Below are 144,179 nucleotides of genomic sequence, written 5' to 3'. Positions count from 1 at the left end.
CTTTTTAAAAACACGGAAACTCTGACTCTGCGCGTGGTTGACGAGAAACGAATATCCGGTAAACGTTCGAATTCCAAACTCCCACGCCGAGTGATGCAGCGGCTGCACGGCGGTTGAGAACCGAGAACGGCGTGACTTCGAAAACACCGCGTTTTCGCGTACGCAGAGGCAAAGATTTAAAATTTACAGAGACGCTGTACGATGTGGTACCCATCTAGAATTTCAGAACGTACGCAAACGCAGAACAACACGAAGCGGAAATATTAATGACGCACGGAATAGAATTAATATAAGCTTTAAATAAAATAGGATGAATAAATTTGAAAATATTTTATAAAAGATGAGGAATAAAACAATGAGTCACCGATTGGGTATTGCAGGACAAAAACAAAGATGGGATATCACGACGCGGAAATAATGATAACGCACCGAATAGTATTAATATTGAGCTCGAAGAGAAATAGTTTGAATAAGTTATAAAAAAATTAAGAAATGAAAAAAAGAAAACGATAGGTCGAAATATCATTACCATCTTCACGAAAACACGAGAAACTTTGACTCCGCGCGTGGTTGACGAGAAACGAACGACCGGTGATCGTTTGAATTTCGAACTCCCACGCCGAGGGATGCAGCGGCTGCACAGCGGTTGGGAATTCCGAACGGCGTGGCCTCAAGAACACCGCGTTCTCGCGTACACAAAGGCAGAGAATAAAAATCGACAAAAACGCTGTATAACGTGTTACCGATTGAGGATTTCACAACAAACACAAACACAAAGCAAAACGACGCGGAAATATTAATAACGCACGAAATAGAATTAATAATAAGCTTTCAGAAAGATGGGATAAACAAATTTGAAAAAGTTTAATAAATGATGGAAAATAAAACAATAGGTTGAATATTCTTACCTTCTTCTCCACAACACGGAAAACTCCGACTCGGCGAGTGATTGATGCGAAACGAATAACCGGTAAGCGTTCGAATTTCGAACTTTCACGTCAAGGGATGCGGCGGCTGCACGGCAGTTGAGAACCGAGAACGGCGAGACTCTGAAACCACCGCGTTCTCGCGTACGCACAAGCAAAGATTTAAAATTAACAATGATACCCATCAAGAATTATAGGACACACACAAACGCAAAACAATACGAGGCGGCAATATTGATCATGCACGGAATAGAATTGATATGAAGCTCAAAGAAATGAAGGACGAATGAATTGAGAAAAAAAAATTCCAAATGATAAAGAGAAAAACAATGAGTTGAAATATTATTACCATCATTTATAAAGAAACGAATATCCGGTAAACGTTCGAATTTCGAACTCCCACGCCAAGGGATGCAGCGGCTGCACGGCGGTTGAGAACCGAGAACGGCGTGACTTCGGAAACACCGCGTTTTCGCGTTCGCAGGGGCAAAGATTCAAAATTTACAGATACGCTGTACAATGTGGTACCGATCGAGAATTTTAGAACGTACGCAAACGCAGAACAACACGAAGCGGAAATAATAATGACGCACGGAATAGAATTAATATGAGCTTCAAAGAAAAATAGGATGACTTAATTTGAAAATATTTCATAAAAGATGAAAAGTGAAACAATAAGTTACCGATTGAGTATTGCAGGACGAAAACAAGGATAGATTATCACGTCGCGGAAATAATGATAACGCACAGAAAAGAATTAATATTGAGCGCAAAGAGGAATAGTTCAAAGAAGTTATGAAAAAATTTATGAATGCTGAAAAGAGAACAATAAGTTGGAATATTATTACTATCTTTTTAGAAACACGAAAACTCTGACTCTGCGCGTGGTTGACGAGTAACGAATATTCGGTAAACGTTCGAATTTCGAACTCCCACGCCGAGGGATGCAGCGACTGCACGGCGGTTGAGAACCGAGAACGGCGTGACTTCGAAAACACCGCGTTTTAGCGTTCGCAGAGGCAAAGATTTAAAATTCACAGAGACGCTGTACAATGTGTTACCGATCGAGAATTTTAGAACGTACACAAACGCAGAACAACACGAAGCGGGAATATCAATGACGCACGGAATAGAATTCATAAAAGCTTCAAAGAAAAATGGGATGAATTATTTTGAAAATATTTTATAAATGATAAAGAGTGAAACAATGAGTTACCGATTGAGTATTGCAGGACAAAAACAAAGATAGGATATCACGACGCGGAAATAATGATAACGCACCGAATAGGAATAATATTGAGCGCAAAGAGAAACGGTTTGAAGAATTCATGAAAAAATTTATAAATGCTGAAAAGAGAACAATAAGTTGGAATATTATTACTATCTTTTTAGAAACACGGAACTCTGACTTTGCGCGTGGTTGACGAGAAACGAATATCCGGTAAACGTTCAAAATTCGAACTCCCACGCCGAGGGATGCAGCGGCTGCACGGCGGTTGAGAACCGAGAACGGCGTGACTTCGAAAACACCGCGTTTTCGCGTTCGCAGAGGCAAAGATTTCAAATTTACAGAGACGCTGTACAATGTGGTACCGATCCAGAATTTTAGAACGTACACAAACGCAGAACAACACGAAGCGGGAATATTGATGACGCACGGGATAGAATTGATATGAGCTTTAAAAAAAATAGGATGAATAAATATGAAAATATTTCACAAATGATGAAAAGTGAAACAATAAGTTACCGATTGAGTATTGCAGGACAAAAACAAAGATAGGATATCACGACGCGGAAATAATGATAACGCACCGAATAGAATTAATATTGAGCGCAAAGAGGAACGGTTTGAAGAAGTTATGAAAAAATTTATGAATGCGGAAAAGAGAACAATAATTCGGAATATTATTACTATCTTTTCAAAAACGCGGAAACTCTGACTTTGCGCTATAAAAAAATTTATGAATGCGGAAAAGAGAACAATAATTTGGAATATTATTACTATCTTTTCAAAAACGCGGAAACTCTGACTTTGCGCGTGGTTGACGAGAAACGAATATCCGGTAAACGTTCGAATTTCGAACTCCCACGCCGAGGGATGCAGCGGCTGCACGGCGGTTGAAAACCGAGAACGGCGTGACTTCGAAAACACCGCGTTTTCGCGTTCGCAGAGGCAAAGATTTAAAATTTACAGAGACGCTGTACAATGTGGTACCGATCTAGAATTTAAGAACGTGAACAAATGCAGAACAACACGAAGCGGGAATATTAATGACGCGCGGAATAGAATTCATATGAGCTTCAAAGAAAAATAGGATGACTTAAATTGAAAATATTTTATAAATGATGAAAAGTGAAACAATAAGTTACCGATTGATTATTGCAGGACAAGAACGAAGATAGGATATCATGACGCGAGAATAATGATAACGTACCGAATAGAATTAATATTGAGCGCAAAGAGGAACGGAATAAAGAAGTTATGAAAAAATTTATAAATGCTGAAAAGAGAACAATAAGTTGGAATATTATTACTATCTTTTTGAAAACACGGAAACTCTGACTCCGCGCGTGGTTGACGAGAAACGAATATCCGGTAAACGTTCAAATTTCGAACTCCCGCGCCGAGGGATGCAGCGGCTGCACGGCGGTTGGGAACCGAGAACGGCGTGACTTTGAAAACACCGCGTTTTCGCGTTCGCAGAGGCAAAGATTTAAAATTCACGGAGACGCTGTACAATGTGGTACCGATCGAGAATCTTAGAACGTACACAAACGCAGAACAACACGAAGCGGGAATATTAATGACGCACGGAATAGAATTCATGTAAGCATTGAAAAAAATAGGATGAATAAATTTGAAAATATTTTATAAATGATGAAAAGTGAAACAATAAGTTACCGATTGAGTATTGCAGGACAAAAACAAAGATAGGATATCACGACGCGGAAATAATGATAACGCACCAAATAGAATTGATATTGGGCGCAAACAGGGAACGGTTGAAAGAAGTTATGAAAAAATTTAGAAATGCTGAAAAGAGAACAATAAGTTGGAATATTATTACTATCTTTTTAAAAACACGGAAACTCTGACTCTGCGCGTGGTTGACGAAAAACGAATATCCGGTAAACGTTCGAATTACGAACTCCCACGCCGAGGGATGCAGCGGCTGCACGGCGGTTGAGAACCGAGAACGGCGTGACTCCGAAAACACCGCGTTTTCGCGTTCGCAGAGGCAAAGATTTAAAATTTACAGAGACGCTGTACAATGTGGTACCCATCTAGAATTTTAGAACGTACACAAACGCAGAACAACACGAAGCGGGAATATTAATGACGCACGGAATAGAATTGATATAAGCTTCAAAAAAAATTGGACGAATAAATTTGAAAATATTTTATAAAAGATGAAAAATAAAACAATGAGTCACCGATTGGGTATTGTAGGACAAAAACAAAGATAGGATATCACGACGCGGAAATAATGATAACGCACCGAAATCAATTAATATTGAGCGCAAAGAGGAATAGTTGGAAGAAGTTATAAAAAAATTCATAAATGCTGTAAAGCGAACAATAAGTTGGAATATTATTACTATCTTCTTAGTAACACGGAAACTCTGACTCTGCGCGTGGTTGACGAGAAACGAATATCCGGTAAACGTTCGAATTTCGAACTCCCACGCCGAGGGATGCAGCGGCTGCACGGCGGTTGGGAACCGAGAACGGCGTGACTTCGAAAACACCGCGTTTTCGCGCTCGCAGAGGCAAAGATTTGGAATATACAGAGACGCTGTACAATGTGGTAACGATCGAGAATTTTAGAACGTACACAAACGCAGAACAACACGAAACGTGAATATTCATAACGCACGGAATAGAATTGATATGAGCTTTGAAAAAAATAGAATGAATAAATTTGAAAATATTTCATAAATGATGAAAAGTGAAACAATAAGTTACCGATTGAGTATTGCAGGACAAAAACAAAGATAGGATATCACGACGCGGAAATAATGATAACGCACCGAAAAGAATTAATATTGAGCGCAAAGAGGAATAGTTTGAAAAAGTTATGAGAAAATTCGTATATGCTGAAAAGACAACAATAGGTTGGAATATTATTACTATCTTTTTAGAAACACGAAAACTCTGACTCTGCGCGTGGTTGAGGAGTAACGAATATCCGGTAAACGTTCGAATTTCGAATTCCCACGCCGAGGGATGCAGCGGCTGCACGGCGGTTGAGTACTGAGAACGGCGTGACTTCGAAAACACCGCGTTTCCGCGTTCGCAGAGGCAAAGATTTAGAATTTACAGAGACGCTGTACAATGTGGTACCGATCGAGAATTTCAGAACGTACACAAACGCAGAACAACACGAAGCGGGAATATTAATGACGCACGGAATAGAATTGATATGAGCTTTGAAAAAAATAGGATTAATAAATTTGAAAATATTTCATGAATGATGAAAAGTGAAACAATAAGTTACCGAATGAGTATTGCAGGACAAAAACAAAGATGGGATATCACGACGCGGAAATAATGATAACGCACCGAAAAAAATTATTATTGAGCGCAAAGAGGAATTGTTTGAAGAAGTTATGAAAAAATTTATAAATGCTGAAAAGAGAACAATGAGTTGAAATATTATTACTATCTTTTTAAAAACACGGAAACTCTGACTCTGCGCGTGGTTGACAAGAAACGAATATCCGGTAATCGTTCGAATTACGAACTCCCACGCCGAGGGATGCAGCGGCTGCACGGCGGTTGAGAACCGAGAACGGCGTGACTTCGAAAACACCGCGTTTTCGCGGTCGCAGAGGCAAAGATTTAAAATTCACAGAGACGCTGTACAATGTGGTACCGATCTAGAATTTAAGAACGTACACAAACGCAGAACAACACAAAGCGGGAATATTAATGACGCACGGAATAGAATTGATATGAGCTTGGAAAAAAATAGGATGAATAAATATGAAAATATTTCATAAATGATGAAAAGTGAAACAATAAGTTACCGATTGAGTATTGCAGGACAAAAAGAAAGATAGGATATCACGACGCGGAAATAATGATAACGCACCGAACCGAATTAATATTGAGCGCAAAGAGGAACGGTTTGAAGAAGTTATGAAAAAATTTATGAATGCGGAAAAGAGAATAATAATTTGGAATATTATCACTATCTTTTCAAAAACGCGGGAACTCTGACTTTGCGCGTGGTTGACGAGAAACGAATATCCGGTAAACGTTCGAATTTCGAACTCCGACGCCGAGAGATGCAGCGGCTGCACGGCGGTTGAGAACCGAGAACGGCGTGACTCCGAAAACACCGCGTTTTCGCGTTCGCGGAGGCAAAGATTTAAAATTTACAGAGACGCCGTACAATGTGGTACCGATCGAGAATTTTAGAACGTACGCAAACGCAGAACAACACTAAGCGGGAATATTAATGACGCACGGAATAGAATTGATATGAGCTTTGAAAAAAATAGGATGAATAAATTTGAAAATATTTCATAAATGATGAAAAGTGAAACAATAAGTTACCGATTGAGTATTGCAGGACAAAAACAAAGATAGGATATCACGACGCGGAAATAATGATAACGCACCGAAAAGAATTATTATTGAGCGCAAAGAGGAATAGTTTAAAAAAGTTATGAGAAAATTTGTAAATGCTGAAAAGAGAACAATAATTTGGAATATTAATACTATGTTTTTGAAATAACGGTAACTCTGACTCTGCGCGTGGTTGACGAGAAACGAATATCCGGTAAACGTTCGAATTTCGAACTCCCACGCCGAGGGATGCAGCGGCTGCACGGCGGTTGAGAACCGAGAACGGCGTGACTTCAAAAACACCGCGTTTTCGCGTTCGCAGAGGCAAAGATTTAAAATTCACGGAGACGCTGTACAATGTGGTACCGATCAAGAATTTTAGAACGTACACAAACGCAGAACAACACGTGGCGGGAATATTAATGACGCCCGGAATAGAATTGATATGAGCTTTGAAAACAATAGGATGAATACATGTGAAAATTCTTCATAAATGATGAAAAGTGAAACAATAAGTTACCGATTGAGTATTGCAGGACAAAAAAAAGATAGGATATCACGACGCAGAAATAATGATAACGCGCCGAAAAGGATTAATATTGAGCGCAAAGAGGAATAGTTTAAAAAAGTTATGAGAAAATTCGTAAATGCTGAAGAGAGAACAATAAGTTGGAATATTATTACTATCTTTTCAAAAACACGGAAACTCTGACTCTGCGCGTGGTTGACGAGAAACGAATATCCGGTAAACGTTTGAATTTCGAACTCCCACGCCGAGAGATGCAGCGGCTGCACGGCGGTTGAGAACCGAGAACGGCGTGACTTCGAAAACACCGCGTTTTCGCGTTCGCAGAGGCAAAGATTCAAAATTCACAGAGACGCTGTACAATGTGGTACCAATTGAGAATTTTAGAACGTACACAAACGCAGAACAACACGATGCGGGAATATTAATAACGCACGGAATAGAATTGATATGAGCTTTGAAAAAAATAGAATGAATAAATTTGAAAATATTTCATAAATGATGAAAAAAGAAACAATATGTTACCGACTGAGTATTGCAGGACAGAAACAAAGACAGGATATCACGACGCGGAAATAATGATAACGCACCGAAAAGAATTAATATTGAGCGCAAAGAGGAATAGTTTGAAAAAGTGATGAGAAAATTCGTATATGCTGAAAAGAGAAAAATAATTTGGAACATTATTACTATCTTTTCAAAAACACGGAAACTCTGACTCTGCGCGTGGTTGACGAGAAACGAATATCCGGTAAACGTTTGAATTTCGAACTCTCACGCCGAGGGATGCAGCGGCAGCACGGCGGTTGAGAACCGAGAACGGCGTGACTTCGAAAACACCGCGTTTTCGCGTTCGCAGAGGCAAAGATTAAAAATTTACAGAGACGCTGTGAAATGTGGTACCGATCTAGAATTTTAGAACGTACGCAAAAGCAGAACAACACGAAGCGGGAATATTAATGACGCACGGATTAGAGTTCATTCAAGCTTTGAAAAAAATTGGATGAATAAATTTGAAAATATTTTATAGAAGATGAAAAATAAAACAATGAGTCACCGATTGGGTATTGCAGGACAAAAACAAAGATAGCATATCACGACGCGGAAATAATGATAACGCACCGAATAGGAATAATATTGAGCGCAAAGAGAAACGGTTTGAAGAAGTTATGAAAAAATTTATAAATGCTGAAAAGAGAACAATAAGTTGGAATATTATTACTATTTTTTTAAAAACGCGAAAACTCTGACTCTGCGCGTGGTTGACGAGAAACGAATATCCGGTAAACGTTCGAATTTCGAACTCCCACGCCGAGAGATGCAGCGGCTGCACAGCGGTTGGGAATTCCGAACGGCGTGACTTCGAAAACACCGCGTTTTCGCGTTCGCAGAGGCAAAGATTGAAAATTCACAGAGACGCTGTACAATGTGGTACCGATCTAGAATTTTAGAACGTACACAAACGCAGAACAACACAAAGCGGGAATATTAATGACGCACGGAATTGAATTCATAAAAGCTTTAAAGAAAAATAGGATGAATTATTTTGAAAATATTTTATAAATGATAAAGAGTGAAACAATGAGTTACCGATTGAGTATTGCGGGACAAAAACAAAGATAGGATATCACGACGCGGAAATAATGATGACGCACCGAATAGGAATAATATTGAGCGCAAAGAGAAACGGTTTGAAGAAGTTATGAAAAAATTTATAAATGCTGAAAAGAGAACAATGAGTTGAAATATTATTACTATCTTTTTAAAAACACGGAAACTCTGACTCTGCGCGTAGTTGACAAGAAACGAATATCCGGTAAACGTTCGAATTTCGAACTCCCACGCCGAGGGATGCAGCGGCTGCACGGCGGTTGAGAACCGAGAACGGCGTGACTCCGAAAACACCGCGTTTTCGGGTTCGCAGAAGCAAAGATGTGAAATTTACAGAGACGCTGTACAATGTGGTACCGATCGAGAATTTTAGAACGTACGCAAACGCAAAACAACGCGAAGCAGGAATAATAATAACGCACGGAATGGAATTCTTATGAGCTTTGAGAAAAATAGGATGAATATATCTGAAAAAACTTTGTGAATGAAGGAAAACAAAACAATAAGTTACCGATTGAGAATTGGGAGACAGAAATAAGGATAGGATATCACGACGCGGAATAATGATGGCGCACCGAAAAGAATCAATATGGAGCATAAAGAGAAATAGTTTAAATAAGTCATCGAAAATTTCATGAATGAAAATAAAAAACAATGGGTTGAAAGATCATTACCATCATTTAAAAAACACGAAAAACTTTGACTCTGTGCGCAGTTGACAAGAAACTAATATCCGGTAAACGTTGGAATTTCGAACTCCCACGCCGAGGGATGCAGCGGCTGCACGGCGGTTGAGAACCGAGAACGGCGTGACTCCGAAAACACCGCGTTTTCGGGTTCGCAGAAGCAAAGATTTAAAATTCACAGAGACGCTGTACAATGTGGTACCGATCGAGAATTTGAGAACGTACGCAAACGCAGAACAACACGAAGCGGGAATATTAATGACGCACGGAATAGAATTGATACGAGCTTTGAAAAAAATAGGATGACTTAAATTGAAAATATTCAATAAATTATGAGAAGTGGAACAATAAGTTACCGATTGAGTATTGCAGGACAAAAACAAAGATAGGATATCACGACGCGGAAATAATGATAACGCACCGAATAGAATTAGTATTGAGCGCAAAGAGAAACGGTTTAAAGAAGTTATGAAGAAATTTATAAATGCTGAAGAGAGAACGATACGTTGGAATATTATTACTATCTTTTGAAAAACACGAAAACTCTGACTCTGCGCGTGGTTAACGAGAACTGAATATCCGGTGAATGTTCGAATTACGAACTCCCACGCCGAGAGATGCAGCGGCTGCAAGGCGGTTGCGAACCGAAAACGGCGTGACTCCGAAAACACCGCGTTTTCGCGTTCGCAGAAGCAAAGATTTAAAATTTACAGAGACGCTGTACAATGTGGTACCGATCGAGAATTTTAGAACGTACACAAACGCAAAACAACACGATGCGGGAATATTAATGACGCACGGAATAAAATTGATATGAGCTTTGAAAAAAATAGAATGAATAAATTTGAAAATATTTCATAAATGATGAAAAGTGAAACAATGAGTTACCGATTGAGTATTGCAGGACAAAAACAAAGATAGGATATCACGACGCGGAAATAATGATAACGCACCGAAAAGAATTAATATTGAGCGCAAAGAGGAATAGTTTAAAAAAGTTATGAGAAAATTCGTATATGCTGAAAAGAGAACAATAATTTGGAACATTATTACTATCTTTTTAAAAACACGGAAACTCTGACTCTGCGCGTGGTTGACGAGAAACGAATATCCGGTAAACGTTCGAATTCCAAACTCCCACGCCGAGTGATGCAGCGGCTGCACGGCGGTTGAGAACCGAGAACGGCGTGACTTCGAAAACACCGCGTTTTCGCGTACGCAGAGGCAAAGATTTAAAATTTACAGAGACGCTGTACGATGTGGTACCCATCTAGAATTTCAGAACGTACGCAAACGCAGAACAACACGAAGCGGAAATATTAATGACGCACGGAATAGAATTAATATAAGCTTTAAATAAAATAGGATGAATAAATTTGAAAATATTTTATAAAAGATGAGGAATAAAACAATGAGTCACCGATTGGGTATTGCAGGACAAAAACAAAGATGGGATATCACGACGCGGAAATAATGATAACGCACCGAATAGTATTAATATTGAGCTCGAAGAGAAATAGTTTGAATAAGTTATAAAAAAATTAAGAAATGAAAAAAAGAAAACGATAGGTCGAAATATCATTACCATCTTCACGAAAACACGAGAAACTTTGACTCCGCGCGTGGTTGACGAGAAACGAACGACCGGTGATCGTTTGAATTTCGAACTCCCACGCCGAGGGATGCAGCGGCTGCACAGCGGTTGGGAATTCCGAACGGCGTGGCCTCAAGAACACCGCGTTCTCGCGTACACAAAGGCAGAGAATAAAAATCGACAAAAACGCTGTATAACGTGTTACCGATTGAGGATTTCACAACAAACACAAACACAAAGCAAAACGACGCGGAAATATTAATAACGCACGAAATAGAATTAATAATAAGCTTTCAGAAAGATGGGATAAACAAATTTGAAAAAGTTTAATAAATGATGGAAAATAAAACAATAGGTTGAATATTCTTACCTTCTTCTCCACAACACGGAAAACTCCGACTCGGCGAGTGATTGATGCGAAACGAATAACCGGTAAGCGTTCGAATTTCGAACTTTCACGTCAAGGGATGCGGCGGCTGCACGGCAGTTGAGAACCGAGAACGGCGAGACTCTGAAACCACCGCGTTCTCGCGTACGCACAAGCAAAGATTTAAAATTAACAATGATACCCATCAAGAATTATAGGACACACACAAACGCAAAACAATACGAGGCGGCAATATTGATCATGCACGGAATAGAATTGATATGAAGCTCAAAGAAATGAAGGACGAATGAATTGAGAAAAAAAAATTCCAAATGATAAAGAGAAAAACAATGAGTTGAAATATTATTACCATCATTTATAAAGAAACGAATATCCGGTAAACGTTCGAATTTCGAACTCCCACGCCAAGGGATGCAGCGGCTGCACGGCGGTTGAGAACCGAGAACGGCGTGACTTCGGAAACACCGCGTTTTCGCGTTCGCAGGGGCAAAGATTCAAAATTTACAGATACGCTGTACAATGTGGTACCGATCCAGGATTTTAGAACGTACACGAACGCAGAACAACACGAAGCGGGAATATTAATGACGCACGGAATAGAATTAATATGAGCTTCAAAGAAAAATAGGATGACTTAATTTGAAAATATTTCACAAATGATTAAAAGTGAAACAATAAGTTACCGATTGAGTATTGCAGGACGAAAACAAGGATAGGATATCACGTCGCGGAAATAATGATAACGCACCGAAAAGAATTAATATTGAGCGCAAAGAGGAATAGTTTAAAGAAGTTATGAAAAAATTTATAAATGCTGAAAAGAGAACAATAAGTTGAAACATTATTACTATCTTTTTAAAAACACGAAAACTCTGACTCTGCGCGTGGTTGACGAGTAACGAATATCCGGTAAACGTTCGAATTTCGAACTCCCACGCCGAGGGATGCAGCGGCTGCACGGCGGTTGAGAACCGAGAACGGCGTGACTTCGAAAACATCGCGTTTTCGCGTTTGCAGAGGCAAAGATTTGAAATTCACAGAGACGCTGTACAATGTGGTACCGATCGAGAATTTTAGAACGTACACAAACGCAAAACAACACGAAGCAGGAATAATAATAACGCACGGAATAGAATTAATAATCAGCTTTCAGAAAGATGGGATGAACAAATTTAAAAAAGTTTAATAAATGATGGAAAATAAAACAATAGGTTGAATATTCTTACCTTCTTCTCCACAACACGGAAAACTCCGACTCGGTGCGTGGTTGATGCGAAACGAATAACCGGTAAGCGTTCGAATTTCGAACTCTCGCGTCAAGGGATGCGGCGGCTGCACGGCGGTTGAAATCCGAGAACGGCGAGACTCTGGATCCACCGCGTTCTCGCGTACGCACAAGCGAAGATTTAAAATTAACAATGATACCGATCAAGAATTATCGGACATACACAAACGCAAAACAATACGAGGCGGCAATATTGATCATGCACGGAATAGAATTGATATGGAGCTCAAAGAAATGAAGGACGAATGAATTGAGAAAAAAAAACTCCAAATGATAAAGAGAAAAACAATGAGTTAAAATATTATTACCATCATTTATAAGGAAACGAATATCCGGTAAACGTTCGAATTTCGAACTCCCACGCCGAGGGATGCAGCGGCTGCACGGCGGTTGGGAACCGAGAACGGCGTGACTCCGAAAACACCGCGTTTTCGCGTTCGCAGGGGCAAAGATTTAAAATTTACAAAGACGCTGTACAATGTAGTACCGATCGAGAATTTCAGAACGTACACAAACGCAGAACAACACGATGCGGGAATATTAATGACGCACGGAATAGAATTGATATGAGCTTCGAAAAAAATAGGATGAATAAATTTGAAAATATTTCACAAATGATGAAAAGTGAAACAATAAGTTACCAATTGAGTATTGCAGGACAAAAACGAAGATAGGATATCACGACGCGAAAATAATGATAACGCACCGAAAAGAATTAATATTGAGCGCAAAGAGGAATAGTTTAAAGAAGTTACGAAAATATTTATAAATGCTGAAAAGAGAACAATAAGTTGGAATATTATTACTATCTTTTTAGAAACACGGAAACTCTGACTCTGCGCGTGGTTGAGGAGTAACGAATATCCGGTAAACGTTTGAATTTCGAACTCCCACGCCGAGGGATGCAGCGGCTGCACGGCGGTTAAGAACCGAGAACGGGGTGACTTCGAAAACACCGCGTTTCCGAGTTCGCAGAGGCAAAGATTCAAAATTTACAGAGACGCTGTACAATGTGGTACCGATCTAGAATTTTAGAACGTACACAAACGCAGAACAACACGAAGCGGGAATATTATTGACGCACGGAATAGAATTCATATAAGCTTTAAAGAAAAATAGGATGAATGATTTTGAAAATGCGTTATAAATGATAAAAAGTGAAACAATGAGTTACCGATTGAGTGTTGCAGGACAAAAACAAAGAAAGGATATCGAGACGCGGAAATAACTATAACGCACCGAATAGAATTAATATTGAGCGCAAAGAGGAATAGTTTGAAGTAGTTTTGAGATAATTTATAAATGCTGAAAAGAGAACAATAAGTTGGAATATTATTACTATCTTTTTAAAAACACGGAAACTCTGACTCTGCGCGTGGTTGACGAGAAACGAATATCTGGTAAACGTTCGAATTTCGAATCCCCACGCCGAGAGATGCAGCGTCTGCACGGCGGTTGAGAACCGGGAACGGCGTGACTCCGAAAACACCGCGTTTTCGCGTTCGCAGAGGCAAAGATTCAAAATTTACAGAGACGCTGTGGAATGTGGTACCGATCTAGAATTTTAGAACGTACGCAAAAGCAGAACAACACGAAGCGGGAATATTAATGACGCACGGAAGAGAATTCATTCAAGCTTTAAAAAAAATTGAATGAATAAATTTGAAAATATTTTATGAAAGATGAAAAATAAAACAATGAGTCACCGATTGGGTATTGCAGGACGAAAACAAAGATAGCATATCACGACGCGGAAATAATGATAACGCACCGAATAGAATTAATATTGAGCGCAAAGAGGAACGATTTAAAGAAGTTATGAAAAAGATTATAAATGCTGAAAAGAGAACAATAAGTTGGAACATTATTACTATTTTTTTAAAAACGCGAAAACTCTGACTCTGCGCGTGGTTGACGAGAAACGAATACCCGGTAGACGTTCAAATTTCGAACTCCCGCGCCGAGGGATGCAGCGGCTGCACGGCGGTTAGGAACCGAGAACGGCGTGACTTCGAAAACATCGCGTTTTCGCGTTCGCAGAGGCAAAGATTTAAAATTTACAGAGACGCTGTACAATGTGTTACCGATCGAGAATTTTAGAACGTACACAAACGCAGAACAACACGAAGCGGGAATATTAATGACGCACGGAGTAGAATTCATAACAGCTTTAAAGAAAAATGGGATGAATTATTTTGAAAATATTTTATAAATGATAAAGAGTGAAACAATGAGTTACCGATTGAGTATTGCAGGAAAAAAACAAAGATAGGATATCACGACGCGGAAATAATGATAACGCACCGAATAGAATTAATATTAAGCGCAAAGAGGAACGGTTTAAAGAAGTTATGAAAAAATTTATGAATGCGGAAAAGAGAACAATAATTTGGAATATTATCACTATCTTTTCAAAAACGCGAGAACTCTGACTTTGCGCGTGGTTGACGAGAAACGAATATCCGGTAAACGTTCGAATTTCGAACTCCCACGCCAAGGGATGCAGCGGCTGCACGGCGGTTGAAAACCGAGAACGGCGTGACTTCGAAAACACTGCGTTTTTGCGTTCGCAGAGGCAAAGATTTTAAATTTACAGAGACGCTGTACAATGTGGTACCTATCTAGAATTTAAGAACGTACACGAACGCAGAACAACACGAAGCGGGAATATTAATGACGCACGGAATAGAATTAATATGAGCTTCAAAGAAAAATAGGATGACTTAAATTGGAAATATTTTATAAATGATGGAAAGTGAAACAATAAGTTACCGATTGATTATTGCAGGACAAGAACGAAGATAGGATATCATGACGCGGAAATAATGATAACGCACCGAATAGAATTAATATTGAGCGCAAAGAGGAACGGAATAAAGAAGTTATGAAAAAATTTAGAAATGCTGAAAAGAGAACAATAAGTTGGAATATTATAACTATCTTTTTGAAAACACGGAAACTCTGACTCCGCGCGTGGTTGACGAGAAACGAATATCCGGTAAACGTTCAAATTTCGAACTCCCGCGCCGAGGGATGCAGCGGCTGCACGGCGGTTGGGAACCGAGAACGGCGTGACTTCGAAAACACCGCGTTTTCGCATTCGCAGAGGCAAAGATTCAAAATTCACAGAGACGCTGTACAATGTGGTACCGATCGAGAATTTTAGTACGTACACAAACGCAGAACAACACGGAGCGGGAATATTGATGACGCACGGGATAGAATTGATATGAGCTTTGAAAAAAATAGGATGAATAGATATGAAAATATTTTATAAATGATGAAAAGTGAAACAATAAGTTACCGATTGAGTATTGCAGGACAAAAACAAAGATAGGATATCATGACGCGGAAATAATGATAACGCACCGAAAAGAATTAATATTGAGCGCAAAGAGGAATAGTTTAAAAAAGTTATGAGAAAATTCGTATATGCTGAAAAGAGAACAATAATTTGGAACATTATTACTATCTTTTTAAAAACACGGAAACTCTGACTCTGCGCGTGGTTGACGAGAAACGAATATCCGGTAAACGTTCGAATTCCAAACTCCCACGCCGAGTGATGCAGCGGCTGCACGGCGGTTGAGAACCGAGAACGGCGTGACTTCGAAAACACCGCGTTTTCGCGTACGCAGAGGCAAAGATTTAAAATTTACAGAGACGCTGTACGATGTGGTACCCATCTAGAATTTCAGAACGTACGCAAACGCAGAACAACACGAAGCGGAAATATTAATGACGCACGGAATAGAATTAATATAAGCTTTAAATAAAATAGGATGAATAAATTTGAAAATATTTTATAAAAGATGAGGAATAAAACAATGAGTCACCGATTGGGTATTGCAGGACAAAAACAAAGATGGGATATCACGACGCGGAAATAATGATAACGCACCGAATAGTATTAATATTGAGCTCGAAGAGAAATAGTTTGAATAAGTTATAAAAAAATTAAGAAATGAAAAAAAGAAAACGATAGGTCGAAATATCATTACCATCTTCACGAAAACACGAGAAACTTTGACTCCGCGCGTGGTTGACGAGAAACGAACGACCGGTAAACGTTTGAATTTCGAACTCCCACGCCGAGGGATGCAGCGACTGCACAGCGGTTGGGAATTCCGAACGGCGTGGCCTCAAGAACACCGCGTTCTCGCGTACACAAAGGCAGAGAATAAAAATCGACAAAAACGCTGTATAACGTGTTACCGATTGAGGATTTCACAACAAACACAAACACAAAGCAAAACGACGCGGAAATATTAATAACGCACGAAATAGAATTAATAATAAGCTTTCAGAAAGATGGGATAAACAAATTTGAAAAAGTTTAATAAATGATGGAAAATAAAACAATAGGTTGAATATTCTTACCTTCTTCTCCACAACACGGAAAACTCCGACTCGGCGAGTGATTGATGCGAAACGAATAACCGGTAAGCGTTCGAATTTCGAACTTTCACGTCAAGGGATGCGGCGGCTGCACGGCAGTTGAGAACCGAGAACGGCGAGACTCTGAAACCACCGCGTTCTCGCGTACGCACAAGCAAAGATTTAAAATTAACAATGTGGTACCGATCCAGGATTTTAGAACGTACACGAACGCAGAACAACACGAAGCGGGAATATTATTGACGCACGGAATAGAATTAATATGAGCTTCAAAGAAAAATAGGATGACTTAATTTGAAAATATTTCACAAATGATTAAAAGTGAAACAATAAGTTACCGATTGAGTATTGCAGGACGAAAACAAGGATAGGATATCACGTCGCGGAAATAATGATAACGCACCGAAAAGAATTAATATTGAGCGCAAAGAGGAATAGTTTAAAGAAGTTATGAAAAAATTTATAAATGCTGAAAAGAGAACAATAAGTTGAAATATTATTACTATCTTTTTAGAAACACGAAAACTCTGACTCTGCGCGTGGTTGACGAGTAACGAATATCCGGTAAACGTTCGAATTTCGAACTCCCACGCCGAGGGATGCAGCGGCTGCACGGCGGTTGAGAACCGAGAACGGCGTGACTTCGAAAACATCGCGTTTTCGCGTTCGCAGAGGCAAAGATTTGAAATTCACAGAGACGCTGTACAATGTGGTACCGATCGAGAATTTTAGAACGTACACAAACGCAAAACAACACGAAGCAGGAATAATAATAACGCACGGAATAGAATTAATAATAAGCTTTCAGAAAGATGGGATGAACAAATTTAAAAAAGTTTAATAAATGATGGAAAATAAAACAATAGGTTGAATATTCTTACCTTCTTCTCCACAACACGGAAAACTCCGACTCGGTGCGTGGTTGATGCGAAACGAATAACCGGTAAGCGTTCGAATTTCGAACTCTCACGTCAAGGGATGCGGCGGCTGCACGGCGGTTGAAATCCGAGAACGGCGAGACTCTGGATCCACCGCGTTCTCGCGTACGCACAAGCGAAGATTTAAAATTAACAATGATACCGATCAAGAATTATCGGACATACACAAACGCAAAACAATACGAGGCGGCAATATTGATCATGCACGGAATAGAATTGATATGGAGCTCAAAGAAATGAAGGACGAATGAATTGAGAAAAAAAAACTCCAAATGATAAAGAGAAAAACAATGAGTTAAAATATTATTACCATCATTTATAAGGAAACGAATATCCGGTAAACGTTCGAATTTCGAACTCCCACGCCGAGGGATGCAGCGGCTGCACGGCGGTTGGGAACCGAGAACGGCGTGACTCCGAAAACACCGCGTTTTCGCGTTCGCAGGGGCAAAGATTTAAAATTTACAAAGACGCTGTACAATGTAGTACCGATCGAGAATTTCAGAACGTACACAAACGCAGAACAACACGATGCGGGAATATTAATGACGCACGGAATAGAATTGATATGAGCTTCGAAAAAAATAGGATGAATAAATTTGAAAATATTTCACAAATGATGAAAAGTGAAACAATAAGTTACCTATTGAGTATTGCAGGACAAAAACGAAGATAGGATATCACGACGCGAAAATAATGATAACGCACCGAAAAGAATTAATATTGAGCGCAAAGAGGAATAGTTTAAAGAAGTTACGAAAATATTTATAAATGCTGAAAAGAGAACAATAAGTTGGAATATTATTACTATCTTTTTAGAAACACGGAAACTCTGACTCTGCGCGTGGTTGAGGAGTAACGAATATCCGGTAAACGTTTGAATTTCGAACTCCCACGCCGAGGGATGCAGCAGCTGCACGGCGGTTAAGAACCGAGAACGGGGTGACTTCGAAAACACCGCGTTTTCGAGTTCGCAGAGGCAAAGATTCAAAATTTACAGAGACGCTGTACAATGTGGTACCGATCTAGAATTTTAGAACGTACACAAACGCAGAACAACACGAAGCGGGAATATTATTGACGCACGGAATAGAATTCATATAAGCTTTAAAGAAAAATAGGATGAATGATTTTGAAAATACGTTATAAATGATAAAAAGTGAAACAATGAGTTACCGATTGAGTGTTGCAGGACAAAAACAAAGAAAGGATATCGAGACGCGGAAATAACTATAACGCACCGAATAGAATTAATATTGAGCGCAAAGAGGAATAGTTTAAAGTAGTTTTGAGATAATTTATAAATGCTGAAAAGAGAACAATAAGTTGAAATATTATTACTATCTTTTTAAAAACACGGAAACTCTGACTCTGCGCGTGGTTGACGAGAAACGAATATCTGGTAAACGTTCGAATTTCGAATCCCCACGCCGAGAGATGCAGCGTCTGCACGGCGGTTGAGAACCGGGAACGGCGTGACTCCGAAAACACCGCGTTTTCGCGTTCGCAGAGGCAAAGATTCAAAATTTACAGAGACGCTGTGGAATGTGGTACCGATCTAGAATTTTAGAACGTACGCAAAAGCAGAACAACACGAAGCGGGAATATTAATGACGCACGGAAGAGAATTCATTCAAGCTTTAAAAAAAATTGAATGAATAAATTTGAAAATATTTTATGAAAGATGAAAAATAAAACAATGAGTCACCGATTGGGTATTGCAGGACGAAAACAAAGATAGCATATCACGACGCGGAAATAATGATAACGCACCGAATAGAATTAATATTGAGCGCAAAGAGGAACGGTTTAAAGAAGTTATGAAAAAATTTATAAATGCTGAAAAGAGAACAATAAGTTGGAACATTATTACTATTTTTTTAAAAACGCGAAAACTCTGACTCTGCGCGTGGTTGACGAGAAACGAATACCCGGTAGACGTTCAAATTTCGAACTCCCGCGCCGAGGGATGCAGCGGCTGCACGGCGGTTAGGAACCGAGAACGGCGTGACTTCGAAAACATCGCGTTTTCGCGTTCGCAGAGGCAAAGATTTAAAATTTACAGAGACGCTGTACAATGTGTTACCGATCGAGAATTTTAGAACGTACACAAACGCAGAACAACACGAAGCGGGAATATTAATGACGCACGGAGTAGAATTCATAACAGCTTTAAAGAAAAATGGGATGAATTATTTTGAAAATATTTTATAAATGATAAAGAGTGAAACAATGAGTTACCGATTGAGTATTGCAGGAAAAAAACAAAGATAGGATATCACGACGCGGAAATAATGATAACGCACCGAATAGAATTAATATTAAGCGCAAAGAGGAACGGTTTAAAGAAGTTATGAAAAAATTTTTGAATGCGGAAAAGAGAACAATAATTTGGAATATTATCACTATCTTTTCAAAAACGCGATAACTCTGACTTTGCGCGTGGTTGACGAGAAACGAATATCCGGTAAACGTTCGAATTTCGAACTCCCACGCCAAGGGATGCAGCGGCTGCACGGCGGTTGAAAACCGAGAACGGCGTGACTTCGAAAACACTGCGTTTTTGCGTTCGCAGAGGCAAAGATTTTAAATTTACAGAGACGCTGTACAATGTGGTACCTATCTAGAATTTAAGAACGTACACGAACGCAGAACAACACGAAGCGGGAATATTAATGACGCACGGAATAGAATTAATATGAGCTTCAAAGAAAAATAGGATGACTTAAATTGGAAATATTTTATAAATGATGGAAAGTGAAACAATAAGTTACCGATTGATTATTGCAGGACAAGAACGAAGATAGGATATCATGACGCGGAAATAATGATAACGCACCGAATAGAATTAATATTGAGCGCAAAGAGGAACGGAATAAAGAAGTTATGAAAAAATTTAGAAATGCTGAAAAGAGAACAATAAGTTGGAATATTATAACTATCTTTTTGAAAACACGGAAACTCTGACTCCGCGCGTGGTTGACGAAAAACGAATATCCGGTAAACGTTCAAATTTCGAACTCCCGCGCCGAGGGATGCAGCGGCTGCACGGCGGTTGGGAACCGAGAACGGCGTGACTTCGAAAACACCGCGTTTTCGCATTCGCAGAGGCAAAGATTCAAAATTCACAGAGACGCTGTACAATGTGGTACCGATCGAGAATTTTAGTACGTACACAAACGCAGAACAACACGGAGCGGGAATATTGATGACGCACGGGATAGAATTGATATGAGCTTTGAAAAAAATAGGATGAATAGATATGAAAATATTTTATAAATGATGAAAAGTGAAACAATAAGTTACCGATTGAGTATTGCAGGACAAAAACAAAGATAGGATATCACGACGCGGAAATAATGATAACGCACCGAATAGAATTAATATTGAGCGCAAAGAGGAACGGTTTAAAGAAGTTATGAAAAAATTTATGAATGCGGAAAAGAGAACAATAATTTGGAATATTATTACTATCTTTTCAAAAACGCGGAAACTCCGACTTTGCGCGTGGTTGACGAGAAACGAATATCCGGTAAACGTTCGAATTTCGAACTCCCACGCCGAGAGATGCAGCGGCTGCACGGCGGTTGAGAACCGAGAACGGCGTGACTCCGAAAACACCGCGTTTTCGCGTTCGCAGAGGCAAAGATTTGAAATTTACAGAGACGCTGTACAATGTGGTACCGATCGAGAATTTTAGAACGTACACAAACGCAAAACAACACGAAGCAGGAATAATAATAACGCACGGAATAGAATTAATAATGAGCTTTCAGAAAGATGGGATGAACAAATTTGAAAAAGTTTAATAAATGATGGAAAATTAAACAATAGGTTGAATATTCTTACCTTCTTCTCCACGACACGGAAAACTCCGACTCGGCGCGTGGTTGATGCGAAACGAATAACCGGTGAGCGTTCGAATTGCGAACTTTCACGTCAAGGGATGCGGCGGCTGCACGGCCGTTGAGAACCGAGAACGGCGTGACTTCGAAAACACCGCGTTTTCGCGTTCGCAGAGGCAAAGATTCAAAATTCACAGAGACGCTGTACAATGTGGTACCGATCGAGGATTTTAGTACGTACGCAAACGCAGAACAACACGGAGCGGGAATATTGATGACGCACGGGATAGAATTGATATGAGCTATGAAAAAAATAGGATGAATAGATATGAAAATATTTTATAAATGATGAAAAGTGAAACAATAAGTTACCGATTGAGTATTGCAGGACAAAAACAAAGATAGGATATCACGACGCGGAAATAATGATAACGCACCGGATAGAATTAATATTGAGCGCAAAGAGGAACGGTTGAAAGAAGTTATGAAAAAATTTATAAATGCTGAAAAGAGAACAATAAGTTGGAATATTATTACTATCTTTTTAAAAACGCGGAAACTCGGACTCTGCGCGTGGTTGACGAGAAACGAATATCCGGTAAACGATCGAATTACGAACTCCCACGCCGAGGGATGCAGCGGCAGCACGGCGGTTGAGAACCGAGAACGGCGTGACTCCGAAACGCGTTTTCGCGTTCGCAGAGGCAAAGATTTAAAATTTACAGAGACGCTGTACAATGTGGTACCGATCGAGAATTTTAGAACGTACACAAACGCAGAACACGATGCGGGAATATTAATGACGCACGGAATAGAATTGATATGAGCTTTGAGAAAAATAGGATGAATAAATATGAAAATATCTCATATATGATGAAAAGTGAAACAATAAGTTACCGATTGGGTATTGCAGGACGAAAACAAGGATAAGATATCACGTCGCGGAAATAGTGATAACGCACCGAAAAGAATTAATATTGAGCGCAAAGAGGAATAGTTCAGAGAAGTTATGAAAAAATTTATAAATGCTGAAAAGAGAACAATGAGTTGAAATATTATTACTATCTTTTTAAAAACACGGAAACTCTGACTCTGCGCGTGGTTGACAAGAAACGAATATCCGGTAAACGTTCGAAATTCGAACTCCCGCGCCGAGGGATGCAGCGACTGCACGGCGGTTGAGAACCGAGAACGGCGTGACTTTGAAAACACCGCGTTTTCGCGTTCGCAGAGGCAAAGATTTGAAATTTACAGAGACGCTGTACAATGTGGTACCGATCGAGAATTTTAGAACGTACACAAACGCAGAACAACACGAAGCGGGAATATTGATGACGCACGGGATAGAATTGATATGAGCTTTGAGAGAAATAGGATGAATAAATATGAAAATATCTCATATATGATGAAAAGTGAAACAATAAGTTATCGATTGAGTATTGCAGGACAAAAACAAAGATAGCATATCACGACGCGGAAATAATGATAACGCACCGAATAGAATTAATATTGAGCGCAAAGAGGAATAGTTTAAAAAAGTTATGAGAAAATTTGTAAATGCTGAAAAGAGATCAATGATTTGGAATATTATTACTATCTTTTTGAAAACACGGTAACTCTGACTCTGCGCGTGGTTGACGAGAAACGAATATCCGGTAAACGTTCGAATTTCGAACTCCCACGCGGAGGGATGCAGCAACTGCACGGCCGTTGAGAACCGAGAACGGCGAGACTCTGAAACCACCGCGTTCTCGCGTACGCACAAGCAAAGATTTAATATTAACAATGATACCGATCAAGAATTATCGGACATACACAAACGCAAAACAATACGAGGCGGCAATATTGATCATGCACGGAATAGAATTGATATGGAGCTCAAAGAAATGAAGGACGAATGAAGTGAGAAAAAAAGACTCCAAATGATGAAGAGAAAAACGATGAGTTGAAATATTATTACCATCATTTATAAGGAAACGAATATCCGGTAAACGTTCGAATTTCGAACTCCCACGCCGAGGGATGCAGCGGCTGCACGGCGGTTGGGAACCGAGAACGGCGTGACTCCGAAAACACCGCGTTTTCGCGTTCGCAGGGGCAAAGATTCAAAATTTACAAAGCCGCTGTACAATGTGGTACCGATCTAGAATTTTAGAACGTACACAAACGCAGAACAACACGAAGCGGGAATATCAATGACGCACGGAATAGAATTGATATAAGCTTAAAAAAAAATAGGATGAATAAATTTGAAAATATTTTATAAAAGATGAAAAATAAAACAATGAGTCACCGATTGGGTATTGCAGGACGAAAACAAGGATAGGATATCACGACGCGGAAATAATGATAACGCACCGAAATCAATTAATATTGAGCGCAAAGAGGAATAGTTGAAAGAAGTTATAAAAAAATTCATAAATGCTGTAAAGCGAACAATGAGTTGGAATATTATTACTATCTTCTTAGTAACACGGAAACTCTGACTCTGCGCGTGGTTGACGAGAAAAGAATATCCGGTAAACGTTCGAATTCCGAAATCCCACGCCGAGGGATGCAGCGGCTGCACGGCGGTTGAGAACCGAGAACGGCCTGACTTCGAAAACACCGCGTTTTCGCGTTCGCAGAGGCAAAGATTTCAAATTTACAGAGACGCTGTACAATGTGGTACCGATCGAGAATTTGAGAACGTAAACAAACGCAGAACAACACGAAGCGGGAATATTAATGACGCACGGAATAGAATTGATATGAGCTTTGAAAAAAATAGGATGAATAAATTTGAAAATATTTCGTGAATGATGAAAAGTGAAACAATAAGTTACCGATTGACCATTGCAGGACAAAAACAAAGATATGATATCACGACGCGGAAATAATAACAACGCACCGAAAAGAATTAATATTGAGACCAAAGAGGAATAGTTTAAAGAAGTTATGAAAAAATTTATACATGCTGAAAAGAGAACAATAAGTTGGAATATTACTACTATCTTCTTAGAAACACGGAAACTCTGACTCTGCGCGTGGTTGACGAGTAACGAATATACGGTAAACGTTTGAATTTCGAACTCCCACGCCGAGGGATGCAGCGGCTGCACGGCGGTTGGGATTTCAGAACGGCGTGGTCTCGAAAACACCGCGTTCTTGCGCTTACTATGACACGTAACGAAAATCTTCGACAACACAGCACGAAATGGAATTATAACCGATTTTAACAGAATATCACTTGATCAGAAAAAAACCGAGTTGGAATGATCACGCTGCACGAAACAAAGTTGGTTCTGAGTTCCGCGTAGTTACGACACACAGTCAGAGAAAAACGGAAAACAGAATAAAAAAAACTACAAGCCGTCGAAAAAAGCACGAGATCGAATCAGGTATAAATATCACTCACAATCACTGTAACGACGAGCGACGACGAGGCGGGGAGTGATTATTACCGATGGTTCGAGAAAATGACAGATTACACCTCGACACGTCGCTGCGTTCACGTTGGAGGATGCGAAACGACTGACCGGCGAGCGAGCGTTCGAACTTCCAACTCGCCCGCACTGGGAAGCAGCGGCTCGTCCACGAGCGAGAAGCCGGTATGTCGTGGCTTCGAAAACACAGCGTTCTCGCGTACACAAAGGCAGAGAATAAAAATTGACAAAGACGCTGTATAACGTGTTACCGATTGAGGATTTCAAAACAAACACAAACTCAGAGCAACACGACGCGGAAATATTAATAACGCACGAAATAGAATTAATAATAAGCTTTCAGAAAGATGGGATGAACAAATTTGAAAAAGTTTAATAAATGATGGAAAATAAAACAATAGGTTGAATATTCTTACCTTCTTCTCCACAACACGGAAAACTCCGACTCGGCGCGTGGTTAATGCGAAACGAATAACCGGTGAGCTTTCGAATTGCGAACTTTCGGGTCAAGGGATGCGGCGGCTGCACGGCAGTTGAGAACCGAGAACGGCGAGACTCTGAAACCACCGCGTTCTCGCGTACGCACAAGCAAAGATTTAGAATTAACAATGATACCGATCAAGAATTATCGGACATACACAAACGCAAAACAATACGAGGCGGCAATATTGATCATGCACGGAATAGAATTGATATGGAGCTCAAAGAAATGAAGGACGAATGAATTGAGAAAAAAATAACTCCAAGTGATAAAGAGAAAAACAATGAGTTGAAATATTATTACCATCATTTATAAAGAAACGAATATCCGGTAAACGTTCGAATTTCGAACTCCCACGCCGAGGGATGCAGCGGCTGCACGGCGGTTGGGAACCGAGAACGGCGTGACTTCGAAAACACCGCGTTTTCGCGTTCGCAGAGGCAAAGATTCAAAATTCACAGAGACGCTGTACAATGTGGTACCGATCGAGAATTTGAGAACGTAAACAAACGCAGAACAACACGAAGCGGGAATATTAATGACGCACGGAATAGAATTGATATGAGCTTTGAAAAAAATACGATGAATAAATTTGAAAATATTTCGTAAAAGATGAAAAGTGAAACAATAAGTTACCGATTGACCATTGCAGGACAAAAACAAAGATATGATATCACGACGCGGAAATAATGATAACGCACCGAAAAGAATTAATATTGAGACCAAAGAGGAATAGTTTAAAGAAGTTATGAAAAAATATATACATGCTGAAAAGAGAACAATAAGTTGGAATATTTCTACTATCTTTTTAGAAACACGGAAACTCTGACACTGCGCGTGGTTGACGAGTAACGAATATACGGTAAACGTTTGAATTTCGAACTCCCACGCCGAGGGATGCAGCGGCTGCACGGCGGTTGGGATTTCAGAACGAAGTGGTCTCGAAAACACCGCGTTCTTGCGCTTACTATGACACGTAACGAAAATCTTCGACAACACAGCACGAAATGGAATTATAACCGATTTTAACAGAATATCACTTGATCAGAAAAAAACCGAGTTGGAATGATCACGCTGCACGAAACAAAGTTGGTTCTGAGTTCCGCGTAGTTACGACACACAGTCAGAGAAAAACGGAAAACAGAATAAAAAAAACTACAAGCCGTCGAAAAAAGCACGAGATCGAATCAGGTATAAATATCACTCACAATCACTGTAACGACGAGCGACGACGAGGCGGGGAGTGATTATTACCGATGGTTCGAGAAAATGACAGATTACACCTCGACACGTCGCTGCGTTCACGTTGGAGGATGCGAAACGACTGACCGGCGAGCGAGCGTTCGAACTTCCAACTCGCCCGCACGGGGAAGCAGCGGCTCGTCCACGAGCGAGAAGCCGGTATGTCGTGGCTTCGAAAACACAGCGTTGTCGCGTACACAAAGGCAGAGAATAAAAATTGCCAAAGACGCTGTATAACGTGTTACCGATTGAGGATTTCAAAACAAACACAAACTCAGAGCAACACGACGCGGAAATATTAATAACGCACGAAATAGAATTAATAATAAGCTTTCAGAAAGATGGGATGAACAAATTTGAAAAAGTTTAATAAATGATGGAAAATAAAATAATAGGTTGAATATTCTTACCTTCTTCTCCACAACAGGGAAAACTCCGACTCGGCGCGTGGTTAATGCGAAACGAATAACCGGTGAGCTTTCGAATTGCGAACTTTCGGGTCAAGGGATGCGGCGGCTGCACGGCAGTTGAGAACCGAGAACAGCGAGACTCTGAAACCACCGCGTTCTCGCGTACGCACAAGCAAAGATTTAAAATCAACAATGATACCCATCAAGAATTATAGGACACACGCAAACGCAAAACAATACGAGGCGGCAATATTGATCATGCACGGAATAGAATTGATATGAAGCTCAAAGAAATGAAGGACGAATGAATTGAGAAAAAAAAATTCCAAATGATGAAGAGAAAAACAATGAGTTGAAATATTATTACCATCATTTATAAAGAAACGAATATCCGGTAAACGTTCGAATTTCGAACTCCCACGCCGAGGGATGCAGCGGCTGCACGGCGGTTGGGAACCGAGAACGGCGTGACTTTGAAAACACCGCGTTTTCGCGTTCGCAGAGGCAAAGATTTGAAATTTACAGAGACGCTGTACAATGTGGTACCGATCGAGAATTTTAGAACGTACACAAAAGCAAAACAACACGAAGCAGGAATAATAATAACGCACGGAATAGAATTAATAATAAGCTTTCAGAAAGATGGGATGAACAAATTTGAAAATGTTTAATAAATGATGAAAAATAAAACAATAGGTTGAATATTCTTACCTTCTCCTCCACAACACGGAAAACTCCGACTTGGCGCGTGGTTGATGCCAAACGAATAACCGGTGAGCGTTCGAATTGCGAACTTTCACGTCAAGGGATGCGGCGGCTGCACGGCCGTTGCGAACCGAAAACGGCGAGACTCTGAAACCACCGCGTTCTCGCGTACGCACAAGCAAAGATTCAAAATTAACAATGATACCGATCAAGAATTATCGGACATACACGAACGCAAAACAATACGAGGCGGCAATATTGATCATGCACGGAATAGAATTGATATGGAGCTCAAAGAAATGAAGGACGAATGAATTGAGAAAAAAAAATTCCAAATGATAAAGAGAAAAACAATGAGTTGAAATATTATTACCATCATTTATAAAGAAACGAATATCCGGTAAACGTTCGAATTTCGAACTCCCACGCCGAGGGATGCAGCGGCTGCACGGCGGTTGGGAACCGAGAACGGCGTGACTTTGAAAACACCGCGTTTTCGCGTTCGCAGAGGCAAAGATTTGAAATTTACAGAGACGCTGTACAATGTGTTCCCGATCGAGAATTTTAGAACGTACACAAACGCAGAACAACACGAAGCGGGAATATTAATGACGCACGGAATAGAATTCATAAAAGCTTTAAAGAAAAATAAAATGAATTATTTTGAAACTATTTTATAAATGATAGAGAGTGAAACAAGGAGTTACCGATTGAGTATTGCAGGACAAAAACAAAGATAGGATATCACGACGCGGAAATAATGATAACGCACCGAATAGAATTAGTATTGAGCGCAAAGAGAAACGGTTTAAAGAAGTTATGAAAAAATTCATAAATGCTGAAGAGAGAACGATAAGTTGGAATATTATTATTATCTTTTAAAAAACACGAAAACTCTGACTCTGCGCGTGGTTGACGAGTAACGAATATCCGGTAAACGTTCGAATTTCGAACTCCCACGCCGAGGGATGCAGCGGCTGCACGGCGGTTGAGTACCGAGAACGGCGTGACTTTGAAAACACCGCGTTTTCGCGTTCGCAGAGGCAAAGATTTAAAATTCACGGAGACGCTGTACAATGTGGTACCGATCGAGAATCTTAGAACGTACACAAACGCAGAACAACACGAAGCGGGAATATTAATGACGCACGGAATAGAATTCATGTAAGCATTGAAAAAAATAGGATGAATAAATTTGAAAATATTTTATAAATGATGAAAAGTGAAACAATAAGTTACCGATTGAGTATTGCAGGACAAAAACAAAGATAGGATATCACGACGCGGAAATAATGATAACGCACCGAATAGAATTGATATTGGGCGCAAACAGGGAACGGTTGAAAGAAGTTATGAAAAAATTTAGAAATGCTGGAAAGAGAACAATAAGTTGGAATATTATTACTATCTTTTTAAAAACACGGAAACTCTGACTCTGCGCGTGGTTGACGAAAAACGAATATCCGGTAAACGTTCGAATTACGAACTCCCACGCCGAGGGATGCAGCGGCTGCACGGCGGTTGAGAACCGAGAACGGCGTGACTCCGAAAACACCGCGTTTTCGCGTTCGCAGAGGCAAAGATTTAAAATTTACAGAGACACTGTACAATGTGGTACCCATCTAGAATTTCAGAACGTACACAAACGCAGAACAACACGAAGCGGGAATATTAATGACGCACGGAATAGAATTAATATAAGCTCCAAAAAAAAAATTGAATAAAAAAATTTGAAAATATTTTATGAATGATGAGAAATAAAACAATAAGTTACCGATTGAGTAGTGCAGGACAAAAACAAAGATAGGATATCACTACGCGGAAATAATGAAAACGCACCGAAAAGAATTAATATTGAGCGCAAAGAGGAATAGTTTGAAAAAGTTATGAGAAAATTCGTGAATGCCGAAAAAAGAACAATGATTTGGAATATTATTACTATCTTTTTAAAAACACGGAAACTCTGACTCTGCGCGTGGTTGACGAAAAACGAATATCCGGTAAACGTTCGAATTTCGAACTCCCACGCCGAGGGATGCAGCGGCTGCACGGCGGTTGAGAACCGAGAACGGCGTGACTTCGGAAACACCGCGTTTTCGCGTTCGCAGAGGCAAAGATTCAAAATTTACAGAGACGCTGTACAATGTGGTACCGATCTAGAATTTTAGAACGTACACAAGCGCAGAACAACACGAAGCGGGAATATTAATGACGCACGGAATAGAATTGATATAAGCTTCAAAAAAAATTGGATGAATAAATTTGAAAATATTTTATAAAAGATGAAAAATAAAACAATGAGTCACCGATTGGGTATTGTGGGACAAAAACAAAGATAGGATATCACGACGCGGAAATAATGATAACGCACCGAAATCAATTAATATTGAGCGCAAAGAGGAATAGTTGAAAGAAGTTATAAAAAAATTCATAAATGCTGTAAAGCGAACAATGAGTTGGAATATTATTACTATCTTCTTAGTAACACGGAAACTCTGACTCTGCGCGTGGTTGACGAGAAAAGAATATCCGGTAAACGTTCGAATTCCGAAATCCCACGCCGAGGGATGCAGCGGCTGCACGGCGGTTGAGAACTGAGAACGGCCTGACTTCGAAAACACCGCGTTTTCGCGTTCGCAGAGGCAAAGATTTCAAATTTACAGAGACGCTGTACAATGTGGTACCGATCGAGAATTTGAGAACGTAAACAAACGCAGAACAACACGAAGCGGGAATAATAATGACGCACGGAATAGAATTGATATGAGCTTTGAAAAAAATAGGATGAATAAATTTGAAAATATTTCGTGAATGATGAAAAGTGAAACAATAAGTTACCGATTGACCATTGCAGGACAAAAACAAAGATATGATATCACGACGCGGAAATAATAACAACGCACCGAAAAGAATTAATATTGAGCGCAAAGAGGAGAAGTTTAAAGAAGTTATGAAAAAATTTATACATGCTGAAAAGAGAACAATAAGTTGGAATATTACTACTATCTTCTTAGAAACACGGAAACTCTGACTCTGCGCGTGGTTGACGAGTAACGAATATACGGTAAACGTTTGAATTTCGAACTCCCACGCCGAGGGATGCAGCGGCTGCACGGCGGTTGGGATTTCAGAACGAAGTGGTCTCGAAAACACCGCGTTCTTGCGCTTACTATGACACGTAACGAAAATCTTCGACAACACAGCACGAAATGGAATTATAACCGATTTTAACAGAATATCACTTGATCAGAAAAAAACCGAGTTGGAATGATCACGCTGCACGAAACAAAGTTGGTTCTGAGTTCCGCGTAGTTACGACACACAGTCAGAGAAAAACGGAAAACAGAATAAGAAAAACTACAAGCCGTCGAAAAAAGCATGAGATCGAATCAGGTATAAATATCACTCACAATCACTGTAACGACGAGCGACGACAAGGCGGGGAGTGATTATTACCGATGGTTCGAGAAAATGACAGATTACACCTCGACACGTCGCTGCGTTCACGTTGGAGGATGCGAAACGACTGACCGGCGAGCGAGCGTTCGAACTTCCAACTCGCCCGCACGGGGAAGCAGCGGCTCGTCCACGAGCGAGAAGCCGGTATGTCGTGGCTTCGAAAACACAGCGTTCTCGCGTACACAAAGGCAGAGAATAAAAATTGACAAAGACGCTGTATAACGTGTTACCGATTGAGGATTTCAAAACAAACACAAACTCAGAGCAACACGACGCGGAAATATTAATAACGCACGAAATAGAATTAATAATAAGCTTTCAGAAAGATGGGATGAACAAATTTGAAAATGTTTAATAAATGATGGAAAATAAAACAATAGGTTGAATATTCTTACCTTCTTCTCCACAACGCGGAAAACTCCGACTCGGTGCGTGGTTGATGCGAAACGAATAACCGGTAAGCGTTCGAATTTCGAACTCTCACGTCACGGGATGCGGCGGCTGCACGGCGGTTGAGATCCGAGAACGGCGAGACTCTGAAACCACCGCGTTCTTGCGTACGCACAAGCAAAGATTTAAAATTAACAATGATACCGATCAAGAATTATCGGACATACACAAACGCAAAACAATACGAGGCGGCAATATTGATCATGCACGGAATAGAATTGATATGGAGCTCAAAGAAATGAAGGACGAATGAATTGAGAAAAAAAAACTCCAAATGATAAAGAGAAAAACAATGAGTTGAAATATTATTACCATCATTTATAAAGAAACGAATATCCGGTAAACGTTCGAATTTCGAACTCCCACGCCGAGGGATGCAGCGGCTGCACGGCGGTTGGGAACCGAGAACGGCGTGACTTCAAAAACATCGCGTTTTTGCGTTCGCAGAGGCAAAGATTTAAAATTTACAGAGACGCTGTACAATGTGGTACCGATCGAGAATTTTAGAACGTACACAAACGCAGAACAACACGAAGCGGGAATATTAATGACGCACGAAATAGAATTAATATAAGCTTCGAAGAAAAATAGGATGAATAAATTTGAAAATATTTTATAAAAGATGAAAGATAAAACAATGAGTCACCGATTGAGTATTGCAGGACAAAAACAAAGATAGGATATCACGACGCGGAAATAATGATAACGCACCGAATAGAATTAATATTAAGCGCAAAGAGGAACGGAATAAAGAAGTTATGAAAAAATTTATAAATGCTGAAAAGAGAACAATAAGTTGGAATATTATCACTATCTTTTTGAAAACACGGAAACTCTGACTCTGCGCGTGATTGACGAGTAACGAATATCCGGTAAACGTTCGAATTTCGAACTCCCACGCCGAGGGATGCAGCGGCTGCACGGCGGTTGGGAACCGAGAACGGCGTGACTTCGGAAACACCGCGTTTTTGCGTTCGCAGAGGCAAAGATTTAAAATTTACAGAGACGCCGTACAATGTGGTACCGATCGGGAATTTTAGAACGTACGCAAACGCAGAACAACACTAAGCGGGAATATTAATGACGCACGGAATAGAATTGATATGAGCTTTGAAAAAAATAGGATGAATAAATTTGAAAATATTCCACAAATGATGAAAAGTGAAACAATAAGTTACCGATTGAGTATTGCAGGACAAAAACAATGATAGGATATCACGACGCGGAAATAATGATGACGCACCGAAAAGAATTAATATTGAGCGCAAAGAGGAATAGTTTAAAAAAGTTATAAGAAAATTCGTAAATGCTGAAAAGAGAACAATAATTGGGAATATTCTTACACTCTTTTCAAAAACACGAAAACTCTGACTCTGCGCGTGGTTGACGAGAAAAGAATATCCGGTAAACGTTCGAATTCCGAACTCCCACGCCGAGGGATGCAGCGGCTGCACGGCGGTTGAGAACCGAGAACGGCGTGACTTCGAAAACACCGCGTTTTCGCGTACGCAGAGGCAAAGATTAAAAATTTACAGAGACGCTGTACAATGTGGTACCGATCGACAATTTTAGAACGTACACAAACGCAAAACAACACCAAGCAGGAATAATAATAACGCACGGAATAGAATTAATAATAAGCTTTCAGAAAGATGGGATGAACAAATTTGAAAAAGTTTAATAAATGATGGAAAATAAAACAATAGGTTGAATATTCTTACCTTCTTCTCCACAACACGGAAAACTCCGACTCGGTGCGTGGTTGATGCGAAACGAATAACCGGTAAGCGTTCGAATTTCGAACTCTCACGTCAAGGGATGCGGCGGCTGCACGGCGGTTGAGATCCGAGAACGACGAGACTCTGAAACCACCGCGTTCTCGCGTACGCACAAGCAAAGATTTAAAATTAACAATGATACCGATCAAGAATTATCGGACATACACAAACGCAAAACAATACAAGGCGGCAATATTGATCATGCACGGAATAGAATTGATATGGAGCTCAAAGAAATGAAGGACGAATGAATTGAGAAAAAAAAACTCCAAATGATAAAGAGAAAAACAACGAGTTGAAATATTATTACCATCATTTATAAAGAAACGAATATCCGGTAAACGTTCGAATTTCGAACTCCCACGCCGAGGGATGCAGCGGCTGCACGTCGGTTGAGAACCGAGAACGGCGTGACTTCGAAAACACCGCGATTTCGCGTTCGCAGAGGCAAAGATTCAAAATTTACAGAGACGCTGTACAATGTGGTACCGATCTAGAATTTTAGAACGTACACAAACGCAGAACAACACGAAGCGGGAATATTAATGACGCACGGAATAGAATTAATATGAGCTTCAAAGAAAAATAGGATGACTTAAATTGAAAATATTTTATAAATGATGAAAAGTGAAACTATAAGTTACCGATTGATTATTGCAGGACAAGAACGAAGATAGGATATCATGACGCGGAAATAATGATAACGCACCGAATAGAATTAATATTGAGCGCAAAGAGAAACGGTTCAAAGAAGTTATGAAAAAAATTATGAATGCGGAAAAGAGAACAATAATTTGAAATACTATTACTATCTTTTCAAAAACGCGGAAACTCCGACTTTGCGCGTGGTTGACGAGAAACGAATATCCGGTAAACGTTCAAATTTCGAACTCCCGCGCCGAGGGATGCAGCGGCTGCACGGTGGTTGGGAACCGAGAACGGCGTGACTTCGAAAACATCGCGTTTTCGCGTTGGCAGAGGCAAAGATTTGAAATTTACAGAGACGCTGTACAATGTGGTACCGATCGAGAATTTTAGAACGTACGCAAACGCAGAACAACACGAAGCGGAAATAATAATGACGCACGGAATAGAATTAATATGAGCTTCAAAGAAAAATAGGATGACTTAATTTGAAAATATTTCATAAAAGATGAAAAGTGAAACAATAAGTTACCGATTGAGTATTGCAGGACGAAAACAAGGATAGATTATCACGTCGCGGAAATAATGATAACGCACAGAAAAGAATTAATATTGAGCGCAAAGAGGAATAGTTCAAAGAAGTTATGAAAAAATTTATGAATGCTGAAAAGAGAACAATAAGTTGGAATATTATTACTATCTTTTTAGAAACACGAAAACTCTGACTCTGCGCGTGGTTGACGAGTAACGAATATTCGGTAAACGTTCGAATTTCGAACTCCCACGCCGAGGGATGCAGCGACTGCACGGCGGTTGAGAACCGAGAACGGCGTGACTTCGAAAACACCGCGTTTTAGCGTTCGCAGAGGCAAAGATTTAAAATTCACAGAGACGCTGTACAATGTGTTACCGATCGAGAATTTTAGAACGTACACAAACGCAGAACAACACGAAGCGGGAATATCAATGACGCACGGAATAGAATTCATAAAAGCTTCAAAGAAAAATGGGATGAATTATTTTGAAAATATTTTATAAATGATAAAGAGTGAAACAATGAGTTACCGATTGAGTATTGCAGGACAAAAACAAAGATAGGATATCACGACGCGGAAATAATGATAACGCACCGAATAGGAATAATATTGAGCGCAAAGAGAAACGGTTTGAAGAATTCATGAAAAAATTTATAAATGCTGAAAAGAGAACAATAAGTTGGAATATTATTACTATCTTTTTAGAAACACGGAACTCTGACTTTGCGCGTGGTTGACGAGAAACGAATATCCGGTAAACGTTCAAAATTCGAACTCCCACGCCGAGGGATGCAGCGGCTGCACGGCGGTTGAGAACCGAGAACGGCGTGACTTCGAAAACACCGCGTTTTCGCGTTCGCAGAGGCAAAGATTTCAAATTTACAGAGACGCTGTACAATGTGGTACCGATCCAGAATTTTAGAACGTACACAAACGCAGAACAACACGAAGCGGGAATATTGATGACGCACGGGATAGAATTGATATGAGCTTTAAAAAAAATAGGATGAATAAATATGAAAATATTTCACAAATGATGAAAAGTGAAACAATAAGTTACCGATTGAGTATTGCAGGACAAAAACAAAGATAGGATATCACGACGCGGAAATAATGATAACGCACCGAATAGAATTAATATTGAGCGCAAAGAGGAACGGTTTGAAGAAGTTATGAAAAAATTTATGAATGCGGAAAAGAGAACAATAATTCGGAATATTATTACTATCTTTTCAAAAACGCGGAAACTCTGACTTTGCGCTATAAAAAAATTTATGAATGCGGAAAAGAGAACAATAATTTGGAATATTATTACTATCTTTTCAAAAACGCGGAAACTCTGACTTTGCGCGTGGTTGACGAGAAACGAATATCCGGTAAACGTTCGAATTTCGAACTCCCACGCCGAGGGATGCAGCGGCTGCACGGCGGTTGAAAACCGAGAACGGCGTGACTTCGAAAACACCGCGTTTTCGCGTTCGCAGAGGCAAAGATTTAAAATTTACAGAGACGCTGTACAATGTGGTACCGATCTAGAATTTAAGAACGTGAACAAATGCAGAACAACACGAAGCGGGAATATTAATGACGCGCGGAATAGAATTCATATGAGCTTCAAAGAAAAATAGGATGACTTAAATTGAAAATATTTTATAAATGATGAAAAGTGAAACAATAAGTTACCGATTGATTATTGCAGGACAAGAACGAAGATAGGATATCATGACGCGAGAATAATGATAACGTACCGAATAGAATTAATATTGAGCGCAAAGAGGAACGGAATAAAGAAGTTATGAAAAAATTTATAAATGCTGAAAAGAGAACAATAAGTTGGAATATTATTACTATCTTTTTGAAAACACGGAAACTCTGACTCCGCGCGTGGTTGACGAGAAACGAATATCCGGTAAACGTTCAAATTTCGAACTCCCGCGCCGAGGGATGCAGCGGCTGCACGGCGGTTGGGAACCGAGAACGGCGTGACTTTGAAAACACCGCGTTTTCGCGTTCGCAGAGGCAAAGATTTAAAATTCACGGAGACGCTGTACAATGTGGTACCGATCGAGAATCTTAGAACGTACACAAACGCAGAACAACACGAAGCGGGAATATTAATGACGCACGGAATAGAATTCATGTAAGCATTGAAAAAAATAGGATGAATAAATTTGAAAATATTTTATAAATGATGAAAAGTGAAACAATAAGTTACCGATTGAGTATTGCAGGACAAAAACAAAGATAGGATATCACGACGCGGAAATAATGATAACGCACCAAATAGAATTGATATTGGGCGCAAACAGGGAACGGTTGAAAGAAGTTATGAAAAAATTTAGAAATGCTGAAAAGAGAACAATAAGTTGGAATATTATTACTATCTTTTTAAAAACACGGAAACTCTGACTCTGCGCGTGGTTGACGAAAAACGAATATCCGGTAAACGTTCGAATTACGAACTCCCACGCCGAGGGATGCAGCGGCTGCACGGCGGTTGAGAACCGAGAACGGCGTGACTCCGAAAACACCGCGTTTTCGCGTTCGCAGAGGCAAAGATTTAAAATTTACAGAGACGCTGTACAATGTGGTACCCATCTAGAATTTTAGAACGTACACAAACGCAGAACAACACGAAGCGGGAATATTAATGACGCACGGAATAGAATTGATATAAGCTTCAAAAAAAATTGGACGAATAAATTTGAAAATATTTTATAAAAGATGAAAAATAAAACAATGAGTCACCGATTGGGTATTGTAGGACAAAAACAAAGATAGGATATCACGACGCGGAAATAATGATAACGCACCGAAATCAATTAATATTGAGCGCAAAGAGGAATAGTTGGAAGAAGTTATAAAAAAATTCATAAATGCTGTAAAGCGAACAATAAGTTGGAATATTATTACTATCTTCTTAGTAACACGGAAACTCTGACTCTGCGCGTGGTTGACGAGAAACGAATATCCGGTAAACGTTCGAATTTCGAACTCCCACGCCGAGGGATGCAGCGGCTGCACGGCGGTTGGGAACCGAGAACGGCGTGACTTCGAAAACACCGCGTTTTCGCGCTCGCAGAGGCAAAGATTTGGAATATACAGAGACGCTGTACAATGTGGTAACGATCGAGAATTTTAGAACGTACACAAACGCAGAACAACACGAAACGTGAATATTCATAACGCACGGAATAGAATTGATATGAGCTTTGAAAAAAATAGAATGAATAAATTTGAAAATATTTCATAAATGATGAAAAGTGAAACAATAAGTTACCGATTGAGTATTGCAGGACAAAAACAAAGATAGGATATCACGACGCGGAAATAATGATAACGCACCGAAAAGAATTAATATTGAGCGCAAAGAGGAATAGTTTGAAAAAGTTATGAGAAAATTCGTATATGCTGAAAAGACAACAATAGGTTGGAATATTATTACTATCTTTTTAGAAACACGAAAACTCTGACTCTGCGCGTGGTTGAGGAGTAACGAATATCCGGTAAACGTTCGAATTTCGAATTCCCACGCCGAGGGATGCAGCGGCTGCACGGCGGTTGAGTACTGAGAACGCGTGACTTCGAAAACACCGCGTTTCCGCGTTCGCAGAGGCAAAGATTTAGAATTTACAGAGACGCTGTACAATGTGGTACCGATCGAGAATTTCAGAACGTACACAAACGCAGAACAACACGAAGCGGGAATATTAATGACGCACGGAATAGAATTGATATGAGCTTTGAAAAAAATAGGATTAATAAATTTGAAAATATTTCATGAATGATGAAAAGTGAAACAATAAGTTACCGAATGAGTATTGCAGGACAAAAACAAAGATGGGATATCACGACGCGGAAATAATGATAACGCACCGAAAAAAATTATTATTGAGCGCAAAGAGGAATTGTTTGAAGAAGTTATGAAAAAATTTATAAATGCTGAAAAGAGAACAATGAGTTGAAATATTATTACTATCTTTTTAAAAACACGGAAACTCTGACTCTGCGCGTGGTTGACAAGAAACGAATATCCGGTAATCGTTCGAATTACGAACTCCCACGCCGAGGGATGCAGCGGCTGCACGGCGGTTGAGAACCGAGAACGGCGTGACTTCGAAAACACCGCGTTTTCGCGGTCGCAGAGGCAAAGATTTAAAATTCACAGAGACGCTGTACAATGTGGTACCGATCTAGAATTTAAGAACGTACACAAACGCAGAACAACACGAAGCGGGAATATTAATGACGCACGGAATAGAATTAATATGAGCTTCATAGAAAAATAGGATGACTTAATTTGAAAATATTTCATAAATGATGAAAAGTGAAACAATAAGTTACCGATTGAGTATTGCAGGACAAAAACAAAGATAGGATATCACGACGCGGAAATAATGATAACGCACCGAATAGAATTAATATTGAGCGCAAAAAGGAACGGTTTAAAGAAGTTATGAAAAAATTTATGAATGCGGAAGAGAGAACAATAATTTGGAATATTATTACTATCTTTTCAAAAACGCGGAAACTCTGACTTTGCGCGTGGTTGACGAGAAACGAATATCCGGTGAGCGTTCGAATTTCGAACTCCCACGCCGAGGGATGCAGCGGCTGCACGGCGGTTGAAAACCGAGAACGGCGTGACTTCGAAAACACCGCGTTTTCGCGTTCGCAGAGGCAAAGATTTAAAATTTACAGAGACGCTGTACAATGTGGTACCGATCTAGAATTTAAGAACGTGAACAAATGCAGAACAACACGAAGCGGGAATATTAATGACGCGCGGAATAGAATTCATATGAGCTTCAAAGAAAAATATGATGACTTAAATTGAAAATATTTTATAAATGATGAAAAGTGAAACAATAAGTTACCGATTGATTATTGCAGGACAAGAACGAAGATAGGATATCATGACGCGAGAATAATGATAACGCACCGAATAGAATTAATATTGAGCGCAAAGAGGAACGGAATAAAGAAGTTATGAAAAAATTTATAAATGCTGAAAAGAGAACAATAAGTTGGAATATTATTACTATCTTTTTGAAAACACGGAAACTCTGACTCCGCGCGTGGTTGACGAGAAACGAATATCCGGTAAACGTTCAAATTTCGAACTCCCGCGCCGAGGGATGCAGCGGCTGCACGGCGGTTGGGAACCGAGAACGGCGTGACTTTGAAAACACCGCGTTTTCGCGTTCGCAGAGGCAAAGATTTAAAATTCACGGAGACGCTGTACAATGTGGTACCGATCGAGAATCTTAGAACGTACACAAACGCAGAACAACACGAAGCGGGAATATTAATGACGCACGGAATAGAATTCATGTAAGCATTGAAAAAAATAGGATGAATAAATTTGAAAATATTTTATAAATGATGAAAAGTGAAACAATAAGTTACCGATTGAGTATTGCAGGACAAAAACAAAGATAGGATATCACGACGCGGAAATAATGATAACGCACCGAATAGAATTGATATTGGGCGCAAACAGGGAACGGTTGAAAGAAGTTATGAAAAAATTTAGAAATGCTGAAAAGAGAACAATAAGTTGGAATATTATTACTATCTTTTTAAAAACACGGAAACTCTGACTCTGCGCGTGGTTGACGAAAAACGAATATCCGGTAAACGTTCGAATTACGAACTCCCACGCCGAGGGATGCAGCGGCTGCACGGCGGTTGAGAACCGAGAACGGCGTGACTCCGAAAACACCGCGTTTTCGCGTTCGCAGAGGCAAAGATTTAAAATTTACAGAGACGCTGTACAATGTGGTACCCATCTAGAATCTTAGAACGTACACAAACGCAGAACAACACGAAGCGGGAATATTAATGACGCACGGAATAGAATTGATATAAGCTTCAAAAAAAATTGGATGAATAAATTTGAAAATATTTTATAAAAGATGAAAAATAAAACAATGAGTCACCGATTGGGTATTGTAGGACAAAAACAAAGATAGGATATCACGACGCGGAAATAATGATAACGCACCGAAATCAATTAATATTGAGCGCAAAGAGGAATAGTTGAAAGAAGTTATAAAAAAATTCATAAATGCTGTAAAGCGAACAATAAGTTGGAATATTATTACTATCTTCTTAGTAACACGGAAACTCTGACTCTGCGCGTGGTTGACGAGAAACGAATATCCGGTAAACGTTCGAATTTCGAACTCCCACGCCGAGGGATGCAGCGGCTGCACGGCGGTTGGGAACCGAGAACGGCGTGACTTCGAAAACACCGCGTTTTCGCGCTCGCAGAGGCAAAGATTTGGAATATACAGAGACGCTGTACAATGTGGTAACGATCGAGAATTTTAGAACGTACACAAACGCAGAACAACACGAAACGTGAATATTCATAAGCACGGAATAGAATTGATATGAGCTTTGAAAAAAATAGAATGAATAAATTTGAAAATATTTCATAAATGATGAAAAGTGAAACAATAAGTTACCGATTGAGTATTGCAGGACAACAACAAAGATAGGATATCACGACGCGGGAATAATGATAACGCACCGAAAAGAATTAATATTGAGCGAAAAGAGGAATAGTTTGAAAAAGTTATGAGAAAATTCGTATATGCTGAAAAGACAACAATAGGTTGGAACATTATTACTATCTTTTTAAAAACACGCAAACTCTGACTCTGCGCGTGGTTGACGAGAAACGAATATCCGGTGAACGTTCGAATTACGAACTCCCACGCCGAGGGATGCAGCGGCTGCACGGCGGTTGAGAACCGAGAACGGCGTGACTTCGAAACCACCGCGTTTTCGCGTTCGCAGAGGCAAAGATTCAAAATTTACAGAGACGCTGTACAATGTGGTACCAATTGAGAATTTTAGAACGTACGCAAAAGCAGAACAACACGAAGCGGGAATATTAATGACGCACGGAATAGAATTCATTCAAGCTTTGGAAAAAATTGGATGAATAAATTTGAAAATATTTCATAAAAGATGAAAAATAAAACAATGAGTCACCGATTGGGTATTGCAGGACAAAAACAAAGATAGCATATCACGACGCGGAAATAATGATAACGCACCGAATAGAATTAATATTGAGCGCAAAGAGGAACGGTTTAAAGAAGTTATGAAAGAATTTGTAAATGCTGAAAAGAGAACAATAAGTTGGAATATTATTACTATTATTTAAAAAACAAGGAAACTCTGACTCTGCGCGTGGTTGACGAGAAACGAATATCCGGTAAACGTTCGATTTTCGAACTCCCACGCCGAGAGATGCAGCGGCTGCACGGCGGTTGAGAACCGAGAACGGCGTGACTCCGAAGACACCGCGTTTTCGCGTTCGCAGAGGCAAAGATTTGAAATTTACAGAGACGCTGTACAAGGTGGTACCGATCGAGAATTTTGGAACGTACACAAACGCAAAACAACACGAAGCAGGAATAATAATAACGCACGGAATAGAATCAATAATGAGCTTTCAGAAAGATGGGATGAACAAATTTGAAAAAGTTTAATGAATGATGGAAAATTAAACAATAGGTTGAATATTCTTACCTTCTTCTCCACAACACGGAAAACTCCGACTCGGCGCGTGGTTGATGCGAAACGAATAACCGGTGAGCGTTCGAATTGCGAACTTTCACGTCAAGGGATGCGGCGGCTGCACGGCGGTTGGGAACCGAGAACGGCGTGACTTCGAAAACACGGCGTTTTCGCGTTCGCAGAGGCAAAGATTTGAAATATACAGAGACGCTGTACAATGTGGTAACGATCGAGAATTTTAGAACGTACACAAACGCAGAACAACACGAACCGTGAATATTCATAACGCACGGAATAGAATTGACATGAGCTTTGAAAAAAATAGAATGAATAAATTTGAAAATATTTCATAAATGATGAAAAGTGAAACAATAAGTTACCGATTGAGTATTGCAGGACAACAACAAAGATAGGATATCACGACGCGGGAATAATGATAACGCACCGAAAAGAATTAATATTGAGCGCAAAGAGGAATAGTTTAAAAAAGTTATGAGAAAATTCGTATATGCTGAAAAGAGAAAAATAATTTGGGACATTATTACTATCTTTTCAAAAACACGGAAACTCTGACTCTGCGCGTGGTTGACGAGAAACGAATATCCGGTAAACGTTTGAATTTCGAACTCCCACGCCGAGGGATGCAGCGGCTGCACGGCGGTTGAGAACCGAGAACGGCGTGACTTCGAAAACACCGCGTTTTCGCGTTCGCAGAGGCAAAGATTAAAAATTTACAGAGACGCTGTGGAATGTGGTACCGATCTAGAATTTTAGAACGTACGCAAAAGCAGAACAACACGAAGCGGGAATATTAATGACGCACGGATTAGAATTCATTCAAGCTTTAAAAAAAATTAGATGAATAAATTTGAAAATATTTTATAAAAGATGAAAAATAAAACAATGAGTCACCGATTGGGTATTGCAGGACAAAAACAAAGATAGCATATCACGACGGGGAAATAATGATAACGCACCGAATAGAATTATTATTGAGCGCAAAGAGGAACGGTTTAAAGAAGTTATGAAAAAATTCATAAATGCTGAAAAGAGAACAATAAGTTGGAATATTATTACTATTTTTTTAAAAACGCGGAAACTCTGACTCTGCGCGTGGTTGACGAGAAACGAATATCCGGTAAACGTTCGAATTTCGAACTCCCACGCCGAGAGATGCAGCGGCTGCACAGCGGTTGGGAATTCCGAACGGCGTGGCCTCAAAAACACCGCGTTCTCGCGTACACAAAGGCAGAGAATAAAAATCAACAAAAACGCTGTATAACGTGTTACCGATTGAGGATTTCAAAACAAACACAAACACAAAGCAACACGACGCGGAAATATTAATAACGCACGAAATAGAATTAATAATAAGCTTTCAGAAAGATGGGATAAACAAATTTGAAAAAGTTTAATAAATGATGGAAAATAAAACAATAGGTTGAATATTCTTACCTTCTTCTCCACAACACGGAAAACTCCAACTCGGCGAGTGATTGATGCGAAACGAATAACCGGTAAGCGTTCGAATTTCGAACTTTCACGTCAAGGGATGCGGCGGCTGCACGGCAGTTGAGAACCGAGAACGGCGAGACTCTGAAACCACCGCGTTCTCGCGTACGCACAAGCAAAGATTCAAAATTACCAATGATACCCATCAAGAATTATAGGACACACACAGACGCAAAACAATACGACGCGGCAATATTGATCATGCACGGAATAGAATTGATATGAAGCTCAAAGAAATGAAGGACGAATGAATTGAGAAAAAAAAATTCCAAATGATAAAGAGAAAAACAAAGAGTTGACATATTATTACCATCATTTATAAAGAAACGAATATCCGGTAAACGTTCGAATTTCGAACTCCCACGCCGAGGGATGCAGCGGCTGCACGGCGGTTGAGAACCGAGAACGGCGTGACTTAGAAAACACAGCGTTTTCGCGTTCGCAGGGGCAAAGATTTAAAATTTACAGAGACGCTGTACAATGTGGTACCGATTCAGAATTTTAGAACGTACACTAACGCAGAACAATACGAAGCGGGAATATTAATGACGCACGGAATGGGATTAATAATAAGCTTTCAGAAAGATGGGATGAACAAATTCAAAAAAGTTCAATAAATGATGGAAAATAAAACAATAGGTTGAATATTCCTACCCTCTTCTCCACAACACGAAAAACTCCGACTCGGTGCGCGGTTGATGCGAAACGAATAACCGGTAAGCGTTCGAATTTCGAACTCTCACGTCAAGGGATGCGGCGGCTGCACGGCGGTTGAGATCCGAGAACGGCGAGACTCTGAAACCACCGCGTTCTCGCGTACGCACAAGCAAAGATTTAAAATTAACAATGATACTGATCAAGAATTATCGTACATACACAAACGCAAAACAATACGAGGCGGCAATATTGATCATGCACGGAATAGAATTGATATGGAGCTCAAAGAAATGAAGGACGAATGAATTGAGAAAAAAAAACTCCAAATGATAAAGAGAAAAACAATGAGTTGAAATATTATTACCATCATTTATAAGAAAACGAATATCCGGTAAACGTTCGAATTTCGAACTCCCGCGCCGAGGGATGCAGCGGCTGCACGGCGGTTGAGAACCGAGAACGGCGTGACTTCGGAAACACCGCGTTTTCGCGTCTGCAGAGGCAAAGATTCAAAATTTAAAAAGACGCTGTACAATGTGTTACCGATCGAGAATTTTAGAACGTACACGAACGCAGAACAACACGGAGCGGGAATATTGATGACGCACGGGATAGAATTGATATGAGCTCTGAAATAAATAGGATGAATAAATATGAAAATATTTTATAAATGATGAAAAGTGAAACAATAAGTTACCGATTGAGTATTGCAGGACAGAAACAAAGATAAGATATCACGACGCGGAAATAATGATAACGCACCGAAAAGAATTAATATTGAGCGCAAAGAGGAATAGTTTAAAAAAGTTATGAGAAAATTCGTATATGCTGAAAAGAGAACAATAATTTGGAACATTATTACTATCTTTTTAAAAACACGGAAACTCTGACTCTGCGCGTGGTTGACGAGAAACGAATATCCGGTAAACGTTCGAATTTCGAACTCCCACGCCGAGGGATGCAGCGGCTGCACAGCGGTTGAGAACCGAGAACGGCGTGACTTCGAAAACACCGCGTTTTCGCGTTCGCAGAGGCAAAGATTAAAACTTTACAGAGACGCTGTGGAATGTGGTACCGATCTAGAATTTTAGAACGTACGCAAAAGCAGAACAACACGAAGCGGGAATATTAATGACGCACGGATTAGAATTCATTCAAGCTTTAAAAAAAATTGGATAAATAAATTTGAAAATATTTTATAAGAGATGAAAACTAAAACAATGAGTCACCGATTGGGTATTGCAGGACAAAAACAAAGATAGCATATCACGACGCGGAAATAATGATAACGCACCAAATAGAATTAATATTGAGCGCAAAGAGGAACGGTTTAAAGAAGTTATGAAAAAATTTAGAAATGCTGGAAAGAGAACAATAAGTTGGAATATTATTACTATTTTTCAAAAAACGCGGAAACTCTGACTCTGCGCTTGGTTGACGAGTAACGAATATCCGGTAAACGTTCGAATTTCGAACTCCCACGCCGAGAGATGCAGCGGCTGCACGGCGGTTGAGAACCGAGAACGGCGTGACTTCGAAAACACCGCGTTCTCGCGTACACAAAGGCAGAGAATAAAAATCGACAAAAACGCTGTATAACGTGTTACCGATTGAGGATTTCACAACAAACACAAACACAAAGCAACACGACGCGGAAATATTAATAACGCACGAAATAGAATTAATAATAAGCTTTCAGAAAGATGGGATAAACAAATTTGAAGAAGTTTAATAAATGATGGAAAATAAAACAGTAGGTTGAATATTCTTACCTTCTTCTCCACAACACGGAAAACTCCAACTCGGCGAGTGATTGATGCGAAACGAATAACCGGTAAGCGTTCGAATTTCGAACTTTCACGTCAAGGGATGCGGCGGCTGCACGGCAGTTGAGAACCGAGAACGGCGAGACTCTGAAACCACCGCGTTCTCGCGTACGCACAAGCAAAGATTTGAAATTAACAATGATACCCATCAAGAATTATAGGACACACACAAACGCAAAACAATACGGGGCGGCAATATTGATCATGCACGGAATAGAATTGATATGAAGCTCAAAGAAATGAAGGACGAATGAATTGAGAAAAAAAAATTCCAAATGATAAAGAGAAAAACAATGAGTTGAAATATTATTACCATCATTTATGAAGAAACGAATATCCGGTAAACGTTCGAATTTCGAACTCCCACGCCGAGGGATGCAGCGGCTGCACGGCGGTTGAGAACCGAGAACGGCGTGACTTAGAAAACACAGCGTTTTCGCGTTCGCAGGGGCAAAGATTTAAAATTTACAGAGACGCTGTACAATGTGGTACCGATTCAGAATTTTAGAACGTACACTAACGCAGAACAATACGAAGCGGGAATATTAATGACGCACGGAATGGAATTAATAATAAGCTTTCAGAAAGATGGGATGAACAAATTCAAAAAAGTTCAATAAATGATGGAAAATAAAACAATAGGTTGAATATTCCTACCCTCTTCTCCACAACACGAAAAACTCCGACTCGGTGCGCGGTTGATGCGAAACGAATAACCGGTAAGCGTTCGAATTTCGAACTCTCACGTCAAGGGATGCGGCGGCTGCACGGCGGTTGAGATCCGAGAACGGCGAGACTCTGAAACCACCGCGTTCTCGCGTACGCACAAGCAAAGATTTAAAATTAACAATGATACTGATCAAGAATTATCGTACATACACAAACGCAAAACAATACGAGGCGGCAATATTGATCATGCACGGAATAGAATTGATATGGAGCTCAAAGAAATGAAGGACGAATGAATTGAGAGAAAAAAACTCCAAATGATGAAGAGAAAAACAATGAGTTGAAATATTATTACCATCATTTATAAGAAAACGAATATCCGGTAAACGTTCGAATTTCGAACTCCCGCGCCGAGGGATGCAGCGGCTGCACGGCGGTTGAGAACCGAGAACGGCGTGACTTCGGAAACACCGCGTTTTCGCGTCTGCAGAGGCAAAGATTTAAAATTTAAAAAGACGCTGTACAATGTGTTACCGATCGAGAATTTTAGAACGTACACGAACGCAGAACAACACGGAGCGGGAATATTGATGACGCACGGGATAGAATTGATATGAGCTCTGAAATAAATAGGATGAATAAATATGAAAATATTTTATAAATGATGAAAAGTGAAACAATAAGTTACCGATTAAGTATTGCAGGACAGAAACAAAGATAGGATATCACGACGCGGAAATAATGATAACGCACCGAAAAGAATTAATATTGAGCGCAAAGAGGAATAGTTTAAAAAAGTTATGAGAAAATTCGTATATGCTGAAAAGAGAACAATAATTTGGAACATTATTACTATCTTTTTAAAAACACGGAAACTCTGACTCTGCGCGTGGTTGACGAGAAACGAATATCCGGTAAACGTTCGAATTTCGAACTCCCACGCCGAGGGATGCAGCGGCTGCACAGCGGTTGAGAACCGAGAACGGCGTGACTTCGAAAACACCGCGTTTTCGCGTTCGCAGAGGCAAAGATTAAAACTTTACAGAGACGCTGTGGAATGTGGTACCGATCTAGAATTTTAGAACGTACGCAAAAGCAGAACAACACGAAGCGGGAATATTAATGACGCACGGATTAGAATTCATTCAAGCTTTAAAAAAAATTGGATAAATAAATTTGAAAATATTTTATAAGAGATGAAAACTAAAACAATGAGTCACCGATTGGGTATTGCAGGACAAAAACAAAGATAGCATATCACGACGCGGAAATAATGATAACGCACCAAATAGAATTAATATTGAGCGCAAAGAGGAACGGTTTAAAGAAGTTATGAAAAAATTTAGAAATGCTGGAAAGAGAACAATAAGTTGGAATATTATTACTATTTTTCAAAAAACGCGGAAACTCTGACTCTGCGCTTGGTTGACGAGTAACGAATATCCGGTAAACGTTCGAATTTCGAACTCCCACGCCGAGAGATGCAGCGGCTGCACGGCGGTTGAGAACCGAGAACGGCGTGACTTCGAAAACACCGCGTTCTCGCGTACACAAAGGCAGAGAATAAAAATCGACAAAAACGCTGTATAACGTGTTACCGATTGAGGATTTCACAACAAACACAAACACAAAGCAACACGACGCGGAAATATTAATAACGCACGAAATAGAATTAATAATAAGCTTTCAGAAAGATGGGATAAACAAATTTGAAGAAGTTTAATAAATGATGGAAAATGAAACAGTAGGTTGAATATTCTTACCTTCTTCTCCACAACACGGAAAACTCCAACTCGGCGAGTGATTGATGCGAAACGAATAACCGGTAAGTGTTCGAATTTCGAACTTTCACGTCAAGGGATGCGGCGGCTGCACGGCAGTTGAGAACCGAGAACGGCGAGACTCTGAAACCACCGCGTTCTCGCGTACGCACAAGCAAAGATTTAAAATTAACAATGATACCCATCAAGAATTATAGGACACACACAAACGCAAAACAATACGGGGCGGCAATATTGATCATGCACGGAATAGAATTGATATGAAGCTCAAAGAAATGGAGGACGAATGAATTGAGAAAAAAAAATTCCAAATGATAAAGAGAAAAACAATGAGTTGAAATATTATTACCATCATTTATGAAGAAACGAATATCCGGTAAACGTTCGAATTTCGAACTCCCACGCCGAGGGATGCAGCGGCTGCACGGCGGTTGAGAACCGAGAACGGCGTGACTTAGAAAACACAGCGTTTTCGCGTTCGCAGGGGCAAAGATTTAAAATTTACAGAGACGCTGTACAATGTGGTACCGATTCAGAATTTTAGAACGTACACTAACGCAGAACAATACGAAGCGGGAATATTAATGACGCACGGAATGGAATTAATAATAAGCTTTCAGAAAGATGGGATGAACAAATTCAAAAAAGTTCAATAAATGATGGAAAATAAAACAATAGGTTGAATATTCCTACCCTCTTCTCCACAACACGAAAAACTCCGACTCGGTGCGCGGTTGATGCGAAACGAATAACCGGTAAGCGTTCGAATTTCGAACTCTCACGTCAAGGGATGCGGCGGCTGCACGGCGGTTGAGATCCGAGAACGGCGAGACTCTGAAACCACCGCGTTCTCGCGTACGCACAAGCAAAGATTTAAAATTAACAATGATACTGATCAAGAATTATCGTACATACACAAACGCAAAACAATACGAGGCGGCAATATTGATCATGCACGGAATAGAATTGATATGGAGCTCAAAGAAATGAAGGACGAATGAATTGAGAGAAAAAAACTCCAAATGATAAAGAGAAAAACAATGAGTTGAAATATTATTACCATCATTTATAAGAAAACGAATATCCGGTAAACGTTCGAATTTCGAACTCCCGCGCCGAGGGATGCAGCGGCTGCACGGCGGTTGAGAACCGAGAACGGCGTGACTTCGAAAACACCGCGTTTTCGCGTTCGCAGGGGCAAAGATTCAGAATTTACAGATACGCTGTACAATGTGGTACCGATCCAGGATTTTAGAACGTACACGAACGCAGAACAACACGAAGCGGGAATATTAATGACGCACGGAATAGAATTAATATAAGCTTTGAGAAAAATAGGATGAATGAATTTGAAAATATTTTATAAAAGATGAAAAATAAAACAATAAGTCACCGATTGGGTATTGCAGGACAAGAACAAAGATGGGATATCACGACGCGGAAATAATGATAACGCACCGAAAAGAAACAATATTGAGCGCAAAGAGGAATAGTTTAAAGAAGTTATGAAAAAATTTATAAATGCTGTAAAGCGAAGAATAAGTTGGAATATTATTACTATCTTCTTAGTAACACGAAAACTCTGACTCTGCGCGTAGTTGACGTGTAACGAATATCCGGTAAACGTTCGAATTTCGAACTCCCACGCCGAGGGATGCAGCGGCTGCACGGCGGTTGGGAACCGAGAACGGCGTGACTTCGAAAACACCGCGTTTTCGCGTTCGCAGAGGCAAAGATTCAAAATTTACAGAGACGCTGTACAATGTGGTACCGATCTAGAATTTTAGAACGTACACAAACGCAGAACAACACGTGGCGGGAATATTAATGACGCCCGGAATAGAATTGATATGAGCTTTGAAAACAATAGGATGAATACATGTGAAAATTCTTCATAAATGATGAAAAGTGAAACAATAAGTTACCGATTGAGTATTGCAGGACAAAAAAAAAGATAGGATATCACGACGCAGAAATAATGATAACGCGCCGAAAAGGATTAATATTGAGAGCAAAGAGGAATAGTTTAAAAAAGTTATGAGAAAATTCGCCAATGCTGAAGAGAGAACAATAAGTTGGAATATTATTACTATCTTTTAAAAAACACGGAAACTCTGACTCTGCGCGTGGTTGACGAGAAACGAATATCCGGTAAACGTTCGAATTTCGAACTCCCACGCCGAGGGATGCAGCGGCTGCACGGCGGTTGGGAACCGAGAACGGCGTGACTTTGAAAACACCGCGTTTTCGCGTTCGCAGAGGCTAAGATTTGAAATTTACAGAGACGCTGTACAATGTGGTACCGATCGAGAATTTTAGAACGTACACAAACGCAAAACAACACGAAGCAGGAATAATAATAACGCACGGAATAGAATTAATAATAAGCTTTCAGAAAGATGGGATGAACAAATTTGAAAAAGTTAATTAAATGATGGAAAATAAAACAATAGGTTAAATATTCTTACCTTCTTCTCCACAACACGGAAAACTCCGACTCGGCGCGTGGTTGATGCGAAACGAATAACCGGTGAGCGTTCGAATTGCGAACTTTCACGCCGAGAGATGCAGCGGCTGCACGGCGGTTGAGAACCAAGAACGGCGTGACTTCGAAAACACCGCGTTTTCGCGTTCGCAGAGGCAAAGATTACAAATTTACAGAGACGCTGTACAATGTGGTACCGATCTAGAATTTAAGAACGTACACAAACGCAGAACAACACGAAGCGGGAATATTAATGACGCACGGAATAGAATTAATATGAGCTTCAAAGAAAAATAGGATGACTTAAATCGAAAATATTTTATAGATGATGAAAAGTGAAACAATAAGTTACCGATTGATTATTGCAGGACAAGAACGAAGATAGGATATCATGACGCGGAAATAATGATAACGCACCGAATAGAATTAATATTGAGCGCAAAGAGGAACGGAATAGAGAAGTTATGGAAAAATTTATAAATGCTGAAAAGAGAACAATAAGTTGGAATATTATTACTATCTTTTTGAAAACACGGAAACTCTGACTCTGCGCGTGGTTGACGAGAAACGAATATCCGGTAAACGTTCAAATTTCGAACTTCTGCGCCGAGGGATGCAGCGGCTGCACGGCGGTTGGGAACCGAGAACGGCGTGACTTCGAAAACATCGCGTTTTCGCGTTCGCAGGGGCAAAGATTCAAAATTCACAGAGACGCTGTACAATGTGGTACCGATCCAAAATTTTAGAACGTACACGAACGCAGAACAACACAAAGCGGGAATATTAATGACGCACGGAATAGAATTGATATGAGCTTTGAAAAAAATAGGATGAATAAATATGAAAATATTTCATAAATGATGAAAAGTGAAACAATAAGTTACCGATTGAGTATTGCAGGACAAAAACAAAGATAGGATATCACGACGCGGAAATAATGATAACGCACCGAATAGAATTAATATTGAGCGCAAAGAGGAACGGTTTAAAGAAGTTATGAAAAAATTTATGAATGCGGAAAAGAGAACAATGATTTGTAATATTATCACTATCTTTTCAAAAACGCGGGAACTCTGACTTTGCGCGTGGTTGACGAGAAACGAATATCCGGTAAACGTTCGAATTTCGAACTCCCACGCCAAGGGATGCAGCGGCTGCACGGCGGGTGAAAACCGAGAACGGCGTGACTTCGAAAACACCGCGTTTTTGCGTTCGCAGAGGCAAAGATTTGAAATTTACAGAGACGCTGTACAATGTGGTACCGATCTAGAATTTAAGAACGTACACAAACGCAGAAACACACGAAGCGGGAATATTAATGACGCACGGAATAGAATTAATAGGAGCTTCAAAGAAAAATAGGATGACTTAAATTGAAAATATTTTATAAATGATGAAAAGTGAAACAATAAGTTACCGCCTGATGATTGCAGGACAAGAACGAAGATAGGATATCATGACGCGGAAATAATGATAACGCACCGAATAGAATTACTATTGAGCGCAAAGAGGAACGGAATAAAGAAGTTATGAAAAAATTTATAAATGCTGAAAAGAGAACAGTAAGTTGGAATATTATTACTATCTTTTTGAAAACACGGAAACTCTGACTCCGCGCGTGGTTGACGAGAAACGAATATCCGGTAAACGTTCAAATTTCGAACTCCCGCGCCGAGGGATGCAGCGGCTGCACGGCGGTTGGGAACCGAGAACGGCGTAACTTCGGAAACATCGCGTTTTCGCGTTCGCAGAGGCAAAGATTTAAAATTTACAGAGACGCTGTACAATGTAGTACCGATCGAGAATTTTAGAACGTACACAAACGCAGAACAACACGAAGCGGAAATATTAATGACGCACGGAATAGAATTGATATGAGCTTTGAAAAAAATAGGATGAATAAATTTGAAAATATTTCATAAATGATGAAAAGTGGAACAATAAGTTACCAATTGAGTATTGCAGGACAAAAACAAAGATAGGATATCACGACGCGAAAATAATGATAACGCACCGAATAGAATTAATATTGGGCGCAAAGAGGAACGGTTTAAAGAAGTTATAAAAAAATTTATGAATGCGGAAAAGAGAACAATAATTTGAAATATTATTACTATCTTTTCAAAAACGCGGAAACTCCGACTTTGCGCGTGGTTGACGAGAAACGAATATCCGGTAAACGTTAAAATTTCGAACTCCCGCGCCGAGGAATGCAGCGGCTGCACGGCGGTTGGGAACCGAGAACGGCATGACTTCGAAAACATCGCGTTTTCGCGTTCGCAGAGGCAAAGATTTAAAATTTACAGAGACGCTGTACAATGTGGTACCGATCGAGAAGTTTAGAACGTACACAAACGCAGAACAACACGAAGCGGGAATATTAATGACGCACGGAATAGAATTAATGTAAGCTTTAAAAAAAAAAGGATGAATAAATTTGAAAATATTTTATAAATGATGAAAAGTGAAACAATGAGTTACCGATTGAGTATTGCAGGACAAAAACAAAGATAGGATATCACGACGCGGAAATAATGATAACGCACCGAATAGAATTAATATTGAGCGCAAAGAGGAACGGTTTAAAGAAGTTATAAAAAAATTTATGAATGCGAAAAAGAGAACAATAATTTGGAATATTATTACTATCTTTTCAAAAACGCGGAAACTCTGACTTTGCGCGTGGTTGACGAGAAAAGAATATCCGGTAAACGTTCGAATTTCGAACTCTCACGCCGAGGGATGCAGCGGCTGCACGGCGGTTGACAACCGAGAACGGCGTGACTTCGAAAACACCGCGTTTTCGCGTTCGCAGAGGCAAAGATTCAAAATTTACAGAGACGCTGTACAATGTGTTACCGATCGAGAATTTTAGAACGTACACAAACGCAGAACAACACGGAGCGAGAATATCGATGACGCACGGGATAGAATTGATATGAGCTTTAAAAAAAATAGGATGAATAAATATGAAAATATTTCATAAATGATGGAAAGTGAAACGATAAGTTACCGATTGAGTATTGCAGGACAAAAACAAAGATAGGATATCACGACGCGGAAATAATGATAACGCACCGAATAGAATTAATATTGAGCGCAAGAGAAACGGTTTTAAGAAGTTATGAAAGAATTTATGAATGCGGAAAAGAGAACAATAATTTGGAATATTATCACTATCTTTTCAAAAACGCGGAAACTCCGACTTTGCGCGTGGTTGACGAGAAACGATTATCCGGTAAACGTTCGAATTTCGAACTCCCACGCCAAGGGATGCAGCGGCTGCACGGCGGTTGAAAACCGAGAACGGCGTGACTTCGAAAACACCGCGTTTTCGCGTTCGCAGAGGCAAAGATTCAAAATTTACAGAGACGCTGTACAATGTGGTACCGATCGAGAATTTTAGAACGTACACAATCGCAGAACAACACGGAGCGGGAATATTGATGACGCACGGGATAGAATTGATATGAGCTTTGAAAGAAATAGGATGAATAAATATGAAAATATTTCATAAATGATGAAAAGTGAAACAATAAGTTACCGATTGAGTATTGCAGGACAAAAACAAAGATAGGATATCACGACGCGGAAATAATGATAACGCACCGAATAGAATTAATATTGAGCGCAAAGAGGAACGGTTTAAAGAAGTTATAAAAAAATTTATGAATGCGGAAAAGAGAACAAAAATTTGGAATATTATTACTATCTTTTCAAAAACGCGGAAACTCTGACTTTGCGCGTGGTTGACGAGAAACGAATATCCGGTAAACGTTCGAATTTCGAACTCCCACGCCGAGGGATGCAGCGGCTGCACGGCGGTTGACAACCGAGAACGGCGTGACTTCGAAAACACCGCGTTTTTGCGTACGCAGAGGCAAAGATTTCAAATTTACAGAGACGCTGTACAATGTGGTACCCATCTAGAATTTCAGAACGTACACAAACGCAGAACAACACGAAGCGGGAATATTAATGACGCACGGAATAGAATTGATATAAGCTCCAAGAAAAAAATGGAATAAAAAAATTTGAAAATATTTTATGAATGATGAAAAATGAAACAATGAGTTACCGATTGAGTAGTGCAGGACAAAAACAAAGATAGGATATCACTACGCGGAAATAATGATAACGCACCGAAAAGAATTAATATTGAGCGCAAAGAGGAATAGTTTGAAAAAGTTATGAGAAAATTCGTAAATGCTGAAAAGAGAACAATAATTTGGAATATTATTACTATCTTTTTAAAAACACGGAAACTCTGACTCTGCGCGTGGTTGACAAGAAACGAATATCCGGTAAACGTTCGAATTTCGAACTCCCGCGCCGAGGGATGCAGCGGCTGCACGGCGGTTGGGAATCGAGAACGGCGTGACTTCGAAAACACCGCGTTTTCGCGTTCGCAGAGGCAAAGATTTGAAATATACAGAGACGCTGTACAATGTGGTAACGATCAAGAATTTTAGAACGTACACAAACGCAGAACAACACGGAGCGGGAATATTGATGACGCACGGGATAGAATTGATATGAGCTTTGAAAAAAATAGGATGAATAAATATGAAAATATTTCATAAATGATGAAAAGTGAAACAATAAGTTACCGATTGATTATTGCAGGACAAGAACGAAGATAGGATATCATGACGCGGAAATAATGATAACGCACCGAATAGAATTAATATTGAGCGCAAAGAGGAACGGAATAAAGAAGTTATGAAAAAATTTATAAATGCTGAAAAGAGAACAATAATTTGGAATATTATTACTATCTTTTTGAAAACACGGAAACTCTGACTCTGCGCGTGATTGACGAGTAACGAATATCCGGTAAACGTTCAAATTTTGAACTGCCACGCCGAGAGATGCAGCGGCTGCGCAGCGGTTGGGAATTGAGAACGGCGTGGCCTCGAAAACACCGCGTTTTCGCGTTCGCAGAGGCAAAGATTCAAAATTTACAGAGACGGTGTACAATGTGGTACCGATCTAGAATTTTAGAACGCACACGAACGCAGAACAACACGAAGCGGGAATATTAATGACGCACGGAATAGAAATAATATAAGCTTTAAAGAAAAATAGGATTAATCAATCTGAAAATATTTTGCAAATGATGAAAAGTGAAACAATGAGTTACCGATTGAGCATTGCAGGACAAAAACAAAGATAGGATATCACGACGCGGAAATAATGATAACGCACGGAATAGAATTGATATTGGGCGCAAAGAGGGACGGTTTAAAGAAGTTATGAAAAAAATTATAAATGCTGAAAGAGAACAATAAGTTGGAATATTATTACTATCTCTTTAAAAATACGGAAACTCTGCCTCTGCGCGTGGTTGACGAGAAACTAATATCCGGTAAACGTTCGAATTTCCAACTCTCACGCCGAGGGATGCAGCGGCTGCACGGCGGTTGAAAACCGAGAACGGCGTGACTTCGAAAACACCGCGTTCTCGCGTACGCAGAGGCAAAGATTTAAAATTTACAGAGACGCTGTACAATGTGGTACCGATCGAGAAGTTTAGAACGTACACAAACGCAGAACAACACGAAGCGGGAATATTAATGACGCACGGAATAGAATTAATGTAAGCTTTAAAAAAAAAAGGATGAATAAATTTGAAAATATTTTATAAATGATGAAAAGTGAAACAATAAGTTACCGATTGAGTATTGCAGGACAAAAACAAAGATAGGATATCACGACGCGGAAATAATGATAACGCACCGAATAGGAATAATATTGAGCGCAAAGAAAAACGGTTTAAAGAAGTTATGAAAAAATTTATGAATGCGGAAAAGAGAACAATAATTTGAAATATTATTACTTATTTTTCAAAAACGCGGAAACTCCGACTTTGCGCGTGGTTGACGATTAACGAATATCCGGTAAACGTTCGAATTTCGAACTTCCACGCCGAGGGATGCAGCGGCTGCACGGCGGTTGAGAACCGAGAACGGCGTGACTTCAAAAACACCGCGTTTTCGCGTTCGCAGAGGCAAAGATTTAAAATTCACAGAGACGCTGTACAATGTGGTACCGATCGAGAATTTTAAAACGTACACAAACGCAGAACAACACGAAGCGGGAATATTAATGACGCACGGAATAGAATTAATATAAGCTTTAAAAAAAAAAGGATGAATAAATTTGAAAATATTTTATAAAAGATGAAAAATAAAACAATGAGTCACCGATTGGGTATTGCAGGACAAAAACAAAGATAGGATATCACGACGCGGAAATAATGATAACGCACCGAAATAAATTAATATTGAGCGCAAAGAGGAATAGTCGAAAGAAGTTATAAAAAAATTTATAAATGCTGTAAAGCGAACAATAAGTTGGAATATTATTACTATCTTCTTAGTAACACGAAAACTCTGACTCTGCGCGTGGTTGACGAGTAACGAATATCCGGTAAACGTTCGAATTTCGAACTCCCACGCCGAGGGATGCAGCGGCTGCACGGCGGTAGCGAACCGAGAACGGCGTGACTTAAAAAACACCGCGTTTTCGCGTTCGCAGGGGCAAAGATTCAAAATTTACAGAGACGCTGTACAATGTGGTACTGATCCAAAATTTTAGAACGTACACGAACGCAGAACAACACGAAGCGGGAATAATAATGACGCACGGAATAGAATTGATATGAGCTTTGAAAAAAATAGGATGAATAAGTATGAAAATATTTCATAAATGATGAAAAGTGAAACAATAAGTTACCGATTGAGTATTGCAGGACAAAAACAAAGATAGGATATCACGACGCGGAAAGAATGATAACGCACCGAATAGAATTCATATTGAGCGCAAAGAGGAACGGTTTAAAGAAGTTATGAAAAAATTTATGAATGCGGAAAAGAGAACAATAATTTGGAATATTATTACTATCTTTTCAAAAACGCGGGAACTCTGACTTTGCGCGTGGTTGACGAGAAACGAATATCCGGTAAACGTTCGAATTTCGAACTCCCACGCCAAGGGATGCAGCGGCTGCACGGCGGTTGAAAACCGAGAACGGCGTGACTTCGAAAACACCGCGTTTTTGCGTTCGCAGAGGCAAAGATTTAAAATTTACAGAGACGCTGTACAATGTGGTACCGATCTAGAATTTAAGAACGTACACAAACGCAGAAACACACGAAGCGGGAATATTAATGACGCACGGAATAGAATTAATATGAGCTTCAAAGAAAGATAGGATGACTTAAATTGAAAATATTTTATAAATGATGAAAAGTGAAACAATAAGTTACCGATTGATTATTGCAGGACAAGAACGAAGATAGGATATCACGACGCGGAAATAATGATAACGCACCGAATAAAATTAATATTGACCGCAAAGAGGAACGGTTCAAAGAAGTTATGAAAAAATTTATGAATGCGGAAAAGAGAACAATAATTTGAAATATTATTACTATCTTTTCAAAAACGCGGAAACTCCGACTTTGCGCGTGGTTGACGAGAGACGAATATCCGGTAAACGTTCAAATTTCGAACTCCCGCGCCGAGGGATGCAGCGGCTGCACGGCGGTTGGGAACCGAGAACGGCATGACTTCGAAAACATCGCGTTTTCGCGTTCGCAGAGGCAAAGATTTAAAATTTACAGAGACGCTGTACAATGTGGTACCGATCGAGAAGTTTAGAACGTACACAAACGCAGAACAACACGAAGCGGGAATATTAATGACGCACGGAATAGAATTAATGTAAGCTTGAAAAAAAAAAGGATGAATAAATTTGAAAATATTTTATAAATGATGAAAAGTGAAACAATAAGTTACCGATTAAGTATTGCAGGACAAAAACAAAGATAGGATATCACGACGCGGAAATAATGATAACGCACCGAATAGGAATAATATTGAGCGCAAAGAGAAACAGTTTAAAGAAGTTATGAAAAAATTTATAAATGCTGAAAAGAGAACAGAGAGTTGAAATATTATTACTATCTTTTCAAAAACACGGAAACTCTGACTCTGCGCGTGGTTGACAAGAAACGAATATCCGGTAAACGTTCGAATTTCGAACTCCCGCGCCGAGGGATGCAGCGGCTGCACGGCGGTTGAGAACCGAGAACGGCGTGACTTCGAAAACACCGCGTTTTCGCGTTCGCAGAGGCAAAGATTCAAAATTTACAGAGACGCTGTATAATGTGGTACCGATCGAGAATTTGAGAACGCACGCAAACGCAGAACAACACGAAGCGGGAATATTAATGACGCACGGAATAGAATTGATACGAGCTTTGAAAAAAATAGGATGACTTAAATTGAAAATATTTTATAAATTATGAAAAGTGAAACAATAAGTTACCGATTGAGTATTGCAGGACAAAAACAAAGATAGGATATCACGACGCGGAAATAATGATAACGCACCGAATAGAATGAGTATTAAGCGCAAAGAGGAACGGTTTAAAGAAGTTATGAAAAAATTTATAAATGCTGAAGAGAGAACGATACGTTGGAATATTATTACTATCTTTTGAAAAACACGAAAACTCTGACTCTCCGCGTGGTAAACGAAAAACGAATATCCGGTAAACGTTCGAATTACGAACTCCCACGCCGAGAGATGCAGCGGCTGCAAGGCGGTTGCGAACCGAGAACGGCGTGACTCCGAAAACACCGCGTTTTCGCGTTCGCAGAAGCAAAGATTTAAAATTCACAGAGACGCTGTACAATGTGGTACCGATCGAGAAGTTTAGAACGTACACAAACGCAGAACAACACGAAGCGGGAATATTAATGACGCACGGAATAGAATTAATGTAAGCTTTAAAAAAAAAAGGATGAATAAATTTGAAAATATTTTATAAATGATGAAAAGTGAAACAATAAGTTACCGATTGAGTATTGCAGGACAAAAACAAAGATAGGATATCACGACGCGGAAAGAATGATAACGCACCGAATAGAATTCATATTGAGCGCAAAGAGGAACGGTTTAAAGAAGTTATGAAAAAATTTATGAATGCGGAAAAGAGAACAATAATTTGGAATATTATCACTATCCTTTCAAAAACGCGGGAACTCTGACTTTGCGCGTGGTTGACGAGAAACGAATATCCGGTAAACGTTCGAATTTCGAACTCCCACGCCTAGGGATGCAGCGGCTGCACGGCGGTTGAAAACCGAGAACGGCGTGACTTCGAAAACACCGCGTTTTTGCGTTCGCAGAGGCAAAGATTTAAAATTTACAGAGACGCTGTACAATGTGGTACCGATCTAGAATTTAAGAACGTACACAAACGCAGAAACACACGAAGCGGGAATATTAATGACGCACGGAATAGAATTAATATGAGCTTCAAAGAAAAATAGGATGACTTAAATTGAAAATATTTTATAAATGATGAAAAGTGAAACAATAAGTTACCGATTGATTATTGCAGGACAAGAACGAAGATAGGATATCATGACGCGGAAATAATGATAACGCACCGAATAGAATTACTATTGAGCGCAAAGAGGAACGGAATAAAGAAGTTATGAAAAAATTTATAAATGCTGAAAAGAGAACAATAAGTTGGAATATTATTACTATCTTTTTGAAAACACGGAAACTCTGACTCCGCGCGTGGTTGACGAGAAACGAATATCCGGTAAACGTTCAAATTTCGAACTCCCGCGCCGAGGGATGCAGCGGCTGCACGGCGGTTGGGAACCGAGAACGGCGTAACTTCGGAAACATCGCGTTTTCGCGTTCGCAGAGGCAAAGATTTAAAATTTACAGAGACGCTGTACAATGTGGTACCGATCGAGAATTTTAGAACGTACACAAACGCAGAACAACACGAAGCGGGAATATTAATGACGCACGGAATAGAATTGATATGAGCTTTGAAAAAAATAGGATGAATAAATTTGAAAATATTTCATAAATGATGAAAAGTGAAACAATAAGTTACCAATTGAGTATTGCAGGACAAAAACAAAGATAGGATATCACGACGCGAAAATAATGATAACGCACCGAATAGAATTAATATTGAGCGCAAAGAGGAACGGTTTAAAGAAGTTATAAAAAAATTTATGTATGCGGAAAAGAGAACAATAATTTGGAATATTATTACTATCTTTTCAAAAATGCGGAAACTCTGACTTTGCGCGTGGTTGACGAGAAACGAATATCCGGTAAACGTTCGAATTTCGAACTCCCACGCCGAGGGATGCAGCGGCTGCACGGCGGTTGAAAACCGAGAACGGCGTGACTTCGAAAACACCGCGTTTTTGCGATCGCAGAGGCAAAGATTTGAAATTTACAGAGACGCTGTACAATGTGGTACCGATCTAGAATTTAAGAACGTACACAAACGCAGAACAACACGAAGCGGGAATATTATTGACGCACGGAATAGAATTAATATGAGCTTCAAAGAAAAATAGGATGACTTAAATTGAAAATATTTCATAAATGATGAAAAGTGAAACAATAAGTTACCGATTGATTATTGCAGGACAAAAACAAAGATAGGATATCACGACGCGGAAATAATGATAACGCACCGAATAAAATTAATATTGACCGCAAAGAGGAACGGTTCAAAGAAGTTATGAAAAAATTTATGAATGCGGAAAAGAGAACAATAATTTGAAATATTATTACTATCTTTTCAAAAACGCGGAAACTCCGACTTTGCGCGTGGTTGACGAGAAACGAATATCCGGTAAACGTTCAAATTTCGAACTCCCGCGCCGAGGGATGCAGCGGCTGCACGGCGGTTGGGAACCGAGAACGGCATGACTTCGAAAACATCGCGTTTTCGCGTTCGCAGAGGCAAAGATTTAAAATTTACAGAGACGCTGTACAATGTGGTACCGATCGAGAATTTTAGAACGTACACAAACGCAGAACAACACGATGCGGGAATAATAATGACGCACGGAATAGAATTGATACGAGCTTTAAAAAAAATAGGATGAATAAATTTGAAAATATTTCATAAATGATGAAGAGTGCAACAATAAGTTACCAATTGATTATTGCAGGACAAGAACTAAGATAGGACATCATGACGCGAAAATAATGATAACGCACCGAATAGAATTAATATTGAGCGCAAAGAGGAACGGAATAAAGAAGTTATGAAAAAATTTATGAATGCGGAAAAGAGAACAATAATTTGGAATATTATTACTATCTTTTCAAAAATGCGGAAACTCTGACTTTGCGCGTGGTTGACGAGAAACGAATATCCGGTAAACGTTCGAATTTCGAACTCCCACGCCGAGGGATGCAGCGGCTGCACGGCGGTTGAAAACCGAGAACGGCGTGACTTCGAAAACACCGCGTTTTTGCGATCGCAGAGGCAAAGATTTGAAATTTACAAAGACGCTGTACAATGTGGTACCGATCTAGAATTTAAGAACGTACACAAACGCAGAACAACACGAAGCGGGAATATTATTGACGCACGGAATAGAATTAATATGAGCTTCAAAGAAAAATAGGATGACTTAAATTGAAAATATTTCATAAATGATGAAAAGTGAAACAATAAGTTACCGATTGATTATTGCAGGACAAAAACAAAGATAGGATATCACGACGCGGAAATAATGATAACGCACCGAATAGAATTAATATTGACCGCAAAGAGGAACGGTTCAAAGAAGTTATGAAAAAATTTATGAATGCGGAAAAGAGAACAATAATTTGAAATATTATTACTATCTTTTCAAAAACGCGGAAACTCCGACTTTGCGCGTGGTTGACGAGAAACGAATATCCGGTAAACGTTCAAATTTCGAACTCCCGCGCCGAGGGATGCAGCGGCTGCACGGCGGTTGGGAACCGAGAACGGCATGACTTCGAAAACATCGCGTTTTCGCGTTCGCAGAGGCAAAGATTTAAAATTTACAGAGACGCTGTACAATGTGGTACCGATCGAGAATTTTAGAACGTACACAAACGCAGAACAACACGATGCGGGAATAATAATGACGCACGGAATAGAATTGATACGAGCTTTAAAAAAAATAGGATGAATAAATTTGAAAATATTTCATAAATGATGAAGAGTGCAACAATAAGTTACCAATTGATTATTGCAGGACAAGAACTAAGATAGGACATCATGACGCGAAAATAATAATGACGCACGGAATAGAATTGATACGAGCTTTAAAAAAAATAGGATAAATAAATTTGAAAATATTTTATAAAAGATGAAAAATAAAACAATGAGACACCGATTGGGTATTGCAGGACAAAAACAAAGATAGGATATCACGACGCGGAAATAATGATAACGCACCGAAATCAATTAATATTGAGCGCAAAGAGGAATAGTCGAAAAAAGTTATAAAAAAATTTATAAATGCTGTAAAGCGAACAATAAGTTGGAATATTATCACTATCTTCTTAGTAACACGAAAACTCTGACTCTGCGCGTGGTTGACGAGTAACGAATATCCGGTAAACGTTCGAATTTCGAACTCCCACGCCGAGGGATGCAGCGGCTGCACGGCGGTTGAGAACCGGGAACGGCGTAACTTAAAAAACACCGCGTTTTCGCGTTCGCAGGGGCAAAGATTCAAAATTCACAGAGACGCTGTACAATGTGGTACCGATCCAAAATTTTAGAACGTACACGAAAGCAGAACAACACGAAGCGGGAATATTAATGACGCACGGAATAGAATTGATATGAGCTTTGAAAAAAATAGGATGAATAAATATGAAAATATTTCATAAATGATGAAAAGTGAAACAATAAGTTACCGATTGAGTATTGCAGGACAAAAACAAAGATAGGATATCACGACGCGGAAAGAATGATAACGCACCGAATAGAATTCATATTGAGCGCAAAGAGGAACGGTTTAAAGAAGTTATGAAAAAATTTATGAATGCGGAAAAGAGAACAATAATTTGGAATATTATCACTATCCTTTCAAAAACGCGGGAACTCTGACTTTGCGCGTGGTTGACGAGAAACGAATATCCGGTAAACGTTCGAATTTCGAACTCCCACGCCTAGGGATGCAGCGGCTGCACGGCGGTTGAAAACCGAGAACGGCGTGACTTCGAAAACACCGCGTTTTTGCGTTCGCAGAGGCAAAGATTTAAAATTTACAGAGACGCTGTACAATGTGGTACCGATCTAGAATTTAAGAACGTACACAAACGCAGAAACACACGAAGCGGGAATATTAATGACGCACGGAATAGAATTAATATGAGCTTCAAAGAAAAATAGGATGACTTAAATTGAAAATATTTTATAAATGATGAAAAGTGAAACAATAAGTTACCGATTGATTATTGCAGGACAAGAACGAAGATAGGATATCATGACGCGGAAATAATGATAACGCACCGAATAGAATTACTATTGAGCGCAAAGAGGAACGGAATAAAGAAGTTATGAAAAAATTTATAAATGCTGAAAAGAGAACAATAAGTTGGAATATTATTACTATCTTTTTGAAAACACGGAAACTCTGACTCCGCGCGTGGTTGACGAGAAACGAATATCCGGTAAACGTTCAAATTTCGAACTCCCGCGCCGAGGGATGCAGCGGCTGCACGGCGGTTGGGAACCGAGAACGGCGTAACTTCGGAAACATCGCGTTTTCGCGTTCGCAGAGGCAAAGATTTAAAATTTACAGAGACGCTGTACAATGTGGTACCGATCGAGAATTTTAGAACGTACACAAACGCAGAACAACACGAAGCGGGAATATTAATGACGCACGGAATAGAATTGATATGAGCTTTGAAAAAAATAGGATGAATAAATTTGAAAATATTTCATAAATGATGAAAAGTGAAACAATAAGTTACCAATTGAGTATTGCAGGACAAAAACAAAGATAGGATATCACGACGCGAAAATAATGATAACGCACCGAATAGAATTAATATTGAGCGCAAAGAGGAACGGTTTAAAGAAGTTATAAAAAAATTTATGTATGCGGAAAAGAGAACAATAATTTGGAATATTATTACTATCTTTTCAAAAATGCGGAAACTCTGACTTTGCGCGTGGTTGACGAGAAACGAATATCCGGTAAACGTTCGAATTTCGAACTCCCACGCCGAGGGATGCAGCGGCTGCACGGCGGTTGAAAACCGAGAACGGCGTGACTTCGAAAACACCGCGTTTTTGCGATCGCAGAGGCAAAGATTTGAAATTTACAGAGACGCTGTACAATGTGGTACCGATCTAGAATTTAAGAACGTACACAAACGCAGAACAACACGAAGCGGGAATATTATTGACGCACGGAATAGAATTAATATGAGCTTCAAAGAAAAATAGGATGACTTAAATTGAAAATATTTCATAAATGATGAAAAGTGAAACAATAAGTTACCGATTGATTATTGCAGGACAAAAACAAAGATAGGATATCACGACGCGGAAATAATGATAACGCACCGAATAAAATTAATATTGACCGCAAAGAGGAACGGTTCAAAGAAGTTATGAAAAAATTTATGAATGCGGAAAAGAGAACAATAATTTGAAATATTATTACTATCTTTTCAAAAACGCGGAAACTCCGACTTTGCGCGTGGTTGACGAGAAACGAATATCCGGTAAACGTTCAAATTTCGAACTCCCGCGCCGAGGGATGCAGCGGCTGCACGGCGGTTGGGAACCGAGAACGGCATGACTTCGAAAACATCGCGTTTTCGCGTTCGCAGAGGCAAAGATTTAAAATTTACAGAGACGCTGTACAATGTGGTACCGATCGAGAATTTTAGAACGTACACAAACGCAGAACAACACGATGCGGGAATAATAATGACGCACGGAATAGAATTGATACGAGCTTTAAAAAAAATAGGATGAATAAATTTGAAAATATTTCATAAATGATGAAAAGTGCAACAATAAGTTACCGATTGATTATTACAGGACAAGAACGAAGATAGGATATCATGACGCGAAAATAATGATAACGCACCGAATAGAATTAATATTGAGCGCAAAGAGGAACGGAATAAAGAAGTTATGAAAAAATTTATAAATGCTGAAAAGAGAACAATAAGTTGGAATATTATTACTATCTTTTTGAAAACACGGAAACTCTGACTCTGCGCGTGGTTGACGAGAAACGAATATCCGGTAAACGTTCGAATTTCGAACTCCCACGCCGAGGGATGCAGCGGCTGCACGGCGGTTGAGAACCGAGAACAGCGTGACTCCGAAAACACCGCGTTTTCGCGTTCGCAGAGGCAAAGATTCAAAATTCACAGAGACGCTGTACAATGTGGTACCGATCTAGAATTTTAGAACGTACACAAACGCAGAACAACACGGAGCGGGAATATTAATGACGCACGGAATAGAATTCATGAAAGCTTTAAAGAAAAATAGGATGAATTATTTTGAAAATATTTTATAAATGATAAAGAGTGAAACAATGAGTTACCGATTGAGTATTGCAGGACAAAAACAAAGATAGGATATCACGACGCGGAAATAATGATAACGCACCGAATAGGAATAATATTGAGCGCAAAGAGAAACGGTTTAAAGAAGTTATGAAAAAATTTATAAATGCTGAAAAGAGAACAATGAGTTGAAATATAATTACTATCTTTTTAAAAACACGGAAACTCTGACTCTGCGCGTGGTTGACAAGAAACGAATATCCGGTAAACGTTCGAATTTCGAACTCCCACGCCGAGGGATGCAGCGGCTGCGCGGCGGTTGAAAACCGAGAACGGCGTGACATCGAAAACACCGCGTTTTTGCGTTCGCAGAGGCAAAGATTTAAAATTTACAGAGACGCTGTACAATGTGGTACCGATCTAGAATTTAAGAACGTACACAAACGCAGAACAACACGAAGCGGGAATATTAATGACGCACGGAATAGAATTGATATGAGCTTCAAAGAAAAATAGGATGACTTGAATTGAAAATATTTTATAAATGATGAAAAGTGAAACAATAAGTTACCGATTGATTATTGCAGGACAAGAACGAAGATAGGATATCATGACGCGGAAATAATGATAACGCACCGAATAGAATTAATATTGGGCGCAAAGAGGAACGGAATAAAGAAGATATGAAAAAATTCATAAATGCTGAAAAGAGAACAATAAGTGGGAATATTATTACTATCTTTTTGAAAACACGGAAACTCTGACTCTGCGCGTGGTTGATGAGAAACGAATATCCGGTAAACGTTCAAATTTCGAACTCCCGCGCCGAGGGATGCAGCGGCTGCACGGCGGTTGGGAACCGAGAACGGCGTGACTTCGAAATCATCGCATTTTCGCGTTTGCAGAGGCAAAGATTCGGAATTTACAGAGACGCTGTACAATGTGGTACTGATCTGGAATTTTAGAACGTACACAAACGCAGAACAACACGAAGCGGGAATATTAATGACGCACGAAATAGAATTGATATGAGCTTTGAAAAAAATAAAATGAATAAATTTGAAAATATTTCATAAATGATGACAAGTGAGACAATAAGTTACCGATTGAGTATTGCAGGACAAAAACAAAGATAGGAAATCACGACGCGGAAATAATGATAACGCACCAAAAAGAATTGATATTGAGCGCAAAGAGGAATAGTTTAAAGAAGTTATGAAAAAATTTATAAATGCTGAAAAGAGAACAATAAGTTGTAATATTATTACTATCTTTTTAAAAACACGGAAACTTTGACTCTGCGCGTGGTTGACGAGAAACGAATATCCGGTAAACGTTCGAATTTCGAACTATCACGCCGAGGGATGCAGCGGCTGCACGGCGGTTGGGAACCGAGAACGGCGTGACTTCGAAAACACCGCGTTTTCGCGTTCGCGGAGGCAAAGATTTGAAATTTACAGAGACGCTGTACAATGTGGTACCGATCGAGAAGTTTAGAACGTACACAAACGCAGAACAGCACGAAGCGGGAATATTAATGACGCACGGAATAGAATTAATGTAAGCTTTAAAAAAAAAAAGATGAATAAATTTGAAAATATTTTATAAATGATGAAAAGTGAAACAATAAGTTACCGATTGAGTATTGCAGGATAAAAACAAAGATAGGATATCACGACGCGGAAATAATGATAACGCACCGAATAGAATTAATATTGAGCGCAAAGAGGAACGGTTTAAAGAAGTTATGAAAAAAATTATGAATGCGGAAAAGAGAACAATAATTTGAAATATTATTACTATCTTTTCAAAAACGCGGAAACTCCGACTTTGCGCGTGGTTGACGAGAAACGAATATCCGGTAAACATTCAAATTTCGGACTCCCGCGCCGAGGGATGCAGCGGCTGCACGGCGGTTGGGAACCGAGAACGGCGTGACTTCGAAAACATCGCGTTTTCGCGTTCGCAGAGGCAAAGATTCAAAATTCACAGAGACGCTGTACAATGTGTTACCGATCGAGAATTTTAGAACGTACACAAACGCAGAACAACACGAAGCGGGAATATTAATGACGCACGGAATAGAATTCATAAAAGCTTTAAAGAAAAAAAGGATGAATTATTTTGAAAATATTTTATAATTGATAAAGAGTGAAACAATGAGTTACCGATTGAGTATTGCAGGACAAGAACAAAGATAGGATATCACGACGCGGAAATGATGATAACGCACCGAATAGGAATAATATTGAGCGCAAAGAGAAACGGTTTAAAGAAGTTATGAAAAAAATTATGAATGCGAAAAAGAGAACAATAATTTGAAATATTATTACTATCTTTTCAAAAACGCGGAAACTCCGACTTTGCGCGTGGTTGACGAGAAACGGATATCCGGTAAACGTTCAAATTTCGAACTCCCGCGCCAAGGGATGCAGCGGCTGCACGGCGGTTGGGAACCGAGAACGGCGTGACTTCGAAAACATCGCGTTTTCGCGTTCGCAGAGGCAAAGATTTAAAATTCACAGAGACGCTGTACAATGTGTTACCGATCGAGAATTTTAGATCGTACACAAACGCAGAACAACACGAAGCGGGAATATTAATGACGCACGGAATAGAATTCATAAAAGCTTTAAAGAAAAAAAGGATGAATTATTTTGAAAATATTTTATAAATGATAAAGAGTGAAACAATGAGTTACCGATTGAGTATTGCAGGACAAAAACAAAGATAGGATATCACGACGCGGAAATGATGATAACGCACCGAATAGGAATAATATTGAGCGCAAAGAGAAACGGTTTAAAGAAGTTATGAAAAAATTTATAAATGCTGAAAAGAGAACAATGAGTTGAAATATTAATACTATCTTTTTAAAAACACGGAAACTCTGACTCTGCGCGTGGTTGACAAGAAACAAATATCCGGTAAACGTTCGAATTTCGAACTCCCGCGCCGAGGGATGCAGCGGCTGCACGGCGGTTGCGAACCGAGAACGGCGTGACTTCGAAAACACCGCGTTTTCGCGTTCGCAGAGGCAAAGATTCAAAATTTACAGAGACGCTGTACAATGTGTTACCGATCAAGAATTTTAGAACGTACACAAACGCAGAACAACACGGAGCGGGAGTATTGATGACGCACGGGATAGAATTGATATGAGCTCTGAAAAAAATAGGATGAATAAATATGAAAATATTTCATAAATGATGAAAAGTGAAACAATAAGTTACCGATTGAGTATTGCAGGACGAGAACAAGGATAGGATATCAGGTCGCGGAAATAATGATAACGCACCGAAAAGAATTAATATTGAGCGCAAAGAGGAATAGTTCAAAGAAGTTATGAAAAAATTTATAAATGCTGAAAAGAGAACAATAAGTTGTAATATTATTACTATCTTTTTAGAAACACAAAAACTCTGACTCTGCGCGTGGTTGACGAGTAACGAATATCCGGTAAACGTTCGAATTTCGAATTCCCACGCCGAGGGATGCAGCGGCTGCACGGCGGTTGAGTACTGAGAACGGCGTGACTTCGAAAACACCGCGTTTTCGCGTTCGCAGAGGCAGAGATTCAGAATTTACAGAGACGCTGTACAATGTGGTAGCGATCGAGAATTTTAGAACGTACACAAACGCAGAACAACACGATGCGGGAATAATAATGACGCACGGAATAGAATTGATACGAGCTTTAAAAAAAATAGGATGAATAAATTTGAAAATATTTCATAAATGATGAAAAGTAAAACAATAAGTTACCGATTGAGTATTGCAGGACAAAAACAAAGATAGGATATCACGACGCGGAAATAATGATAACGCACCGAATAGAATTAGTATTGAGCGCAAAGAGAAACGGTTTAAAGAAGTTATGAAAAAATTCATAAATGCTGAAGAGAGAACGATAAGTTGGAATATTATTATTATCTTTCAACAAACACGAAAACTCTGACTTTGCGCGTGGTTGACGAGAAACGAATATCCGGTGAACGTTCGAATTACGAACTCCTACGCCGAGGGATGCAGCGGCTGCACGGCGGTTGAGAACCGAGAACGGCGTGACTCCGAAAACACCGCGTTTTCGCGTTCGCAGAGGCAAAGATTTAAAATTTACAGAGACGCTGTACAATGTGGTACCGATCTGGAATTTTAGAACGTACACAAACGCAGAACAACACGAAGCGGGAATATTAATGACGCACGAAATAGAATTGATATGAGCTTTGAAAAAAATAAAATGAAGAAATTTAAAAATATTTCATAAATCATGACAAGTGAAACAATAAGTTACCGATTGAGTATTGCAGGACAAAAACAAAGATAGGAAATCACGACGCGGAAATAATGATAACGCACCAAAAAGAATTGATATTGAGCGCAAAGAGGAATAGTTTAAAGAAGTTATGAAAAAATTTATAAATGCTGAAAAGAGAACAATAAGTTGTAATATTATTACTATCTTTTTAAAAACACGGAAACTTTGACTCTGCGCGTGGTTGACGAGAAACGAATATCCGGTAAACGTTCGAATTTCGAACTATCACGCCGAGGGATGCAGCGGCTGCACGGCGGTTGGGAACCGAGAACGGCGTGACTTCGAAAACACCGCGTTTTCGCGTTCGCGGAGGCAAAGATTTGAAATTTACAGAGACGCTGTACAATGTGGTACCGATCGAGAATTTCAGAACGTACACAAACGCAGAACAACACAAAGCGGGAATATTAATGACGCACGGAATAGAATTCATAGAAGCTTAGAAGAAAAATAGGATGAATTATTTTGAAAATATTTGATAAATGATGAAAAGTGAAACAATATGTACGATTGAGTATTGCAGGACAAAAACAAAGATAGGATATCACGACGCGGAAATAATGATAACGCACCGAATAGAATTAATATTGAGCGCAAAGAGGAACGGTTTAAAGAAGTTATGAAAAAATTTATGAATGCGGAAAAGAGAACAATAATTTGGAATATTATTACTATCTTTTCAAAAACGCGGAAACTCCGACTTTGCGCGTGGTTGACGAGAAACGAATATCCGGTAAACGTTCAAATTTCGAACTCCCGCGCCGAGGGATGCAGCGGCTGCACGGCGGTTGGGAACCGAGAACGGCGTGACTTCGAAAACATCGCGTTTTCGCGTTCGCAGGGGCAAAGATTCAAAATTCACAGAGACGCTGTACAATGTGGTACCGATCCAAAATTTTAGAACGTACACGAACGCAGAACAACACAAAGCGGGAATATTAATGACGCACGGAATAGAATTGATATGAGCTTTGAAAAAAATAGGATGAATAAATATGAAAATATTTCATAAATGATGAAAAGTGAAACAATAAGTTACCGATTGAGTATTGCAGGACAAAAACAAAGATAGGATATCACGACGCGGAAATAATGATAACGCACCGAATAGAATTAATATTGAGCGCAAAGAGGAACGGTTTAAAGAAGTTATGAAAAAATTTATGAATGCGGAAAAGAGAACAATGATTTGTAATATTATCACTATCTTTTCAAAAACGCGGGAACTCTGACTTTGCGCGTGGTTGACGAGAAACGAATATCCGGTAAACGTTCGAATTTCGAACTCCCACGCCAAGGGATGCAGCGGCTGCACGGCGGTTGAAAACCGAGAACGGCGTGACTTCGAAAACACCGCGTTTTTGCGTTCGCAGAGGCAAAGATTTGAAATTTACAGAGACGCTGTACAATGTGGTACCGATCTAGAATTTAAGAACGTACACAAACGCAGAAACACACGAAGCGGGAATATTAATGACGCACGGAATAGAATTAATAGGAGCTTCAAAGAAAAATAGGATGACTTAAATTGAAAATATTTTATAAATGATGAAAAGTGAAACAATAAGTTACCGCCTGATGATTGCAGGACAAGAACGAAGATAGGATATCATGACGCGGAAATAATGATAACGCACCGAATAGAATTACTATTGAGCGCAAAGAGGAACGGAATAAAGAAGTTATGAAAAAATTTATAAATGCTGAAAAGAGAACAGTAAGTTGGAATATTATTACTATCTTTTTGAAAACACGGAAACTCTGACTCCGCGCGTGGTTGACGAGAAACGAATATCCGGTAAACGTTCAAATTTCGAACTCCCGCGCCGAGGGATGCAGCGGCTGCACGGCGGTTGGGAACCGAGAACGGCGTAACTTCGGAAACATCGCGTTTTCGCGTTCGCAGAGGCAAAGATTTAAAATTTACAGAGACGCTGTACAATGTGGTACTGATCCAAAATTTTAGAACGTACACGAACGCAGAACAACACGAAGCGGGAATAATAATGACGCACGGAATAGAATTGATATGAGCTTTGAAAAAAATAGGATGAATAAGTATGAAAATATTTCATAAATGATGAAAAGTGAAACAATAAGTTACCGATTGAGTATTGCAGGACAAAAACAAAGATAGGATATCACGACGCGGAAAGAATGATAACGCACCGAATAGAATTCATATTGAGCGCAAAGAGGAACGGTTTAAAGAAGTTATGAAAAAATTTATGAATGCGGAAAAGAGAACAATAATTTGAAATATTATTACTATCTTTTCAAAAACGCGGAAACTCCGACTTTGCGCGTGGTTGACGAGAAACGGATATCCGGTAAACGTTCAAATTTCGAACTCCCGCGCCAAGGGATGCAGCGGCTGCACGGCGGTTGGGAACCGAGAACGGCGTGACTTCGAAAACATCGCGTTTTCGCGTTCGCAGAGGCAAAGATTTAAAATTCACAGAGACGCTGTACAATGTGTTACCGATCGAGAATTTTAGAACGTACACAAACGCAGAACAACACGGAGCGAGAATATCGATGACGCACGGGATAGAATTGATATGAGCTTTAAAAAAAATAGGATGAATAAATATGAAAATATTTCATAAATGATGGAAAGTGAAACGATAAGTTACCGATTGAGTATTGCAGGACAAAAACAAAGATAGGATATCACGACGCGGAAATAATGATAACGCACCGAATAGAATTAATATTGAGCGCAAGAGAAACGGTTTTAAGAAGTTATGAAAGAATTTATGAATGCGGAAAAGAGAACAATAATTTGGAATATTATCACTATCTTTTCAAAAACGCGGAAACTCCGACTTTGCGCGTGGTTGACGAGAAACGATTATCCGGTAAACGTTCGAATTTCGAACTCCCACGCCAAGGGATGCAGCGGCTGCACGGCGGTTGGGAACCGAGAACGGCGTGACTTTAAAAACACCGCGTTTTCGCGTTCGCAGAGGCAAAGATTTGAAATTTACAGAGACGCTGTACAATGTGGTGCCGATCGAGAATTTTAGAACGTACACAAAAGCAAAACAACACGAAGCAGGAATAATAATAACGCACGGAATAGAATTAATAATAAGCTTTCAGAAAGATGGGATGAACAAATTTGAAAAAGTTTAATAAATGATGGAAAATAAAACAGTAGGTTGAATATTCTTACCTTCTTCTCCACAACGCGGAAAACTCCGACTCGGTGCGTGGTTGATGCGAAACGAATAACCGGTGAGCGTTCGAATTGCAAACTTTCACGTCAGGGGATGCGGCGGCTGCACGGCCGTTGAGAACCGAGAACGGCGAGACTCTGAAACCACCGCGTTCTCGCGTACGCACAAGCAAAGATTTAAAATTAACAATGATACCGATCAAGAATTATCGGACATACACAAACGCAAAACAATACGAGGCGGCAATATTGATCATGCACGGAATAGAATTGATATGGAGCTCAAAGAAATGAAGGACGAATGAATTGAGAAAAAAAAACTCCAAATGATAAACAGAAAAACAATGAGTTGAAATATTATTACCATCATTCATGAAGAAACGAATATCCGGTAAACGTTCGAATTTCGAACTCCCACGCCGAGGGATGCAGCGGCTGCACGGCGGTTGGGAACCGAGAACGGCGTGACTTCGAAATCATCGCATTTTCGCGTTTGCAGAGGCAAAGATTCGAAATTTACAGAGACGCTGTACAATGTGGTACCGATCTGGAATTTTAGAACGTACACAAACGCAGAACAACACGAAGCGGGAATATTAATGACGCACGAAATAGAATTGATATGAGCTTTGAAAAAAATAAAATGAATAAATTTGAAAATATTTCATAAATGATGACAAGTGAGACAATAAGTTACCGATTGAGTATTGCAGGACAAAAACAAAGATAGGAAATCACGACGCGGAAATAATGATAACGCACCAAAAAGAATTGATATTGAGCGCAAAGAGGAATAGTTTAAAGAAGTTATGAAAAAATTTATAAATGCTGAAAAGAGAACAATAAGTTGTAATATTATTACTATCTTTTTAAAAACACGGAAACTTTGACTCTGCGCGTGGTTGACGAGAAACGAATATCCGGTAAACGTTCGAATTTCGAACTATCACGCCGAGGGATGCAGCGGCTGCACGGCGGTTGGGAACCGAGAACGGCGTGACTTCGAAAACACCGCGTTTTCGCGTTCGCGGAGGCAAAGATTTGAAATTTACAGAGACGCTGTACAATGTGGTACCGATCGAAAAGTTTAGAACGTACACAAACGCAGAACAGCACGAAGCGGGAATATTAATGACGCACGGAATAGAATTAATGTAAGCTTTAAAAAAAAAAAGATGAATAAATTTGAAAATATTTTATAAATGATGAAAAGTGAAACAATGAGTTACCGATTGAGTATTGCAGGATAAAAACAAAGATAGGATATCACGACGCGGAAATAATGATAACGCACCGAATAGAATTAATATTGAGCGCAAAGAGGAACGGTTTAAAGAAGTTATGAAAAAAATTATGAATGCGGAAAAGAGAACAATAATTTGAAATATTATTACTATCTTTTCAAAAACGCGGAAACTCCGACTTTGCGCGTGGTTGACGAGAAACGAATATCCGGTAAACATTCAAATTTCGAACTCCCGCGCCGAGGGATGCAGCGGCTGCACGGCGGTTGGGAACCGAGAACGGCGTGACTTCGAAAACATCGCGTTTTCGCGTTCGCAGAGGCAAAGATTTAAAATTCACAGAGACGCTGTACAATGTGTTACCGATCGAGAATTTTAGAACGTACACAAACGCAGAACAACAGGAAGCGGGAATATTAATCACGCACGGAATAGAATTCATAAAAGCTTTAAAGAAAAAAAGGATGAATTATTTTGAAAATATTTTATAAATGATAAAGAGTGAAACAATGAGTTACCGATTGAGTATTGCAGGACAAGAACAAAGATAGGATATCACGACGCGGAAATGATGATAACGCACCGAATAGGAATAATATTGAGCGCAAAGAGAAACGGTTTAAAGAAGTTATGAAAAAAATTATGAATGCGAAAAAGAGAACAATAATTTGAAATATTATTACTATCTTTTCAAAAACGCGGAAACTCCGACTTTGCGCGTGGTTGACGAGAAACGGATATCCGGTAAACGTTCAAATTTCGAACTCCCGCGCCAAGGGATGCAGCGGCTGCACGGCGGTTGGGAACCGAGAACGGCGTGACTTCGAAAACATCGCGTTTTCGCGTTCGCAGAGGCAAAGATTTAAAATTCACAGAGACGCTGTACAATGTGTTACCGATCGAGAATTTTAGAACGTACACAAACGCAGAACAACACGGAGCGGGAATGTTGATGACGCACGGAATAGAATTAATAATAAGCTTTCAGAAAGATGGGATGAACAAATTTGAAAAAGTTTAATAAATGATGGAGAATAAAACAATAGGTTGAATATTCTCACCTTCTTCTCCACAACACGGAAAACTCCGACTCGGCGCGTGGTTGATGCGAAACGAATAACCGGTGAGCGTTCGAATTGCGAACTTTCACGTCAAGGGATGCGGCGGCTGCACGGCCGTTGAGAACCGAGAACGGCGAGACTCTGAAACCACCGCGTTCTCGCGTACGCACAAGCAAAGATTTAAAATTAACAATGATAGCGATCAAGAATTATCGGACATACACAAACGCAAAACAATACGAGGCGGCAATATTGATCATGCACGGAATAGAATTGATATGGAGCTCAAAGAATTGAAGGACGAATGAATTGAGAAAAAAAACTCCAAATGATAAAGAGAAAAACAATGAGTTGAAATATTATTACCATCATTGATGAAGAAACGAATATCCGGTAAACGTTCGAATTTCGAACTCCCACGCCGAGGGATGCAGCGGCTGCACGGCGGTTGGGAACCGAGAACGGCGTGACTTTAAAAACACCGCGTTTTCGCGTTCGCAGAGGCAAAGATTTGAAATTTACAGAGACGCTGTACAATGTGGTGCCGATCGAGAATTTTAGAACGTACACAAAAGCAAAACAACACGAAGCAGGAATAATAATAACGCACGGAATAGAATTAATAATAAGCTTTCAGAAAGATGGGATGAACAAATTTGAAAAAGTTTGATAAATGATCGAAAATAAAACAATAGGTTGAATATTCTTACCTTCTTCTCCACAACGCGGAAAACTCCGACTCGGTGCGTGGTTGATGCGAAACGAATAACCGGTGAGCGTTCGAATTGCAAACTTTCACGTCAGGGGATGCGGCGGCTGCACGGCCGTTGAGAACCGAGAACGGCGAGACTCTGAAACCACCGCGTTCTCGCGTACGCACAAGCAAAGATTTAAAATTAACAATGATACCGATCAAGAATTATCGGACATACACAAACGCAAAACAATACGAGGCGGCAATATTGATCATGCACGGAATAGAATTGATATGGAGCTCAAAGAAATGAAGGACGAATGAATTGAGAAAAAAAAACTCCAAATGATAAACAGAAAAACAATGAGTTGAAATATTATTACCATCATTTATGAAGAAACGAATATCCGGTAAACGTTCGAATTTCGAACTCCCACGCCGAGGGATGCAGCGGCTGCACGGCGGTTGGGAACCGAGAACGGCGTGACTTTGAAAACACCGCATTTCGCGTTCGCAGAGGCAAAGATTTGAAATTCACAGAGACGCTGTACAATGTGGTACCGATCGAGAATTTTAGAACGTACACAAACGCAGAACAACACGGAGCGGGAATATTGATGACGCACGGAATAGAATTAATAATAAGCTTTCAGAAAGATGGGATGAACAAATTTGAAAAAGTTTAATAAATGATGGAAAATAAAACAATAGGTTGAATATTCTCACCTTCTTCTCCACAACACGGAAAACTCCGACTCGGCGCGTGGTTGATGCGAAACGAATAACCGGTGAGCGTTTGAATTGCGAACTTTCACGCCGAGAGATGCAGCGGCTGCACGGCGGTTGAGAACCAAGAACGGCGTGACTTCGAAAACACCGCGTTTTCGCGTTCGCAGAGGCAAAGATTACAAATTTACAGAGACGCTGTACAATGTGGTACCGATCTAGAATTTAAGAACGTACACAAACGCAGAACAACACGAAGCGGGAATATTAATGACGCACGGAATAGAATTCATTCAAGCTTTAAAAAAAATTGCATGAATAAATTTGAAAATATCTTATAAAAGATGAAAAATAAAACAATGAGTTACCGATTGATTATTGCAGGACAAGAACGAAGATAGGATATCATGACGCGGAAATAATGATAACGCACCGAATAGAATTAATATTGAGCGCAAAGAGGAATAGTTTAAAGAAGTTATGAAAAAATTTATAAATGCTGAAAAGAGAACAATAAGTTGTAATATTATTACTATCTTTTTAGAAACACGAAAACTCTGACTCTGCGCGTGGTTGACGAGTAACGAATATCCGGTAAACGTTCGAATTTCGAATTCCCACGCCGAGGGATGCAGCGGCTGCACGGCGGTTGAGTACTGAGAACGGCGTGACTTCGAAAACACCGCGTTTTCGCGTTCGCAGAGGCAGAGATTCAGAATTTACAGAGACGCTGTACAATGTGGTACCGATCGAGAATTTTAGAACGTACACAAACGCAGAACAACACGATGCGGGAATAATAATGACGCACGGAATAGAATTGATACGAGCTTTAAAAAAAATAGGATGAATAAATTTGAAAATATTTCATAAATGATGAAAAGTGCATCAATAAGTTACCGATTGATTATTACAGGACAAGAACGAAGATAGGATATCATGACGCGAAAATAATGATAACGCACCGAATAGAATTAATATTGAGCGCAAAGAGGAACGGAATAAAGAAGTTATGAAAAAATTTATAAATGCTGAAAAGAGAACAATAAGTTGGAATATTATTACTATCTTTTTGAAAACACGGAAACTCTGACTCTGCGCGTGGTTGACGAGAAACGAATATCCGGTAAACGTTCGAATTTCGAACTCCCACGCCGAGGGATGCAGCGGCTGCACGGCGGTTGAGAACCGAGAACAGCGTGACTCCGAAAACACCGCGTTTTCGCGTTCGCAGAGGCAAAGATTCAAAATTCACAGAGACGCTGTACAATGTGGTACCGATCTAAAATTTTAGAACGTACACAAACGCAGAACAACACGAAGCGGGAATATTAATGACGCACGGAATAGAATTCATGAAAGCTTTAAAGAAAAATAGGATGAATTATTTTGAAAATATTTTATAAATGATAAAGAGTGAAACAATGAGTTACCGATTGAGTATTGCAGGACAAAAACAAAGATAGGAAATCACGACGCGGAAATAATGATAACGCACCGAATAGGAATAATATTGAGCGCAAAGAGAAACGGTTTAAAGAAGTTATGAAAAAATTTATAAATGCTGAAAAGAGAACAATGAGTTGAAATATAATTACTATCTTTTTAAAAACACGGAAACTCTGACTCTGCGCGTGGTTGACAAGAAACGAATATCCGGTAAACGTTCGAATTTCGAACTCCCACGCCGAGGGATGCAGCGGCTGCGCGGCGGTTGAAAACCGAGAACGGCGTGACATCGAAAACACCGCGTTTTTGCGTTCGCAGAGGCAAAGATTTAAAATTTACAGAGACGCTGTACAATGTGGTACCGATCTAGAATTTAAGAACGTACACAAACGCAGAACAACACGAAGCGGGAATATTAATGACGCACGGAATAGAATTGATATGAGCTTCAAAGAAAAATAGGATGACTTGAATTGAAAATATTTTATAAATGATGAAAAGTGAAACAATAAGTTACCGATTGATTATTGCAGGACAAGAACGAAGATAGGATATCATGACGCGGAAATAATGATAACGCACCGAATAGAATTAATATTGGGCGCAAAGAGGAACGGAATAAAGAAGATATGAAAAAATTCATAAATGCTGAAAAGAGAACAATAAGTGGGAATATTATTACTATCTTTTTGAAAACACGGAAACTCTGACTCTGCGCGTGGTTGATGAGAAACGAATATCCGGTAAACGTTCAAATTTCGAACTCCCGCGCCGAGGGATGCAGCGGCTGCACGGCGGTTGGGAACCGAGAACGGCGTGACTTCGAAATCATCGCATTTTCGCGTTTGCAGAGGCAAAGATTCGAAATTTACAGAGACGCTGTACAATGTGGTACCGATCTGGAATTTTAGAACGTACACAAACGCAGAACAACACGAAGCGGGAATATTAATGACGCACGAAATAGAATTGATATGAGCTTTGAAAAAAATAAAATGAATAAATTTGAAAATATTTCATAAATGATGACAAGTGAGACAATAAGTTACCGATTGAGTATTGCAGGACAAAAACAAAGATAGGAAATCACGACGCGGAAATAATGATAACGCACCAAAAAGAATTGATATTGAGCGCAAAGAGGAATAGTTTAAAGAAGTTATGAAAAAATTTATAAATGCTGAAAAGAGAACAATAAGTTGTAATATTATTACTATCTTTTTAAAAACACGGAAACTTTGACTCTGCGCGTGGTTGACGAGAAACGAATATCCGGTAAACGTTCGAATTTCGAACTATCACGCCGAGGGATGCAGCGGCTGCACGGCGGTTGGGAACCGAGAACGGCGTGACTTCGAAAACACCGCGTTTTCGCGTTCGCGGAGGCAAAGATTTGAAATTTACAGAGACGCTGTACAATGTGGTACCGATCGAGAAGTTTAGAACGTACACAAACGCAGAACAGCACGAAGCGGGAATATTAATGACGCACGGAATAGAATTAATGTAAGCTTTAAAAAAAAAAAGATGAATAAATTTGAAAATATTTTATAAATGATGAAAAGTGAAACAATAAGTTACCGATTGAGTATTGCAGGATAAAAACAAAGATAGGATATCACGACGCGGAAATAATGATAACGCACCGAATAGAATTAATATTGAGCGCAAAGAGGAAAGGTTTAAAGAAGTTATGAAAAAAATTATGAATGCGGAAAAGAGAACAATAATTTGAAATATTATTACTATCTTTTCAAAAACGCGGAAACTCCGACTTTGCGCGTGGTTGACGAGAAACGAATATCCGGTAAACGTTCAAATTTCGAACTCCCGCGCCGAGGGATGCAGCGGCTGCACGGCGGTTGGGAACCGAGAACGGCGTGACTTCGAAAACATCGCGTTTTCGCGTTCGCAGAGGCAAAGATTTAAAATTCACAGAGACGCTGTACAATGTGTTACCGATCGAGAATTTTAGAACGTACACAAACGCAGAACAACACGAAGCGGGAATATTAATGACGCACGGAATAGAATTCATAAAAGCTTTAAAGAAAAAAAGGATGAATTATTTTGAAAATATTTTATAAATGATAAAGAGTGAAACAATGAGTTACCGATTGAGTATTGCAGGACAAGAACAAAGATAGGATATCACGACGCGGAAATGATGATAACGCACCGAATAGGAATAATATTGAGCGCAAAGAGAAACGGTTTAAAGAAGTTATGAAAAAAATTATGAATGCGAAAAAGAGAACAATAATTTGAAATATTATTACTATCTTTTCAAAAACGCGGAAACTCCGACTTTGCGCGTGGTTGACGAGAAACGGATATCCGGTAAACGTTCAAATTTCGAACTCCCGCGCCAAGGGATGCAGCGGCTGCACGGCGGTTGGGAACCGAGAACGGCGTGACTTCGAAAACATCGCGTTTTCGCGTTCGCAGAGGCAAAGATTTAAAATTCACAGAGACGCTGTACAATGTGTTACCGATCGAGAATTTTAGATCGTACACAAACGCAGAACAACACGAAGCGGGAATATTAATGACGCACGGAATAGAATTCATAAAAGCTTTAAAGAAAAAAAGGATGAATTATTTTGAAAATATTTTATAAATGATAAAGAGTGAAACAATGAGTTACCGATTGAGTATTGCAGGACAAGAACAAAGATAGGATATCACGACGCGGAAATGATGATAACGCACCGAATAGGAATAATATTGAGCGCAAAGAGAAACGGTTTAAAGAAGTTATGAAAAAAATTATGAATGCGGAAAAGAGAACAATAATTTGAAATATTATTACTATCTTTTCAAAAACGCGGAAACTCCGACTTTGCGCGTGGTTGACGAGAAACGGATATCCGGTAAACGTTCAAATTTCGAACTCTCGCGCCGAGGGATGCAGCGGCTGCACGGCGGTTGGGAACCGAGAACGGCGTGACTTCGAAAACACCGCGTTTTTGCGTTCGCAGAGGCAAAGACTCAAAATTTACAAAGACGCTGTGGAATGTGGTACCGATCTAGAATTTTAGAACGTACGCAAAAGCAGAACAACACGAAGCGGGAATATTAATGACGCACGGAAGAGAATTCATTCAAGCTTTAAAAAAAATTGAATGAATAAATTTGAAAATATTTTATGAAAGATGAAAAATAAAACAATGAGTCACCGATTGGGTATTGCAGGACGAAAACAAAGATAGCATATCACGACGCGGAAATAATGATAACGCACCGAATAGAATTAATATTGAGCGCAAAGAGGAACGGTTTAAAGAAGTTATGAAAAAATTTATAAATGCTGAAAAGAGAACAATAAGTTGGAACATTATTACTATTTTTTTAAAAACGCGAAAACTCTGACTCTGCGCGTGGTTGACGAGAAACGAATACCCGGTAGACGTTCAAATTTCGAACTCCCACGCCAAGGGATGCAGCGGCTGCACGGCGGTTAGGAACCGAGAACGGCGTGACTTCGAAAACACTGCGTTTTTGCGTTCGCAGAGGCAAAGATTTTAAATTTACAGAGACGCTGTACAATGTGGTACCTATCTAGAATTTAAGAACGTACACGAACGCAGAACAACACGAAGCGGGAATATTAATGACGCACGGAATAGAATTAATATGAGCTTCAAAGAAAAATAGGATGACTTAAATTGGAAATATTTTATAAATGATGGAAAGTGAAACAATAAGTTACCGATTGATTATTGCAGGACAAGAACGAAGATAGGATATCATGACGCGGAAATAATGATAACGCACCGAATAGAATTAATATTGAGCGCAAAGAGGAACGGAATAAAGAAGTTATGAAAAAATTTAGAAATGCTGAAAAGAGAACAATAAGTTGGAATATTATAACTATCTTTTTGAAAACACGGAAACTCTGACTCCGCGCGTGGTTGACGAAAAACGAATATCCGGTAAACGTTCAAATTTCGAACTCCCGCGCCGAGGGATGCAGCGGCTGCACGGCGGTTGGGAACCGAGAACGGCGTGACTTCGAAAACACCGCGTTTTCGCATTCGCAGAGGCAAAGATTCAAAATTCACAGAGACGCTGTACAATGTGGTACCGATCGAGAATTTTAGTACGTACACAAACGCAGAACAACACGGAGCGGGAATATTGATGACGCACGGGATAGAATTGATATGAGCTTTGAAAAAAATAGGATGAATAGATATGAAAATATTTTATAAATGATGAAAAGTGAAACAATAAGTTACCGATTGAGTATTGCAGGACAAAAACAAAGATAGGATATCACGACGCGGAAATAATGATAACGCACCGAATAGAATTAATATTGAGCGCAAAGAGGAACGGTTTAAAGAAGTTATGAAAAAATTTATGAATGCGGAAAAGAGAACAATAATTTGGAATATTATTACTATCTTTTCAAAAACGCGGAAACTCCGACTTTGCGCGTGGTTGACGAGAAACGAATATCCGGTAAACGTTCGAATTTCGAACTCCCACGCCGAGAGATGCAGCGGCTGCACGGCGGTTGAGAACCGAGAACGGCGTGACTCCGAAAACACCGCGTTTTCGCGTTCGCAGAGGCAAAGATTTGAAATTTACAGAGACGCTGTACAATGTGGTACCGATCGAGAATTTTAGAACGTACACAAACGCAAAACAACACGAAGCAGGAATAATAATAACGCACGGAATAGAATTAATAATGAGCTTTCAGAAAGATGGGATGAACAAATTTGAAAAAGTTTAATAAATGATGGAAAATTAAACAATAGGTTGAATATTCTTACCTTCTTCTCCACGACACGGAAAACTCCGACTCGGCGCGTGGTTGATGCGAAACGAATAACCGGTGAGCGTTCGAATTGCGAACTTTCACGTCAAGGGATGCGGCGGCTGCACGGCCGTTGAGAACCGAGAACGGCGTGACTTCGAAAACACCGCGTTTTCGCGTTCGCAGAGGCAAAGATTCAAAATTCACAGAGACGCTGTACAATGTGGTACCGATCGAGGATTTTAGTACGTACGCAAACGCAGAACAACACGGAGCGGGAATATTGATGACGCACGGGATAGAATTGATATGAGCTATGAAAAAAATAGGATGAATAGATATGAAAATATTTTATAAATGATGAAAAGTGAAACAATAAGTTACCGATTGAGTATTGCAGGACAAAAACAAAGATAGGATATCACGACGCGGAAATAATGATAACGCACCGGATAGAATTAATATTGAGCGCAAAGAGGAACGGTTGAAAGAAGTTATGAAAAAATTTATAAATGCTGAAAAGAGAACAATAAGTTGGAATATTATTACTATCTTTTTAAAAACGCGGAAACTCGGACTCTGCGCGTGGTTGACGAGAAACGAATATCCGGTAAACGATCGAATTACGAACTCCCACGCCGAGGGATGCAGCGGCAGCACGGCGGTTGAGAACCGAGAACGGCGTGACTCCGAAACGCGTTTTCGCGTTCGCAGAGGCAAAGATTTAAAATTTACAGAGACGCTGTACAATGTGGTACCGATCGAGAATTTTAGAACGTACACAAACGCAGAACACGATGCGGGAATATTAATGACGCACGGAATAGAATTGATATGAGCTTTGAGAAAAATAGGATGAATAAATATGAAAATATCTCATATATGATGAAAAGTGAAACAATAAGTTACCGATTGGGTATTGCAGGACGAAAACAAGGATAAGATATCACGTCGCGGAAATAGTGATAACGCACCGAAAAGAATTAATATTGAGCGCAAAGAGGAATAGTTCAGAGAAGTTATGAAAAAATTTATAAATGCTGAAAAGAGAACAATGAGTTGAAATATTATTACTATCTTTTTAAAAACACGGAAACTCTGACTCTGCGCGTGGTTGACAAGAAACGAATATCCGGTAAACGTTCGAAATTCGAACTCCCGCGCCGAGGGATGCAGCGACTGCACGGCGGTTGAGAACCGAGAACGGCGTGACTTTGAAAACACCGCGTTTTCGCGTTCGCAGAGGCAAAGATTTGAAATTTACAGAGACGCTGTACAATGTGGTACCGATCGAGAATTTTAGAACGTACACAAACGCAGAACAACACGAAGCGGGAATATTGATGACGCACGGGATAGAATTGATATGAGCTTTGAGAGAAATAGGATGAATAAATATGAAAATATCTCATATATGATGAAAAGTGAAACAATAAGTTATCGATTGAGTATTGCAGGACAAAAACAAAGATAGCATATCACGACGCGGAAATAATGATAACGCACCGAATAGAATTAATATTGAGCGCAAAGAGGAATAGTTTAAAAAAGTTATGAGAAAATTTGTAAATGCTGAAAAGAGATCAATGATTTGGAATATTATTACTATCTTTTTGAAAACACGGTAACTCTGACTCTGCGCGTGGTTGACGAGAAACGAATATCCGGTAAACGTTCGAATTTCGAACTCCCACGCGGAGGGATGCAGCAACTGCACGGCCGTTGAGAACCGAGAACGGCGAGACTCTGAAACCACCGCGTTCTCGCGTACGCACAAGCAAAGATTTAATATTAACAATGATACCGATCAAGAATTATCGGACATACACAAACGCAAAACAATACGAGGCGGCAATATTGATCATGCACGGAATAGAATTGATATGGAGCTCAAAGAAATGAAGGACGAATGAAGTGAGAAAAAAAGACTCCAAATGATGAAGAGAAAAACGATGAGTTGAAATATTATTACCATCATTTATAAGGAAACGAATATCCGGTAAACGTTCGAATTTCGAACTCCCACGCCGAGGGATGCAGCGGCTGCACGGCGGTTGGGAACCGAGAACGGCGTGACTCCGAAAACACCGCGTTTTCGCGTTCGCAGGGGCAAAGATTCAAAATTTACAAAGCCGCTGTACAATGTGGTACCGATCTAGAATTTTAGAACGTACACAAACGCAGAACAACACGAAGCGGGAATATCAATGACGCACGGAATAGAATTGATATAAGCTTAAAAAAAAATAGGATGAATAAATTTGAAAATATTTTATAAAAGATGAAAAATAAAACAATGAGTCACCGATTGGGTATTGCAGGACGAAAACAAGGATAGGATATCACGACGCGGAAATAATGATAACGCACCGAAATCAATTAATATTGAGCGCAAAGAGGAATAGTTGAAAGAAGTTATAAAAAAATTCATAAATGCTGTAAAGCGAACAATGAGTTGGAATATTATTACTATCTTCTTAGTAACACGGAAACTCTGACTCTGCGCGTGGTTGACGAGAAAAGAATATCCGGTAAACGTTCGAATTCCGAAATCCCACGCCGAGGGATGCAGCGGCTGCACGGCGGTTGAGAACCGAGAACGGCCTGACTTCGAAAACACCGCGTTTTCGCGTTCGCAGAGGCAAAGATTTCAAATTTACAGAGACGCTGTACAATGTGGTACCGATCGAGAATTTGAGAACGTAAACAAACGCAGAACAACACGAAGCGGGAATATTAATGACGCACGGAATAGAATTGATATGAGCTTTGAAAAAAATAGGATGAATAAATTTGAAAATATTTCGTGAATGATGAAAAGTGAAACAATAAGTTACCGATTGACCATTGCAGGACAAAAACAAAGATATGATATCACGACGCGGAAATAATAACAACGCACCGAAAAGAATTAATATTGAGACCAAAGAGGAATAGTTTAAAGAAGTTATGAAAAAATTTATACATGCTGAAAAGAGAACAATAAGTTGGAATATTACTACTATCTTCTTAGAAACACGGAAACTCTGACTCTGCGCGTGGTTGACGAGTAACGAATATACGGTAAACGTTTGAATTTCGAACTCCCACGCCGAGGGATGCAGCGGCTGCACGGCGGTTGGGATTTCAGAACGGCGTGGTCTCGAAAACACCGCGTTCTTGCGCTTACTATGACACGTAACGAAAATCTTCGACAACACAGCACGAAATGGAATTATAACCGATTTTAACAGAATATCACTTGATCAGAAAAAAACCGAGTTGGAATGATCACGCTGCACGAAACAAAGTTGGTTCTGAGTTCCGCGTAGTTACGACACACAGTCAGAGAAAAACGGAAAACAGAATAAAAAAAACTACAAGCCGTCGAAAAAAGCACGAGATCGAATCAGGTATAAATATCACTCACAATCACTGTAACGACGAGCGACGACGAGGCGGGGAGTGATTATTACCGATGGTTCGAGAAAATGACAGATTACACCTCGACACGTCGCTGCGTTCACGTTGGAGGATGCGAAACGACTGACCGGCGAGCGAGCGTTCGAACTTCCAACTCGCCCGCACTGGGAAGCAGCGGCTCGTCCACGAGCGAGAAGCCGGTATGTCGTGGCTTCGAAAACACAGCGTTCTCGCGTACACAAAGGCAGAGAATAAAAATTGACAAAGACGCTGTATAACGTGTTACCGATTGAGGATTTCAAAACAAACACAAACTCAGAGCAACACGACGCGGAAATATTAATAACGCACGAAATAGAATTAATAATAAGCTTTCAGAAAGATGGGATGAACAAATTTGAAAAAGTTTAATAAATGATGGAAAATAAAACAATAGGTTGAATATTCTTACCTTCTTCTCCACAACACGGAAAACTCCGACTCGGCGCGTGGTTAATGCGAAACGAATAACCGGTGAGCTTTCGAATTGCGAACTTTCGGGTCAAGGGATGCGGCGGCTGCACGGCAGTTGAGAACCGAGAACGGCGAGACTCTGAAACCACCGCGTTCTCGCGTACGCACAAGCAAAGATTTAGAATTAACAATGATACCGATCAAGAATTATCGGACATACACAAACGCAAAACAATACGAGGCGGCAATATTGATCATGCACGGAATAGAATTGATATGGAGCTCAAAGAAATGAAGGACGAATGAATTGAGAAAAAAATAACTCCAAGTGATAAAGAGAAAAACAATGAGTTGAAATATTATTACCATCATTTATAAAGAAACGAATATCCGGTAAACGTTCGAATTTCGAACTCCCACGCCGAGGGATGCAGCGGCTGCACGGCGGTTGGGAACCGAGAACGGCGTGACTTCGAAAACACCGCGTTTTCGCGTTCGCAGAGGCAAAGATTCAAAATTCACAGAGACGCTGTACAATGTGGTACCGATCGAGAATTTGAGAACGTAAACAAACGCAGAACAACACGAAGCGGGAATATTAATGACGCACGGAATAGAATTGATATGAGCTTTGAAAAAAATACGATGAATAAATTTGAAAATATTTCGTAAAAGATGAAAAGTGAAACAATAAGTTACCGATTGACCATTGCAGGACAAAAACAAAGATATGATATCACGACGCGGAAATAATGATAACGCACCGAAAAGAATTAATATTGAGACCAAAGAGGAATAGTTTAAAGAAGTTATGAAAAAATATATACATGCTGAAAAGAGAACAATAAGTTGGAATATTTCTACTATCTTTTTAGAAACACGGAAACTCTGACACTGCGCGTGGTTGACGAGTAACGAATATACGGTAAACGTTTGAATTTCGAACTCCCACGCCGAGGGATGCAGCGGCTGCACGGCGGTTGGGATTTCAGAACGAAGTGGTCTCGAAAACACCGCGTTCTTGCGCTTACTATGACACGTAACGAAAATCTTCGACAACACAGCACGAAATGGAATTATAACCGATTTTAACAGAATATCACTTGATCAGAAAAAAACCGAGTTGGAATGATCACGCTGCACGAAACAAAGTTGGTTCTGAGTTCCGCGTAGTTACGACACACAGTCAGAGAAAAACGGAAAACAGAATAAAAAAAACTACAAGCCGTCGAAAAAAGCACGAGATCGAATCAGGTATAAATATCACTCACAATCACTGTAACGACGAGCGACGACGAGGCGGGGAGTGATTATTACCGATGGTTCGAGAAAATGACAGATTACACCTCGACACGTCGCTGCGTTCACGTTGGAGGATGCGAAACGACTGACCGGCGAGCGAGCGTTCGAACTTCCAACTCGCCCGCACGGGGAAGCAGCGGCTCGTCCACGAGCGAGAAGCCGGTATGTCGTGGCTTCGAAAACACAGCGTTGTCGCGTACACAAAGGCAGAGAATAAAAATTGCCAAAGACGCTGTATAACGTGTTACCGATTGAGGATTTCAAAACAAACACAAACTCAGAGCAACACGACGCGGAAATATTAATAACGCACGAAATAGAATTAATAATAAGCTTTCAGAAAGATGGGATGAACAAATTTGAAAAAGTTTAATAAATGATGGAAAATAAAATAATAGGTTGAATATTCTTACCTTCTTCTCCACAACAGGGAAAACTCCGACTCGGCGCGTGGTTAATGCGAAACGAATAACCGGTGAGCTTTCGAATTGCGAACTTTCGGGTCAAGGGATGCGGCGGCTGCACGGCAGTTGAGAACCGAGAACAGCGAGACTCTGAAACCACCGCGTTCTCGCGTACGCACAAGCAAAGATTTAAAATCAACAATGATACCCATCAAGAATTATAGGACACACGCAAACGCAAAACAATACGAGGCGGCAATATTGATCATGCACGGAATAGAATTGATATGAAGCTCAAAGAAATGAAGGACGAATGAATTGAGAAAAAAAAATTCCAAATGATGAAGAGAAAAACAATGAGTTGAAATATTATTACCATCATTTATAAAGAAACGAATATCCGGTAAACGTTCGAATTTCGAACTCCCACGCCGAGGGATGCAGCGGCTGCACGGCGGTTGGGAACCGAGAACGGCGTGACTTTGAAAACACCGCGTTTTCGCGTTCGCAGAGGCAAAGATTTGAAATTTACAGAGACGCTGTACAATGTGGTACCGATCGAGAATTTTAGAACGTACACAAAAGCAAAACAACACGAAGCAGGAATAATAATAACGCACGGAATAGAATTAATAATAAGCTTTCAGAAAGATGGGATGAACAAATTTGAAAATGTTTAATAAATGATGAAAAATAAAACAATAGGTTGAATATTCTTACCTTCTCCTCCACAACACGGAAAACTCCGACTTGGCGCGTGGTTGATGCCAAACGAATAACCGGTGAGCGTTCGAATTGCGAACTTTCACGTCAAGGGATGCGGCGGCTGCACGGCCGTTGCGAACCGAAAACGGCGAGACTCTGAAACCACCGCGTTCTCGCGTACGCACAAGCAAAGATTCAAAATTAACAATGATACCGATCAAGAATTATCGGACATACACGAACGCAAAACAATACGAGGCGGCAATATTGATCATGCACGGAATAGAATTGATATGGAGCTCAAAGAAATGAAGGACGAATGAATTGAGAAAAAAAAATTCCAAATGATAAAGAGAAAAACAATGAGTTGAAATATTATTACCATCATTTATAAAGAAACGAATATCCGGTAAACGTTCGAATTTCGAACTCCCACGCCGAGGGATGCAGCGGCTGCACGGCGGTTGGGAACCGAGAACGGCGTGACTTTGAAAACACCGCGTTTTCGCGTTCGCAGAGGCAAAGATTTGAAATTTACAGAGACGCTGTACAATGTGTTCCCGATCGAGAATTTTAGAACGTACACAAACGCAGAACAACACGAAGCGGGAATATTAATGACGCACGGAATAGAATTCATAAAAGCTTTAAAGAAAAATAAAATGAATTATTTTGAAACTATTTTATAAATGATAGAGAGTGAAACAAGGAGTTACCGATTGAGTATTGCAGGACAAAAACAAAGATAGGATATCACGACGCGGAAATAATGATAACGCACCGAATAGAATTAGTATTGAGCGCAAAGAGAAACGGTTTAAAGAAGTTATGAAAAAATTCATAAATGCTGAAGAGAGAACGATAAGTTGGAATATTATTATTATCTTTTAAAAAACACGAAAACTCTGACTCTGCGCGTGGTTGACGAGTAACGAATATCCGGTAAACGTTCGAATTTCGAACTCCCACGCCGAGGGATGCAGCGGCTGCACGGCGGTTGAGTACCGAGAACGGCGTGACTTTGAAAACACCGCGTTTTCGCGTTCGCAGAGGCAAAGATTTAAAATTCACGGAGACGCTGTACAATGTGGTACCGATCGAGAATCTTAGAACGTACACAAACGCAGAACAACACGAAGCGGGAATATTAATGACGCACGGAATAGAATTCATGTAAGCATTGAAAAAAATAGGATGAATAAATTTGAAAATATTTTATAAATGATGAAAAGTGAAACAATAAGTTACCGATTGAGTATTGCAGGACAAAAACAAAGATAGGATATCACGACGCGGAAATAATGATAACGCACCGAATAGAATTGATATTGGGCGCAAACAGGGAACGGTTGAAAGAAGTTATGAAAAAATTTAGAAATGCTGGAAAGAGAACAATAAGTTGGAATATTATTACTATCTTTTTAAAAACACGGAAACTCTGACTCTGCGCGTGGTTGACGAAAAACGAATATCCGGTAAACGTTCGAATTACGAACTCCCACGCCGAGGGATGCAGCGGCTGCACGGCGGTTGAGAACCGAGAACGGCGTGACTCCGAAAACACCGCGTTTTCGCGTTCGCAGAGGCAAAGATTTAAAATTTACAGAGACACTGTACAATGTGGTACCCATCTAGAATTTCAGAACGTACACAAACGCAGAACAACACGAAGCGGGAATATTAATGACGCACGGAATAGAATTAATATAAGCTCCAAAAAAAAAATTGAATAAAAAAATTTGAAAATATTTTATGAATGATGAGAAATAAAACAATAAGTTACCGATTGAGTAGTGCAGGACAAAAACAAAGATAGGATATCACTACGCGGAAATAATGAAAACGCACCGAAAAGAATTAATATTGAGCGCAAAGAGGAATAGTTTGAAAAAGTTATGAGAAAATTCGTGAATGCCGAAAAAAGAACAATGATTTGGAATATTATTACTATCTTTTTAAAAACACGGAAACTCTGACTCTGCGCGTGGTTGACGAAAAACGAATATCCGGTAAACGTTCGAATTTCGAACTCCCACGCCGAGGGATGCAGCGGCTGCACGGCGGTTGAGAACCGAGAACGGCGTGACTTCGGAAACACCGCGTTTTCGCGTTCGCAGAGGCAAAGATTCAAAATTTACAGAGACGCTGTACAATGTGGTACCGATCTAGAATTTTAGAACGTACACAAGCGCAGAACAACACGAAGCGGGAATATTAATGACGCACGGAATAGAATTGATATAAGCTTCAAAAAAAATTGGATGAATAAATTTGAAAATATTTTATAAAAGATGAAAAATAAAACAATGAGTCACCGATTGGGTATTGTGGGACAAAAACAAAGATAGGATATCACGACGCGGAAATAATGATAACGCACCGAAATCAATTAATATTGAGCGCAAAGAGGAATAGTTGAAAGAAGTTATAAAAAAATTCATAAATGCTGTAAAGCGAACAATGAGTTGGAATATTATTACTATCTTCTTAGTAACACGGAAACTCTGACTCTGCGCGTGGTTGACGAGAAAAGAATATCCGGTAAACGTTCGAATTCCGAAATCCCACGCCGAGGGATGCAGCGGCTGCACGGCGGTTGAGAACTGAGAACGGCCTGACTTCGAAAACACCGCGTTTTCGCGTTCGCAGAGGCAAAGATTTCAAATTTACAGAGACGCTGTACAATGTGGTACCGATCGAGAATTTGAGAACGTAAACAAACGCAGAACAACACGAAGCGGGAATAATAATGACGCACGGAATAGAATTGATATGAGCTTTGAAAAAAATAGGATGAATAAATTTGAAAATATTTCGTGAATGATGAAAAGTGAAACAATAAGTTACCGATTGACCATTGCAGGACAAAAACAAAGATATGATATCACGACGCGGAAATAATAACAACGCACCGAAAAGAATTAATATTGAGCGCAAAGAGGAGAAGTTTAAAGAAGTTATGAAAAAATTTATACATGCTGAAAAGAGAACAATAAGTTGGAATATTACTACTATCTTCTTAGAAACACGGAAACTCTGACTCTGCGCGTGGTTGACGAGTAACGAATATACGGTAAACGTTTGAATTTCGAACTCCCACGCCGAGGGATGCAGCGGCTGCACGGCGGTTGGGATTTCAGAACGAAGTGGTCTCGAAAACACCGCGTTCTTGCGCTTACTATGACACGTAACGAAAATCTTCGACAACACAGCACGAAATGGAATTATAACCGATTTTAACAGAATATCACTTGATCAGAAAAAAACCGAGTTGGAATGATCACGCTGCACGAAACAAAGTTGGTTCTGAGTTCCGCGTAGTTACGACACACAGTCAGAGAAAAACGGAAAACAGAATAAGAAAAACTACAAGCCGTCGAAAAAAGCATGAGATCGAATCAGGTATAAATATCACTCACAATCACTGTAACGACGAGCGACGACAAGGCGGGGAGTGATTATTACCGATGGTTCGAGAAAATGACAGATTACACCTCGACACGTCGCTGCGTTCACGTTGGAGGATGCGAAACGACTGACCGGCGAGCGAGCGTTCGAACTTCCAACTCGCCCGCACGGGGAAGCAGCGGCTCGTCCACGAGCGAGAAGCCGGTATGTCGTGGCTTCGAAAACACAGCGTTCTCGCGTACACAAAGGCAGAGAATAAAAATTGACAAAGACGCTGTATAACGTGTTACCGATTGAGGATTTCAAAACAAACACAAACTCAGAGCAACACGACGCGGAAATATTAATAACGCACGAAATAGAATTAATAATAAGCTTTCAGAAAGATGGGATGAACAAATTTGAAAATGTTTAATAAATGATGGAAAATAAAACAATAGGTTGAATATTCTTACCTTCTTCTCCACAACGCGGAAAACTCCGACTCGGTGCGTGGTTGATGCGAAACGAATAACCGGTAAGCGTTCGAATTTCGAACTCTCACGTCACGGGATGCGGCGGCTGCACGGCGGTTGAGATCCGAGAACGGCGAGACTCTGAAACCACCGCGTTCTTGCGTACGCACAAGCAAAGATTTAAAATTAACAATGATACCGATCAAGAATTATCGGACATACACAAACGCAAAACAATACGAGGCGGCAATATTGATCATGCACGGAATAGAATTGATATGGAGCTCAAAGAAATGAAGGACGAATGAATTGAGAAAAAAAAACTCCAAATGATAAAGAGAAAAACAATGAGTTGAAATATTATTACCATCATTTATAAAGAAACGAATATCCGGTAAACGTTCGAATTTCGAACTCCCACGCCGAGGGATGCAGCGGCTGCACGGCGGTTGGGAACCGAGAACGGCGTGACTTCAAAAACATCGCGTTTTTGCGTTCGCAGAGGCAAAGATTTAAAATTTACAGAGACGCTGTACAATGTGGTACCGATCGAGAATTTTAGAACGTACACAAACGCAGAACAACACGAAGCGGGAATATTAATGACGCACGAAATAGAATTAATATAAGCTTCGAAGAAAAATAGGATGAATAAATTTGAAAATATTTTATAAAAGATGAAAGATAAAACAATGAGTCACCGATTGAGTATTGCAGGACAAAAACAAAGATAGGATATCACGACGCGGAAATAATGATAACGCACCGAATAGAATTAATATTAAGCGCAAAGAGGAACGGAATAAAGAAGTTATGAAAAAATTTATAAATGCTGAAAAGAGAACAATAAGTTGGAATATTATCACTATCTTTTTGAAAACACGGAAACTCTGACTCTGCGCGTGATTGACGAGTAACGAATATCCGGTAAACGTTCGAATTTCGAACTCCCACGCCGAGGGATGCAGCGGCTGCACGGCGGTTGGGAACCGAGAACGGCGTGACTTCGGAAACACCGCGTTTTTGCGTTCGCAGAGGCAAAGATTTAAAATTTACAGAGACGCCGTACAATGTGGTACCGATCGGGAATTTTAGAACGTACGCAAACGCAGAACAACACTAAGCGGGAATATTAATGACGCACGGAATAGAATTGATATGAGCTTTGAAAAAAATAGGATGAATAAATTTGAAAATATTCCACAAATGATGAAAAGTGAAACAATAAGTTACCGATTGAGTATTGCAGGACAAAAACAATGATAGGATATCACGACGCGGAAATAATGATGACGCACCGAAAAGAATTAATATTGAGCGCAAAGAGGAATAGTTTAAAAAAGTTATAAGAAAATTCGTAAATGCTGAAAAGAGAACAATAATTGGGAATATTCTTACACTCTTTTCAAAAACACGAAAACTCTGACTCTGCGCGTGGTTGACGAGAAAAGAATATCCGGTAAACGTTCGAATTCCGAACTCCCACGCCGAGGGATGCAGCGGCTGCACGGCGGTTGAGAACCGAGAACGGCGTGACTTCGAAAACACCGCGTTTTCGCGTACGCAGAGGCAAAGATTAAAAATTTACAGAGACGCTGTACAATGTGGTACCGATCGACAATTTTAGAACGTACACAAACGCAAAACAACACCAAGCAGGAATAATAATAACGCACGGAATAGAATTAATAATAAGCTTTCAGAAAGATGGGATGAACAAATTTGAAAAAGTTTAATAAATGATGGAAAATAAAACAATAGGTTGAATATTCTTACCTTCTTCTCCACAACACGGAAAACTCCGACTCGGTGCGTGGTTGATGCGAAACGAATAACCGGTAAGCGTTCGAATTTCGAACTCTCACGTCAAGGGATGCGGCGGCTGCACGGCGGTTGAGATCCGAGAACGACGAGACTCTGAAACCACCGCGTTCTCGCGTACGCACAAGCAAAGATTTAAAATTAACAATGATACCGATCAAGAATTATCGGACATACACAAACGCAAAACAATACAAGGCGGCAATATTGATCATGCACGGAATAGAATTGATATGGAGCTCAAAGAAATGAAGGACGAATGAATTGAGAAAAAAAAACTCCAAATGATAAAGAGAAAAACAACGAGTTGAAATATTATTACCATCATTTATAAAGAAACGAATATCCGGTAAACGTTCGAATTTCGAACTCCCACGCCGAGGGATGCAGCGGCTGCACGTCGGTTGAGAACCGAGAACGGCGTGACTTCGAAAACACCGCGATTTCGCGTTCGCAGAGGCAAAGATTCAAAATTTACAGAGACGCTGTACAATGTGGTACCGATCTAGAATTTTAGAACGTACACAAACGCAGAACAACACGAAGCGGGAATATTAATGACGCACGGAATAGAATTAATATGAGCTTCAAAGAAAAATAGGATGACTTAAATTGAAAATATTTTATAAATGATGAAAAGTGAAACTATAAGTTACCGATTGATTATTGCAGGACAAGAACGAAGATAGGATATCATGACGCGGAAATAATGATAACGCACCGAATAGAATTAATATTGAGCGCAAAGAGAAACGGTTCAAAGAAGTTATGAAAAAAATTATGAATGCGGAAAAGAGAACAATAATTTGAAATACTATTACTATCTTTTCAAAAACGCGGAAACTCCGACTTTGCGCGTGGTTGACGAGAAACGAATATCCGGTAAACGTTCAAATTTCGAACTCCCGCGCCGAGGGATGCAGCGGCTGCACGGTGGTTGGGAACCGAGAACGGCGTGACTTCGAAAACATCGCGTTTTCGCGTTGGCAGAGGCAAAGATTTGAAATTTACAGAGACGCTGTACAATGTGGTACCGATCGAGAATTTTAGAACGTACGCAAACGCAGAACAACACGAAGCGGAAATAATAATGACGCACGGAATAGAATTAATATGAGCTTCAAAGAAAAATAGGATGACTTAATTTGAAAATATTTCATAAAAGATGAAAAGTGAAACAATAAGTTACCGATTGAGTATTGCAGGACGAAAACAAGGATAGATTATCACGTCGCGGAAATAATGATAACGCACAGAAAAGAATTAATATTGAGCGCAAAGAGGAATAGTTCAAAGAAGTTATGAAAAAATTTATGAATGCTGAAAAGAGAACAATAAGTTGGAATATTATTACTATCTTTTTAGAAACACGAAAACTCTGACTCTGCGCGTGGTTGACGAGTAACGAATATTCGGTAAACGTTCGAATTTCGAACTCCCACGCCGAGGGATGCAGCGGCTGCACGGCGGTTGAGAACCGAGAACGGCGTGACTTCGAAACCACCGCGTTTTCGCGTTCGCAGAGGCAAAGATTCAAAATTTACAGAGACGCTGTACAATGTGGTACCAATTGAGAATTTTAGAACGTACGCAAAAGCAGAACAACACGAAGCGGGAATATTAATGACGCACGGAATAGAATTCATTCAAGCTTTGGAAAAAATTGGATGAATAAATTTGAAAATATTTCATAAAAGATGAAAAATAAAACAATGAGTCACCGATTGGGTATTGCAGGACAAAAACAAAGATAGCATATCACGACGCGGAAATAATGATAACGCACCGAATAGAATTAATATTGAGCGCAAAGAGGAACGGTTTAAAGAAGTTATGAAAGAATTTGTAAATGCTGAAAAGAGAACAATAAGTTGGAATATTATTACTATTATTTAAAAAACAAGGAAACTCTGACTCTGCGCGTGGTTGACGAGAAACGAATATCCGGTAAACGTTCGATTTTCGAACTCCCACGCCGAGAGATGCAGCGGCTGCACGGCGGTTGAGAACCGAGAACGGCGTGACTCCGAAGACACCGCGTTTTCGCGTTCGCAGAGGCAAAGATTTGAAATTTACAGAGACGCTGTACAAGGTGGTACCGATCGAGAATTTTGGAACGTACACAAACGCAAAACAACACGAAGCAGGAATAATAATAACGCACGGAATAGAATCAATAATGAGCTTTCAGAAAGATGGGATGAACAAATTTGAAAAAGTTTAATGAATGATGGAAAATTAAACAATAGGTTGAATATTCTTACCTTCTTCTCCACAACACGGAAAACTCCGACTCGGCGCGTGGTTGATGCGAAACGAATAACCGGTGAGCGTTCGAATTGCGAACTTTCACGTCAAGGGATGCGGCGGCTGCACGGCGGTTGGGAACCGAGAACGGCGTGACTTCGAAAACACGGCGTTTTCGCGTTCGCAGAGGCAAAGATTTGAAATATACAGAGACGCTGTACAATGTGGTAACGATCGAGAATTTTAGAACGTACACAAACGCAGAACAACACGAACCGTGAATATTCATAACGCACGGAATAGAATTGACATGAGCTTTGAAAAAAATAGAATGAATAAATTTGAAAATATTTCATAAATGATGAAAAGTGAAACAATAAGTTACCGATTGAGTATTGCAGGACAACAACAAAGATAGGATATCACGACGCGGGAATAATGATAACGCACCGAAAAGAATTAATATTGAGCGCAAAGAGGAATAGTTTAAAAAAGTTATGAGAAAATTCGTATATGCTGAAAAGAGAAAAATAATTTGGGACATTATTACTATCTTTTCAAAAACACGGAAACTCTGACTCTGCGCGTGGTTGACGAGAAACGAATATCCGGTAAACGTTTGAATTTCGAACTCCCACGCCGAGGGATGCAGCGGCTGCACGGCGGTTGAGAACCGAGAACGGCGTGACTTCGAAAACACCGCGTTTTCGCGTTCGCAGAGGCAAAGATTAAAAATTTACAGAGACGCTGTGGAATGTGGTACCGATCTAGAATTTTAGAACGTACGCAAAAGCAGAACAACACGAAGCGGGAATATTAATGACGCACGGATTAGAATTCATTCAAGCTTTAAAAAAAATTAGATGAATAAATTTGAAAATATTTTATAAAAGATGAAAAATAAAACAATGAGTCACCGATTGGGTATTGCAGGACAAAAACAAAGATAGCATATCACGACGGGGAAATAATGATAACGCACCGAATAGAATTATTATTGAGCGCAAAGAGGAACGGTTTAAAGAAGTTATGAAAAAATTCATAAATGCTGAAAAGAGAACAATAAGTTGGAATATTATTACTATTTTTTTAAAAACGCGGAAACTCTGACTCTGCGCGTGGTTGACGAGAAACGAATATCCGGTAAACGTTCGAATTTCGAACTCCCACGCCGAGAGATGCAGCGGCTGCACAGCGGTTGGGAATTCCGAACGGCGTGGCCTCAAAAACACCGCGTTCTCGCGTACACAAAGGCAGAGAATAAAAATCAACAAAAACGCTGTATAACGTGTTACCGATTGAGGATTTCAAAACAAACACAAACACAAAGCAACACGACGCGGAAATATTAATAACGCACGAAATAGAATTAATAATAAGCTTTCAGAAAGATGGGATAAACAAATTTGAAAAAGTTTAATAAATGATGGAAAATAAAACAATAGGTTGAATATTCTTACCTTCTTCTCCACAACACGGAAAACTCCAACTCGGCGAGTGATTGATGCGAAACGAATAACCGGTAAGCGTTCGAATTTCGAACTTTCACGTCAAGGGATGCGGCGGCTGCACGGCAGTTGAGAACCGAGAACGGCGAGACTCTGAAACCACCGCGTTCTCGCGTACGCACAAGCAAAGATTCAAAATTACCAATGATACCCATCAAGAATTATAGGACACACACAGACGCAAAACAATACGACGCGGCAATATTGATCATGCACGGAATAGAATTGATATGAAGCTCAAAGAAATGAAGGACGAATGAATTGAGAAAAAAAAATTCCAAATGATAAAGAGAAAAACAAAGAGTTGACATATTATTACCATCATTTATAAAGAAACGAATATCCGGTAAACGTTCGAATTTCGAACTCCCACGCCGAGGGATGCAGCGGCTGCACGGCGGTTGAGAACCGAGAACGGCGTGACTTAGAAAACACAGCGTTTTCGCGTTCGCAGGGGCAAAGATTTAAAATTTACAGAGACGCTGTACAATGTGGTACCGATTCAGAATTTTAGAACGTACACTAACGCAGAACAATACGAAGCGGGAATATTAATGACGCACGGAATGGGATTAATAATAAGCTTTCAGAAAGATGGGATGAACAAATTCAAAAAAGTTCAATAAATGATGGAAAATAAAACAATAGGTTGAATATTCCTACCCTCTTCTCCACAACACGAAAAACTCCGACTCGGTGCGCGGTTGATGCGAAACGAATAACCGGTAAGCGTTCGAATTTCGAACTCTCACGTCAAGGGATGCGGCGGCTGCACGGCGGTTGAGATCCGAGAACGGCGAGACTCTGAAACCACCGCGTTCTCGCGTACGCACAAGCAAAGATTTAAAATTAACAATGATACTGATCAAGAATTATCGTACATACACAAACGCAAAACAATACGAGGCGGCAATATTGATCATGCACGGAATAGAATTGATATGGAGCTCAAAGAAATGAAGGACGAATGAATTGAGAAAAAAAAACTCCAAATGATAAAGAGAAAAACAATGAGTTGAAATATTATTACCATCATTTATAAGAAAACGAATATCCGGTAAACGTTCGAATTTCGAACTCCCGCGCCGAGGGATGCAGCGGCTGCACGGCGGTTGAGAACCGAGAACGGCGTGACTTCGGAAACACCGCGTTTTCGCGTCTGCAGAGGCAAAGATTCAAAATTTAAAAAGACGCTGTACAATGTGTTACCGATCGAGAATTTTAGAACGTACACGAACGCAGAACAACACGGAGCGGGAATATTGATGACGCACGGGATAGAATTGATATGAGCTCTGAAATAAATAGGATGAATAAATATGAAAATATTTTATAAATGATGAAAAGTGAAACAATAAGTTACCGATTGAGTATTGCAGGACAGAAACAAAGATAAGATATCACGACGCGGAAATAATGATAACGCACCGAAAAGAATTAATATTGAGCGCAAAGAGGAATAGTTTAAAAAAGTTATGAGAAAATTCGTATATGCTGAAAAGAGAACAATAATTTGGAACATTATTACTATCTTTTTAAAAACACGGAAACTCTGACTCTGCGCGTGGTTGACGAGAAACGAATATCCGGTAAACGTTCGAATTTCGAACTCCCACGCCGAGGGATGCAGCGGCTGCACAGCGGTTGAGAACCGAGAACGGCGTGACTTCGAAAACACCGCGTTTTCGCGTTCGCAGAGGCAAAGATTAAAACTTTACAGAGACGCTGTGGAATGTGGTACCGATCTAGAATTTTAGAACGTACGCAAAAGCAGAACAACACGAAGCGGGAATATTAATGACGCACGGATTAGAATTCATTCAAGCTTTAAAAAAAATTGGATAAATAAATTTGAAAATATTTTATAAGAGATGAAAACTAAAACAATGAGTCACCGATTGGGTATTGCAGGACAAAAACAAAGATAGCATATCACGACGCGGAAATAATGATAACGCACCAAATAGAATTAATATTGAGCGCAAAGAGGAACGGTTTAAAGAAGTTATGAAAAAATTTAGAAATGCTGGAAAGAGAACAATAAGTTGGAATATTATTACTATTTTTCAAAAAACGCGGAAACTCTGACTCTGCGCTTGGTTGACGAGTAACGAATATCCGGTAAACGTTCGAATTTCGAACTCCCACGCCGAGAGATGCAGCGGCTGCACGGCGGTTGAGAACCGAGAACGGCGTGACTTCGAAAACACCGCGTTCTCGCGTACACAAAGGCAGAGAATAAAAATCGACAAAAACGCTGTATAACGTGTTACCGATTGAGGATTTCACAACAAACACAAACACAAAGCAACACGACGCGGAAATATTAATAACGCACGAAATAGAATTAATAATAAGCTTTCAGAAAGATGGGATAAACAAATTTGAAGAAGTTTAATAAATGATGGAAAATAAAACAGTAGGTTGAATATTCTTACCTTCTTCTCCACAACACGGAAAACTCCAACTCGGCGAGTGATTGATGCGAAACGAATAACCGGTAAGCGTTCGAATTTCGAACTTTCACGTCAAGGGATGCGGCGGCTGCACGGCAGTTGAGAACCGAGAACGGCGAGACTCTGAAACCACCGCGTTCTCGCGTACGCACAAGCAAAGATTTGAAATTAACAATGATACCCATCAAGAATTATAGGACACACACAAACGCAAAACAATACGGGGCGGCAATATTGATCATGCACGGAATAGAATTGATATGAAGCTCAAAGAAATGAAGGACGAATGAATTGAGAAAAAAAAATTCCAAATGATAAAGAGAAAAACAATGAGTTGAAATATTATTACCATCATTTATGAAGAAACGAATATCCGGTAAACGTTCGAATTTCGAACTCCCACGCCGAGGGATGCAGCGGCTGCACGGCGGTTGAGAACCGAGAACGGCGTGACTTAGAAAACACAGCGTTTTCGCGTTCGCAGGGGCAAAGATTTAAAATTTACAGAGACGCTGTACAATGTGGTACCGATTCAGAATTTTAGAACGTACACTAACGCAGAACAATACGAAGCGGGAATATTAATGACGCACGGAATGGAATTAATAATAAGCTTTCAGAAAGATGGGATGAACAAATTCAAAAAAGTTCAATAAATGATGGAAAATAAAACAATAGGTTGAATATTCCTACCCTCTTCTCCACAACACGAAAAACTCCGACTCGGTGCGCGGTTGATGCGAAACGAATAACCGGTAAGCGTTCGAATTTCGAACTCTCACGTCAAGGGATGCGGCGGCTGCACGGCGGTTGAGATCCGAGAACGGCGAGACTCTGAAACCACCGCGTTCTCGCGTACGCACAAGCAAAGATTTAAAATTAACAATGATACTGATCAAGAATTATCGTACATACACAAACGCAAAACAATACGAGGCGGCAATATTGATCATGCACGGAATAGAATTGATATGGAGCTCAAAGAAATGAAGGACGAATGAATTGAGAGAAAAAAACTCCAAATGATGAAGAGAAAAACAATGAGTTGAAATATTATTACCATCATTTATAAGAAAACGAATATCCGGTAAACGTTCGAATTTCGAACTCCCGCGCCGAGGGATGCAGCGGCTGCACGGCGGTTGAGAACCGAGAACGGCGTGACTTCGGAAACACCGCGTTTTCGCGTCTGCAGAGGCAAAGATTTAAAATTTAAAAAGACGCTGTACAATGTGTTACCGATCGAGAATTTTAGAACGTACACGAACGCAGAACAACACGGAGCGGGAATATTGATGACGCACGGGATAGAATTGATATGAGCTCTGAAATAAATAGGATGAATAAATATGAAAATATTTTATAAATGATGAAAAGTGAAACAATAAGTTACCGATTAAGTATTGCAGGACAGAAACAAAGATAGGATATCACGACGCGGAAATAATGATAACGCACCGAAAAGAATTAATATTGAGCGCAAAGAGGAATAGTTTAAAAAAGTTATGAGAAAATTCGTATATGCTGAAAAGAGAACAATAATTTGGAACATTATTACTATCTTTTTAAAAACACGGAAACTCTGACTCTGCGCGTGGTTGACGAGAAACGAATATCCGGTAAACGTTCGAATTTCGAACTCCCACGCCGAGGGATGCAGCGGCTGCACAGCGGTTGAGAACCGAGAACGGCGTGACTTCGAAAACACCGCGTTTTCGCGTTCGCAGAGGCAAAGATTAAAACTTTACAGAGACGCTGTGGAATGTGGTACCGATCTAGAATTTTAGAACGTACGCAAAAGCAGAACAACACGAAGCGGGAATATTAATGACGCACGGATTAGAATTCATTCAAGCTTTAAAAAAAATTGGATAAATAAATTTGAAAATATTTTATAAGAGATGAAAACTAAAACAATGAGTCACCGATTGGGTATTGCAGGACAAAAACAAAGATAGCATATCACGACGCGGAAATAATGATAACGCACCAAATAGAATTAATATTGAGCGCAAAGAGGAACGGTTTAAAGAAGTTATGAAAAAATTTAGAAATGCTGGAAAGAGAACAATAAGTTGGAATATTATTACTATTTTTCAAAAAACGCGGAAACTCTGACTCTGCGCTTGGTTGACGAGTAACGAATATCCGGTAAACGTTCGAATTTCGAACTCCCACGCCGAGAGATGCAGCGGCTGCACGGCGGTTGAGAACCGAGAACGGCGTGACTTCGAAAACACCGCGTTCTCGCGTACACAAAGGCAGAGAATAAAAATCGACAAAAACGCTGTATAACGTGTTACCGATTGAGGATTTCACAACAAACACAAACACAAAGCAACACGACGCGGAAATATTAATAACGCACGAAATAGAATTAATAATAAGCTTTCAGAAAGATGGGATAAACAAATTTGAAGAAGTTTAATAAATGATGGAAAATGAAACAGTAGGTTGAATATTCTTACCTTCTTCTCCACAACACGGAAAACTCCAACTCGGCGAGTGATTGATGCGAAACGAATAACCGGTAAGTGTTCGAATTTCGAACTTTCACGTCAAGGGATGCGGCGGCTGCACGGCAGTTGAGAACCGAGAACGGCGAGACTCTGAAACCACCGCGTTCTCGCGTACGCACAAGCAAAGATTTAAAATTAACAATGATACCCATCAAGAATTATAGGACACACACAAACGCAAAACAATACGGGGCGGCAATATTGATCATGCACGGAATAGAATTGATATGAAGCTCAAAGAAATGGAGGACGAATGAATTGAGAAAAAAAAATTCCAAATGATAAAGAGAAAAACAATGAGTTGAAATATTATTACCATCATTTATGAAGAAACGAATATCCGGTAAACGTTCGAATTTCGAACTCCCACGCCGAGGGATGCAGCGGCTGCACGGCGGTTGAGAACCGAGAACGGCGTGACTTAGAAAACACAGCGTTTTCGCGTTCGCAGGGGCAAAGATTTAAAATTTACAGAGACGCTGTACAATGTGGTACCGATTCAGAATTTTAGAACGTACACTAACGCAGAACAATACGAAGCGGGAATATTAATGACGCACGGAATGGAATTAATAATAAGCTTTCAGAAAGATGGGATGAACAAATTCAAAAAAGTTCAATAAATGATGGAAAATAAAACAATAGGTTGAATATTCCTACCCTCTTCTCCACAACACGAAAAACTCCGACTCGGTGCGCGGTTGATGCGAAACGAATAACCGGTAAGCGTTCGAATTTCGAACTCTCACGTCAAGGGATGCGGCGGCTGCACGGCGGTTGAGATCCGAGAACGGCGAGACTCTGAAACCACCGCGTTCTCGCGTACGCACAAGCAAAGATTTAAAATTAACAATGATACTGATCAAGAATTATCGTACATACACAAACGCAAAACAATACGAGGCGGCAATATTGATCATGCACGGAATAGAATTGATATGGAGCTCAAAGAAATGAAGGACGAATGAATTGAGAGAAAAAAACTCCAAATGATAAAGAGAAAAACAATGAGTTGAAATATTATTACCATCATTTATAAGAAAACGAATATCCGGTAAACGTTCGAATTTCGAACTCCCGCGCCGAGGGATGCAGCGGCTGCACGGCGGTTGAGAACCGAGAACGGCGTGACTTCGAAAACACCGCGTTTTCGCGTTCGCAGGGGCAAAGATTCAGAATTTACAGATACGCTGTACAATGTGGTACCGATCCAGGATTTTAGAACGTACACGAACGCAGAACAACACGAAGCGGGAATATTAATGACGCACGGAATAGAATTAATATAAGCTTTGAGAAAAATAGGATGAATGAATTTGAAAATATTTTATAAAAGATGAAAAATAAAACAATAAGTCACCGATTGGGTATTGCAGGACAAGAACAAAGATGGGATATCACGACGCGGAAATAATGATAACGCACCGAAAAGAAACAATATTGAGCGCAAAGAGGAATAGTTTAAAGAAGTTATGAAAAAATTTATAAATGCTGTAAAGCGAAGAATAAGTTGGAATATTATTACTATCTTCTTAGTAACACGAAAACTCTGACTCTGCGCGTAGTTGACGTGTAACGAATATCCGGTAAACGTTCGAATTTCGAACTCCCACGCCGAGGGATGCAGCGGCTGCACGGCGGTTGGGAACCGAGAACGGCGTGACTTCGAAAACACCGCGTTTTCGCGTTCGCAGAGGCAAAGATTCAAAATTTACAGAGACGCTGTACAATGTGGTACCGATCTAGAATTTTAGAACGTACACAAACGCAGAACAACACGTGGCGGGAATATTAATGACGCCCGGAATAGAATTGATATGAGCTTTGAAAACAATAGGATGAATACATGTGAAAATTCTTCATAAATGATGAAAAGTGAAACAATAAGTTACCGATTGAGTATTGCAGGACAAAAAAAAAGATAGGATATCACGACGCAGAAATAATGATAACGCGCCGAAAAGGATTAATATTGAGAGCAAAGAGGAATAGTTTAAAAAAGTTATGAGAAAATTCGCCAATGCTGAAGAGAGAACAATAAGTTGGAATATTATTACTATCTTTTAAAAAACACGGAAACTCTGACTCTGCGCGTGGTTGACGAGAAACGAATATCCGGTAAACGTTCGAATTTCGAACTCCCACGCCGAGGGATGCAGCGGCTGCACGGCGGTTGGGAACCGAGAACGGCGTGACTTTGAAAACACCGCGTTTTCGCGTTCGCAGAGGCTAAGATTTGAAATTTACAGAGACGCTGTACAATGTGGTACCGATCGAGAATTTTAGAACGTACACAAACGCAAAACAACACGAAGCAGGAATAATAATAACGCACGGAATAGAATTAATAATAAGCTTTCAGAAAGATGGGATGAACAAATTTGAAAAAGTTAATTAAATGATGGAAAATAAAACAATAGGTTAAATATTCTTACCTTCTTCTCCACAACACGGAAAACTCCGACTCGGCGCGTGGTTGATGCGAAACGAATAACCGGTGAGCGTTCGAATTGCGAACTTTCACGCCGAGAGATGCAGCGGCTGCACGGCGGTTGAGAACCAAGAACGGCGTGACTTCGAAAACACCGCGTTTTCGCGTTCGCAGAGGCAAAGATTACAAATTTACAGAGACGCTGTACAATGTGGTACCGATCTAGAATTTAAGAACGTACACAAACGCAGAACAACACGAAGCGGGAATATTAATGACGCACGGAATAGAATTAATATGAGCTTCAAAGAAAAATAGGATGACTTAAATCGAAAATATTTTATAGATGATGAAAAGTGAAACAATAAGTTACCGATTGATTATTGCAGGACAAGAACGAAGATAGGATATCATGACGCGGAAATAATGATAACGCACCGAATAGAATTAATATTGAGCGCAAAGAGGAACGGAATAGAGAAGTTATGGAAAAATTTATAAATGCTGAAAAGAGAACAATAAGTTGGAATATTATTACTATCTTTTTGAAAACACGGAAACTCTGACTCTGCGCGTGGTTGACGAGAAACGAATATCCGGTAAACGTTCAAATTTCGAACTTCTGCGCCGAGGGATGCAGCGGCTGCACGGCGGTTGGGAACCGAGAACGGCGTGACTTCGAAAACATCGCGTTTTCGCGTTCGCAGGGGCAAAGATTCAAAATTCACAGAGACGCTGTACAATGTGGTACCGATCCAAAATTTTAGAACGTACACGAACGCAGAACAACACAAAGCGGGAATATTAATGACGCACGGAATAGAATTGATATGAGCTTTGAAAAAAATAGGATGAATAAATATGAAAATATTTCATAAATGATGAAAAGTGAAACAATAAGTTACCGATTGAGTATTGCAGGACAAAAACAAAGATAGGATATCACGACGCGGAAATAATGATAACGCACCGAATAGAATTAATATTGAGCGCAAAGAGGAACGGTTTAAAGAAGTTATGAAAAAATTTATGAATGCGGAAAAGAGAACAATGATTTGTAATATTATCACTATCTTTTCAAAAACGCGGGAACTCTGACTTTGCGCGTGGTTGACGAGAAACGAATATCCGGTAAACGTTCGAATTTCGAACTCCCACGCCAAGGGATGCAGCGGCTGCACGGCGGGTGAAAACCGAGAACGGCGTGACTTCGAAAACACCGCGTTTTTGCGTTCGCAGAGGCAAAGATTTGAAATTTACAGAGACGCTGTACAATGTGGTACCGATCTAGAATTTAAGAACGTACACAAACGCAGAAACACACGAAGCGGGAATATTAATGACGCACGGAATAGAATTAATAGGAGCTTCAAAGAAAAATAGGATGACTTAAATTGAAAATATTTTATAAATGATGAAAAGTGAAACAATAAGTTACCGCCTGATGATTGCAGGACAAGAACGAAGATAGGATATCATGACGCGGAAATAATGATAACGCACCGAATAGAATTACTATTGAGCGCAAAGAGGAACGGAATAAAGAAGTTATGAAAAAATTTATAAATGCTGAAAAGAGAACAGTAAGTTGGAATATTATTACTATCTTTTTGAAAACACGGAAACTCTGACTCCGCGCGTGGTTGACGAGAAACGAATATCCGGTAAACGTTCAAATTTCGAACTCCCGCGCCGAGGGATGCAGCGGCTGCACGGCGGTTGGGAACCGAGAACGGCGTAACTTCGGAAACATCGCGTTTTCGCGTTCGCAGAGGCAAAGATTTAAAATTTACAGAGACGCTGTACAATGTAGTACCGATCGAGAATTTTAGAACGTACACAAACGCAGAACAACACGAAGCGGAAATATTAATGACGCACGGAATAGAATTGATATGAGCTTTGAAAAAAATAGGATGAATAAATTTGAAAATATTTCATAAATGATGAAAAGTGGAACAATAAGTTACCAATTGAGTATTGCAGGACAAAAACAAAGATAGGATATCACGACGCGAAAATAATGATAACGCACCGAATAGAATTAATATTGGGCGCAAAGAGGAACGGTTTAAAGAAGTTATAAAAAAATTTATGAATGCGGAAAAGAGAACAATAATTTGAAATATTATTACTATCTTTTCAAAAACGCGGAAACTCCGACTTTGCGCGTGGTTGACGAGAAACGAATATCCGGTAAACGTTAAAATTTCGAACTCCCGCGCCGAGGAATGCAGCGGCTGCACGGCGGTTGGGAACCGAGAACGGCATGACTTCGAAAACATCGCGTTTTCGCGTTCGCAGAGGCAAAGATTTAAAATTTACAGAGACGCTGTACAATGTGGTACCGATCGAGAAGTTTAGAACGTACACAAACGCAGAACAACACGAAGCGGGAATATTAATGACGCACGGAATAGAATTAATGTAAGCTTTAAAAAAAAAAGGATGAATAAATTTGAAAATATTTTATAAATGATGAAAAGTGAAACAATGAGTTACCGATTGAGTATTGCAGGACAAAAACAAAGATAGGATATCACGACGCGGAAATAATGATAACGCACCGAATAGAATTAATATTGAGCGCAAAGAGGAACGGTTTAAAGAAGTTATAAAAAAATTTATGAATGCGAAAAAGAGAACAATAATTTGGAATATTATTACTATCTTTTCAAAAACGCGGAAACTCTGACTTTGCGCGTGGTTGACGAGAAAAGAATATCCGGTAAACGTTCGAATTTCGAACTCTCACGCCGAGGGATGCAGCGGCTGCACGGCGGTTGACAACCGAGAACGGCGTGACTTCGAAAACACCGCGTTTTCGCGTTCGCAGAGGCAAAGATTCAAAATTTACAGAGACGCTGTACAATGTGTTACCGATCGAGAATTTTAGAACGTACACAAACGCAGAACAACACGGAGCGAGAATATCGATGACGCACGGGATAGAATTGATATGAGCTTTAAAAAAAATAGGATGAATAAATATGAAAATATTTCATAAATGATGGAAAGTGAAACGATAAGTTACCGATTGAGTATTGCAGGACAAAAACAAAGATAGGATATCACGACGCGGAAATAATGATAACGCACCGAATAGAATTAATATTGAGCGCAAGAGAAACGGTTTTAAGAAGTTATGAAAGAATTTATGAATGCGGAAAAGAGAACAATAATTTGGAATATTATCACTATCTTTTCAAAAACGCGGAAACTCCGACTTTGCGCGTGGTTGACGAGAAACGATTATCCGGTAAACGTTCGAATTTCGAACTCCCACGCCAAGGGATGCAGCGGCTGCACGGCGGTTGAAAACCGAGAACGGCGTGACTTCGAAAACACCGCGTTTTCGCGTTCGCAGAGGCAAAGATTCAAAATTTACAGAGACGCTGTACAATGTGGTACCGATCGAGAATTTTAGAACGTACACAATCGCAGAACAACACGGAGCGGGAATATTGATGACGCACGGGATAGAATTGATATGAGCTTTGAAAGAAATAGGATGAATAAATATGAAAATATTTCATAAATGATGAAAAGTGAAACAATAAGTTACCGATTGAGTATTGCAGGACAAAAACAAAGATAGGATATCACGACGCGGAAATAATGATAACGCACCGAATAGAATTAATATTGAGCGCAAAGAGGAACGGTTTAAAGAAGTTATAAAAAAATTTATGAATGCGGAAAAGAGAACAATAATTTGGAATATTATTACTATCTTTTCAAAAACGCGGAAACTCTGACTTTGCGCGTGGTTGACGAGAAACGAATATCCGGTAAACGTTCGAATTTCGAACTCCCACGCCGAGGGATGCAGCGGCTGCACGGCGGTTGACAACCGAGAACGGCGTGACTTCGAAAACACCGCGTTTTTGCGTACGCAGAGGCAAAGATTTCAAATTTACAGAGACGCTGTACAATGTGGTACCCATCTAGAATTTCAGAACGTACACAAACGCAGAACAACACGAAGCGGGAATATTAATGACGCACGGAATAGAATTGATATAAGCTCCAAGAAAAAAATGGAATAAAAAAATTTGAAAATATTTTATGAATGATGAAAAATGAAACAATGAGTTACCGATTGAGTAGTGCAGGACAAAAACAAAGATAGGATATCACTACGCGGAAATAATGATAACGCACCGAAAAGAATTAATATTGAGCGCAAAGAGGAATAGTTTGAAAAAGTTATGAGAAAATTCGTAAATGCTGAAAAGAGAACAATAATTTGGAATATTATTACTATCTTTTTAAAAACACGGAAACTCTGACTCTGCGCGTGGTTGACAAGAAACGAATATCCGGTAAACGTTCGAATTTCGAACTCCCGCGCCGAGGGATGCAGCGGCTGCACGGCGGTTGGGAATCGAGAACGGCGTGACTTCGAAAACACCGCGTTTTCGCGTTCGCAGAGGCAAAGATTTGAAATATACAGAGACGCTGTACAATGTGGTAACGATCAAGAATTTTAGAACGTACACAAACGCAGAACAACACGGAGCGGGAATATTGATGACGCACGGGATAGAATTGATATGAGCTTTGAAAAAAATAGGATGAATAAATATGAAAATATTTCATAAATGATGAAAAGTGAAACAATAAGTTACCGATTGATTATTGCAGGACAAGAACGAAGATAGGATATCATGACGCGGAAATAATGATAACGCACCGAATAGAATTAATATTGAGCGCAAAGAGGAACGGAATAAAGAAGTTATGAAAAAATTTATAAATGCTGAAAAGAGAACAATAATTTGGAATATTATTACTATCTTTTTGAAAACACGGAAACTCTGACTCTGCGCGTGATTGACGAGTAACGAATATCCGGTAAACGTTCAAATTTCGAACTGCCACGCCGAGAGATGCAGCGGCTGCGCAGCGGTTGGGAATTGAGAACGGCGTGGCCTCGAAAACACCGCGTTTTCGCGTTCGCAGAGGCAAAGATTCAAAATTTACAGAGACGGTGTACAATGTGGTACCGATCTAGAATTTTAGAACGCACACGAACGCAGAACAACACGAAGCGGGAATATTAATGACGCACGGAATAGAAATAATATAAGCTTTAAAGAAAAATAGGATTAATCAATCTGAAAATATTTTGCAAATGATGAAAAGTGAAACAATGAGTTACCGATTGAGCATTGCAGGACAAAAACAAAGATAGGATATCACGACGCGGAAATAATGATAACGCACGGAATAGAATTGATATTGGGCGCAAAGAGGGACGGTTTAAAGAAGTTATGAAAAAAATTATAAATGCTGAAAGAGAACAATAAGTTGGAATATTATTACTATCTCTTTAAAAATACGGAAACTCTGCCTCTGCGCGTGGTTGACGAGAAACTAATATCCGGTAAACGTTCGAATTTCCAACTCTCACGCCGAGGGATGCAGCGGCTGCACGGCGGTTGAAAACCGAGAACGGCGTGACTTCGAAAACACCGCGTTCTCGCGTACGCAGAGGCAAAGATTTAAAATTTACAGAGACGCTGTACAATGTGGTACCGATCGAGAAGTTTAGAACGTACACAAACGCAGAACAACACGAAGCGGGAATATTAATGACGCACGGAATAGAATTAATGTAAGCTTTAAAAAAAAAAGGATGAATAAATTTGAAAATATTTTATAAATGATGAAAAGTGAAACAATAAGTTACCGATTGAGTATTGCAGGACAAAAACAAAGATAGGATATCACGACGCGGAAATAATGATAACGCACCGAATAGGAATAATATTGAGCGCAAAGAAAAACGGTTTAAAGAAGTTATGAAAAAATTTATGAATGCGGAAAAGAGAACAATAATTTGAAATATTATTACTTATTTTTCAAAAACGCGGAAACTCCGACTTTGCGCGTGGTTGACGATTAACGAATATCCGGTAAACGTTCGAATTTCGAACTTCCACGCCGAGGGATGCAGCGGCTGCACGGCGGTTGAGAACCGAGAACGGCGTGACTTCAAAAACACCGCGTTTTCGCGTTCGCAGAGGCAAAGATTTAAAATTCACAGAGACGCTGTACAATGTGGTACCGATCGAGAATTTTAAAACGTACACAAACGCAGAACAACACGAAGCGGGAATATTAATGACGCACGGAATAGAATTAATATAAGCTTTAAAAAAAAAAGGATGAATAAATTTGAAAATATTTTATAAAAGATGAAAAATAAAACAATGAGTCACCGATTGGGTATTGCAGGACAAAAACAAAGATAGGATATCACGACGCGGAAATAATGATAACGCACCGAAATAAATTAATATTGAGCGCAAAGAGGAATAGTCGAAAGAAGTTATAAAAAAATTTATAAATGCTGTAAAGCGAACAATAAGTTGGAATATTATTACTATCTTCTTAGTAACACGAAAACTCTGACTCTGCGCGTGGTTGACGAGTAACGAATATCCGGTAAACGTTCGAATTTCGAACTCCCACGCCGAGGGATGCAGCGGCTGCACGGCGGTAGCGAACCGAGAACGGCGTGACTTAAAAAACACCGCGTTTTCGCGTTCGCAGGGGCAAAGATTCAAAATTTACAGAGACGCTGTACAATGTGGTACTGATCCAAAATTTTAGAACGTACACGAACGCAGAACAACACGAAGCGGGAATAATAATGACGCACGGAATAGAATTGATATGAGCTTTGAAAAAAATAGGATGAATAAGTATGAAAATATTTCATAAATGATGAAAAGTGAAACAATAAGTTACCGATTGAGTATTGCAGGACAAAAACAAAGATAGGATATCACGACGCGGAAAGAATGATAACGCACCGAATAGAATTCATATTGAGCGCAAAGAGGAACGGTTTAAAGAAGTTATGAAAAAATTTATGAATGCGGAAAAGAGAACAATAATTTGGAATATTATTACTATCTTTTCAAAAACGCGGGAACTCTGACTTTGCGCGTGGTTGACGAGAAACGAATATCCGGTAAACGTTCGAATTTCGAACTCCCACGCCAAGGGATGCAGCGGCTGCACGGCGGTTGAAAACCGAGAACGGCGTGACTTCGAAAACACCGCGTTTTTGCGTTCGCAGAGGCAAAGATTTAAAATTTACAGAGACGCTGTACAATGTGGTACCGATCTAGAATTTAAGAACGTACACAAACGCAGAAACACACGAAGCGGGAATATTAATGACGCACGGAATAGAATTAATATGAGCTTCAAAGAAAGATAGGATGACTTAAATTGAAAATATTTTATAAATGATGAAAAGTGAAACAATAAGTTACCGATTGATTATTGCAGGACAAGAACGAAGATAGGATATCACGACGCGGAAATAATGATAACGCACCGAATAAAATTAATATTGACCGCAAAGAGGAACGGTTCAAAGAAGTTATGAAAAAATTTATGAATGCGGAAAAGAGAACAATAATTTGAAATATTATTACTATCTTTTCAAAAACGCGGAAACTCCGACTTTGCGCGTGGTTGACGAGAGACGAATATCCGGTAAACGTTCAAATTTCGAACTCCCGCGCCGAGGGATGCAGCGGCTGCACGGCGGTTGGGAACCGAGAACGGCATGACTTCGAAAACATCGCGTTTTCGCGTTCGCAGAGGCAAAGATTTAAAATTTACAGAGACGCTGTACAATGTGGTACCGATCGAGAAGTTTAGAACGTACACAAACGCAGAACAACACGAAGCGGGAATATTAATGACGCACGGAATAGAATTAATGTAAGCTTGAAAAAAAAAAGGATGAATAAATTTGAAAATATTTTATAAATGATGAAAAGTGAAACAATAAGTTACCGATTAAGTATTGCAGGACAAAAACAAAGATAGGATATCACGACGCGGAAATAATGATAACGCACCGAATAGGAATAATATTGAGCGCAAAGAGAAACAGTTTAAAGAAGTTATGAAAAAATTTATAAATGCTGAAAAGAGAACAGAGAGTTGAAATATTATTACTATCTTTTCAAAAACACGGAAACTCTGACTCTGCGCGTGGTTGACAAGAAACGAATATCCGGTAAACGTTCGAATTTCGAACTCCCGCGCCGAGGGATGCAGCGGCTGCACGGCGGTTGAGAACCGAGAACGGCGTGACTTCGAAAACACCGCGTTTTCGCGTTCGCAGAGGCAAAGATTCAAAATTTACAGAGACGCTGTATAATGTGGTACCGATCGAGAATTTGAGAACGCACGCAAACGCAGAACAACACGAAGCGGGAATATTAATGACGCACGGAATAGAATTGATACGAGCTTTGAAAAAAATAGGATGACTTAAATTGAAAATATTTTATAAATTATGAAAAGTGAAACAATAAGTTACCGATTGAGTATTGCAGGACAAAAACAAAGATAGGATATCACGACGCGGAAATAATGATAACGCACCGAATAGAATGAGTATTAAGCGCAAAGAGGAACGGTTTAAAGAAGTTATGAAAAAATTTATAAATGCTGAAGAGAGAACGATACGTTGGAATATTATTACTATCTTTTGAAAAACACGAAAACTCTGACTCTCCGCGTGGTAAACGAAAAACGAATATCCGGTAAACGTTCGAATTACGAACTCCCACGCCGAGAGATGCAGCGGCTGCAAGGCGGTTGCGAACCGAGAACGGCGTGACTCCGAAAACACCGCGTTTTCGCGTTCGCAGAAGCAAAGATTTAAAATTCACAGAGACGCTGTACAATGTGGTACCGATCGAGAAGTTTAGAACGTACACAAACGCAGAACAACACGAAGCGGGAATATTAATGACGCACGGAATAGAATTAATGTAAGCTTTAAAAAAAAAAGGATGAATAAATTTGAAAATATTTTATAAATGATGAAAAGTGAAACAATAAGTTACCGATTGAGTATTGCAGGACAAAAACAAAGATAGGATATCACGACGCGGAAAGAATGATAACGCACCGAATAGAATTCATATTGAGCGCAAAGAGGAACGGTTTAAAGAAGTTATGAAAAAATTTATGAATGCGGAAAAGAGAACAATAATTTGGAATATTATCACTATCCTTTCAAAAACGCGGGAACTCTGACTTTGCGCGTGGTTGACGAGAAACGAATATCCGGTAAACGTTCGAATTTCGAACTCCCACGCCTAGGGATGCAGCGGCTGCACGGCGGTTGAAAACCGAGAACGGCGTGACTTCGAAAACACCGCGTTTTTGCGTTCGCAGAGGCAAAGATTTAAAATTTACAGAGACGCTGTACAATGTGGTACCGATCTAGAATTTAAGAACGTACACAAACGCAGAAACACACGAAGCGGGAATATTAATGACGCACGGAATAGAATTAATAGGAGCTTCAAAGAAAAATAGGATGACTTAAATTGAAAATATTTTATAAATGATGAAAAGTGAAACAATAAGTTACCGCCTGATGATTGCAGGACAAGAACGAAGATAGGATATCATGACGCGGAAATAATGATAACGCACCGAATAGAATTACTATTGAGCGCAAAGAGGAACGGAATAAAGAAGTTATGAAAAAATTTATAAATGCTGAAAAGAGAACAGTAAGTTGGAATATTATTACTATCTTTTTGAAAACACGGAAACTCTGACTCCGCGCGTGGTTGACGAGAAACGAATATCCGGTAAACGTTCAAATTTCGAACTCCCGCGCCGAGGGATGCAGCGGCTGCACGGCGGTTGGGAACCGAGAACGGCGTAACTTCGGAAACATCGCGTTTTCGCGTTCGCAGAGGCAAAGATTTAAAATTTACAGAGACGCTGTACAATGTAGTACCGATCGAGAATTTTAGAACGTACACAAACGCAGAACAACACGAAGCGGAAATATTAATGACGCACGGAATAGAATTGATATGAGCTTTGAAAAAAATAGGATGAATAAATTTGAAAATATTTCATAAATGATGAAAAGTGGAACAATAAGTTACCAATTGAGTATTGCAGGACAAAAACAAAGATAGGATATCACGACGCGAAAATAATGATAACGCACCGAATAGAATTAATATTGGGCGCAAAGAGGAACGGTTTAAAGAAGTTATAAAAAAATTTATGAATGCGGAAAAGAGAACAATAATTTGAAATATTATTACTATCTTTTCAAAAACGCGGAAACTCCGACTTTGCGCGTGGTTGACGAGAAACGAATATCCGGTAAACGTTAAAATTTCGAACTCCCGCGCCGAGGAATGCAGCGGCTGCACGGCGGTTGGGAACCGAGAACGGCATGACTTCGAAAACATCGCGTTTTCGCGTTCGCAGAGGCAAAGATTTAAAATTTACAGAGACGCTGTACAATGTGGTACCGATCGAGAAGTTTAGAACGTACACAAACGCAGAACAACACGAAGCGGGAATATTAATGACGCACGGAATAGAATTAATGTAAGCTTTAAAAAAAAAAGGATGAATAAATTTGAAAATATTTTATAAATGATGAAAAGTGAAACAATGAGTTACCGATTGAGTATTGCAGGACAAAAACAAAGATAGGATATCACGACGCGGAAATAATGATAACGCACCGAATAGAATTAATATTGAGCGCAAAGAGGAACGGTTTAAAGAAGTTATAAAAAAATTTATGAATGCGAAAAAGAGAACAATAATTTGGAATATTATTACTATCTTTTCAAAAACGCGGAAACTCTGACTTTGCGCGTGGTTGACGAGAAAAGAATATCCGGTAAACGTTCGAATTTCGAACTCTCACGCCGAGGGATGCAGCGGCTGCACGGCGGTTGACAACCGAGAACGGCGTGACTTCGAAAACACCGCGTTTTCGCGTTCGCAGAGGCAAAGATTCAAAATTTACAGAGACGCTGTACAATGTGTTACCGATCGAGAATTTTAGAACGTACACAAACGCAGAACAACACGGAGCGAGAATATCGATGACGCACGGGATAGAATTGATATGAGCTTTAAAAAAAATAGGATGAATAAATATGAAAATATTTCATAAATGATGGAAAGTGAAACGATAAGTTACCGATTGAGTATTGCAGGACAAAAACAAAGATAGGATATCACGACGCGGAAATAATGATAACGCACCGAATAGAATTAATATTGAGCGCAAGAGAAACGGTTTTAAGAAGTTATGAAAGAATTTATGAATGCGGAAAAGAGAACAATAATTTGGAATATTATCACTATCTTTTCAAAAACGCGGAAACTCCGACTTTGCGCGTGGTTGACGAGAAACGATTATCCGGTAAACGTTCGAATTTCGAACTCCCACGCCAAGGGATGCAGCGGCTGCACGGCGGTTGAAAACCGAGAACGGCGTGACTTCGAAAACACCGCGTTTTCGCGTTCGCAGAGGCAAAGATTCAAAATTTACAGAGACGCTGTACAATGTGGTACCGATCGAGAATTTTAGAACGTACACAATCGCAGAACAACACGGAGCGGGAATATTGATGACGCACGGGATAGAATTGATATGAGCTTTGAAAGAAATAGGATGAATAAATATGAAAATATTTCATAAATGATGAAAAGTGAAACAATAAGTTACCGATTGAGTATTGCAGGACAAAAACAAAGATAGGATATCACGACGCGGAAATAATGATAACGCACCGAATAGAATTAATATTGAGCGCAAAGAGGAACGGTTTAAAGAAGTTATAAAAAAATTTATGAATGCGGAAAAGAGAACAATAATTTGGAATATTATTACTATCTTTTCAAAAACGCGGAAACTCTGACTTTGCGCGTGGTTGACGAGAAACGAATATCCGGTAAACGTTCGAATTTCGAACTCCCACGCCGAGGGATGCAGCGGCTGCACGGCGGTTGACAACCGAGAACGGCGTGACTTCGAAAACACCGCGTTTTTGCGTACGCAGAGGCAAAGATTTCAAATTTACAGAGACGCTGTACAATGTGGTACCCATCTAGAATTTCAGAACGTACACAAACGCAGAACAACACGAAGCGGGAATATTAATGACGCACGGAATAGAATTGATATAAGCTCCAAGAAAAAAATGGAATAAAAAAATTTGAAAATATTTTATGAATGATGAAAAATGAAACAATGAGTTACCGATTGAGTAGTGCAGGACAAAAACAAAGATAGGATATCACTACGCGGAAATAATGATAACGCACCGAAAAGAATTAATATTGAGCGCAAAGAGGAATAGTTTGAAAAAGTTATGAGAAAATTCGTAAATGCTGAAAAGAGAACAATAATTTGGAATATTATTACTATCTTTTTAAAAACACGGAAACTCTGACTCTGCGCGTGGTTGACAAGAAACGAATATCCGGTAAACGTTCGAATTTCGAACTCCCGCGCCGAGGGATGCAGCGGCTGCACGGCGGTTGGGAATCGAGAACGGCGTGACTTCGAAAACACCGCGTTTTCGCGTTCGCAGAGGCAAAGATTTGAAATATACAGAGACGCTGTACAATGTGGTAACGATCAAGAATTTTAGAACGTACACAAACGCAGAACAACACGGAGCGGGAATATTGATGACGCACGGGATAGAATTGATATGAGCTTTGAAAAAAATAGGATGAATAAATATGAAAATATTTCATAAATGATGAAAAGTGAAACAATAAGTTACCGATTGATTATTGCAGGACAAGAACGAAGATAGGATATCATGACGCGGAAATAATGATAACGCACCGAATAGAATTAATATTGAGCGCAAAGAGGAACGGAATAAAGAAGTTATGAAAAAATTTATAAATGCTGAAAAGAGAACAATAATTTGGAATATTATTACTATCTTTTTGAAAACACGGAAACTCTGACTCTGCGCGTGATTGACGAGTAACGAATATCCGGTAAACGTTCAAATTTCGAACTGCCACGCCGAGAGATGCAGCGGCTGCGCAGCGGTTGGGAATTGAGAACGGCGTGGCCTCGAAAACACCGCGTTTTCGCGTTCGCAGAGGCAAAGATTCAAAATTTACAGAGACGGTGTACAATGTGGTACCGATCTAGAATTTTAGAACGCACACGAACGCAGAACAACACGAAGCGGGAATATTAATGACGCACGGAATAGAAATAATATAAGCTTTAAAGAAAAATAGGATTAATCAATCTGAAAATATTTTGCAAATGATGAAAAGTGAAACAATGAGTTACCGATTGAGCATTGCAGGACAAAAACAAAGATAGGATATCACGACGCGGAAATAATGATAACGCACGGAATAGAATTGATATTGGGCGCAAAGAGGGACGGTTTAAAGAAGTTATGAAAAAAATTATAAATGCTGAAAGAGAACAATAAGTTGGAATATTATTACTATCTCTTTAAAAATACGGAAACTCTGCCTCTGCGCGTGGTTGACGAGAAACTAATATCCGGTAAACGTTCGAATTTCCAACTCTCACGCCGAGGGATGCAGCGGCTGCACGGCGGTTGAAAACCGAGAACGGCGTGACTTCGAAAACACCGCGTTCTCGCGTACGCAGAGGCAAAGATTTAAAATTTACAGAGACGCTGTACAATGTGGTACCGATCGAGAAGTTTAGAACGTACACAAACGCAGAACAACACGAAGCGGGAATATTAATGACGCACGGAATAGAATTAATGTAAGCTTTAAAAAAAAAAGGATGAATAAATTTGAAAATATTTTATAAATGATGAAAAGTGAAACAATAAGTTACCGATTGAGTATTGCAGGACAAAAACAAAGATAGGATATCACGACGCGGAAATAATGATAACGCACCGAATAGGAATAATATTGAGCGCAAAGAAAAACGGTTTAAAGAAGTTATGAAAAAATTTATGAATGCGGAAAAGAGAACAATAATTTGAAATATTATTACTTATTTTTCAAAAACGCGGAAACTCCGACTTTGCGCGTGGTTGACGATTAACGAATATCCGGTAAACGTTCGAATTTCGAACTTCCACGCCGAGGGATGCAGCGGCTGCACGGCGGTTGAGAACCGAGAACGGCGTGACTTCAAAAACACCGCGTTTTCGCGTTCGCAGAGGCAAAGATTTAAAATTCACAGAGACGCTGTACAATGTGGTACCGATCGAGAATTTTAAAACGTACACAAACGCAGAACAACACGAAGCGGGAATATTAATGACGCACGGAATAGAATTAATATAAGCTTTAAAAAAAAAAGGATGAATAAATTTGAAAATATTTTATAAAAGATGAAAAATAAAACAATGAGTCACCGATTGGGTATTGCAGGACAAAAACAAAGATAGGATATCACGACGCGGAAATAATGATAACGCACCGAAATAAATTAATATTGAGCGCAAAGAGGAATAGTCGAAAGAAGTTATAAAAAAATTTATAAATGCTGTAAAGCGAACAATAAGTTGGAATATTATTACTATCTTCTTAGTAACACGAAAACTCTGACTCTGCGCGTGGTTGACGAGTAACGAATATCCGGTAAACGTTCGAATTTCGAACTCCCACGCCGAGGGATGCAGCGGCTGCACGGCGGTAGCGAACCGAGAACGGCGTGACTTAAAAAACACCGCGTTTTCGCGTTCGCAGGGGCAAAGATTCAAAATTTACAGAGACGCTGTACAATGTGGTACTGATCCAAAATTTTAGAACGTACACGAACGCAGAACAACACGAAGCGGGAATAATAATGACGCACGGAATAGAATTGATATGAGCTTTGAAAAAAATAGGATGAATAAGTATGAAAATATTTCATAAATGATGAAAAGTGAAACAATAAGTTACCGATTGAGTATTGCAGGACAAAAACAAAGATAGGATATCACGACGCGGAAAGAATGATAACGCACCGAATAGAATTCATATTGAGCGCAAAGAGGAACGGTTTAAAGAAGTTATGAAAAAATTTATGAATGCGGAAAAGAGAACAATAATTTGGAATATTATTACTATCTTTTCAAAAACGCGGGAACTCTGACTTTGCGCGTGGTTGACGAGAAACGAATATCCGGTAAACGTTCGAATTTCGAACTCCCACGCCAAGGGATGCAGCGGCTGCACGGCGGTTGAAAACCGAGAACGGCGTGACTTCGAAAACACCGCGTTTTTGCGTTCGCAGAGGCAAAGATTTAAAATTTACAGAGACGCTGTACAATGTGGTACCGATCTAGAATTTAAGAACGTACACAAACGCAGAAACACACGAAGCGGGAATATTAATGACGCACGGAATAGAATTAATATGAGCTTCAAAGAAAGATAGGATGACTTAAATTGAAAATATTTTATAAATGATGAAAAGTGAAACAATAAGTTACCGATTGATTATTGCAGGACAAGAACGAAGATAGGATATCACGACGCGGAAATAATGATAACGCACCGAATAAAATTAATATTGACCGCAAAGAGGAACGGTTCAAAGAAGTTATGAAAAAATTTATGAATGCGGAAAAGAGAACAATAATTTGAAATATTATTACTATCTTTTCAAAAACGCGGAAACTCCGACTTTGCGCGTGGTTGACGAGAGACGAATATCCGGTAAACGTTCAAATTTCGAACTCCCGCGCCGAGGGATGCAGCGGCTGCACGGCGGTTGGGAACCGAGAACGGCATGACTTCGAAAACATCGCGTTTTCGCGTTCGCAGAGGCAAAGATTTAAAATTTACAGAGACGCTGTACAATGTGGTACCGATCGAGAAGTTTAGAACGTACACAAACGCAGAACAACACGAAGCGGGAATATTAATGACGCACGGAATAGAATTAATGTAAGCTTGAAAAAAAAAAGGATGAATAAATTTGAAAATATTTTATAAATGATGAAAAGTGAAACAATAAGTTACCGATTAAGTATTGCAGGACAAAAACAAAGATAGGATATCACGACGCGGAAATAATGATAACGCACCGAATAGGAATAATATTGAGCGCAAAGAGAAACAGTTTAAAGAAGTTATGAAAAAATTTATAAATGCTGAAAAGAGAACAGAGAGTTGAAATATTATTACTATCTTTTCAAAAACACGGAAACTCTGACTCTGCGCGTGGTTGACAAGAAACGAATATCCGGTAAACGTTCGAATTTCGAACTCCCGCGCCGAGGGATGCAGCGGCTGCACGGCGGTTGAGAACCGAGAACGGCGTGACTTCGAAAACACCGCGTTTTCGCGTTCGCAGAGGCAAAGATTCAAAATTTACAGAGACGCTGTATAATGTGGTACCGATCGAGAATTTGAGAACGCACGCAAACGCAGAACAACACGAAGCGGGAATATTAATGACGCACGGAATAGAATTGATACGAGCTTTGAAAAAAATAGGATGACTTAAATTGAAAATATTTTATAAATTATGAAAAGTGAAACAATAAGTTACCGATTGAGTATTGCAGGACAAAAACAAAGATAGGATATCACGACGCGGAAATAATGATAACGCACCGAATAGAATGAGTATTAAGCGCAAAGAGGAACGGTTTAAAGAAGTTATGAAAAAATTTATAAATGCTGAAGAGAGAACGATACGTTGGAATATTATTACTATCTTTTGAAAAACACGAAAACTCTGACTCTCCGCGTGGTAAACGAAAAACGAATATCCGGTAAACGTTCGAATTACGAACTCCCACGCCGAGAGATGCAGCGGCTGCAAGGCGGTTGCGAACCGAGAACGGCGTGACTCCGAAAACACCGCGTTTTCGCGTTCGCAGAAGCAAAGATTTAAAATTCACAGAGACGCTGTACAATGTGGTACCGATCGAGAAGTTTAGAACGTACACAAACGCAGAACAACACGAAGCGGGAATATTAATGACGCACGGAATAGAATTAATGTAAGCTTTAAAAAAAAAAGGATGAATAAATTTGAAAATATTTTATAAATGATGAAAAGTGAAACAATAAGTTACCGATTGAGTATTGCAGGACAAAAACAAAGATAGGATATCACGACGCGGAAAGAATGATAACGCACCGAATAGAATTCATATTGAGCGCAAAGAGGAACGGTTTAAAGAAGTTATGAAAAAATTTATGAATGCGGAAAAGAGAACAATAATTTGGAATATTATCACTATCCTTTCAAAAACGCGGGAACTCTGACTTTGCGCGTGGTTGACGAGAAACGAATATCCGGTAAACGTTCGAATTTCGAACTCCCACGCCTAGGGATGCAGCGGCTGCACGGCGGTTGAAAACCGAGAACGGCGTGACTTCGAAAACACCGCGTTTTTGCGTTCGCAGAGGCAAAGATTTAAAATTTACAGAGACGCTGTACAATGTGGTACCGATCTAGAATTTAAGAACGTACACAAACGCAGAAACACACGAAGCGGGAATATTAATGACGCACGGAATAGAATTAATATGAGCTTCAAAGAAAAATAGGATGACTTAAATTGAAAATATTTTATAAATGATGAAAAGTGAAACAATAAGTTACCGATTGATTATTGCAGGACAAGAACGAAGATAGGATATCATGACGCGGAAATAATGATAACGCACCGAATAGAATTACTATTGAGCGCAAAGAGGAACGGAATAAAGAAGTTATGAAAAAATTTATAAATGCTGAAAAGAGAACAATAAGTTGGAATATTATTACTATCTTTTTGAAAACACGGAAACTCTGACTCCGCGCGTGGTTGACGAGAAACGAATATCCGGTAAACGTTCAAATTTCGAACTCCCGCGCCGAGGGATGCAGCGGCTGCACGGCGGTTGGGAACCGAGAACGGCGTAACTTCGGAAACATCGCGTTTTCGCGTTCGCAGAGGCAAAGATTTAAAATTTACAGAGACGCTGTACAATGTGGTACCGATCGAGAATTTTAGAACGTACACAAACGCAGAACAACACGAAGCGGGAATATTAATGACGCACGGAATAGAATTGATATGAGCTTTGAAAAAAATAGGATGAATAAATTTGAAAATATTTCATAAATGATGAAAAGTGAAACAATAAGTTACCAATTGAGTATTGCAGGACAAAAACAAAGATAGGATATCACGACGCGAAAATAATGATAACGCACCGAATAGAATTAATATTGAGCGCAAAGAGGAACGGTTTAAAGAAGTTATAAAAAAATTTATGTATGCGGAAAAGAGAACAATAATTTGGAATATTATTACTATCTTTTCAAAAATGCGGAAACTCTGACTTTGCGCGTGGTTGACGAGAAACGAATATCCGGTAAACGTTCGAATTTCGAACTCCCACGCCGAGGGATGCAGCGGCTGCACGGCGGTTGAAAACCGAGAACGGCGTGACTTCGAAAACACCGCGTTTTTGCGATCGCAGAGGCAAAGATTTGAAATTTACAGAGACGCTGTACAATGTGGTACCGATCTAGAATTTAAGAACGTACACAAACGCAGAACAACACGAAGCGGGAATATTATTGACGCACGGAATAGAATTAATATGAGCTTCAAAGAAAAATAGGATGACTTAAATTGAAAATATTTCATAAATGATGAAAAGTGAAACAATAAGTTACCGATTGATTATTGCAGGACAAAAACAAAGATAGGATATCACGACGCGGAAATAATGATAACGCACCGAATAAAATTAATATTGACCGCAAAGAGGAACGGTTCAAAGAAGTTATGAAAAAATTTATGAATGCGGAAAAGAGAACAATAATTTGAAATATTATTACTATCTTTTCAAAAACGCGGAAACTCCGACTTTGCGCGTGGTTGACGAGAAACGAATATCCGGTAAACGTTCAAATTTCGAACTCCCGCGCCGAGGGATGCAGCGGCTGCACGGCGGTTGGGAACCGAGAACGGCATGACTTCGAAAACATCGCGTTTTCGCGTTCGCAGAGGCAAAGATTTAAAATTTACAGAGACGCTGTACAATGTGGTACCGATCGAGAATTTTAGAACGTACACAAACGCAGAACAACACGATGCGGGAATAATAATGACGCACGGAATAGAATTGATACGAGCTTTAAAAAAAATAGGATGAATAAATTTGAAAATATTTCATAAATGATGAAGAGTGCAACAATAAGTTACCAATTGATTATTGCAGGACAAGAACTAAGATAGGACATCATGACGCGAAAATAATGATAACGCACCGAATAGAATTAATATTGAGCGCAAAGAGGAACGGAATAAAGAAGTTATGAAAAAATTTATGAATGCGGAAAAGAGAACAATAATTTGGAATATTATTACTATCTTTTCAAAAATGCGGAAACTCTGACTTTGCGCGTGGTTGACGAGAAACGAATATCCGGTAAACGTTCGAATTTCGAACTCCCACGCCGAGGGATGCAGCGGCTGCACGGCGGTTGAAAACCGAGAACGGCGTGACTTCGAAAACACCGCGTTTTTGCGATCGCAGAGGCAAAGATTTGAAATTTACAAAGACGCTGTACAATGTGGTACCGATCTAGAATTTAAGAACGTACACAAACGCAGAACAACACGAAGCGGGAATATTATTGACGCACGGAATAGAATTAATATGAGCTTCAAAGAAAAATAGGATGACTTAAATTGAAAATATTTCATAAATGATGAAAAGTGAAACAATAAGTTACCGATTGATTATTGCAGGACAAAAACAAAGATAGGATATCACGACGCGGAAATAATGATAACGCACCGAATAGAATTAATATTGACCGCAAAGAGGAACGGTTCAAAGAAGTTATGAAAAAATTTATGAATGCGGAAAAGAGAACAATAATTTGAAATATTATTACTATCTTTTCAAAAACGCGGAAACTCCGACTTTGCGCGTGGTTGACGAGAAACGAATATCCGGTAAACGTTCAAATTTCGAACTCCCGCGCCGAGGGATGCAGCGGCTGCACGGCGGTTGGGAACCGAGAACGGCATGACTTCGAAAACATCGCGTTTTCGCGTTCGCAGAGGCAAAGATTTAAAATTTACAGAGACGCTGTACAATGTGGTACCGATCGAGAATTTTAGAACGTACACAAACGCAGAACAACACGATGCGGGAATAATAATGACGCACGGAATAGAATTGATACGAGCTTTAAAAAAAATAGGATGAATAAATTTGAAAATATTTCATAAATGATGAAGAGTGCAACAATAAGTTACCAATTGATTATTGCAGGACAAGAACTAAGATAGGACATCATGACGCGAAAATAATAATGACGCACGGAATAGAATTGATACGAGCTTTAAAAAAAATAGGATAAATAAATTTGAAAATATTTTATAAAAGATGAAAAATAAAACAATGAGACACCGATTGGGTATTGCAGGACAAAAACAAAGATAGGATATCACGACGCGGAAATAATGATAACGCACCGAAATCAATTAATATTGAGCGCAAAGAGGAATAGTCGAAAAAAGTTATAAAAAAATTTATAAATGCTGTAAAGCGAACAATAAGTTGGAATATTATCACTATCTTCTTAGTAACACGAAAACTCTGACTCTGCGCGTGGTTGACGAGTAACGAATATCCGGTAAACGTTCGAATTTCGAACTCCCACGCCGAGGGATGCAGCGGCTGCACGGCGGTTGAGAACCGGGAACGGCGTAACTTAAAAAACACCGCGTTTTCGCGTTCGCAGGGGCAAAGATTCAAAATTCACAGAGACGCTGTACAATGTGGTACCGATCCAAAATTTTAGAACGTACACGAAAGCAGAACAACACGAAGCGGGAATATTAATGACGCACGGAATAGAATTGATATGAGCTTTGAAAAAAATAGGATGAATAAATATGAAAATATTTCATAAATGATGAAAAGTGAAACAATAAGTTACCGATTGAGTATTGCAGGACAAAAACAAAGATAGGATATCACGACGCGGAAAGAATGATAACGCACCGAATAGAATTCATATTGAGCGCAAAGAGGAACGGTTTAAAGAAGTTATGAAAAAATTTATGAATGCGGAAAAGAGAACAATAATTTGGAATATTATCACTATCCTTTCAAAAACGCGGGAACTCTGACTTTGCGCGTGGTTGACGAGAAACGAATATCCGGTAAACGTTCGAATTTCGAACTCCCACGCCTAGGGATGCAGCGGCTGCACGGCGGTTGAAAACCGAGAACGGCGTGACTTCGAAAACACCGCGTTTTTGCGTTCGCAGAGGCAAAGATTTAAAATTTACAGAGACGCTGTACAATGTGGTACCGATCTAGAATTTAAGAACGTACACAAACGCAGAAACACACGAAGCGGGAATATTAATGACGCACGGAATAGAATTAATATGAGCTTCAAAGAAAAATAGGATGACTTAAATTGAAAATATTTTATAAATGATGAAAAGTGAAACAATAAGTTACCGATTGATTATTGCAGGACAAGAACGAAGATAGGATATCATGACGCGGAAATAATGATAACGCACCGAATAGAATTACTATTGAGCGCAAAGAGGAACGGAATAAAGAAGTTATGAAAAAATTTATAAATGCTGAAAAGAGAACAATAAGTTGGAATATTATTACTATCTTTTTGAAAACACGGAAACTCTGACTCCGCGCGTGGTTGACGAGAAACGAATATCCGGTAAACGTTCAAATTTCGAACTCCCGCGCCGAGGGATGCAGCGGCTGCACGGCGGTTGGGAACCGAGAACGGCGTAACTTCGGAAACATCGCGTTTTCGCGTTCGCAGAGGCAAAGATTTAAAATTTACAGAGACGCTGTACAATGTGGTACCGATCGAGAATTTTAGAACGTACACAAACGCAGAACAACACGAAGCGGGAATATTAATGACGCACGGAATAGAATTGATATGAGCTTTGAAAAAAATAGGATGAATAAATTTGAAAATATTTCATAAATGATGAAAAGTGAAACAATAAGTTACCAATTGAGTATTGCAGGACAAAAACAAAGATAGGATATCACGACGCGAAAATAATGATAACGCACCGAATAGAATTAATATTGAGCGCAAAGAGGAACGGTTTAAAGAAGTTATAAAAAAATTTATGTATGCGGAAAAGAGAACAATAATTTGGAATATTATTACTATCTTTTCAAAAATGCGGAAACTCTGACTTTGCGCGTGGTTGACGAGAAACGAATATCCGGTAAACGTTCGAATTTCGAACTCCCACGCCGAGGGATGCAGCGGCTGCACGGCGGTTGAAAACCGAGAACGGCGTGACTTCGAAAACACCGCGTTTTTGCGATCGCAGAGGCAAAGATTTGAAATTTACAGAGACGCTGTACAATGTGGTACCGATCTAGAATTTAAGAACGTACACAAACGCAGAACAACACGAAGCGGGAATATTATTGACGCACGGAATAGAATTAATATGAGCTTCAAAGAAAAATAGGATGACTTAAATTGAAAATATTTCATAAATGATGAAAAGTGAAACAATAAGTTACCGATTGATTATTGCAGGACAAAAACAAAGATAGGATATCACGACGCGGAAATAATGATAACGCACCGAATAAAATTAATATTGACCGCAAAGAGGAACGGTTCAAAGAAGTTATGAAAAAATTTATGAATGCGGAAAAGAGAACAATAATTTGAAATATTATTACTATCTTTTCAAAAACGCGGAAACTCCGACTTTGCGCGTGGTTGACGAGAAACGAATATCCGGTAAACGTTCAAATTTCGAACTCCCGCGCCGAGGGATGCAGCGGCTGCACGGCGGTTGGGAACCGAGAACGGCATGACTTCGAAAACATCGCGTTTTCGCGTTCGCAGAGGCAAAGATTTAAAATTTACAGAGACGCTGTACAATGTGGTACCGATCGAGAATTTTAGAACGTACACAAACGCAGAACAACACGATGCGGGAATAATAATGACGCACGGAATAGAATTGATACGAGCTTTAAAAAAAATAGGATGAATAAATTTGAAAATATTTCATAAATGATGAAAAGTGCAACAATAAGTTACCGATTGATTATTACAGGACAAGAACGAAGATAGGATATCATGACGCGAAAATAATGATAACGCACCGAATAGAATTAATATTGAGCGCAAAGAGGAACGGAATAAAGAAGTTATGAAAAAATTTATAAATGCTGAAAAGAGAACAATAAGTTGGAATATTATTACTATCTTTTTGAAAACACGGAAACTCTGACTCTGCGCGTGGTTGACGAGAAACGAATATCCGGTAAACGTTCGAATTTCGAACTCCCACGCCGAGGGATGCAGCGGCTGCACGGCGGTTGAGAACCGAGAACAGCGTGACTCCGAAAACACCGCGTTTTCGCGTTCGCAGAGGCAAAGATTCAAAATTCACAGAGACGCTGTACAATGTGGTACCGATCTAGAATTTTAGAACGTACACAAACGCAGAACAACACGGAGCGGGAATATTAATGACGCACGGAATAGAATTCATGAAAGCTTTAAAGAAAAATAGGATGAATTATTTTGAAAATATTTTATAAATGATAAAGAGTGAAACAATGAGTTACCGATTGAGTATTGCAGGACAAAAACAAAGATAGGATATCACGACGCGGAAATAATGATAACGCACCGAATAGGAATAATATTGAGCGCAAAGAGAAACGGTTTAAAGAAGTTATGAAAAAATTTATAAATGCTGAAAAGAGAACAATGAGTTGAAATATAATTACTATCTTTTTAAAAACACGGAAACTCTGACTCTGCGCGTGGTTGACAAGAAACGAATATCCGGTAAACGTTCGAATTTCGAACTCCCACGCCGAGGGATGCAGCGGCTGCGCGGCGGTTGAAAACCGAGAACGGCGTGACATCGAAAACACCGCGTTTTTGCGTTCGCAGAGGCAAAGATTTAAAATTTACAGAGACGCTGTACAATGTGGTACCGATCTAGAATTTAAGAACGTACACAAACGCAGAACAACACGAAGCGGGAATATTAATGACGCACGGAATAGAATTGATATGAGCTTCAAAGAAAAATAGGATGACTTGAATTGAAAATATTTTATAAATGATGAAAAGTGAAACAATAAGTTACCGATTGATTATTGCAGGACAAGAACGAAGATAGGATATCATGACGCGGAAATAATGATAACGCACCGAATAGAATTAATATTGGGCGCAAAGAGGAACGGAATAAAGAAGATATGAAAAAATTCATAAATGCTGAAAAGAGAACAATAAGTGGGAATATTATTACTATCTTTTTGAAAACACGGAAACTCTGACTCTGCGCGTGGTTGATGAGAAACGAATATCCGGTAAACGTTCAAATTTCGAACTCCCGCGCCGAGGGATGCAGCGGCTGCACGGCGGTTGGGAACCGAGAACGGCGTGACTTCGAAATCATCGCATTTTCGCGTTTGCAGAGGCAAAGATTCGAAATTTACAGAGACGCTGTACAATGTGGTACTGATCTGGAATTTTAGAACGTACACAAACGCAGAACAACACGAAGCGGGAATATTAATGACGCACGAAATAGAATTGATATGAGCTTTGAAAAAAATAAAATGAATAAATTTGAAAATATTTCATAAATGATGACAAGTGAGACAATAAGTTACCGATTGAGTATTGCAGGACAAAAACAAAGATAGGAAATCACGACGCGGAAATAATGATAACGCACCAAAAAGAATTGATATTGAGCGCAAAGAGGAATAGTTTAAAGAAGTTATGAAAAAATTTATAAATGCTGAAAAGAGAACAATAAGTTGTAATATTATTACTATCTTTTTAAAAACACGGAAACTTTGACTCTGCGCGTGGTTGACGAGAAACGAATATCCGGTAAACGTTCGAATTTCGAACTATCACGCCGAGGGATGCAGCGGCTGCACGGCGGTTGGGAACCGAGAACGGCGTGACTTCGAAAACACCGCGTTTTCGCGTTCGCGGAGGCAAAGATTTGAAATTTACAGAGACGCTGTACAATGTGGTACCGATCGAGAAGTTTAGAACGTACACAAACGCAGAACAGCACGAAGCGGGAATATTAATGACGCACGGAATAGAATTAATGTAAGCTTTAAAAAAAAAAAGATGAATAAATTTGAAAATATTTTATAAATGATGAAAAGTGAAACAATAAGTTACCGATTGAGTATTGCAGGATAAAAACAAAGATAGGATATCACGACGCGGAAATAATGATAACGCACCGAATAGAATTAATATTGAGCGCAAAGAGGAACGGTTTAAAGAAGTTATGAAAAAAATTATGAATGCGGAAAAGAGAACAATAATTTGAAATATTATTACTATCTTTTCAAAAACGCGGAAACTCCGACTTTGCGCGTGGTTGACGAGAAACGAATATCCGGTAAACATTCAAATTTCGGACTCCCGCGCCGAGGGATGCAGCGGCTGCACGGCGGTTGGGAACCGAGAACGGCGTGACTTCGAAAACATCGCGTTTTCGCGTTCGCAGAGGCAAAGATTCAAAATTCACAGAGACGCTGTACAATGTGTTACCGATCGAGAATTTTAGAACGTACACAAACGCAGAACAACACGAAGCGGGAATATTAATGACGCACGGAATAGAATTCATAAAAGCTTTAAAGAAAAAAAGGATGAATTATTTTGAAAATATTTTATAATTGATAAAGAGTGAAACAATGAGTTACCGATTGAGTATTGCAGGACAAGAACAAAGATAGGATATCACGACGCGGAAATGATGATAACGCACCGAATAGGAATAATATTGAGCGCAAAGAGAAACGGTTTAAAGAAGTTATGAAAAAAATTATGAATGCGAAAAAGAGAACAATAATTTGAAATATTATTACTATCTTTTCAAAAACGCGGAAACTCCGACTTTGCGCGTGGTTGACGAGAAACGGATATCCGGTAAACGTTCAAATTTCGAACTCCCGCGCCAAGGGATGCAGCGGCTGCACGGCGGTTGGGAACCGAGAACGGCGTGACTTCGAAAACATCGCGTTTTCGCGTTCGCAGAGGCAAAGATTTAAAATTCACAGAGACGCTGTACAATGTGTTACCGATCGAGAATTTTAGATCGTACACAAACGCAGAACAACACGAAGCGGGAATATTAATGACGCACGGAATAGAATTCATAAAAGCTTTAAAGAAAAAAAGGATGAATTATTTTGAAAATATTTTATAAATGATAAAGAGTGAAACAATGAGTTACCGATTGAGTATTGCAGGACAAAAACAAAGATAGGATATCACGACGCGGAAATGATGATAACGCACCGAATAGGAATAATATTGAGCGCAAAGAGAAACGGTTTAAAGAAGTTATGAAAAAATTTATAAATGCTGAAAAGAGAACAATGAGTTGAAATATTAATACTATCTTTTTAAAAACACGGAAACTCTGACTCTGCGCGTGGTTGACAAGAAACAAATATCCGGTAAACGTTCGAATTTCGAACTCCCGCGCCGAGGGATGCAGCGGCTGCACGGCGGTTGCGAACCGAGAACGGCGTGACTTCGAAAACACCGCGTTTTCGCGTTCGCAGAGGCAAAGATTCAAAATTTACAGAGACGCTGTACAATGTGTTACCGATCAAGAATTTTAGAACGTACACAAACGCAGAACAACACGGAGCGGGAGTATTGATGACGCACGGGATAGAATTGATATGAGCTCTGAAAAAAATAGGATGAATAAATATGAAAATATTTCATAAATGATGAAAAGTGAAACAATAAGTTACCGATTGAGTATTGCAGGACGAGAACAAGGATAGGATATCAGGTCGCGGAAATAATGATAACGCACCGAAAAGAATTAATATTGAGCGCAAAGAGGAATAGTTCAAAGAAGTTATGAAAAAATTTATAAATGCTGAAAAGAGAACAATAAGTTGTAATATTATTACTATCTTTTTAGAAACACAAAAACTCTGACTCTGCGCGTGGTTGACGAGTAACGAATATCCGGTAAACGTTCGAATTTCGAATTCCCACGCCGAGGGATGCAGCGGCTGCACGGCGGTTGAGTACTGAGAACGGCGTGACTTCGAAAACACCGCGTTTTCGCGTTCGCAGAGGCAGAGATTCAGAATTTACAGAGACGCTGTACAATGTGGTAGCGATCGAGAATTTTAGAACGTACACAAACGCAGAACAACACGATGCGGGAATAATAATGACGCACGGAATAGAATTGATACGAGCTTTAAAAAAAATAGGATGAATAAATTTGAAAATATTTCATAAATGATGAAAAGTAAAACAATAAGTTACCGATTGAGTATTGCAGGACAAAAACAAAGATAGGATATCACGACGCGGAAATAATGATAACGCACCGAATAGAATTAGTATTGAGCGCAAAGAGAAACGGTTTAAAGAAGTTATGAAAAAATTCATAAATGCTGAAGAGAGAACGATAAGTTGGAATATTATTATTATCTTTCAACAAACACGAAAACTCTGACTTTGCGCGTGGTTGACGAGAAACGAATATCCGGTGAACGTTCGAATTACGAACTCCTACGCCGAGGGATGCAGCGGCTGCACGGCGGTTGAGAACCGAGAACGGCGTGACTCCGAAAACACCGCGTTTTCGCGTTCGCAGAGGCAAAGATTTAAAATTTACAGAGACGCTGTACAATGTGGTACCGATCTGGAATTTTAGAACGTACACAAACGCAGAACAACACGAAGCGGGAATATTAATGACGCACGAAATAGAATTGATATGAGCTTTGAAAAAAATAAAATGAAGAAATTTAAAAATATTTCATAAATCATGACAAGTGAAACAATAAGTTACCGATTGAGTATTGCAGGACAAAAACAAAGATAGGAAATCACGACGCGGAAATAATGATAACGCACCAAAAAGAATTGATATTGAGCGCAAAGAGGAATAGTTTAAAGAAGTTATGAAAAAATTTATAAATGCTGAAAAGAGAACAATAAGTTGTAATATTATTACTATCTTTTTAAAAACACGGAAACTTTGACTCTGCGCGTGGTTGACGAGAAACGAATATCCGGTAAACGTTCGAATTTCGAACTATCACGCCGAGGGATGCAGCGGCTGCACGGCGGTTGTGAACCGAGAACGGCGTGACTTCGAAAACACCGCGTTTTCGCGTTCGCGGAGGCAAAGATTTGAAATTTACAGAGACGCTGTACAATGTGGTACCGATCGAGAATTTCAGAACGTACACAAACGCAGAACAACACAAAGCGGGAATATTAATGACGCACGGAATAGAATTCATAGAAGCTTAGAAGAAAAATAGGATGAATTATTTTGAAAATATTTGATAAATGATGAAAAGTGAAACAATATGTACGATTGAGTATTGCAGGACAAAAACAAAGATAGGATATCACGACGCGGAAATAATGATAACGCACCGAATAGAATTAATATTGAGCGCAAAGAGGAACGGTTTAAAGAAGTTATGAAAAAATTTATGAATGCGGAAAAGAGAACAATAATTTGGAATATTATTACTATCTTTTCAAAAACGCGGAAACTCCGACTTTGCGCGTGGTTGACGAGAAACGAATATCCGGTAAACGTTCAAATTTCGAACTCCCGCGCCGAGGGATGCAGCGGCTGCACGGCGGTTGGGAACCGAGAACGGCGTGACTTCGAAAACATCGCGTTTTCGCGTTCGCAGGGGCAAAGATTCAAAATTCACAGAGACGCTGTACAATGTGGTACCGATCCAAAATTTTAGAACGTACACGAACGCAGAACAACACAAAGCGGGAATATTAATGACGCACGGAATAGAATTGATATGAGCTTTGAAAAAAATAGGATGAATAAATATGAAAATATTTCATAAATGATGAAAAGTGAAACAATAAGTTACCGATTGAGTATTGCAGGACAAAAACAAAGATAGGATATCACGACGCGGAAATAATGATAACGCACCGAATAGAATTAATATTGAGCGCAAAGAGGAACGGTTTAAAGAAGTTATGAAAAAATTTATGAATGCGGAAAAGAGAACAATGATTTGTAATATTATCACTATCTTTTCAAAAACGCGGGAACTCTGACTTTGCGCGTGGTTGACGAGAAACGAATATCCGGTAAACGTTCGAATTTCGAACTCCCACGCCAAGGGATGCAGCGGCTGCACGGCGGTTGAAAACCGAGAACGGCGTGACTTCGAAAACACCGCGTTTTTGCGTTCGCAGAGGCAAAGATTTGAAATTTACAGAGACGCTGTACAATGTGGTACCGATCTAGAATTTAAGAACGTACACAAACGCAGAAACACACGAAGCGGGAATATTAATGACGCACGGAATAGAATTAATAGGAGCTTCAAAGAAAAATAGGATGACTTAAATTGAAAATATTTTATAAATGATGAAAAGTGAAACAATAAGTTACCGCCTGATGATTGCAGGACAAGAACGAAGATAGGATATCATGACGCGGAAATAATGATAACGCACCGAATAGAATTACTATTGAGCGCAAAGAGGAACGGAATAAAGAAGTTATGAAAAAATTTATAAATGCTGAAAAGAGAACAGTAAGTTGGAATATTATTACTATCTTTTTGAAAACACGGAAACTCTGACTCCGCGCGTGGTTGACGAGAAACGAATATCCGGTAAACGTTCAAATTTCGAACTCCCGCGCCGAGGGATGCAGCGGCTGCACGGCGGTTGGGAACCGAGAACGGCGTAACTTCGGAAACATCGCGTTTTCGCGTTCGCAGAGGCAAAGATTTAAAATTTACAGAGACGCTGTACAATGTGGTACTGATCCAAAATTTTAGAACGTACACGAACGCAGAACAACACGAAGCGGGAATAATAATGACGCACGGAATAGAATTGATATGAGCTTTGAAAAAAATAGGATGAATAAGTATGAAAATATTTCATAAATGATGAAAAGTGAAACAATAAGTTACCGATTGAGTATTGCAGGACAAAAACAAAGATAGGATATCACGACGCGGAAAGAATGATAACGCACCGAATAGAATTCATATTGAGCGCAAAGAGGAACGGTTTAAAGAAGTTATGAAAAAATTTATGAATGCGGAAAAGAGAACAATAATTTGAAATATTATTACTATCTTTTCAAAAACGCGGAAACTCCGACTTTGCGCGTGGTTGACGAGAAACGGATATCCGGTAAACGTTCAAATTTCGAACTCCCGCGCCAAGGGATGCAGCGGCTGCACGGCGGTTGGGAACCGAGAACGGCGTGACTTCGAAAACATCGCGTTTTCGCGTTCGCAGAGGCAAAGATTTAAAATTCACAGAGACGCTGTACAATGTGTTACCGATCGAGAATTTTAGAACGTACACAAACGCAGAACAACACGGAGCGAGAATATCGATGACGCACGGGATAGAATTGATATGAGCTTTAAAAAAAATAGGATGAATAAATATGAAAATATTTCATAAATGATGGAAAGTGAAACGATAAGTTACCGATTGAGTATTGCAGGACAAAAACAAAGATAGGATATCACGACGCGGAAATAATGATAACGCACCGAATAGAATTAATATTGAGCGCAAGAGAAACGGTTTTAAGAAGTTATGAAAGAATTTATGAATGCGGAAAAGAGAACAATAATTTGGAATATTATCACTATCTTTTCAAAAACGCGGAAACTCCGACTTTGCGCGTGGTTGACGAGAAACGATTATCCGGTAAACGTTCGAATTTCGAACTCCCACGCCAAGGGATGCAGCGGCTGCACGGCGGTTGGGAACCGAGAACGGCGTGACTTTAAAAACACCGCGTTTTCGCGTTCGCAGAGGCAAAGATTTGAAATTTACAGAGACGCTGTACAATGTGGTGCCGATCGAGAATTTTAGAACGTACACAAAAGCAAAACAACACGAAGCAGGAATAATAATAACGCACGGAATAGAATTAATAATAAGCTTTCAGAAAGATGGGATGAACAAATTTGAAAAAGTTTAATAAATGATGGAAAATAAAACAGTAGGTTGAATATTCTTACCTTCTTCTCCACAACGCGGAAAACTCCGACTCGGTGCGTGGTTGATGCGAAACGAATAACCGGTGAGCGTTCGAATTGCAAACTTTCACGTCAGGGGATGCGGCGGCTGCACGGCCGTTGAGAACCGAGAACGGCGAGACTCTGAAACCACCGCGTTCTCGCGTACGCACAAGCAAAGATTTAAAATTAACAATGATACCGATCAAGAATTATCGGACATACACAAACGCAAAACAATACGAGGCGGCAATATTGATCATGCACGGAATAGAATTGATATGGAGCTCAAAGAAATGAAGGACGAATGAATTGAGAAAAAAAAACTCCAAATGATAAACAGAAAAACAATGAGTTGAAATATTATTACCATCATTTATGAAGAAACGAATATCCGGTAAACGTTCGAATTTCGAACTCCCACGCCGAGGGATGCAGCGGCTGCACGGCGGTTGGGAACCGAGAACGGCGTGACTTCGAAATCATCGCATTTTCGCGTTTGCAGAGGCAAAGATTCGAAATTTACAGAGACGCTGTACAATGTGGTACCGATCTGGAATTTTAGAACGTACACAAACGCAGAACAACACGAAGCGGGAATATTAATGACGCACGAAATAGAATTGATATGAGCTTTGAAAAAAATAAAATGAATAAATTTGAAAATATTTCATAAATGATGACAAGTGAGACAATAAGTTACCGATTGAGTATTGCAGGACAAAAACAAAGATAGGAAATCACGACGCGGAAATAATGATAACGCACCAAAAAGAATTGATATTGAGCGCAAAGAGGAATAGTTTAAAGAAGTTATGAAAAAATTTATAAATGCTGAAAAGAGAACAATAAGTTGTAATATTATTACTATCTTTTTAAAAACACGGAAACTTTGACTCTGCGCGTGGTTGACGAGAAACGAATATCCGGTAAACGTTCGAATTTCGAACTATCACGCCGAGGGATGCAGCGGCTGCACGGCGGTTGGGAACCGAGAACGGCGTGACTTCGAAAACACCGCGTTTTCGCGTTCGCGGAGGCAAAGATTTGAAATTTACAGAGACGCTGTACAATGTGGTACCGATCGAAAAGTTTAGAACGTACACAAACGCAGAACAGCACGAAGCGGGAATATTAATGACGCACGGAATAGAATTAATGTAAGCTTTAAAAAAAAAAAGATGAATAAATTTGAAAATATTTTATAAATGATGAAAAGTGAAACAATGAGTTACCGATTGAGTATTGCAGGATAAAAACAAAGATAGGATATCACGACGCGGAAATAATGATAACGCACCGAATAGAATTAATATTGAGCGCAAAGAGGAACGGTTTAAAGAAGTTATGAAAAAAATTATGAATGCGGAAAAGAGAACAATAATTCGAAATATTATTACTATCTTTTCAAAAACGCGGAAACTCCGACTTTGCGCGTGGTTGACGAGAAACGAATATCCGGTAAACATTCAAATTTCGAACTCCCGCGCCGAGGGATGCAGCGGCTGCACGGCGGTTGGGAACCGAGAACGGCGTGACTTCGAAAACATCGCGTTTTCGCGTTCGCAGAGGCAAAGATTTAAAATTCACAGAGACGCTGTACAATGTGTTACCGATCGAGAATTTTAGAACGTACACAAACGCAGAACAACAGGAAGCGGGAATATTAATCACGCACGGAATAGAATTCATAAAAGCTTTAAAGAAAAAAAGGATGAATTATTTTGAAAATATTTTATAAATGATAAAGAGTGAAACAATGAGTTACCGATTGAGTATTGCAGGACAAGAACAAAGATAGGATATCACGACGCGGAAATGATGATAACGCACCGAATAGGAATAATATTGAGCGCAAAGAGAAACGGTTTAAAGAAGTTATGAAAAAAATTATGAATGCGAAAAAGAGAACAATAATTTGAAATATTATTACTATCTTTTCAAAAACGCGGAAACTCCGACTTTGCGCGTGGTTGACGAGAAACGGATATCCGGTAAACGTTCAAATTTCGAACTCCCGCGCCAAGGGATGCAGCGGCTGCACGGCGGTTGGGAACCGAGAACGGCGTGACTTCGAAAACATCGCGTTTTCGCGTTCGCAGAGGCAAAGATTTAAAATTCACAGAGACGCTGTACAATGTGTTACCGATCGAGAATTTTAGAACGTACACAAACGCAGAACAACACGGAGCGGGAATGTTGATGACGCACGGAATAGAATTAATAATAAGCTTTCAGAAAGATGGGATGAACAAATTTGAAAAAGTTTAATAAATGATGGAGAATAAAACAATAGGTTGAATATTCTCACCTTCTTCTCCACAACACGGAAAACTCCGACTCGGCGCGTGGTTGATGCGAAACGAATAACCGGTGAGCGTTCGAATTGCGAACTTTCACGTCAAGGGATGCGGCGGCTGCACGGCCGTTGAGAACCGAGAACGGCGAGACTCTGAAACCACCGCGTTCTCGCGTACGCACAAGCAAAGATTTAAAATTAACAATGATAGCGATCAAGAATTATCGGACATACACAAACGCAAAACAATACGAGGCGGCAATATTGATCATGCACGGAATAGAATTGATATGGAGCTCAAAGAATTGAAGGACGAATGAATTGAGAAAAAAAACTCCAAATGATAAAGAGAAAAACAATGAGTTGAAATATTATTACCATCATTGATGAAGAAACGAATATCCGGTAAACGTTCGAATTTCGAACTCCCACGCCGAGGGATGCAGCGGCTGCACGGCGGTTGGGAACCGAGAACGGCGTGACTTTAAAAACACCGCGTTTTCGCGTTCGCAGAGGCAAAGATTTGAAATTTACAGAGACGCTGTACAATGTGGTGCCGATCGAGAATTTTAGAACGTACACAAAAGCAAAACAACACGAAGCAGGAATAATAATAACGCACGGAATAGAATTAATAATAAGCTTTCAGAAAGATGGGATGAACAAATTTGAAAAAGTTTGATAAATGATCGAAAATAAAACAATAGGTTGAATATTCTTACCTTCTTCTCCACAACGCGGAAAACTCCGACTCGGTGCGTGGTTGATGCGAAACGAATAACCGGTGAGCGTTCGAATTGCAAACTTTCACGTCAGGGGATGCGGCGGCTGCACGGCCGTTGAGAACCGAGAACGGCGAGACTCTGAAACCACCGCGTTCTCGCGTACGCACAAGCAAAGATTTAAAATTAACAATGATACCGATCAAGAATTATCGGACATACACAAACGCAAAACAATACGAGGCGGCAATATTGATCATGCACGGAATAGAATTGATATGGAGCTCAAAGAAATGAAGGACGAATGAATTGAGAAAAAAAAACTCCAAATGATAAACAGAAAAACAATGAGTTGAAATATTATTACCATCATTTATGAAGAAACGAATATCCGGTAAACGTTCGAATTTCGAACTCCCACGCCGAGGGATGCAGCGGCTGCACGGCGGTTGGGAACCGAGAACGGCGTGACTTTGAAAACACCGCATTTCGCGTTCGCAGAGGCAAAGATTTGAAATTCACAGAGACGCTGTACAATGTGGTACCGATCGAGAATTTTAGAACGTACACAAACGCAGAACAACACGGAGCGGGAATATTGATGACGCACGGAATAGAATTAATAATAAGCTTTCAGAAAGATGGGATGAACAAATTTGAAAAAGTTTAATAAATGATGGAAAATAAAACAATAGGTTGAATATTCTCACCTTCTTCTCCACAACACGGAAAACTCCGACTCGGCGCGTGGTTGATGCGAAACGAATAACCGGTGAGCGTTTGAATTGCGAACTTTCACGCCGAGAGATGCAGCGGCTGCACGGCGGTTGAGAACCAAGAACGGCGTGACTTCGAAAACACCGCGTTTTCGCGTTCGCAGAGGCAAAGATTACAAATTTACAGAGACGCTGTACAATGTGGTACCGATCTAGAATTTAAGAACGTACACAAACGCAGAACAACACGAAGCGGGAATATTAATGACGCACGGAATAGAATTCATTCAAGCTTTAAAAAAAATTGCATGAATAAATTTGAAAATATCTTATAAAAGATGAAAAATAAAACAATGAGTTACCGATTGATTATTGCAGGACAAGAACGAAGATAGGATATCATGACGCGGAAATAATGATAACGCACCGAATAGAATTAATATTGAGCGCAAAGAGGAATAGTTTAAAGAAGTTATGAAAAAATTTATAAATGCTGAAAAGAGAACAATAAGTTGTAATATTATTACTATCTTTTTAGAAACACGAAAACTCTGACTCTGCGCGTGGTTGACGAGTAACGAATATCCGGTAAACGTTCGAATTTCGAATTCCCACGCCGAGGGATGCAGCGGCTGCACGGCGGTTGAGTACTGAGAACGGCGTGACTTCGAAAACACCGCGTTTTCGCGTTCGCAGAGGCAGAGATTCAGAATTTACAGAGACGCTGTACAATGTGGTACCGATCGAGAATTTTAGAACGTACACAAACGCAGAACAACACGATGCGGGAATAATAATGACGCACGGAATAGAATTGATACGAGCTTTAAAAAAAATAGGATGAATAAATTTGAAAATATTTCATAAATGATGAAAAGTGCATCAATAAGTTACCGATTGATTATTACAGGACAAGAACGAAGATAGGATATCATGACGCGAAAATAATGATAACGCACCGAATAGAATTAATATTGAGCGCAAAGAGGAACGGAATAAAGAAGTTATGAAAAAATTTATAAATGCTGAAAAGAGAACAATAAGTTGGAATATTATTACTATCTTTTTGAAAACACGGAAACTCTGACTCTGCGCGTGGTTGACGAGAAACGAATATCCGGTAAACGTTCGAATTTCGAACTCCCACGCCGAGGGATGCAGCGGCTGCACGGCGGTTGAGAACCGAGAACAGCGTGACTCCGAAAACACCGCGTTTTCGCGTTCGCAGAGGCAAAGATTCAAAATTCACAGAGACGCTGTACAATGTGGTACCGATCTAAAATTTTAGAACGTACACAAACGCAGAACAACACGAAGCGGGAATATTAATGACGCACGGAATAGAATTCATGAAAGCTTTAAAGAAAAATAGGATGAATTATTTTGAAAATATTTTATAAATGATAAAGAGTGAAACAATGAGTTACCGATTGAGTATTGCAGGACAAAAACAAAGATAGGAAATCACGACGCGGAAATAATGATAACGCACCGAATAGGAATAATATTGAGCGCAAAGAGAAACGGTTTAAAGAAGTTATGAAAAAATTTATAAATGCTGAAAAGAGAACAATGAGTTGAAATATAATTACTATCTTTTTAAAAACACGGAAACTCTGACTCTGCGCGTGGTTGACAAGAAACGAATATCCGGTAAACGTTCGAATTTCGAACTCCCACGCCGAGGGATGCAGCGGCTGCGCGGCGGTTGAAAACCGAGAACGGCGTGACATCGAAAACACCGCGTTTTTGCGTTCGCAGAGGCAAAGATTTAAAATTTACAGAGACGCTGTACAATGTGGTACCGATCTAGAATTTAAGAACGTACACAAACGCAGAACAACACGAAGCGGGAATATTAATGACGCACGGAATAGAATTGATATGAGCTTCAAAGAAAAATAGGATGACTTGAATTGAAAATATTTTATAAATGATGAAAAGTGAAACAATAAGTTACCGATTGATTATTGCAGGACAAGAACGAAGATAGGATATCATGACGCGGAAATAATGATAACGCACCGAATAGAATTAATATTGGGCGCAAAGAGGAACGGAATAAAGAAGATATGAAAAAATTCATAAATGCTGAAAAGAGAACAATAAGTGGGAATATTATTACTATCTTTTTGAAAACACGGAAACTCTGACTCTGCGCGTGGTTGATGAGAAACGAATATCCGGTAAACGTTCAAATTTCGAACTCCCGCGCCGAGGGATGCAGCGGCTGCACGGCGGTTGGGAACCGAGAACGGCGTGACTTCGA

Source organism: Diprion similis, chromosome 5, assembly GCF_021155765.1.
Source record: "Diprion similis isolate iyDipSimi1 chromosome 5, iyDipSimi1.1, whole genome shotgun sequence".
NCBI lineage: Eukaryota > Metazoa > Arthropoda > Insecta > Hymenoptera > Diprionidae > Diprion > Diprion similis.
This window is presented reverse-complemented; position numbering follows the sequence as displayed.